The sequence below is a fragment of the Rhodnius prolixus genome, unplaced genomic scaffold (genome assembly GCF_049639745.1).
Source record: "Rhodnius prolixus isolate KJV_2025 unplaced genomic scaffold, Rpr scaffold_11, whole genome shotgun sequence".
Taxonomy (NCBI): Eukaryota; Metazoa; Arthropoda; class Insecta; order Hemiptera; family Reduviidae; genus Rhodnius; species Rhodnius prolixus.
In genome coordinates this window covers 12123464-12232641 of record NW_027411625.1, presented here as the reverse complement: position 1 = coordinate 12232641, position 109178 = coordinate 12123464, and the positions used below count along the sequence as shown (strand labels likewise).

The window sequence follows — 109178 nt, the reverse complement described above, 5'->3', positions numbered from 1 at the left end:
CACAGTCACTATCGTAGCTCACCACCCACCCGCCCACGCCACACACGAGTTCACTGAATATCATTTGAAACAAAGTACACAGACAGAATGGAAATTCTGAATTTTAAAACTTCGCAATTTTTTTTTGTTTTATTTTTTGAAATAATAGTTCATATTTTGTGGGCTGAATTAAATTTAAATTAATCCCAATGAATTAATTCAATTTGAATAAATAAATAAATAAATAAATAAATAAATGATTAAATACAAAATTCAATTAGCAAAAATACTCACATTTTTATATATATAGTTTTTTAATTAATTAATTTAAAATTAAATTTTAATTAAAAATATATATATGTTCATACCATTTTAATTTTATTTACAATTTGTCCGTAATTAAATTCAATTTAATTAAACAAATATAATTTAAGAACATTAAAAAAAGACTTGATAGAGCGCAGCCTTTTACGCTTTTTTATTAATTTTAAAAATTAATTAAATTTTAATTAATTTTCTTATTTAAAAAAAAAATAACTGAATTCTTTATTAAAAAATAATTATTTATATATGTATATAAAGTTTCTCTTTTCTTTAATTTTTGCACTAGATTTAAGTTTGGAAACATTTACAAATACTTATTTTTCTTGACTTTTTCTTGAGAAGTTAGATTTCTTCACGTTTTTGTATACCTGGAAGTAAAGAAAAAAAAAAAATACTGGAAGTAATAAAAATAATAAAAAAGAGAAAGGGGTGACGAAAGGCTACTCATACGAGGAACTTTTGTTACCATCCTCAAACTTACAAGTAACACTCGAACTTCTACGAATCATACAAACAATTCACTTAAACACAAAGAACTTTCAAAGTGAAGGTTCTCTTTAACTTTTTCATAAAATAAAAACGACAGATCTCTATCTGAGTAAAGTTAATATATTAAAACAAATTGGTTTAAGAGATTAACGTTTCTGTCCAAGCGACTTCCTCGAAGTCATACATTTTTATCGAATTACTATTATGTAAACGTGATATAACAATAGGTTTTTGTTTCCTTTTTAAGAGTTTCTTTTTTCAAGATGAGGTCAATCAACTAAAATTTTTTTTTCCTATTCCAATATTTCGAGAAATTTATTTGCCAAAAGCCCTAGTTGATTGGCCTTTTCCTGAGAAATATATATTTCGAAATAGATATCAAAATGAAACTAGCAGCGATGTGAATATAAATTAAAACTGTCCGGTAGGACAGTTGTATAAGGGTTGACCATCAAAAACTGCACGAAAAAGTGTAACGTTGAAAAACACCCAACTTTGACAATTTTTTTCTATTTTTCTATAAAAGATAAAATTCCCAAATTTTCTTTACAATATAGGGCAAATCCTTCTTTATAACTGTAATTTTTTTGCAACCACCCAGATCTAATAGGTTTCGAGAAAAAAGTTGCTGAAAATGAGCAAAAACGGCTTTTTCAAAAAATGTTCTTGTTCTTGTTCTTCTTCTTCTTCTTGTTGTTGTTCTTGTTACCTTTTTTGTAAACAACGTAGCGCCTAAACGCGTGAACCGATTTTCATGAATGAGGTGTCTTTCGATTCGGAATTTTATGTAGATGTGCCTTTTGGGGGTCTCGGCCCTGTACATCGAATGGGAGAGGAGTTAGCCCCCTTTATGTAAGGCCCCCTCCAAAATTATTATTACTAATTACTCTGTAAATCTTGGCCCGATTTTGATAAAATTTGGTAGGATGATAGGGTTAGGGCTCCCCTACCTAACAATAAAGCGACGATCTGCTCTTACACTTGTTAAGGGGAAGTATAGCAATCGTTTCAAATTATCGACACGTGAACCGATTTTCATGAATGAAGTGTCATTCGAATCGAAATTTTGTACAGATTTGTACTTTAAAAGTCTCGACGCTATGCCTCATAAGGAGGGGAGTTCGCCCCACCCAAATAAGGCCCTTTCTAAAACTATTATTACCAATATTTCTACAAAGCATAGTCCGATTTTGATAAAATTTAGCTCAAATAAGTGGTTAAAGCTCCTCTACGTGGCTGTGAAGTGCCATCATGCTCTTACACCTACTAAGAGGAAGTACTGCAATCGTTAAAATTATCAATGAGTGAACCGATTTACATCAATGAATTGTCGTTCGATTCAAAATCTTTGCCTTTTAGGGAGAAGTACTGTAATCGCAGTTTATTTTTCTTGCTCCTCTTAAAAGGAAGTACTGAAATCGCAGTTTAATTTTGCTATTTACGTACAAATACCTTCCTATTTTATTCAAAACGCTTTCTCAAAAAAATGGTTATTGAGGATGGTTTGGGGACCGCAACTATAATCATTCTTTAAAAAGATCTCTCCAGTGGTAGTTACGGTTCCGATTTAACACCTTATCAGGTTATAATGATAGAATAGCTTATTCCAAATTTTAAAAAATCTGTAAAGCAGACGTAACTTTGCAAATAGACAAAAAGGAAAATCTATCCAAAAGGTACAAAAATCTCCTTAACAAAAACTTACAGTTTTAAAAGTTTAGTATAAGGGTTGATTAAACGCCAAAAGGTACACAAATCAGCAGTTCCCAACATTTCATTAATACTTCATTGATATAATTTAAGTAATTTTACTGCATTAACTTTTCCTTCACATTTTTTAGAATTTATTAGATGTCACAGACCCTTATGCTGGCCAGTTCATTCATAATATTTTTTTATTATAATTATGATAAAATGAGTGATGAATTATTCTGAGTAGTCACATATACATGCATGTTAAAGTAGAAAAAAACAAAGTTAGAGTCGGCCACTTTTTAAATTTCAATCACGGAGGATTCAAAACAATATTTCAGTCTTAAATTCGTCTTACCGAAATATTCGTGAGCACAAATAACATACATTTAATAACAAGTAGATTATTCAACAATATTTACTCATTTCTCAATTGTAATTTAATTTAGTCCCCCTAATTTTACTTATGGTAAAATACTGGAATAATTAGCTGTCCTAAAAATATGCATATCTTTATTTTCTTTATTTTATATTACATATATATAACATTGTGGGAAGAACACCTAGATTGAGAATGTAATTGAAGAAAACTACATTATTTGCGATAAAGCCAGATTATTTATTACTTATTATTACAAACGTTTGACTACAACATAAAATAACAATTACTTTAATCGAAGAATGAACTTAAACCAATGATTTTTATTTAAAAATAAAAATAAATGCATAAAATCATTGATGTAAAAAAAGTTTATGAATTTTTTAGCCTCTTATTTTTTTTATATTTTTTATAACGTTTTTTTTTTCACCTGTGATTAATAGTTTGATTATTATAGATAAATAGATATTACAGACAATCTAAGTTAAATGGTGTGCTACTTGAGTAAATATTTTGTAGACGAAAATGGCCAGCATAAGGGTTTGTGACATCTAATAAATTCTAAAAAATGTGAAGGAAAAGTTAATGCAGTAAAATTACTTAAATTATATCAATGAAGTATTAATGAAATGTTGGGAACTGCTGATTTGTGTACCTTTTGGCGTTTAATCAACCCTTATACTTAACTTTTAAAACTGTAAGTTTTTGTTAAGGATAACAAAAAGCCATTATACCGATAAGCGCAAATAGACTGTTCAAACGTTCTGTAGATGTTTAGCTGGAAACTTTGGTTCTTCAATCTCCTAATCGAATTTATTCTACTACCGACACAAATATGTTGACATTTAATTTTTAAAAAAGCCACACAAATTTGCCCATTTTAGAGATCATTCAACTACAAGGTCAAAATTACTTCGCCCAACTAAAGTATCATCCTTTATCTACAAAATATAAGTTAAGTCCGATTAGGGCGAGAAATAGCATCTCTCTCAACGCTCAAGTTTCTTCCCTATTTCCAAAGTCTCTGCTGGTCAAGGCGAGCGGTTCGGTTGGTCCCTTGTCGTGGGTCTTACCTACTATACATTCAGGAGGATTGTACAATTATTCCCTTTGGCTGCAGTGTCTTGGGGAAGAGCGTCCTTTATTCTAATCTAAGCCCAAATAAAACACTTCGGCGTCTGTTTCCGCATTTAATTAAATTTCCTGAGAAGATTCACCTTCCCATTATCATTGTCGTTGGTCATAACCACTTTTTTATTTTAATCAGAAACTGGCAAATTTGCCTGCTGATAACATCTGCATTGCCATCATAGTCAAGAACTAAAATTGTACAAATAGCAACCAAATCTGCGAGAGTGGACTTATCATTTTTTGTCTTGCCTTTTCCTCAAATTTAACAGAATTCTCTTCGAATGTAAAATCCTCAAAAGTTTTTAAATTTATCTAGAAACCGCTGTTGTATCAAAAATAGCAACATGAAGAGCTTTCACTACCGAAAAACGCCCATTTGAAATGTTGGTTGTCACATTAACGATATTAACTACAACAAGCATAAACAAATGAAAAATCAATTAACCAGAAACTCATACACAAATACTTAGCCTGGAGGTTATCAACTGCTCTCTGTATCTGAGGAGGCACCTTTGAAGGCACAGTACATGCTTCACAAGTTGAGTAAAGTGCATTATTTGATAAATTAAGGAATAAGTTTGATCCTTTACATTAAAGATATTGATCACTTAAATATGGGGCAGGTGGTTTCCACTTTTTTTGGTAATTAAACGCAACTCTCCCAAAATTACCAAATAATTATTAATCCTTCCTGTTTGTAACCGATGTAAAATTAATTTTTAGCTACTTTGTGTATGCTTGAGAACATCTAAAGCTTTTAACATTTGATTTTTCTTAGAAAAATCACTCGGAAAATGACTTATTTCCCAATATTAAGAAAAATACTCGCTTTATTGCCTTGGCAATATTTTTAGTAGAAAGGGACGAAAAAATACATAAAAATGACCTATCGCGTGCTCTTGTTTCTCTTTGATAACATGTTAAAAAATTGAAATATGATTAATAAATACCAGATTTTGAAATGGTCTAGCACCTTTAATTTTGAAGATATCGAATTGCGGTTTTCGATTTCTTTCATAACTTTTTTTACTCTTTAAATGGGGGTCAACTGCGAACTCTCACTTTTGGCCGCGCATCAGCCGCGTATGCGGGCAGGAATCTAAAATCAAGTTACATATTCTGAAACTAGAGGTGATGGGCAACAATTTTTTCCTCTACCATTTTTTGCTCAGATCAACCGTTTAAGCATGAAATGCATTTGAGCTGTCTTAAAATGAACACCCTGTATATATTTATATATAAAGGGTGGATGCTACAACTTTACGCTGGTCTTTCTCTTACCTAATTTTTATCAGAATAGTTGTACTTGGCAGGATTGAAATCTGGGTTGATGAATGAGAATCCTCGAAACTCGTCCTGATTGATAGAACGTACAACGTCGCCATTAATTGGCGTCAAGACTGGTTCCTCTTTGGTGAATTCAGCGTCAAAGTTCAGCGCATCCTTCTTACTTTTCTGAAAATTGACAAAAAACAAGATCTTATTGAGAAATCTTTAGTTTTTCTATAGAGAAAACTATAATTTTATAATTATATATATACATATATAGTACATGTACGAGTATATATATATATATATATATATATATATATAGAGAGAGAGAGAGAGAGAGTATATATATATATATATATATAGTATATGTATAGGGTGAATACGGAGGAATGGTCGAAACTTCGGGAGGTGATTCTGGGCATCATTTGCAACAAAAAATTCTATATAAACTATGAACCGAATCTAGCCATAGTTTATATAGAATTTTTTGTTGCAAATGATGCCCAGAATCGCCTCCCGAAGTAACGGTAGTCTTACACTGAACACCCTGTATAAGGTTAGAAACATACTGTCATAACAACTGTTTATCGTCTTAGGTAAAACCTGTAAAACCCTTCTTCATAACACGAGCGATTTTTAATTTTTATCAAACAAATGAAACTAGGTCGAAATCAAAAATTGATTGCAATTAGTGATTGCACTAACAATAAAAACACTTACAATCTTAGGTTTGAATGGTGGTTTCAGTCTTCTAGCTTCTAGTGCATCCCAGTCCATATCTTTAAAGAAGCTGTGAGTGCGAATCGCAGCTTCGGCACCATGTACTGCCACGCAACCCAGTCGCTTGTTAGGGTTTTTAGTCATAAACTATAAAAGCAAAGGTCAACGTTTTAATCAGGTTTATGATCTATTTAGAGTCAGCAGACTAATATCATGAATTTAGAACTAATTTAGGTCTAAGAGCTGAGAAACTGGACTCTAAAATCACCTTTAATCAGATAAAAAAAAATTTCACCCTTGACACTCCCTAGAGGAGTGGCTTGTGTCTAAGGGTACAGTGGCTGCATGTCAGTCAAAGAGAGATTACTTAACCTATGCTCGTCAGATGACAGAAAAAGTCGGTTTTTCAAATCATGCGTGTTTCAAGTCCAGTTCACAATCCTTTTCCCTGTCCTTATTTATAGTTATTCTATAATTATTTTATTTATTTTTTTAACGGATGTCGAAAAATTTGTATGCATTGTGTTCGACAATAAGTATAAGTGCGACATTCAACTGTATCTTCCACCGTCGACAAGAAATTTGAGTGCTTTGAGATATTCTTCCATCTCCTTGAATAAAATTACAGCTAAAAAATAATTGCAAAACCTGTTTGGATTGCAAGGAAGATCTTGAAATAACTTTAGGTACTCTCTCTTGTTGTCCATTACAGAAGAGTGCAGATACTCAGCAAAAGCTCAATAACCACAATGTTTAACCATTGAGTAACCACAATGATTTGACGTTGGCAGAGAACATGCATCCACCGTAACCATTGATATTTCTTAATCAAGAAATACAAGTCATGCAGCATTAGCATCTGTTTTTTTTCTATACTTTAACTTAAGTTCAACACTCATGTCTGTAAGATGAGGGCGTCTCATACAGATTTATGTGTAAACTTAATTAATTCATTAGGTGTTTTCTTAAAATGGTCAGATTACCCCTTTCAGGATGGATACTGCCTCCTTTGACAGCCACACTGGATACAGCACATCGTCGCGTAATATAGACTCAAAGAGATCATCTTCATTGTCGGCCTCGAAGGGCGGTTGTCCAGCCATCATCTCATACATAAGCACTCCTAGGGCCCACCAGTCAACCGATGGTCCATATTCCAACTCTTGTAAGATCTGCGCAAACAAAGAAACGTGGAGATTGATCATTTTAACTGGGTATAAAAGAAAATATTTTTACCAAGAGATGCTAGAGGTAATAAAGAATTGGTATATATTTTGGGTCTATCTTTATATCTTTTATTCAAAACACTGGGTAAGACAAATCTTGAAAACTAGAGTAACGGATAACTGAGTCTATTCAAATGGGAACCCCTATGAATTCTAAAAGTACATTTTTGTGTGAGAAAAACTGCTTTTGAAAAATTAACATTGCTTTTGTCGTTCCCAAGTTATGCATTTTTGAACAAAACAAAAACAAAAAAACATTTTTTTTACCGCTGTCTGCTGGCATTTTATTAAAAAACAATAAATAATAATTATGGATAAAGCAAAAGGGTCTGTTCAAAGAGCAAAAACAAAAATGCAAGATGAATGTTTACACAAATGCTCTCTGTTTACTGTTTTAATCCCATCAGTTTTAAACAATGCTTTGTTTTTAAAATTACTTTCAGTCTACCTTAAACTTCCAAGCGTTCCGGCAAGAAGAACCGTCCATATTCTAAAAATGAAAAAACTGGTATGTACGACGTTTTTGTTGAATGCCGTCGTCAAGCTCAAATTAGATTACACAATAGAATTAAAACTAAAATTAAACTGGCTATTTAGAAAGAACAACTTTTTTGTATTTTTGTATTATTTAATTGTATTACTTTTGTATTATTATTTTGTATATTTGTATATTTCTTTAACATTGTCGTTACGCCAAACTGTTTTGTACGGGGCTAGACCCCGAATGCATATAAATAAATAATAATAATAATAATTAACTGGCTATAAAATCCAAAACAAGGATAAGAACACACACAGTGGAGGTGTGGCATTAATTGTTGAATCGAAAAGAAGACCCCACGAAATCCAGATTCCTAAAATTAATTTAACCATGGAAACAACTGCTATCAAAATTTAGACAAAAACAATGTGAATATTTTGTTATATATAGGTACAAGCCACCCCAAACATTATTAAAATATAATTTTTAAAAATATACTTAATCTAATTGCAAAAATAATTATTTAGGGGGATCTAAATTGTAAACAGATTGACTGGATAGTGTGAACAATAAAAATCCATTGTGAACGCTTATTAAACTACTTTTTACACGAGGCTTCAGCAATTTTACATTCTGATGAGCAAACATTTTCTGCCAAAACTTAGTTGCAGTTCGAGCAGAATAGACCTAATTGTATCGAAGAATATCACTTCCCAATCAGTCAGTAAGGCAGTGCTTGACTTCGATCACAATTCCGTTTTCCTCGAGTTATTAGAAAATCCAGGAAGAAACCCACCTACTTGTCTATGTAATCTAAGCGAGCTGCTACTCACGCTTTCTCTAGTTCGTACATTGTCTGCACATTTTGGGATTCCTCGCTACACCTACTTCACTCGTTCTCTTACACACCCTTACACATACACAAGCTTACTCTCTTCACGCCAAGAAAGCGAAAGTTAAATGCCACAAGTTGAACTGTTTAATGGTCAACTAACAAAACTTTATTAAATAAAAATATAAAAGGAAGATACTTAAATTCAACTCAAACGATCTCTAATGCTAGCGAACTAAACTTATTGACTGATGACTAAAACTAATCTAACCTAATCTTAAGAATGTGTAAAATACGCTTGATATATATAATCTCTTAAACGATTAGTATTAAACAGAAGTTGTCCCCGTAAAACCAGACATTGTGAATGATACCTCCTGATTCAAGCTTTCTCCTGCACACTTTACAAATACATGACTTAAGTAATGCCAACTGGTCTTACTTTTCTTTACTATTATGCGCTCCGAAAATAAGAGAGATTCCTAAATACTAATCACGGCGATAAGTATATTTTTAATATCACCATTTATCAACAACTATAATTATCTCACTGTATTTAATTAACGTCTTGGTCTATTCTTCAAGCTGCCTTTTGTCTGTTGAATTATGAAGGCATAATTTTAATAGTAAAAATTATTTTTCGCCCATTTTAATATCTCCACAATTTTAATACTTTTTATCTTTAATTTTGTTTTTTCCTAATTCAGAAAATATTGTTTTAAATTTGAATCTTATCATTTCCTAAGTTTTATGTATACATTTTAAATTAGATGATAAAATTAATATAAACGTAAATTATTCATGAAAATAAAGTTTTAATGCTGTCACACATATGTATAACACAAATAAATGAACGAAATGTTAGTTGATTAAAGAGACTTATTAAAATATTGCAAGCAACTAACATTAACATCTTGTAAAAAAATCAAGTTTATAGAAATATTATAAGAACTTTTAGAATTTCCAAACTTACCTCTGGCGCAATATAATCTGGCGTACCGCAAAATGTTGTGGTAGTCGCGCCATCAAGGATGCCCTCTTTGCACATGCCAAAATCAGCCAATTTACAATGACCTTCATTGTCTAATAAGATGTTATCAAGTTTCAAATCCCTGCAAGGTTGATTCATTCATTAAATCATTATAAATGCATCAAAAAATTATAAACGATTTATAAATAATCTTACCTGTAAACAACGCCATGTTTATGTAGAAATTGTAAAGCCAAGGTGACTTCAGCTGCATAGAATCTAGCCCTTGGTTCGTCAAACTTTCTGGCGCGTTGAATTTGAAACATTAGATCTCCACCGTTTACATACTCCATTACAAAAAACAATCGCTCCTAGAAAAATCGCCAAATACTTGAACTCTCTGATTAGTGTACAGTTACGGCTAGACAAAGACAAGTTTACTGTTTTTAATAGCGTGACAAGCTGGTCAAAAATAAGCTTCTTACACTGCTCTGACTCAGTATATGATCTCATGTTTTGTTTGAGAAATTTGAAACGATATCCATAAAGACTGAATTTTCTGTCAGTGCTTAGGGCTGAGTCATGCTCACACATTGTTTTTCAAACTAATTAGAGTCTATTATTTTGTGAAGATTTACTTTAGTGGGCTTACAGTACTATGAATATTAAATTATATTACCTTTGTCTGAAAACAGGAATGCAGCGCAGTGAGGAACGGATGCTTTGCAGCTAGCGCCAGAATCCTCTTTTCAGTCATTGTGCAGTCTACATCATCATCCTGGATGATCACGTCCTTTTTAAGTACCTGAAAGTATTCGAGTAAAATTATAATTCGAGTAAAGTCATCATTCTTGATAAAATTTGCTACTTAGATACCTAAATAATCTTTTTTAACAATATATATCACATTTCACACATTCCTTCATGAGTTACTCAGACACAAAGAAAGAAATAGTGGAAAACAGTGAAAATCTTTCTTTAACTACTAGTATTAAAACTAAATTATTAATAAAAAAACTCAATAGGATTAAAATTAAATATTTAACAATTATCTTAAAACTAAGCGAAGACTACCTACTCATATACAACCACTGATTGTGTTAATTGTAGTTACTCTTTCTATCTAAGATTTGCAATTGGAACTGTCAGATAGCGAGCGTACTTATTTTATTTCCACTCTTGCACTTGTACAAAAATTTTCCGCCCTTATCAATTTAATTAAACCAATCACTCTAATTCCCAAAAAATATTTATTCCCAGAAAAAATTCCAAATAAAACTAAGATCATATCTAGCTAGTCATTATCTTACGTTGAAAGAAAGTGGCGAAAACTTTTTTCAGAAAATTCTGAAACTCACCAATCTATTAGTAATATCGTAATTCCGGTTGACCATTTTTCTTTAAAAATAGTGATTTATCAAAACTTTAAATGTACAATAATATACACATGTGAAAGAAACTTAATTTTTCTAAAATGTTCCGCTTATGGTTGCACATCGCTGAGATACCAAATATAATCTCCTGATAGAATTTCACATTATATTGAAAGGTTTTTGTCGATATCTGTATCTGTAGTACCGAACTTAAACAAAAATCTTTAGAGCCATTTTTGAAATAATCACGAATCGTACCACCAAAATTAACTTTCTGTTCACGGATTTCAACATAAGGCATATCAAAACAATAAAAACTATATGCCAAATTTTAGCTACCTTCGACATTACTTTTTTGAGATATTTTATTGACACACAAATCCATTTCCGATGAAACTTAATTTAGAAACTAAGAAATGACAGTAATATACTTTCTCTTACAAGAATAAGACAACGTGCTTACCTTCACCGCATAAACCTCATCAGATCCTTTCTTCTCCGCCAACATGACTTTACCAAAGCTACCTTTCCCAAGTACTTTGATAAAATGAAAGTCATCGACGCCATATTTACGAAGATCAGCCGAAGATCTTGCTTTCTCACTGGCAGCTTCAGATTTCCTAGTATCCTCCTTACTGCTACTTAGAAATCCCAAGGATCCTATGTCGGATTCTTCTTGAGACAAGGGTGATATTCCTGTGGTAGATTTTTCACCACTCACTGCGCCAGATCCACCCATACCGCACTGTGATGTCAACTAAGAGATGGAAAACAACCAAAGAATAGAACTTAAGCATTAAAATTCTCTGGGCAACGCAATTTGAAGTATTAAATTTTAAGACTTCTTATTTACCTTAGGCCGGCTTGGAGAAATTCCCATTTTGGATAAAATCTCTGCCATTTGCTTGGTGTTGATGCCACAATTGTTTGCCACATTCTTCTGGCATCGCTTATGTACGTTCATATTACAGACTGAAATATAAAAATTATGGTAGATTGTAGATAGTTGCTGATTTAGTTAATGTGCTCTCACTACACTGGACTAGTATATGGTCGCAATAAATTAGGTAAATAAAAGTAATCACGAGATATGTTTAAAAACAATGAAGACGCATAAGCGGCGCCCTCTATGACAGGCAGTCCTGAGAACCTTTTAAACTTGCCTATTTTCCTGCTTATCTAAAATGCAATATCAACCTATCACAGGTATTCTGTGAGTAACAGTACATTTTGGTGAACCTTGGTAAGTCTAGGGTTTTCAGAAATTAGGGCAGGTTGGGATCTTTGGAGAGATTAATTTATAAAAGGCAACAAATTGAAACAGTAAACGATTACAAGTAATTTGGTTTTGTTTTTATTCCCCCTTTATCACTCAACGCCTCTTCAGGAGTAAAGTATAAAGTAAAGTATGTACAATACGAGTAAACCGTAACTGTCAGATTTCATCGTACACGGATTATATTTATATCGTTATTATATTGCTTAAAAAGATTTGTTTCAATGAAAAGTGGTATATATAATTATTATTTATTTAAGGCGCGTCACCATATCCGGACATTGGCGCCCTTCTTTCAGGGTACTGCCAGTCCGGCAGTAGTCCCCAGACTGTATTCTTTCGTTACAAATTGTCCATTACCGGACAGTGAGCTGAAAGAAGATCCTAGGAAAAGATAATGTAAGGGCCAGAAGCTTGATGCAAACCCGGAATCTCCGCGTTATTCAGTATACGCTAATCACTGAACTAAGGCGACGTTCGCGGTAAGTTCGAGTCATGGTGCTCGTGACCGATAACTAATGGATTGTGGGATAATGAAAACAATTTAATGGTTTAGTACGAGTGATAGGCCAAAACATCTATCACTTGAGAAGTTTAATTTATCAGAATCAACTAACAAGGATGAACGACGTTCAATAATCAAGTTATTTCGAGTATCTTAAATTTCCTTAATAAAAAAATTACAGTTGAAAAGTTAAGTATTTAAGTTGATTAAACAGCAAAAAATACACAAATCAACAAGTATCCAATATTTCATTCTGACAGTGCGTAATTTCAGCCAGCTAGCAGCGTCCGAAAAAGCTTGTGTTTTATTAAAATGGTTCTTTTACGTAAACGTTGTTTACAAAAAAGGTAACAAGAAGAATTTTTGAAAATGCCGTTTTTGCCCATTTGAGCAACTTTTTTCTCGAAATCTATTAGATTTGGGTCGTTGAAAAAAATTACAGTTATAAAGGAGGATTTGCCCTATATTTTAAAGGAAATTTGGGAATTTTATCTTTTACAGAAAAAGGAACAGGTGTTTTTCGTTACGCTTTTTCGTGCAGTTTTTGACGATCAACCGTTATGCAACTGTCCGATAGGTATATAATAATTTATTGTAATTATTCATCTCTTTCAATTTCTTATATTATTTTTTATCTCTTTTCATATTTCTCTCACTCTCTATCCTCTTTCCACCAATTTTTTTGCCACTCCCCCCTAACGTATTCACAGTTTGAATCTTCTTTACACAACTTGGTACCCTAACTTTTCTTTCATTCTCGATCTTCTTGTCTTATAATAATGGCCCAAGACTATCTCCAGAACCTCTTTGAAATGGTTGTTCCAGAGTAATGTTTCAAATAAAGTAGAACGCCCCTTCGTGTTTGGCTAACTCACCTTCACATTGAAGTCCCTGTTTGATGAGGCCGTAGAGTAGTGAGCCACAATGGTCGCAAAATGTGAAACGTTTGTAATTGTGCATGACAAACCTATGGGGCAAGTTTACGTTGAATCTTTGTGCTTGAACCGTCTGACTTGTCTGCAAAAATAAAAACAGAAAATGTGGTTTTTATTAGATATCCTTATGTGTAGTTTCCATAGTAACTCAAAGAGGGTAAGTCAATTGAAAACTCTGTTTATTAAAATTATAACTGAATTAATTTCAATAACAAAGAGAGGTATAAACTTGAAAACATTTGTATCATAATCATTAACAGACAATTTTAGGGTTAATGGACTGACTTTCTTAAAACGTTTAAACAGTCACAAATGGTTATTATCCATTTCACACTGAAGATCGGAGAGGTAGTTACATAAATCTAGCGTGCGTTACAACCGATGTTCCTCCATCCCAGTATTCTCAGTTGGTCAAGGCAAATGACACACCTTTTAGAAGTCCTACGGATTACTGGCCGCAAACATGACCCACCCGGCCTTTAACCTTCTTACAGCATGGTACGCTCCCCCTTAGCTTCTCTTTCAGACTGCAGTAGGAGGAGAAAAAAGATCTATTATCCCCTGCTACATTACGTTGCAATCGCTAGTTTACGACATGTGACCAGTGATTATTGAAGACCAAAAAAGATAATGGGCAAAAATGATTCGAGGGGTTAATAAAAAAGGAGAGGTTTCTCAAACTAGAACTCTACAACTCTACCGACGACACCTAATCGGTAGTCGTAAATAAAGCACTCCTAAAAAAGTAAACAATGTTAATTGTTTACTGGAACTGCAACTCAGAACGCTAAAGGGCCCAGCACACACACTGAATCTGTTGCGTATAGTAGCGATCTCTCTCAGCGGGAATACGATTTAGTTGCATTAAGCAAATTTGCTTCTGCCCTGTCACACCTACAGCGATCTGTTGCAGCGATTAAATGAATATAACATAAATACAAGTGTAAAATGTTCCTTAATTTCATGTGGCGAAGTTGACTTCTGCTGAAGAAATTAGCAAACGGACGTAGATTACAAAAAAAAGTTCGCCTCCAACTGTTGCTAACCAAGTGAGTATAAGCTTGTGACTTCTTGCTACTAATTCGGTCATGCAATTCCTCAAATTTGTTTCACGACAAACAAGAATATTATATTATTATACCCATCTTTTCAGGCAGTGTTCTTCGAATCTTGTTCTTTTTGTATTGATACCATGCATCACGGTCATGATGCTAAAAGATGATAAGAGTTTGTTCTTCGCCTGAACTACTAATTTCCGAACAAATATAATTAAATTGTAACAAAAATAAAAAACTGAACAAAAGATAGCACGCCGCGACAGATAGTGTTGTATGTGCCATTAAATAAAAATAAAACTTTTGTTTGGAGTGTCTGGGGAACAGGTCTAATCTGTAGTATTCGCGTTTGTATCATAAATTTAATGTTTTCATTTGAACCCTCTCGTGAAAGATGTGTGCGATGAGCGATTTTTGTGTGAGTTTGTTGCTAAATATGTAGAAGTTTACGTACCTCGTCTTTCATCCCTGGACACTTGGTAACTACAAGCAGATGGCACCTTTTATGGACTACGCACGTACAAACTGAAAATAGAAAATAAAAGGAGAAAGGCCTTAAAGTGTGAAGTTTTTTCAGACAAAAAAAATCGTTGAAGTTATCTATAAGAAGTTGCAAATAACAACAAATCAGAGAATACAGCAATTCCTTGAATAGAATCTGGAAAGCTACCTTTCATCACACGGTTCTACCATAGCACTGTTTGAAACAACCAGTAATTTCAAACTTCCCAACCATAAACCTATAACAATTGTAGATGTACATCAGAAAGATTATTGCGCTTGTTACCAAGTTTGACAGTGCATGCAGCGCATTCATCTACCACTGCAGCTCTTGAGTATACAGCAGCGTTGCAAGTCGGGGGCAAAATTCAATCTCCAACTTTTTATGATGCCTCTTGGACAACTACTCCAAGAGACGGTTTGAGGGCACAGGATTGAGCTTTTCATCTTGGGTGTTGTCTGGGAGCAAAGAGAGCCATGTGCAGAACATCTGGGGTGAGGTAAAGAATTTGGCGCCTGGGAGTGTTTATCCCAGACTGTCTCACCCCAATCTTCCTAGAATCTCCCTATATAGCCTGAGTAGATATCAGGTGCTGGAGGAGAATATTACCGGCACTCCGCTTTTGCAGTGGATTTTTTAGGCCGTCCGAGAGGTTACAAGATATAGCGGATAAATCTTCCGCAAAAAGGGATGGGTTTTTGACATCTGAAGTTTGTAATCCTATCAGTCGGCTCCCAGCGGTTTCAAGAAATTTCTTAGAACTACTGGGGGCGTTACCATATGTAGGAGGAGAAGTCTTGCTAAGGGTCATTGGTGGTTGGGTTTGTTTTTACGGAGTGGTTGTCACTATTTGTTTTTTACTTGGAAACCTTAGTAGTTACCAAATAGGATGTACACTCTTCTAGATCCTATGAAGTTTTTAATTTGTGGTGTCGTCACCTTTAATCTACTTCAAAAATTTCCTTCCCTCTTTTACACACAATCCTAGGAGATAGGTGCGGAGAACTAGCAGGGGCTAGTTATGAGGAACTAAAGAAGATATCACCAATCTCAAAACATCTGGGTACTCAGGACGTTATGATTACGCAGAGCTGTCAATCGGATTTCACAAAGACATCCGCGTATTCAAAAAGTTCTAAAATTGTTTGAATTGATCACGAACATATATTAACTTCATCGAAAATTAATAAAGTACACATAAGGTATAAAAGGCATGAGGAGCATTTTAGGAGAATACGCCATCGAGCACAGTTTTTCTTTTTGGAATTTCAAAGTTGCCTAACGCCTTGGATAACATAAAACCATAATTCATGAATCAAAAATACATACAAATCAATATTAGCCACCTACCCTGACATTGGTATCCTTGTTTGCCAATACCCCTGTAAAAAATTAACAATTATTTGTTAAAGTACAATTAATTTATATTTTGTATAGAAAAAAAATAAAAATAATTAATAAAGGTGTTTTTTCTTTACTTATTTTTTGTCTATTTTGTCAATTACGAAAAAGAAATACTTACATTTATTTGGTGGAATTTATTTTGTGTATTTTGTGAATTCAGCTAAAACAGGGAGATATGAAGGAAGCATTCCAAGAGTAATAAACTGCGGGGATACAAAAACAAAAGATGACTTTTAATAAATAAAATAAATTAATTCGAAAATAAATAAATAAACTAAAAAATGAAAGGATAAACTAAAAAAAAATAAAAAAAATAATAAATAATAAGAAAAAGATGAAAATAAATGGAATAAATCTAAACTAGGATAGGAATAACCTTTAAAAAAAAGTGTGAACACTCAAACGACTTTCTCTTGCCGCATCTTATGTAGTCAAATTAATCTTAAAACTGAAGAATTAATGTATGTGTTAAATGTTTAGATGCTTTCAATATGGCTCGTCACAACAAAATTACATTGACATATGTTCGGACAGAAGTGAGACATCGCGTAAATTGCCTAAAGCAACATTCTCTCTCAGCAAATAAGTCGATGTTTGCCTGCAGATGTAATTTTCTTTCCTCAGATTCACAAAAAACAACTGAACCTGAGGAAGCTGTTGTTGCTACGAAGGATTAGATATTAATCTGTTATAACATTCGTTTATATATCTGTTGCATATCATAACAGCCGACCACGACTATGCTTTTGGCATCCTAGCCGATTTCATTTCTAAACTCGAAAATAGACATTTGAAATCTTGCATTTTTCGAAAGAGTTCACCAATCTGCCAATTATTAAATCTTATCATCGACATTATTTTTTTTTTTTAGGGGCGGTCCCCGAGCGCTAGCTCATACCCAATCTTATCATCGACAATAAAAAAATTTTAAAAAACAATGTAATGCCTTTTTTTCAGACAGTCATTACATTTAATTACCAAATAAGGTGTCGTGAACGGAGGCAACTCGCAAAAACGTACTTTACAATAAATAGTTTTATCAGTCATTAAATAAAATCCAAGGCACAGACCGGAAATCGAAACCTTGTAACACAATTCATCTTAGTTTTGCGGACCTCGCCTCTAACCGCTCGGCTATCTCATCTATCTTATCAACTTTTAGGGGAATGTGCTTCAATTTTTATACTGTACATTGAAGAGAGGCATGTACAGCAACGAATTTTTCCGGGAAAAGTCACAAATAAAAGCGATGGACCTACGTGTAGGTGCAGTACATGTTTACGAGGTTTACAAAGAAGTAATAAGAGACGTTTTCGAGAAAGACGTTTAAAAGCTGTACTGTCCGAAGAGCTCCTAATGTTAGATTCAGACCACAACCTTAAAAATAGTCCTGGTCGATCTAAATGAAATATCAAATTTAATATGTTAATATGTATACAATATATAAATGTATTGGGAAAAAAGGTAATATACATATCACCAAATACTACACAAATCGATACATGAAATATCTTCTGTTTGCCGTTTGTTTGGGTATTAAAAAAATAACAAAGCTTAGTTCTAAAATTTTATTTTTAAGAGTCGATAAAGTTTGTTATGCGGTGAATGTAAAGAAAAGAGCGCTATTTCTTTGGATAAATTTTCCGACTCTGCCATTATGATGATCTGTATGTAAATGTTCTAAGCAAACTTATAAATAAAAAATTAGATACAGTTTACATCTGTTAAAATTATTTATTTCTAAAAAAAATTGCCTATTTTCCCTCCTTCCTTCCCCAAAAATTTATTTGAAAAGTGAGTTAAGTAGTTTTTACTCAAGTTCGTTTAGAATAAGTGTAAAAGATACTTAACCCTTGAGTTAAATATTAGAATTTTCGTATAACCGCATTGAATTAGTTCTCAAATTTTAGGATTAAAAAGATATATAAGGTATGATTACTGACAACATGACGAACTGTAATGCACTATGTTCTAAGCAACCTTTTAAATTAAAAATTTAATCCATTTTATTCGCTAATGGCACAAAATAAGCTCTATTTTATTTTCAGTTAAAAAAGATAAAATAGAATGAGTACTAGTGCTTACATTTGAGATAAAACGAAAGCCATAGCGTTTCCACATTACTATTCAAAAATGGTTTACTCCCTCACCTATTAAGCTTACAGCAGCTCCTTACAAAAGTTTAAACCACTACTCTTAAACATCGCATTATTTCTTTACTGATGAGGCTCAATTTACAAGGGATAGAGGTACCAGAAAATTCAGAGCAGTTACAGCTAAGAAAATGCAGTGTTTGAGAAGTTGTTTTAACTGCATGTAAGGATTATACTGTTCTGTTGTTTCATGTTATGTTTACTTCAATTTCCTCTGTCGATCAGCAAACTTGAGTCTGTTTTAATTTTCTTTTCATCAAATGAGAAAAGTACATTTACTTTATTTTGCTTTCACTAGTTGAGTTATGTTGTTGTATTTATATGATTGATTTTGATTTTATTTTTTGTTTAAATTAATCAAACAATTTATTTTTTTTATATACATTTGTGTCATTTATAAATAAAACACTTCGTAATTCTTTTTATTCTGGTTTCTGTTCTTCCCACACTATCAAACATATAGCTATCCTTCCAGGTAAATAACTTCAAACATCCCGTTTTCCTGTTCCGTATTTGTAAAAATGTTTTACTAGGTAAAAGTGTAGGTCAGTAGAGTTCTGATGAAATCGCTCCAATGTCGGCTTAGTTCCAGCTATGGTAGTTCCACCATCAGAACAACTTCACTTCTTTTCAGCTCACTCAAATATTTCCTTTAAGAGAGGAGGAAGGTAAAGCAGATTTTTTTTTCATGTTATATGCTTTTGTTTAACCGCATTGTCGAAATAAAAATTGCTTATCGCACTTATTAATTCGTTTGATAGGTCGCAAATCATTCGTGTTTAGAAGAAGAGTTTTAATAAAACTTCAAGTCGGCGAGAACTTACTGGGTAGTAAGGTGATTGATGTATAATGCTTCTGGGAAGCATGTCAACTGCTCGCAGGTGAAGTTATTATGGTTGATGGTCTTTTTCCAAGTCACATAAAAGTTTTTTGGTGCTGGTATGCATGGATTCACTTGTACATCTGGCTTCAGAAATGCTTAATCTAAGGACTGAGAACTTCCTAGAATAAACTAACTTTCCAGGTCCCTTAAGATCCTCGATAAATGTTTTGTACGTACCTGAGCAGGCCATGTAAAAACAGAGCTATTCTTCCTGTTTTGTTAATTTCTGAAACAGCATATGGGCGTTGTAGCCTTTAAAATAAAAGAAGGAACTGTTGGTAATCATAACGGCTAAACGAAATATTATCAGCTCTAATTACAAATGCAATAACTGAAAGGGTGTAAGACTTCCTGGGGGATCATCACTGCGGATTGTGACAATTACGTATCATATTTGGTGAAGCGAACTTTCCTTGAAACATTTTATGATAATAACCTGGACGAGCGCTAAGTCTTTATTGATTCCAAGATGACCTGAACAAGTTTTGGCATAACACATTGAAGTAATTAATGCAAATAAAGCAGACTGGAATGAACACTATGAGTTTCAGTAAATAAACGCAGTTCGCGAGATTGGCTTGTTAATAGGCCTAAAATAGGAACACCCGGTCTTCATTATGATTTATCTAGTTTTGGCAGCGATCCTCAGATCTCAAAAGCTTAACACCTGTGTTAGATAGGCATAAATCAATAGAGAAGGAAAACGGCGGCTGAGATTTGTGGAAAAGCATCCTGAGTAAAAGTAAGCGAAAGAGTAAAAGTAAGTTGATAAACAGTACAAAAAAAGGATCAAGTATTGAGAGAAAGTGAGAGGGGGGACAGACTTATGTTAATATCCTTGTTAATGGCTACCTTCACCTTCTGTCTCTAGAGATTATAAGCAAACTTTTATTTCAGTATCTACTTTTGATTACTGTGCTGCAGAAAAAGTAGGTCTAGCAGATTAAGCGAAACTAGAGTTAAAACTGTAAAACCTGAAATAAAACGGTGCGTTTAATAAACCAATCGATTTAACAAAGCGTTTGCCAAGTAATGGAGTGCATAAAAAAAATGACCCGTTTTTCAATTAAAATAAAATATAATTTTTGATACTTTTCTTGTATTAGTGTTGTAAACACTTTCAAAATTATTTAAAGTTATTAAATTTTCTCATGCAAAGAAACTTTGCCACAGATCTAACAGAACCTAAAACAAATGGTGGTGGGAAGGACCTTACACTGATCTAAGACAAAAATTGTGGTTGGATGTACAAGAACTTCAATGACATCTCGCTCTTAATTTTTTTTTTAAGCCGAACACTGATGGAACCAAACTTGTTTGCGATTATCAAAGCTGCATAACGCTGGGACATTATTAAGTGAAATTCTTTACACTTGTTGGCTAATAAATGCAACGGCCAATTCTAAGGAAGTCCTCTGATATCAAAATTATGATTGTTAAAAAAAAACAAAAAAAAACAGAAAACCAACCTTGCAAACCATATTTTTTGATCAGTTGTCTCAGAAATTTCAATATATAAATCTCCTTATCATTATATTCTTTCCGATGAAGTATATCGATGGATTGTTTAAAAAAGTAGAAAACAGTGGGGACGCTGGGGAAGAATCTAGGAGTCTCAGGCAACCTAAATATAAAGAAAAAAAAATTATGTAAATAGTATGAAAACTGCATCAGAAAGTCTAAACTTTAAGTATCAATACTCTTTATGACCTTTCGCACAGAAATCATTACCCGGAAAGCCAGGCACTCCCTCACACTCTCTCTCATTAGTGGGAAAAGCAGATTGCCAGGCAATTCCTGACAGGGAGCAAGAAGAAAATCGACCAGGCTGTCTGTGGTGGGACTAATCGAGCAAATTCAATTCACAAGAATGAATCTGCTGGGGAAACATTTTGATTCATATCATTAAAAAAAAAAATTGATTCCACCATTAGTTAAATTTTGATAGTTGCTCAGGTGTTACGAAAAATCCAATAATAAACTTCAGTATGATGAATAGTTGTCAAATATTAAATTTCTTACTATTTCAGCATAAAAAAGGGATTATACATTTTTAAAAATAAAATGTTTTGATAATTATTAGTTAACACTTTTTTGTGTGGACGAAAAATGCAAATTTTTATAAAATTTCAATTGAAAGTCCTTTTACATACAAGTCTCTAATTGAAATTTATAATTTTTAACACATTTGAATGAATAGTCAACTTCAAAAGTTAACCTCTGAAGGACTCCGGTAAACGAGTTTTTGATGAATTCAAAACAAACATGCTTTGTTCTCAGTACATGTCGACGTAAGGCCACGACTGAAAGAGAAATAATCTTTCAACTATAAGTACCACTAAATAAAACTTATGACTCATAGAGAATTATTTAACAAGCGTAAGTTACAATTACAACCAGAATAATAAATGTAGTAGTACTTTACGTCCGAGCTGTTCTTAGGTTAAAAAAAATCTCAAGTAATTACAGAGCGCAACTGGCGGTTTTGTAGTGGAGCCATTTCTTGCGCCACTAACCTTACATCTCCTTTTTATCTTCCTCGCCGTCTTAGTAAAGCCAGCTTTGGGACTCTTCCAGTGACGCCAGCAAATGCAACGAACTTTTGCTTGTATTTAAACAAACAGCTTCATCAACGTCATACATAATTGCCACCTGAACCTTTCCTAAAATCCTTATCACTTAGGTATTAGAAAAAAAGTTTCAGAATGTAAATATTAACATGATACAGTATTTGTGAATATCAGACGTGTTCACCGGTTTTTAAGTCAAAAGGACCTCTTCAATTAGAAAAACGGTAGTTTTTATACACCCCATTAAAAAAGTTAAAATTAAAAACAACTTGCAACAAAGAAGCACAAGATTTTAGTTAAAGCACATTAGAGGGAAGAAAAACAACAACAACAGACACCATCCTATGTGATTCAGAGAAAGAAAGAAATCTGGCGCAAAAAGCATTGTGGCGTGTTATTGCCAGGCGCCACATATTAATTTCAATATAACAGAAAAATTACATCTAAAAAACCAAATGTAATATCTATAAAATTGTATGACTGACCATATAAAGTCACGACAATGACTGCAGAATGTCGGCTGCCTAAGAAATGTTGCCATAAATTTATGTCCGTTGACTTGATGCACTCTACGGCGCATAGCGCCTCGCCGCCGATTGAATCCTTGGCGCTCTTTGAACTCGCGCGGCTTCGAGTTGCCTTGTTCTGCAAAAATAAAACAGATTAAGATGACATTACAGGAGTGTAAGACTGCCCTACTTTTTTGAAAATGCTGTAAGAATTAGAAGTAACCCTCCCTCCACTGAATAATTTTCTTAAACAATGTTTCTCACCGACAGTAGAAAAAATGTATAGATCCGCAGCGAAATATCCTAAAGTTTTCAAGATAAAAGGGGTTAGTTTCAAAACGATTTGAAAATTTTGTAAAAACAACCAAAAAAACATGATAAAGTGAGCAACTGGCGGTTTTGTAGTGGAGCCATTTCTTGCGCCACTAACCTTACATCTCCTTTTTATCTTCCTCGCCGTCTTAGTAAAGCCAGCTTTGGGACTCCTGTACCTACACGTAGAAAGAATCTGTCTGTGGAGGGCACGGTCAACTAAAGCTGTTTTTAAACGTTCAAATTTGATATTTAGATTATTTAGACTGCCATTAGATCCGGCAATGATGGCTTTAGGATAAAATTTATGTATCAACCGGACGTATGGATTTAAGAATCGGTTTTCCAGATTCATGAATAGTCGAAAACGGCTCCGAACTACTCAATAATCTCTTCCATTCAATAGTTCAAAACAGTCCATTTGATGCAGAGTCTTTTTGAGTCCTCAATTACACAGAACAAATACGGAAGGTGCAAACAAATTTATTTTAAAATTTGAAATAATGAAACAATCTTGACACTGGAATTATAAGATTTGAAATCGTCAGAAAAAGAATTATGCAAGATTAGTGTTAGACAAACTAATAAAAATAACGAATTCAAGTAAAACTGACGTGAAACATAATTGGATTTTTCAACGTGAAGAAAATTTAAAAGTAATTAATTTAAAAGATTTTGAACCAATAGATAAATTTCTGTTGAAAAATAGCAACATAAAATTAATATTAACCAAGATTTAAGAATGTTTGATTGGGATTCATTTAATAGATTTCTGGAGCTTCTTTTTTTAAATCTTCTCAGAACTCAATTTATTTATTTATTTACTCTAGTTAATTTAATGGAAAGGAGACTTTCTTCAAAATATCACGGGCAAGCAATAAAAAAAAGAAGGATGTGTTTTGTCAGAGAGCGATTTTCCTTGACCCTGTGCTCTTCCTAGAAATATCTAGAGTACTTGGGTGAGTGGCTTGATCTCTTAGGAATGCTCTAGATGAGTGGTTTCCCTCGACACCATTGGCGACAAAAAGATCTATTTAGAGGCGTTTTTAATTAAAAAAATAAGTTCCTCAGAGATTACTTCTTGGAGGTGGGGATCAAATATTTCCTACTTACCATTGTCGAAGCTCGAAACAGGCACGAAAGGACTTAACCATTAAGCATAAGAACGCTTTTTTGTAGAGAGCGGTATACCAACCACTCACTACAACTCAAAGTGGGCACGGATCAAAAAAGCTAAGAACTACTGGTCTAGAACTCAAAAGCACATATTCGAGCTCAATAATAAATAAAAGGCGCTCAAAATGTCCAAGATATTTAGGTCAATCAAGCACTCTTGAAAAATTTATCTTAAAACTTCGAAAATTGTACAATTATCTTTTCATGATGATTTTATAGACTAATATTAAGTATAGTTTATGGAATTATATAAGAAATATTTTCCGGCTAAACTCTAATATTCTTTAAGACGTTACGGACCACCCAGTAAAAGTCGGCTTCAACCTCACCACGTGTTGGCTGAGACTCCAGTAAAAGTCTTCATTTTAAAGAAATTAAAAAATATTTAAAGAATTCAAATATGAAAAAAGATTTTGAAACCCAAGAACCCACATGGTCTTAAAAAACTGTTGTATTCTGAAAAAACCTTTAGTTAATAACTTTTTCCACGGCCTAATCGAATGATAGTTTAGCGTCGGAGTCAGTAGAACGATTGAATAAATTTAAACAATTTTAATTAAAATGACTAACGATTTGGTTAGGCCCGCAGTCCTGGTTTCCGGTTTCGTCAAGTAAGTCAGTAAGTGTAGTGTGAGCTAGTGACGTAAGCAAAATCGGAATCTACACTTAAAAGATTAATCTACCTCTGATGATGGATGAAAGTCCAATTCGGTCAAGGACACAATAAATATGCGTGCTGCGGCGGATACAATCAAAGATAAATGACTAATATTTAATTTAGCGAGGACATACCTGGGTGGTCCGAAACATCTTAAAGAATACGAGAGTTTAGGCTAAAAAAAAAAAAAACCCTTTAAAGAATTACAACAAACTAAACTACAAAATTTTATAGCATGAACTCACCTTGACTCGTCCATTTTAATTCAATTTTTACATGCAATTTTCCTTGTGGTTCTAGATCCACCTGCAAAACAGATTATGTATATTAATTTTAATAGAGTAGAAATCTTCCAGATTTTTTTTTATTTATAAACAGCTAAATATTAACTTGCAGATTTCCTCTAGTGTGTCTGAATTCTCTTCCTGCGCATTGAGTTTGAATTATTTGCGCAAGCTTTAAATTGAAAGCCGAATTACTGTTCTTAAATCTTAGGCCACGGCTAAAAAGGGAGAGTAAGGATTGTTCGCTATGTAACCTCAGGACTAAGCAGGGCATTATTGGCTGTTCATGGTGTTCAACTTAGCACCCCCAGATAATAATCGTCCATAAATTAACAACGAATGTAAATAGCACTAGCTTTTATACAATCCAAAGGCGAGTTGAAGGGGCCAATTCGAAGAACCCCATCCAAATCTTGTTACGATATTTTGTCGTCTTATTATTAGTATCTAATTCGACATCATATTTGTGTTCAGATTCCACCTTCATTTTTTCATAACTATTATGTTCATATTCAATTTCTGGGTTTTCAAGCTTCAATTCTTGATTCTGTTTTCCAATGTCTATTTTTTAAATTGATGATTTCTTCATTTTGTTCTTAAAGTTCAGTGCTCTCAGTTTTATGCTTCTTTAACATTTATTTCGTATTCGTTTACTACACAAACGTTTAATTAGTTTTCAATTTACCTTCGGGCGCCAACTCTTTCGTTTCGAAGTAATATTCCATATATCTGTTTTCTTTTTTCATCTAGCGGTGGCCCAATAATTGATGTAGTTGGGCAACCAAAAACTTCCTTTCCTTTTCTCTTTGTCATCTTTAAGTGCGTTCAGGCTCATTTGTTTTTTCAAAACCTTTTTCGTCCTAACTTCATTATCGCGTCAAAACAAAATAGATTTTTACACAAAATACAAAAAAAAATACACTTTCTAGTAAACTGAACAAACAGTAATGAACATGAATTTATTAACAAGATGGTTAAAAAATATTTGTAGTTAGATGATGCTTGCGTCGAAACGTTGTTTGAGTTCATTCTTCTTATATTCGAACAATCAAAGTTCAATTTTCACTAACAACCTCTTACTAATTCAATCCTGGTGTAGCTTCCAAAATTATAACATTTTTTTATTTTTGAATACCATTCCAATTATAGACAACTTTAGCTTATACTACTCTTAATTTAGCAACTTCAAGTCTTTTGAGCAGCTCCGCTGTTAGCTGTAAAGGAAGTGCAAGTATCACTCTTATATACAAACATAGTTATGTGTGTGGTTTATGAAAAACATATGCAATATTGACATTTTATTTAAATAAAACTTTAACTCCTTGACTCTAGTTAGTGGAGAGTTATAAAGTGTGCTTACACTGTTCTGGACAACAGTATATGGTCACATGTTTGTGAAAGAATTCAGAGATTGAAGTGACACTGTTGGTTTCATTCACTAAAAGAGAGTTTCGTCCAATCTTAACTCAAACTGGCTAGTTTAATAGTAAGTGGAGGTAAAGAAGTAAGCTCAAACTTCTTAGGAATGCGTGTGAATGCTAATATCATAATCACACACGCTATAAGACCCAAACAACGCGAATAAAAGCAATTGTATCTCGACTTAGCATGGTGCATTACAAAGTTATACTTCCTAATACTGACATATTTTTTATTTATTTATTCACAATTTTTTAATTAATTAAAAATTATACTAATAATTAGTTGCGGTACATAAGTGGTTTAAACTCACCCAAAAATCCGTAGCATCTTTATCCCTTTGCAATAGATCTTGAAATGGAATACTACAATTGGCTACAAAATCATCTGGCGGTATAGCACAATCGTGGAAAACTGTCAAACCCAAATTATCAACATTTTGCACATCATGAACAAAATATTCATTCCATACTGGATCAAAGGTTTTAATTTTGGTTGTTGAACGATCTAAATGATTTTCATCAACATCAATTGATACGTAAGGATCAATTGGTTGATCTTCTAATTTACCAAATGTCATAACGTCTCGATGTCTTTTTTGGAAATCTGTTGGCCGAAGTCCACTAGCTTCGCAAACTTTAACACGTAACGTACCACTGAACATCTGTGGTGGCCTTCTCCAATAGATGTTTGCTATTTGTTTGTTTGGTTTGTTTAATAAATATTTCAAAATACACACTAATAGTCAATTTAGTTTTTCCAGATGATCAATTTAACATAAACACATTTTTTTATTTTTTTAAACAAAAAATAACTGTCTTTGAATAAAGACTGAGTATATAGGAGTACCACTTAAGCCATTTGAAACAAACCGTTCTTCAATGAATGAGTTTACAATCTTGAAGTAGTATGTAAGTTATTTTCCAAACCACCAAATACTAAAACAAGTTTAATTCACTAATAAACACTGCATATTTCTAAATACTATTTCTTCTTCTACTTTTTAAAATATAAATTCAAAATAAGCCTAGGCTTAAATTTAAATAACTTTTTTTTTTCATCTAATGTTATTTAGTTGTTTAGCCTGTAAGAAAGCTACTAATACACTAAACTTTCCATCGGTACACAAGTACACAGTGCACTAGGTACTTTACTTTCTTGTACATTCACACAAAGGTAATTAAGTAGACCCTATACCACTGCTACTCTGATAACATCAACTTAATTTTTTAAGTAACAACCTTATTATTTAACAAAAAATTCACTAAATAATTACGATTTAAATCTTTGTATTAGGGAAAAAAACTAATACAATTTATTCCACTTATAAGTACATGCTAAATAATTGGTCGCTTTTAGACATCGTGGCGTCTAATATAAATGTACTGCTGAATACCATCAACATGACTAAACCAGGGTGGCCATCTTCCGAAATTAAGGAAGCGGAATAAAACGAGAATGTGAAGAGCCAATAGAATACTAATTTTTTATTAAATATTTTTTTTTATTGAAACAAAAGTGGATAGTAAGCTGCAAGATTTATTGCTATAAAAAAAATTATACTAATAAAAAAGTTTTGATTTTAGTAAATTATTACATTAATTTGATATGCCCCGAGAAAATATATTTCGCCTCAACATGTGGGAAACCATCCTGTCTCTCAAGGGTAGCCGAAGGAAGAGAAAGGAGCAGTCCGATTTGGATAATCATATCCTAATAAATATCTCCACAAATGTTATGCCAAACTCTTTCCTCTACTAGGTAGTCTACATGGCTTTCTAGTGAAATAAAATGATCAAGCAGCGATAGTCAGGAAAGGCAGTTGCTCCGAGGAAGCGCCTTATGCTTCGAAGGCTCCGTTCTCCACAGTCACCACATTCTATTTCAGCACGTGTCAAATGACACCTTAGATAGGGTTGAGCCATTGTATTCGGTAGACCCAAACAGTTATATATTTAAGCTATCTGCATTCCCATTACATGAAGCCCTATTATTGACAAAAGACTTCAAAAACCAATAAAAAATTGGGAAATATTCGCTATAATGACAAGCAAATTAGTGTAATTTGGTTCTCACCACCTACATATATGTATAGCAGAGCTGGAACATACATATTAGGTTGCTCAATTTGGAGAAGCACCTAAAACGAATGAAAAAATAAAAAATAGCGATAATGACCAACAAATTAGTATCTTTTGGCTCTCACCCATCACCAGTCTCTATGGCAGATCTAGAATATTCGTATTGGGTTCCCTTTATTGTTTAAATAAATTTCAAAATCTTAGAAAAAATTGAAAAATATTAGGTTGAATGAACAGCAAATTAGTATCTTTTGGCGATCTATTGCAGGATTAGAATACACATATTGGTACGCCTTCAGCTTGTAAGAAAAAAAGTTCAAAATAAATGGAAGAAGTCGAAAATATTAGGTGAAAAGAACTTTTGTCTCTCACCTCCGATCTCTATAAAAGAGCTGGAGTACACATATTAATTCGATTGAATTTAAAAAAAGTAACTAAATGCATGAAAAATGGGAACCCTAGTGACAATGACAAGCAAATAAGTATATTTTGGCTCTCACCACCGATATCTATTGTAGAGCTAGAAAATACATATTGCGTCGCCCTAATTTTGAAAAAAGAACTTAAAAAACGAAGGAATATTGGGAAATATTAGAAAGAGTGACCTGCAAATTAGTATCTTTTGGTTCATTTATGGTATAGGTACAGACTACAAAAAGCAGTCTTTTTTTTAAAACATTTGTGTGTAGGATTAGCCTTTGAGCCTAATTGGAACAAACCCACTGATCGTTTCATATGATTGATTTCATAAGACTTGGATTCTTTTTTAATTGAATTATTGTTTTTAATTAAGCCCAAAAATATGAGCGCAAGACCCACCTGCCCCCACGGCGATCCTGTACGGGAGAGTATAAGACAAGAATTAATACTCCATTCCACAAAAACATAGCCTGCACAGGTCAAATATTGATTTTCCTGCGGTAACCAAGTGACTTGCATTTATTTGATTTGATAAACAGACCCACATGTTCATGCAATACTTAATATCTAGTCCAGAGTTCATGAAGCTATCATGCAGTTCATGATCAGCCTCCAATAATGGACAAACTCGACAAAGTGGTCAATAGAAAACGTAAGTCAAAATTCTCACATTTATTTATTAAAACATAAATTTATTAAATAGCCTACTAATGTTTTATTAATGGCTTTAATCTTGCCTAGGCTTAATTTTCAGTATTTAAATGGTTTTATAAATATTATCTCTAACAATACAAATACAAATACTGTGGATCTTAAAATTCACGCACTATATATATATATACTATATCTTAGACGCGACAGCATCTGAGGTCACAGGCGCCTGGAGCTTTTTCAGTGCACTGCCGGTCTCTGGACAGTGTTCTCTAGTTAAAAATAACGCTATCACCGGGCAGTGAGCTGTGAGAAGTTCCTGAGAAGAGAACCCGGGGGAATTCAGTACGCTAACCACTGAGCTAATCCATTCCTTATCGCATTATCCATTATCGTAGAGGGTCCCCTTGTACGCATCATTTGAAGTACAAATTATGAGCCGTGTACAGATGGTAAAACTGAACGGTGCTGTATGTGTTCCAAAATTAGTAATGCAATAATTTTTGGTTTGAATGTGGTATTTTTTTAATCCCATTATTTTGCCGTAACTAGGCTAACCAATGCCTTAAATTTTAATTGGAATACTTCTTTTTGGTTCTAGTCATCTTTAAATGTGGATGTGCGTGTAATTGTGGGATAGGATTACCACCGTTTGATATCCTAAAACCACTCAGAGATATCACTCCACCGGACAGTGATGAGTTGACAACAGTAACTACTGGCAGTTACACCAATTCACCAGAAAATAACAAGAATGTGGTCTTCATTGGACAATTGGAGATCTATGGTAAGTATTTGAGTTTCTTTCAGGCTCTTGCACTCGCGACATATGCCTGTTCATCAAAGGGCTTATAGGCTATATAAATCTATGAGTGATCTACTCCGACTGTCATGCCATCCAATAAGGCCATCATCGCGTATCCAGCCAACTCTAGTTGGTTAGGCTTCTCTTTAAATCGCTCTACTGTTTACTGCCAACTGTTATCTATTATTAAGAATCAAATGTGAGACAATTTCCAAACTTATTTAAAAATCGGTTGACCGGAAATGCCGCTTACCGAATAAACATTTCCGTTTTTAAAATGTTCTCTCAAACAGCTCTTACGATTTAATTTCAACTTTGTATAATGATTACAAACACATAAATCTACAACTTTTGCTGGAAACTTCTTACCGGAAATTCGATTCCGTATACTTCTTTGAGAGAAGTTGCATAGATTCCATCAAAGTGGTAAGAATTATGATTCATGTGAAGAATTACACATGTTCGGAGTTTAAAGAGAATTTGAGAAAGTGAGAACGTAAGGGTAAGTCGGGTGTATATAGACCAAACTTTTTCACTTTAAAACATCTGTCATTTTCTGTGGATTATTCACCTTAAATTCATTGCGTGCACTGCATAACTTTATATCCCTTGTAATTTGAATAAAAAGAGTCTGTTTATAAATTTTCCAACCGTCACCTTTTAGAAAATATTCCCCACATTCCATAAACGTGTCATCTTGTGACAATAATTTTTTTACTCAACACTGTATGAGATTGAGATATATGAGGCTACGATTTTTAACGAGCTCGAAAGTGCCAGTAATCGTAATGTTGCAGGAGAACCTGAATCATGTAAATATGACCAGAATCGCCGGCAACGAATCAACTGGAGTTTCACGAACGCACGTTATCGTCAGATTGTTCGTGAAAATGAGATACTCTTGAAGAAGATCATGATTAACTCTAAGGTTCGCTCGTTGGATAAGTTGACAAATGATATTAAAAGTTTACAGTCAAGTGCAGCTGTGAACCGATTCCGAATGCAACAACAAATCCGGCGAGACAATCAAGTGAGTAATACACAGCTACGTAGACTTTATTGTTCCATTTAAGCTTGTAACACCTAATGAAAAATAGAGGAGTTGGATCTAGAAATTCGGATAATTTTGTGTAATTCGTATAAAAACATAAGCGCGTTTCCGAATTAATGAAGCAGAGGAGCGAAGACAATGTTTCTTCACATTACTGCTCAGTTCAAGGAGCAGACAGTTAAGGATAACCATTCCCTGGAACCAACTCACACCAATCCCCTAAAGTTTCCCACATTTTATGAGAATGGTTGGTTGTTCTCTCTGTGATATCCTTTCTCAAAAATAACAAAAAAGGGCAACGTGAATGAAAAATTTGGGATAGTTATGGGGGGGGGCTCCTATCATGATAACCTCTCAGAAGTGTGGGGGAGACAACAATTAGGGATAACCATTTCCTGGTGATGCATAGTATGCATTCTGCATTGCATACTGCGTCCACTAAAGTCACATGGGTTTGTATCTCGCTTCAAATCTGAGTAATTAACCGGTTCTCTTGAGAAGCTGAAGATAGAGAGTGTACCTTCTCTTCCAAGCGTGGTATATCCTCCGTAAAATATAGAATTTACCAGAGCCGATAATCATTTATTATTTCTCTCGCTTAATTACTTCCTCAGTCACCAAACATAATTAAATTCTCTTTGAAATTAAATACAATATTAATTTTAATTTAGTTAGTACAATTGAAGGCTACTCCTCTCTTTTAACCTTTCATCGCAGGCGGGAATTTAAATTGTTTTCTATGTGATTGGGCGGCAAAGGTAATTATTGTGTGAGATAGAAGCTGCGCTGAGCGTTAGCAAGAGGAATTCTGCGGGAACAATTCAGTACCCTCTCGTATTAGTTAGCTTAGCTAACTTAGCTAGTCGTTGCCATTATTATGAAAGGAAACGGTTTTGACCGATTGTGCAGTTAAATAGTATTTATTAGCTGATCATTCGGTGTTAATTATTTTGTTTTAGTTTATCTTAAATACAATTCATGTTTCTTTTATTATCCTCATTGAAGCCACCAGACTCATCTTTAGGATAATATTTTTTTCAACTTGGTGCTGTATCTTTTCAAGCTTGTGTTTTGGGCAAAGCTGTTAGTTATGGCTTGAAGAAATATTGGAACGTAAAATTTTAATTTTAATTTAAGTGTGGCAGGCTTATAAATCAGTCATCTAAAACTGAGACTTTCCATAAAATTCAGTATTAGTAACTTTTTAAATTCTTGTAGAAATGTAATTATTGAGTAAGTGAAAAGTTGTGTATGTTCATACTAGATTTTAACCTGCTAATTTTTGTATTTGTATACGGAGCAAGTAAAAAAGTTATTTTTATTTATTGTCAGCATAAATTGCTGCTGGTATGGTCCGTGTCTGAAATTGTTGGTTAACAGATGGGTTCAAGTACATTACAATATATGCATGATCCATTATGATAAATGAAGGTAGTACCGTAATGTGAAAGGTCATCTGCTTACAAATTCTGGATCGCGCATAAGATATGAACTTGTTGTTTGCAGATCTTGCTGAAGAAAATACTAGAGGTGAAACCAACGCTGAATTGTATCTCTCGTCGCACCAACGAAATTGTTTTGTGACTGGTGACTTTGTAGACAGAGGTCTAGATGTAAGTGGAGCCTCAAAAGTTACAGTCCTATGCACTGTTGTAAATATATTGGCATTAACAAAAATTATCGCTTTTAGTCAACTAAAACCTTTTCAAAAATCCTATAAACTTCCCAACGATAACTAAATATTCTCCTGGTTCAGGTATTACTACAACACTGGAGCAAGCACAAATCCAGAAAGAGAAGTTCAGAGAAGAATCCAGAAGTTCTAAAGAAACAAGTGAAAGCCGGTAATTAGGAATAACCCTTCCCTGAAACCAACTCGCCTCTCCCCTCAATTGCCCTCCCTAAATATTCTAAAGAAGAAATTCTAAATTCCTCGAAGAGAGTTCTAGTGTAAATTCCCTTCTAACACCTAGTAAATATCCTGTCTTACCAGAATGCCTCAGATAGAACGAGGAATCAGCAGTTACGAATTACCCTTTCCTTGTGCACCCACACTAACCGTCTGATATTCTAATCAGAAAAACAGACTTCCCGGGGAAGCAAAGAGGGGAACCGCTAGTCAGGTAAAATCACTCCTTTGTATCACATGGATTCCTCTCCGAAAGACCCTTCTCAGATATTCCAAATATAGCATCCCAGAAGTGTATGTGTTCGAAGCCGGACTACATCTCTATAACTCTTTTTTATCTAGAAAACCCCCAGGGATCGTGTAGCGAGGAGATTGTGATTACCACTTCCTAGTGCCAGTTACCCCTCCAAATTAGGGATTACTTGTGAAGAATTGCTATACGTGAGGATAAATCCCGCCTAAACACCATACAACCCCACCCAAGCCGTCTAAAAAGGTGTACAGGGGAGCCGGCAGATTGGGATAACCACTTCCTAATAACTAAGAAATGAGGTTCATTCTTTTCCATTATCTTCTATCTATGCAAGCTTTCTAGGGATGTCCCTTTCCGAGCTCAGATAGTCTGAAAAAATTATTCCGAGGAGGACCCTGATGCCTCGGATGTTCTGTTTTCGGCACAGTTACCTCTGTGCTATCCATTCTAAGTTCTTGAATGACGGCTTGTAATGGATTATCATAAACGGCATTACTGATGATTAAGTAACAAGGTAGTTTTTTTCCAAAAATAAAGAAGTAATTGTCAGGTAATTGGTTTAAATAAAAAAATTACGAAAATATCAATATGAAAGTATGAGATGTTATAATTGTGGTTCTCTTGACCCAAATCTTCTAGTTGTAATTCAAAAGATAGAGATTTCAAATTTTTTGGATGTGGCCAATTTGGCCATAAGAGCTACGAATACAAAGGAAATTCTACACTGAGGAATAATGATAAATCTGGATCTGTTAGATTTTTAAAATCTTCAAACAACAATTTGGTCAAAGTTGTACATATATTTCAGAAATTGCAATATTAATTCTTAATTGACACTAGCAGCCAAAGTATCTAATTAATGAGTATTTACGCACTCACATGTTCACCAGTGTTAATGGATTCGAACATCCTACTTAGCACTTTTGGGAAACCCTAAAATTTCCACTTGACATACTTTTTTACTAATAGTTTAAGTCCCTTTCGATGTTTTTGGTGACTGATTCGTTAATCCAGAAGAATGAAAGAATAATGCTACTTTCAGTATTACACACAATTACAATTATTATTATAAGGTTGATGTGTTTTCTGTCCTGTCTGCTTATAAACAGATTATTATCGGAAATGATTTGTTGTCCCAAGCCAAGCTCTTAATTAAACAGAAGTTATAAAAGTAGACGAAACAGCTCAAATATTAAATATGAGCAGGAAACTACGATAAACAAAGTGAAAATACGCCAGGGTCTTGATGAAGTTGGCGTTAAAAAAGAAGTTAATGATGATTTACTTCAAAAGCAAAGTAAAAGATAAAAGATCTTAAAGTAGAAACAGAAAACAGAGATGTGATGAAAATGTAATATAGAAGGGGACACAGAGAATAAAGAATAAGCCGATGAAGATCTTGGCAGAACTGGAAGTGGAATATGATCAAGAAGAGTTGACAATGCTGTATACTCTTAATGAAGAATTGTAGGAAGAAGTCAAATATTACAAGAAGCAAAAGAAAAAAGCAGTGGAAGGTGATGGTGATGCGTAAGGAGCAGATGAAGAAGCGAGGACTGTCAAAGCAGCTGGAAGAAAAAGAAGAAAGAACGAGAAAAACTATAAAAAAATATTGGCGGAGGAGGCTAAAGCAAAAATAAAGAAATGTTGGCGTCCCTGACTCACAAAAGCAAGAAATAGTTTTAGAACCACTAGGGTTTCTGATGAATCATAATAGGTAGTCCATCCACAAGAAGTATCTAAAGTTGATGATAAAAAGAAAAAGAACAAAGGAGATATCAAATATAAGAAAATTAGTAGAAGAGATAGAGAGAAGGAAGAGTTTGTGTCCAATAGAAACAAAGAAATTCTCGTAGTTAATAAACAATTACAAAATTTACCAAACCAAAGTAGCAGAAAGTATTATTTTAGAAGCTGCTCGCTTCAGTATATAAGCCGAGAGGTATTGTGATTAAGAGAACTCAGTCAGGACCTGCAATGAAAGTGAAACCTAAAACAATACTTTGGTCTATACAGAGTGGCTTCAGTGATGATACCTACGACGTTGCGAAAGAAGGAACGGCAGAAGGACTGTGATGGGCTTCTACTTGCGCAGAGTATAAAAAGCCCTGGATACCTCCGAAAATAGTGAAAACTCCGAGATGGAGTCCCGGCGAATGGCCGAATGTGTAGGTCGCGCTAGTTGACCAAGATAAAAGATTAGAAGGATGTAGAGACCCAGAAGGTTGCGGTGCATGAAATTGTAAGACGTGAGGAGAGCGTGCTTTTTTTGAAACATGTTTGTACAATATTTACAGGGATTGTGATGATTTGTGAAACCAAACCTACTGTAACAAAGTTGGTGTGTTTTTACTCTTTGATATTAATATAGACTTATTTATCAAAAGATAATTATTATTATTTTACATACAATTAAAGTAGATCTTCATTGGTGAATCGGGCTGGTGCTTCAACGACCTTAATGTCCGTGTTTACAAACTATAAAACGTTATACGAGGGGGTACCCAAAAAAAACCGGAATTATTTTTTAAAAGCTATTTATTTACAAATTTTTTACAGAACAACCTTATCCCCTTCAAAATACTCTCCATTACAACTAATACATTTGTCCCACCGGTGCTTCCACTGTTCGAAACATTTTTTGTAGTCATCTTTAGAAATGGCTGACAGCTCCTTCTTCGTTTTTTTCTTGACCTCTTCAATGTTGTCAAATCGGTGACCTTTCATGCCCTTTTTCATGCGTGGAAATAAGAAAAAGTCGCACGGAGCCAGGTCAGGCGAGTAAGGTGCGTGGGGCAGCGGAACCATGCCATTTTTAGCCAAAAACTGTGTAACAGAGATGGCTGTGTGTGCAGGTGCATTGTCGTGGTGGAAGAACCAGTCTCCTGTTTGCCACAAATCGGGTCTTTTTTGGCGAACACTATTGCGCAATCTTTTCAAAACTTCCAAATACAAGGTTTGATTGACGGTCTGACCTGGGGGGACAAACTCTGAATGGACTACGCCTTTGGCATCAAAAAAGCAAATCAGCATTGTTTTGATGTTTGACTTGACTTGACGACATTTTTTTGGTCGGGGTGAAGATGACGTCTTCCATTGGCTCGACTGTTGCTTTGTTTCTGGGTCATAACCATAGCACCATGACTCATCACCAGTAATGACCTTTGACAGAAAGTCTGGATCAGTTTCAAGCTGTTGTTTCAAAGCACGACATGTTTCAACTCGATGTATTTTTTGATTGTCAGTCAGAACTCGAGGAACAAACTTGGCAGCAACCCTTTTCATCCCCAAATCTTCCGTTAAAATTCGCTGAACCGAGCTCCAAGATAACCCACTACTCTCTGACAGTTGATCAATTGTCTGTCGACGGTCTGTGAACACCAGCTCTCGAATTTTTTCAACATTTTCGTCGATTCGGGCAGTTGATGGACGTCCAGAACGAGGTTTGTCATCAATCGACATGTCGCCATTTTTAAACCGAGTAAACCACTCGTATACTTGAGTTTTTCCCATAGCGTCATCTTTGTTGCTGTTTTCAACATTAAAACACTTTCAGCAGCATTTTTGCCGAGTAGGAAACAAAATTTCAGAGCTGCACGTTGTTCACTTAAACTTGCCATCATAAAAAACGAAAAAAGAACAAAACAGCGCTGGTAAAAACAATCACTGCAGATGAACAGAACAAGCCAGGCAGACAACGCAGGCAGGACTGAACTGGCAAGGAATTGCGCTATACACGTCTAGCGGCAGAAATGAGTACTACATAAGCTCCATGCGCGGCAACGCAATTCCGGTTATTTTTGGGTACCCCCTCGTATGTCTCGTTCAAGTTAAAATCTGGAGAAATTATAATAGGAAAAATCTTGTGAGTGTTCAGCAGATTTTTACTTCCTCTCACAAGGTAAGATTCATGCCCAAATTTCGTTATCTAGGTTTCACTGAAATATTGTTTTAAAGTTCACTGAATGAAAGAGTGTTTTTTATAAATTTAATCTATGAGTTTTAGAAATGGTTTATTCGTTAGTATGTGTTTGTGGACACTAGTACTAAAACGAAAGTTCTTTGGAAGCTTAAACTTTATTATTAATTGCGTACCCCATTCTACTCAACCGTAATTTAGCGTTAAAATCTCAGATAAGAAAGTTGCACTTCATAAAAGGAGTTTTTTTGTTTGCTTTTTAGAGATTTCCTCCAAAGTGGCTCCAATTTTGTGTGTGTGTGTCTTTATGCATTCACTTGATTTATGGAAATCTACAATTATGTGCATTATTTGACCGGGGAAATTCGATTAAGGGTAATTTTGGGAGAGGGAGATGCCTAAGCTTCCCACTAAAGTGCAGTTTTAGTGTAAATTACTGTCATTCCATTTATCTACAATAAAGATGGTTTAAGTGTGTTTCTAAAATTTCGTATTAGAAGAACATTCATCAACCGGAAATAGGCTTTACTCAACGGACGTTTTACTTTTCAACGGTTTTTTCGAAAATTGTATTGTAAGATTTTTTCTAACACTGATAGTATTAAGTTCATTGCATTATAAATACTTATGCAGATCTATAACTTTTATTTTATTCATATTTTTAAGTAAATTTATTTTAGAGCAGTGGAGGTGTCTTCCCTCTCTTAGTGATATTTGTGTAATTCTTTTGTTTCCGGGAGATTGGTCACCTTAGCCGTCAGAAAAATTCGTTTTAAAAACTTCATAATTTTATAAAATATCAAATACATCTCTGAAGTTTGGACTTAAAAAAAATAAACTCAACATCTTGAAGATTGTTATAAGAGAAAGTTATGAGAGTGCATACCACATCTTTCGTTGTAAACTGCGACAAGTTGTCACAAATGTTTTTGTGGGGCTCCGCCGATTGGGGAAATTCTGTTAATAAATACCTGCTAAAATTATCATACTGGTTTTAGTTAAAGAACTAAGATTTCATTACGACATAAATTTAAAAAACCGAAGTTTCATTATCCAAATACAGTGGGGAGATTTATAATACATCATTTTCCTATGTGGCAGCATTGATATTCCTATAGTTGGTTTAACAATAGCACTCAATAAACACCGTACTGCTTGCAGAAGCAAAGTTTAATCTGGTTGTGTAAGAATAGGAGTAAGTGTCGTTTTTATTGTGTTTTATTTTTGAAGCTCTACTATAATTTTCTTGTCTAGCCTTAAAATTTAGCCCTTTTTTTCATTTTTTCAGATGTATAATGTCTTTACCAGCTAATTATAAACAAATAGCCATGGGCACGTCGCCTAGCCCAAACCGTAAGTAACGTCACCACATTGTTAGTTTTTTTAATTAAGTATTTGACCTTTAGATTTTTTTTTAACTAGTAATTGAGGTAGGGTAGTTGTTTGGTGCGAAAGCCTCACATTCTCTAACTGCAGTTTCCACAGTGGTGTCTAATTTAATGCAAACCTTTTTATACGATAGGGTGAGTAAACAATTGTCCTGTTTTTGTGAAAGTTCGGTTTTACAAAAAATATCTAGTAACAGTAACCAATTGGTTAGCTGTTGGATATCATGTCGATAACATTCCTCAGGTTTAGAAGCAAATCTAACTTGACTTCTAAAATCTTTAATTACCATTTTCTCAGGAAATGAGCCGTTGGTCAGAACATGTAATAGTCTGATTCATGGCATTAGATTGGGAATGTATGCAATGTGAGATAGGTAAATTCCATAAGTTCTTGAATTTCCTGCTGGATCCATTTAGATGTATGGGAGTCGATGAAGTTACAGACTTCTTTTCGATCCTCTAAAGCCGGTTTATTTACTTCCGCCAGAAGATACATTTTTCTAAACTTGTTTGTTAGTTGTCGGATATGTTTGCTTGGTCAAAAAATCCACGTATATCCGCTTGAACCTGTCTTTTCAATTAGGCATCCCCTCTCTTGCATTATCGAAGCAACATCGAAAACGTATATTTAGAACCTCACTTCATTTAATTTTCCTAGTTGCTGAAGGTGCAGAACATCCTACTTTCCATTATACATATATTGAAGAAACGCTTCATAAAACAAACCAAGCTATCAGGTTTGATTATGTTTAAAAATTTTTTATCAAAGATAAAAGATTAATATATTATGATTCTCATCTTACTTTTATGAAATAAATAGCGGCTAGAAGTTAATAAAAAATAATGAATTTTTAAAAAATTACAATTTTTTTAAATCACTCATTGCATTTTTTAAGATCCGTTCAATATTATTTAGGTGTGGGTAACGGTATGAAAATAAAAATAGCATTTTGGAAGATGAAAACCTCCTCAATCAGAACCCTGCAAAAACTTATGCATAAAATAGCAATGCTCTTTTTTTCTGAGTTGACGGTATACCCCAACTGTAAAGTGCTTTCTTGGCTTTTGTATTTATAAGTTAAGTATTTATACTTCTAAATTTTCTTCAAATCTGAATTTTAGCAATAGTTTTTATTCTCGTTAGTGTGCAGATGTAATAAATAACTATATTATGCTGAAGTGACACTTTAGTAGCAAGCCTTCGGGTAAGGGTGGGCCCTTTCGCTAGAAATGCACAGAACATTGTGACAATACACAGAAGGGCAGACAGTGCGAGGTCACCAACTTAACCATTTGAAGCACATTGCAGGAGTGAACTAAATACTTTTAAGAGCCTTAGACTGTGAATATGGTCTCTCAATTCTCCCGCTCAAAACTTGTGCATGTACTCGAGCCCAGAGCAGGGTATGCTTACTTACAAAATTAGAATGGGGTTCCCAAGGCACTGTAGACAAAAAGGCTTATTTTACCATTTCGCTGAAAGCCTCTGCCCTTTTCTCAAGCCCCGGGGCTTACCCACTATTCGTTTTGGCGATATGATCTCTAGTTTTAGGGTGCCAAAGATTTTTTATTACAACCTAGAGATTGCAACGGAAACCAACAGGATATTTCCTCCTGTATCCTTCTTTTCCCTACATAGTTTGCCCAATAGCACCAGATGATCAACTCGTTCCTGGGAAAATGATCCCTTTTCCTTTCTCGTAAAAACTTGAAAATTTACTTTTTCGCAGGGTTCAGGATTTTCCTACAGAAGTTCTTATACATTATCTGCTCTAGTCTCCAAGTGTAAGGATTGCTATGCAATCCAGCAGGGTGTATGAGAGGTTTTCTTCCCTTCTAATGCTCTCAACACAGCGAACGGAACTACCTTCGTGAATAACTTTAGGGAGATATTTTATGTGCCTCCCCCCCTATAAGTAGAAATAAGGCCATATTTACCTACTAGAAACTAATGGAAACGACTTGTATGTTGATGTGCTGGTTCTTAGTAACCCACGTTTCCTACCCAAAACTCCAAGGGTCGAAGGTGGCAGAGGGTTCCTCTGAAGAGTGGTCTTCGCCCATTGCTAGGACCCGACCGCTCAACAGACTCTCTCTCATCTTGGTGAATTTAGGTAGCACGCATACAAATATAAAAATCTAACTCTAAATACTAGTTCTTGCTATTTTTCGTGACATCACCAAAGTCATGGAAATGAGAGAGAAACTTGATCACTTGAGCTCTTTCCGCCAGCGCTATAACTAATAAACTGAAACAACTTTGTGGAACTTAATTATAGTTGAATTAAACACTCTTTTAAGATCAAGGTAATATTTCTGTTCACGGTAGATTGGAACGTTGTACCGCAACTTGAAGGCATACCTTTTATTTAGTAGTTTCATACAATAATTACAGTAAGACAACGTCTTTTGCGTGTTTTCTTGGAGGTGGCTTCCTCCAAATAATTGTTATAGGCTATTGTTTTTCCTAGCTTTGTCCTATGGTTAAATTTGATGTGTTTTACCCACAGCGTTTTCTTTGCCTAGGCTTAGAGCTCTGCTCAGCAATGCTCATTTTGACTGGGTGTTTTTTCACAGAGGCTTGCTCACTTTAGGGAGCTACAAAAGGTTTACTACGAAACCCTAGGACACAGAAGACCTGTGACTTTGCAGTTATCATACACCTTGAGATACCCTGCATTTATACTTTACTTACGTGTTGCATCAGTGTTGCCCATCATTTATTTGTATTTTATAACTGTAGTATAACTTACGCTTGCATTTATTGTCTTATGCTTTCTAATTTATTGAATAATTTACTTCTTTTATTCTTGCATAGTAATAATAATAATAATAAAAGTAGGTGCCGAAAGGCTCAGCAGTCAGTATGCTACAACCTAGCCTTCGAGTGACTGGAACTTTTAAGAAATTTGCTTTTGGCATATTTTTATTATTATTACATTGCTTGTATACCTTTATTTTTGGAATTATCGCATATATTTTCTAATTTACTTTTGTAGTTTTGTTTACCACATTTTTCAAAACCAACCTGCCGTACAAAATTGATAACCCTTGATCCTCTCCAAAGTTCATAAGAAATTGCCCGCCAGAATCTAATCTTATTTGTTAAGAAGATGGTTGCATAATCTCTTGTTGAAATAATTTTCTGATATCATAAAAGATCTTTAAAAATTATGTTTCTGTTATACAATATTCTATAAAAATAGTCTCAACTAACTATGAAATCAATAATTTGAGAAGCGTTCCCCGCGCTGGGAGTAAACTCTCTGTTAAAGACTGTTCAACTATGGTCTCAATTCTCATACAAAACATGGGGTCATGTTCTAAGGTCCAGAGCAGTGTAAGCCCTATAACTTAAATTACCACGATCTAATAAACTCAACCAGTTTGAGGAACATGTCTGGGCTGAGCTTAAAACTTTTCTAAGGGACTGACACAGACTGTGGTTTACATAAAAAATTTAGCCAGTCACTGTAGTCTATTGCAGTGTGTGCTCACTGACAATCTCCACACACTAATGAACTCAATCAGTTGGACGAACATTGCCTGTACTGGACTAAGTCTATTTTAAGGGGCTGTCAAAGTGATAAATTTGTCTTATTGTGTGACTGAATTTATATTAAAAAAACATGTGGATAAATACGAAGCAGTGTGACTCTTTAAATTTTTTTTTTTTTTTAATGGAAGTTATGCGCCATCGTTAAAAAATTATTTGGTAGAGACTTAAATTTGTCTTATTCTAATTTTTTGGTTTCTAGTTTTATGCATCTGCATGACGAATTTTCCGTTCATAGTTTTATTTATTATTATTTTGTTGTCTATTTACCTATTATACTATTTTATTGTATTTAATGTAGACTAACAGACGACGTATTTTTTTTTTTTTTTTTTTTTTTACTAGAGGGTAATAAAAGTCTGTGTTTTCCTCTGAAAGCTCAAGCGTACTTTGTGTTTTTTGCCAACAGTTCCTTTTTAACTCGCTTTTCCAAAACATTTAAAGAGAGTTAATTGAGCGTAGTGAAGTAAGTTTCTTCTAGCGCGTCTCTTCATCACTTCTGTTGCCAACTAAAAACGGTCCACCAACGTTTCGATGAATTAGACGTGTCTAACTGAATCATATATAAACTACCATCTGCGAGCAGCTGGCTGCTTTGCAGAAACATTGCACGAATTCTCGCTCCCCAGCAAGCCGCATTTCGAAATTAAGTCTGCAAAATCCGACAGATTTTTCGTTTAATTTACGTAAAAAATGGAAAAGGAACATTTCTTCGAGAAGACAAAGCCAATGTTTCATCAACGTGCTCAGTAACGGAAGATTTGAGTTTCTCCCTGATCCAAATAATATCCCAAACCCGGCCTAATTACCACTTGTTCTACTTCCTGTCTCTTAGGTAAAAAAAAGATATGGAAAAGTTTAAAACGGGTTGTTTGAGTTGTGTGAAGAAAGATAACTGTTAAACTGTAGGGAAAGGGTTCAAGTGAAGAGAAAATAATGGCGGCCTACATTTCCAGCGGTTGGGAGTGTAAACAAACACTTTTGTACGGTAAGGTGAAAAGCGCATAGACTTTACTTACTTCTAGTATTATAGTTGATTTGTTGCTTTAAATATACTGAATGCCGTCTTTTTAATATTTGTTATGTCAATTTTTCATGCCTTACTTGCCTTCTTTCAAATAGTCCAAGTGCTTGTGTAATTTTCTCTTACATATTTGTTATTTCATCATTTTACTTACAGCTGAAAGGTAATAGTTTAGAAAATTAGTTGAGGTGTACCCCACTCCGACAGAGTTTCATGTTAACCCAGGTGAAGTGAACCCTACTTCGGTTAGCTAAAAAGAAAATGACAATTGTTAGGATTTCTCCAGCGAGCTGATTATCTGAGTTCAACGTACCCATTATAGAGGCATCCACTGGAGATTGTAGCCCCACAGAAAGTGGTTCTAACAAGAAATGGATAGGGAAGCCTAGAAAGTGAACCACTCTGCTCTAAAGAATCATACAACGAGATAAGGCAGAGACACCAGAGACTGCTCTGCGACCCACCTGAAGAAACTGCTTAGGCTGGGAGTCCTCAAGGTGTATGTGAGAAATGATTGCAGACTCACATCTGGATCATCCAAAAAACTATTAGAAGGCCGGGATACAAGGATGTTAGCAAGGAATAAAGTGGCCTACAGAGCTTTAGTTTGCTTTGGATGGATTACTGCTCAATATAAAATAGTTCACCCACAGTAGCTTGCACATCCTCCAGGATTGAGTGCTGAGTCAAGAGTGTAAGCTGGAGTAATCTATTTTGTAGCCCCTTAATTTAGGCGGTATTTGTACAGTGATGTGTACAGAGTGTGTTTGGTGGACTAAAATAGTGTGGATTTACAGCTAAACCCAAATAAGTTGTTCACAATTACTCTACAGGTGCACTAGAAATTCTATAAGTGCTTAGCTCCCGAGTTTAAGCTAGTATTACCTATTGTGCCCCTCCTTAGTTCACACCATGTGTGTATTTAAATTATAGTGCAATTTATTAGTAGTGAAATGTAGTGTGGGTTTCGCTACTGTAGCATGCAACTACGATTTCTGCCAGGTGTCTACGGGACAAAAACGTAAAGACCTACTGTCAGACAAAACATATTGATTTTGTTGTTTTGTGTAGAACTGTCTACAATATGTATGTTCGAATTTAGGCAGCGCGGAAAATTCGTCAATAGCAGGATTGCATAAGGAAAAAAATGGAATAATCCGTGATTGTTAGGACATTTGGATTTGGTGGAGGTCCGTGGTGCACAATTTTGTAACTCGCTGCGCAATAAGGATTTAATTATAACACTCTTTTTTTTATAGCAACCCCCTGGATAGCCAGTGAATTTAGTGGGTTGTATAAAAAAAAATATTATATGCTCAAAGAAGTTTATATGAACTTTTCTTTTTTTTTCCTGCAAACACCATGTTTTATTCATCTTTAACAGTATAGTACAGTATTTTCTTCTTGTGTTTTGTTGGCTTATATCTTTGAAAAGAGGTTTTTTCTATTCGACAGAATTGATCTTTAGACTGTGAAGAGTGTTTCCATCGCCAGGGGCGTTTTCTCTATGTATTGAAAACGTACAGAGACCTTCCGTTTAAAAATTATAATGCGCTGTGATTATAGAAAAATTCCTTTTCCAGATAGTAATGTTTTGATCTATTTTTTTTAAGTAGCAGGAACAATTATTTTCATTATGTAAAATTACGTAAATGTACAATATAATTTATTCATCCAGATCTGAAATACCTTCTGTAAAAAAATTAACAGATTTTTATGCAAATAATTTAAAACAAATTAATTTATAATGAAAAGCTAATCCAAATTTTCCAAATCTTAAAAAGTACTTATAGAAGGTGTGAATAGTGAAAAATAAATATATTTCACTGTCGATAATATTTTCTAATTGCTGGCGAAAAAATTTCAATTTTAAATAAATTGTCTGATTTTCTCTTTAGAGAGTTAGCTGTCTAATATTGTTTCACAGATTTAATTAACTTTGAATATGCTGCCAAAAAACATAAAAATTACTGTCTAGTTAGTTGAATTAAAAATTTCGCAAGTCAGTTTGATGTTTTACTAGATTCAGATTTAGTATGAAAAAACGTCAAAAAAAAATCAGAACAAGTAATGGAAAATATGAATTACTTATTTCGTTTACTAATTAATGAAATAAAAATAGCCACTATTTGAACACGATGAAATGTCAGAATCCCTCAGTGAAGGATATTATTTATTTTATTAATTCTTATACTGAAAGTGACCCATTGATAGTTTGCTATTTAAATACATTTAGTGATTCTATTCAAAATGATACCACATAAGGGGTTTCCCATTAAGCTATAATATACATATATGTATTTGCAATATAAATTAATAAGGAGCGGTTTTGGTGTAGTGAATCTGAAGCTGGATTTGTAATTTTAGATCTCTAGTTCGAACCCCGCGTGTATTTATTTACAAAAAAAAATGTTATTAGTGCAGTAAGTGCTTCTGCGTACGTCCACGACACCTAATTGGCAGTTAAACGTTAAGCCCCGCCAGAAAAAAAAAATCGGTAACTTTTTAAAAAAATGAATACTACATTTATTGAAACTGTCAGGTAGGAGAGTTTTATATAAGAGAAGGGAGAGTTACACTTTACGTTTCTAATAAAGTGCATGTGAAATCCAATCTCTGAACGGAGGCTTAGTGTTTACCTCGACTTTAAGTTCAACACTAACTCAAATTTCCTTTAAATATGAGATTTTCACTAAATGTTTAGTTGCTTACAACATTGTACAGGTTCAACATTATATACGTCACTTGTTTTGATAGGAAGCGGGTAGTTAGATGTATTGGTTGTGAACGTGGTTTTGTAAGTGAATCCCGCTTTAAACTAATTTTATTTGTCAAGGAATTGTTAATAGTAAAGTTTATGCATCCGCTGCCGTCCATAATACCTAATTTGGTAGTATTGCTCGTCTAAAAAATTGCATCGAATTACATTACTTTTGAGAAGAAGTGTGCACTACTCCCCCAGAATACTCCTTTTTTTTTTTCTGGCATTGGCTTTTCACCATACAGCCAACTTCAAAGCTTATTCCTTCCTAGGATATTTGATCTTAACTATGTAACTTCCTATCCACAAGTATATTTGTTAATCAAATCTTCAACAGGTTTACTCCTTAAATAATTACTTTTTGAAAAGTAGGTTTAATCAAATGTAACATTCACGTTAGTAGCACTTCCGGTCAACTTACTTATCATTTAGATCGAAATTTTAGGATCAAATTAAATCTTTGTTAAATCAACATTGTGCTAGTGCTACACTTTGAAATGATGCTGTAGAGTGGTCTAACATCATTTGCCTGTTAAGTGAATTCACCGGAAAAATGGTTCTTAATTAAATAATGAAAGATCTAAAATAAATAATAAATTTCATATGAATTTCTGCGGTTTTCTGTTGTATGATTTATACTTATTTTATTAATTTTTTTATTTATATTTTTAATTAATTATTATATTTATAGCCCTAAAGTGTGGTAGATTTTATAATTATACGAATATATACATGCCTACGGATTTCTCATCATTACAAAATAATAATTTTCAGGGGGGGGAAACAACTTTTTTCGTAGAACATTTTTTCAAACATTAAAACTTTGATTACGTTTTAGCGGAAATTTATGCGATGCCTCTTATCTGACTGTTTCAATACAAATAAAGTAAAGTAATTGACTATTTTTTTCAGGCGGGCTTTACGTCCAACTACCAATTAGGTTCAATACAAATATAATTTTACCTAATCCTCTTTGCTTTATTAGTGGAGATTTGTTTCAGACATTAAGTGCCAAAAAATAACGGTAATCTACCAAATTAAGTGTAGTAGACGAAGAAGCGGAAGCTCGTACCTTATCATTAACATTTTACCAATAAATAAATGTAGCTAACCTCTGAATTCGAACTTTTGATCTCCTATTTACCAGTCCGATTTCATAATCATTATAAAAAAAAAACGCGTTTTCAGAAATTTAGAGCTGAGGAGCGTATTAAGTTCCCTAATGTAGGGAAAGTATAGGTACTTATCACTTTATTTTCAACAAAAAAAAAAGTTGTCCATTTTGGGGGTAGGATCGCCCTGTGACTTGTATCAGCTTGTATCAAAATCACAAACCAGTCTTTTGTCCCAGCATGATTACTTTGTTACTGTCATTTTCCGTCTGATAAAGACACAAAATTGAAGATTGTGAAGTCATAAAAGTTTCTTCTAATTCATCTTACAATATAGGAGGAGACTCAGCTGCTTACTAACGGCATTTTTTATACGCCGTGTTTGGTTGCTATTTGGTTTGATGTGCACAGGACTTTCACGATCTCCATGTACTTAGAAATTGATTGATAAAAGTTAAAATACGATTAATTCAAGTGATTTTGTGGTAAGCAAAAAAAAAAAAAAAAGATGCGGATATTCTCTTTTTATTTTAGGCAATTTTTATGTGTGATGATTTTGTGTGTACAGAATTGCTGTCAGCCGGCGCCCCCATGACGTTCAACATTTTGAAAGGTGAGATGCCAAAGGTAATTTCCTTTAGATTAAGAACATGCATATGGATTTTAGACAGAAATTGTTGAACGAAGATGGAAGAGCTTCATTCATACAAGGAAAACATGGTGCAACCGTTTACTAATCAGTTGTAGCAGCAACTTACCTCAATGTTATCTTAGATCTCACATGTTCTTTTAATATACTGACGCGTAGGTATTGCTTGTTTTATAAGAGTTGTCTTCAGTTCCCTACAAAGTACCGAAACTGTACTAGGGCTTAGCCACAACCTGACCCCGTGAAGTTCAGCTTCTTGTAATCAGAGTTTGTTAAGGCTCAGGAGTCTTTAGAAACATAAATAGCTGATCATTTGTCCCTGTAGGCTGGTAATGCATATATAGACAGTTCTACGAAAAATAAAAAATAAAATGAAATAAAATGTACGAAGTTCTTGGCAGAAATCGTGGGATTTATCCAGATAATTGAGCTCTTGAGCTTCGCATAGAGTTTTTAAGAGGAGCTTGAATTCTCTTACTAATTAACTTAAACAGAATAACCTGCCGTGATTCATAGATGAGTTTAATTGTGATTTCATTTTTGTTTTCCAGAACGTTTAAGAGCGTCCAATTCAACTGGGAATACGCCTGGGGTAAGTATCTTTAAATCCGTATATGTATTGCCTTAGGAGCCTTGCTAGATCTCAAGACGTCCTTTTAAAGTGATGAGAACGCTGACTCCTGCAGACAATCTGGTTCATAAGTATTGAGCTTAATTACCAGTAATAAAAATTCCTAAAACAGAGCCAACGATTCTTTATAGAGACCACTTAAGAACCCATTTCGAGGTATTTTTTCAGCCAATGCATTGGAAATCATCTTAAGGTATTTTTTTTTCTTGCAGAAAGACAGTTCAAGTCAAATGCCGTTTATAACCAGCCCAGGAGGGCATCCTGGCTTCCATCCGCAGAAAGTTGGTAAAGGATCAACGGTAAGCTAACTAAGTTTAAGGTGGTAACGCAGCCTAAATTCACTTGTGCACCCCATTAATTATTTTTGCAGAGTGATTCTCGTACTCCTAAACCTCCTAAACCACCAGAGAAACCTTTGATGCCGTATATGAGGTATTCCCGAAAGGTTTGGGATCAAGTTAAAGCTCAGAATCCTGAATTGAAGTTGTGGGAAATTGGCAAGATCATTGGTCAGATGTGGCGTGATCTACCAGATGAGGATAAAACAGAATATGTTGAAGATTATGAAGCGGAAAAGGTAGGTGGACATCATTTTGTGTAAACAGAGTTCCAGGCGCTCATTACTGTTTGATTCCCCAGCTTCTGACAAACAGTCTCAAGTGCACCTCATACTTCTTTGAGGGTCAAACTCCTGATATCATTGACTAGTAACTAGGACTCCTAATACATCTAGATTCCTAAGCTACTAATACACTAAACAGATTGAAGTCCACATCCCTGATCGATATTGATTTTGATTCTTAAAGGCCTCATAACCCTGATAATTAAGGCTGTTGCTAACCTCTTAGAACCAGCTTGGATGCTTCATGATGCTTAGCTCTATAAAAATACTATCAAGCCTGATTCATTTGATCTAATGTTTTTAATACTGATAAAAGCCACGCCATCGCAGTTTATGGTTCGGTCATCGAATGCAATCCTTATATTTTTCTATGCCTTGTGACTCCTTAAGTTCAGTAAGCTGAATCTACTTGGACTCCAGGTCTCACTTCCAATTTTCCGAAATCTTTATATCTCATATTCTTTGCCTTCTTAAACAAATTCGTAGCCTTTGTTTGCATTCATTACTCGTACTTTGCAGCTGGAGTATGAGAAAAGTTTGAAAACTTACCATAACTCACCAGCATATCTGGCATATATGGCTGCAAAAGCAAGAGGAAAAACGGGTGAGCCTATTTTATTTTTTAAAAAGCATATTTTGTATTACTTTTTTTGTTCATACCTTCACCACCAATTTCAGCGACTCAGTCTTCAGATGACAGAGAAACTCATGATCGTAGTTCGGGCGGCGGCAAACAGGACAGAAGGATTGATATACAACCAGCGGAGGATGATGACGGTAAATGTCAGAAATTAAAATTATTATTATTTTAAGATTGAATAAGATGAATCGAAATTAAGCATTATAATGTAGGAGGATGTGTAGGAGGAAACCCCAAGTTCTGATTAAAATAGTATTCTTTAGGGGTTAACATAACAAATTTGTTAATTTAATGCCCTGTAATTTTAATCCTCTACACATTAAGACTAGAATAATTCTTTTACAAAATCTAGGGGATATGTTAAGAGATCTCCCATATGCATTTTTAAACAGCCTCTCTTGGGAGTAGATTTATCTAAAATTAATTAAGAATTAAAATTTAGCAACATATTAGATGTATAGAAACTCTTCTAGTTTTAGAAGGCTCTTGAGCAATCTTAATTTGCTAAGTACTATTCAAAATAGTTTTTAACAACTAAAATTTGATCCTTATTTTTTAATTTTTAGATCCTGATGATGGTTATTCAGTCAAACACGTAGCCTACGCTCGTTATCTGAGAAATCATCGATTAATCAATGAAATATTCTCTGATTCCATTGTACCTGATGTACGTTCAGTTGTTACTACAGCTAGGATGCAGGTGTTAAATAGACAGGTCCAATCACTGACAATGCATCAGGTAAAAAATGTCATTCTTTTTGAGAGAAATTTTAACTCTTAATTTTTTATGACTAAAATTTGATATGGTTTTTGAAGAAAAAGTTAGAAGCAGAATTACAACAAACTGAAGAAAAATTTGAGGCTAAGAAGCGCAAGTTCGCTGAATCTAGTGAGGCATTTCAAGAAGAATTGAAGAAGGTAATTTTTGATGGCAGACTAAAAGCAGAATAAGCTAATCAAGTTAAAATCTTAGTATTAAATTTTCACGTTGCTAAGAAAAATGAGCCTGGTAACAAATTCTGTGCAAATACTATTCTGTAGGGAACCATTATTGATCTCATAGGTCGCAGAAAGATTAGCTTATAGCAAGCTAATTGTAAAAGTGTTATTAAATTGGCTAACGTTTAATAAATATTGTTCTTATTATTTTAAATTTAAGTAATTTTTAAACTTTAATTTTATGAAAATAACACAAATGTATTCCTAATAGAGAAATAATTTTGTTTTTTTTTACTGCCTATTAGTATTTTTATTTTAGATTAAGTACAGTTTAAACTTAACTTTTATGATATTAAATCGAAGTTAAATCGTATCCTAACCCAATCTAAAGATAGACTGCCATCTTTGGCGGCCGGTTGCGGCATTTGACGGACATTTGCATTGAACTGCTACATATAAGCAGGGGCTCAGCAGCACCAGCAAAAGCCGCAACGAGTATTGCAAAAGAGCCTTGAGCATTCAAGACCATTTCAGTAAAATTGATATTCTCCTTTTAACTCTTAATATTTTTTAAATAAAATACATTATTTTAAAAATAATGTTAATATTAAATTATATATTACTCATCAATTGAAAGGACCACTTAATTTTTTCAGTTTCTTTTTTGAGGAATTAATATTATTGGAACATCTTTTATATTTATTAAAGTAATTTTATTTTTTTTATCTTCAAGGTGATGGTAATAATTTTGAATTTATAAAAAATAAATTTATTCAAAGATCATTTCAGCAGCAAAGCGGGAATATAATGCAATTTGTTTTTATTGCAGCAAAATAATAGATTTTGATTAAAATCAAATTAATCGGAGAATGAACGTAAACCTAAGATTTTTATTTAAAAAGTAAATCAATTAAATCAAATAAAATCATATGTATGTTGGTGTGTATTTTTTAAAAAAAGTTTTTGAGTTTTTTAGCCTAATTTTTTTGATTTTTTAATAACGTTTTCTTTTTTACCAGTGATTAGTTGGATTATTATAGATTAATAGATATTACAGTCAATCTAAGTTAAACGGGGCTCTATTTGAACACATATTTTGTGAGTAAAAATAAGCGTAGGAGTTTGTGGCATGTAATAAATTCTAAAAAATAATAATGACAAGTTAATGCAGTAAATTTACTGTCAATAGCTATAAAATTATTTTTCGAACAGATCTACTGGTTGTATTTACGTGTTGAAGTATGAATGAAATGTTGGGTACTTGCTGATTTGTGTACTTTTTGTCGTTTAATCAACCCTTGCACTTGAACTTTCTAAAGTGGAAGTTTTTGTTGAGGTGATTTATTTTTGTATCGCAACTTTTACTTTTTTTTACACCCAATTCAATTTTTTTGTTTCAATGTGGCGCAGAAAACCCAAAAGTTAATTTAATTCTTAATTCAACTACGAGTGATTAAAAGTTAGAATTCTTATTGTTAATTGTTTTGGGTGACTGACTCATTAATCCAATAGGAAGATGAGAGAGGAACTTACCTCGTGCAGCTGTTGTTATTACTGTTCTAAAAATTATTGTTAAAAAAAATTTGAAATTAGGGAAAGATGGGATGCTTAATGACTCCAAAATAATAATGGCTACTTAAGTGACGATTCATTTCGTCTCACAAGTAATGTAAAAAGTTTCACTTCTTTCGATATCATCGACAACATGTATTATCAGTTCTTATGTATTTAAAATAGAACTCCATTTGCAGTTTCAAAGACTGCGAAAAAATTCGCTACCTGGATCACCGTGCGACGCCACATTGGCACTAGCATACGATAATAACCAACTTTGGTTTTTATTTAATTGAAAGGGTGTATATTGTGCCATTTTTTTTTCTTGATTTTTAATTTATAAAAAAAAACTCAGTTATCTAAATTTCGTTCATTTCCTACTAAATCAATGAGTTAGTTTAATTTATTTGATATCTGTTTAAAGTTAAATAATTTTAATGAATAGTTAGTATTAATTCCTGTAAAATAAATGCAAATAATGAGTGGTCCACTTCGATTGGTGAGTAACGTTTTACATGTTAATATTAATTTTAATAACAGCATTGCCAGCGTGCCGTTGATGAGGAAACTTATGCGAAAATGGTAGATCGGCAATATGAACTTCTGAAGAAGGATCGAAATCGTGGTGGTACTACAGCCTTAAACAGCAATAACACGGAAGAGGACACAAGGCGAAAAGAAGATGTTCCTGGTGGTCCGCCAAGCAATAACATTGTAGTAGCGAATGGTAGTAGTCAGTCAGCAGTTTCTAACTCAGCTCAGAGTCCACCTGACACTGACTCAGTGCAGACTTCTAGTCCTGCCGCTGGGCACGATGAAGGTTCACAAGGCAGTCAACATGAGGTTAATGTCTATTAAATTATTTAGCCCTAGTTTAGGACTTGGTCTCCTATTAAGGAAGAAGTTTTAGTGAGGGAAAATCGTATCTCTTTTAGGAGAAATAGTAGTTTTGCTTTGAACTATGTTCGTATGTGAGTGTACAAATATTCTAAAGCTTGGGTGCCCAGTATTGCCCTAGTCTAGTATTAGCATAATACCCGCAGCGATTTTCAAAGTTTTGAGGGTGATGTACAAGGTTTTATGTACAATTGAATCAGTACATTTTAATAACAGATATTAAGTATTTACTTACACGTTTTGATATGCATAAATCCAATTCACTTCTGTAATTTAGAATTTAATGTCAGTATTCCATGTTCCATGTAATTTTTTTCCTTCCTTGTCTTTTTAAAGCATGCTGGTCTAAAGCAAGGACGGATATTGTAAGTTCGGTGTATTTTGGTCCTATATGAAGGGAGGAATTTAAGAGAAAATCCGTTCATATTGAAAAGAAGGAGTAGTTAGTGTTAATCTTATTAGATGTATAAATGTACTTCCCTATTATAGATTTGGGTGACCAATTTTGCAACTTAAGCCCTAGACTAGTTTTATTTCTTGGTCAAATATTACAAGGGTCATTTCTTGGTTCACAAAAAAAAATCTTTCTTCAAAATCAGTTCACTTCGAAGAGAGCTAGTAGATCTGCTCTCAACTTGGTGTGTGATTGTACGTCTCTATTGTAGTTTGGTAGCCCAGTTTTGCAACTTTAGCCCTATTTTTGTATTAGTCCCATATTAATGGAGGGAATTTCAGAGAGAAAAAAATCAAAACACCTATTTTTATTAAACGTTGATGTAGACTGAAGAAGTTGTTTCTTGATGCATAAAAAAGCCATTATTCAGTAAAGCCTCTTTTTAATCATTTTTAAAGCTCTCAAACCACACAGAGTTCATCTTTAGTATCCATACAAACCACGTGTAATTTAAATAAAATTATTAAGCAAAATTAATGTATATATTTAATTAAAATATTGCCCCACAATTTAGATGTAGTCAGTAAGGTATGTAATAATCTTCGTCATTTATTAAATCCTCCTTAGATTTGGTCTAAATTATAAAACATACTTTTAACCTAAAAAAAATAAAAATATTATTAAGCTCAATTGTGTGAGAAAAAATTGAACACCATTCGTAAACATACATAAGTACTTTTAAATAGTGGATAATGTTATTTAATTGATTGATCATGTATAAAATTAGTTCATATGAATCCAATAAAAAATTTTATGAACGATAAACATTCTTATATAACTGACTATCTAATTTGTGAATGCTATATTGTAATTAAGTTTGTATCATTGTGTGCGACCAATTTAACTAACTTGTTCGTTGAGATACTAAAGACGAACATGGATGGTCCCAAACCTCTAAAAACTATTTAAAAAAGGCTTAACGCTGAATATGGCATATTTTTTTTTACATCCATATTCAAAACACTTAGAATGGAACTAGTAGATTTACTTTGACGTGTGCAGGTATGTGAGGGCTCCTAGCTGTTATAATTTAGATGTAGTCTAGCTGCTGATGAACTGGTTGCCCTAGTCAAATTTTGGTTCATTTAATGGGGGAAATTTCTGAGACAAAAAATGAAGTGAACTTAATAGTTCCCTTTGAAACTAGTTAATAGTTATGTCGGAGCAGAGAATTGCATATAACTAACTATTGAGGTGGTAGTTTTTAATGCAATTTTAAACTCATTTTGTTAACAGATCGAAGTACTGCACTTCATTCAGGTAAAGTACTAAAAATAAAAATATATGCCTCTAAGTTCTTTCAGTGTTGTTGTGTTATTGTTTTATGCATGATTTTGGCCTACATTTGAGATGCCCTACATTTGTACTCTTGCTGGCTTGATATGTTCCACAAAAAATATTATACATGAGATCCATTTACTGTTATATTTAGTCGACTCGATAGCCGAGCGGATAGAGGTGAGGCCTGCAAAGCTAAGATATGTTTTTATACTCTGCTTGTTTCCCAGTTGAGGCCTTGCATTTTATTTATTGGTTTATATGAGAAATTTTAGTAAAATACGTTTGCAAGTAGCCTCCGTCTGCGGCACCAAATTTGGTAGTTGGATGTAAAGTCTGCCGAAAAAATAGACATTTCTATTCTTCTGCTACTATTACCCACCTACTACCCCCACTAACACCTACTACTTCGCCTGAAGTCTAGAGCTTTATGAGTCTCTCTGACTAATCTTCACCAACTAAAAAATTCCTCTAGTTGGTGGAACATTGCTAGTTTAGGCTAAACACTCTTATTAAGATCTTTCAGTTTAAAAGTGACATCAGTTCCCTTGAAAACATGTAGTGAACTGTGTGAAATCAGTGACTAATAAATTCCTACCTTAATTTTTTTTTTTTTTTACTGCATGAATGTTCTTAAATAATACTCTACAATTAGTTCGAGTCGGTCTTCTTTGCTGGGTGGGCCCCACATTAGGTAATTCTCGCTACTGATATAAAACATATCTTTTAAATTCCCTAAGTCCACTTTTCTTTTGCAACAAATTATCCAGTGTTTCAGAATTCTATAGCCTCTTTGCGTCTCTGTAACTAAACTTACAAGATTGTGCTTGAAATTTATATATCAATTTTTTGTTGATATTGTAGTTTGCAGTTTTTTAGAAACTTTATAGTGCTTTTTATTACCTGATTTTATTAGGTATATAATATATATATAACATCTAAAAATCATTTATCAACAAATTTTTATTATTTTTGTATTTTTGCCGTATTATTGGAAATATAGGATAGCTGTGAGTCATCATCTTACCTCCACTTGTTTAATCCTTCGCTACATTTAGCGCCTGAAGTAATTGCCAGTAGTGGGTAAAAAATAAATAGTAAGTTTGGGAAGAGAGAGCGACACTCTTTAGCCTCGAATAAAAGGGATAATAGAAAAAATGAATAATTATAAATAATAATAAATAAATAATAGGGCATAGGAACGGGATAATTGTTGGGTCATCTGTCTCGGAAAGTGTCACAATGAAATCGGTCAGTGTTATTTTGTTACATACAACAGTGTAAGAAGTGAGGTGTGAGAATGCTCTGAGGAAGAAAACATCTCAGGGCCAGAAGCTGGATATAACCCGAGATCTCCGCGTTGGAATCCAATATAATCTAAGTACTAAGTTAATTCTTTCCTTTTTTTTCTAATTTTATTTTACTTTTTCCACGGATTTAAAAATACGCCTCAAAGGTGGCGCTACTAAAGGTGCCGGCTGTAGTAGCGTCGATTAGCGATCGCACGAGATATCTCTGTGAGCAATCTAGTTACCAGTGTTGTTTACAAGCGCACAGATTATGTTAGTTTACATGATTGTTGTAACATTCTGCTCTTGTTTGGCAATGGGTTTTTCTCCGATCGTCATCTTTCCGGAAGAGAGTAAAATCCGGAAAATACTATTGCTGTAGATTGAATTAATATCACATGAAAGTTTTCTGAAATTTTCTAGTATGTGTAATTACACGTCCTGTAAAACCGAGTGAAGAAGCCTTTAGAGCTTAGTTAGCAACTGTTTTGACCAATTGGAGGTCAGCTTTGTTGCAATGTAAGTCCTGGAACTATTTGCTGATTACTTCAACAGAATATGCTTCTGAAGTTAAGTACCTAAAAGTGAAAAACTTGCATCCTAATTATCATTATAATATTATTGTTAACCCTGACCCACCAAGAAATAAAAAGTTACGAAAATTAATAAGATAAACTCTTAGATGCTTTTTTCATTTCTAATTGTTTTTCACTCCATGCTTCAGCTTTTTGCCCCACATTTTTATGTTACTAGGAAGTATCACAAAAAAAAGGAATATTTACGCACTTTTTCATGCAACTTTCGTTACTTATCGCGATTAAGAGATCGCGCGAAAAGTTTGTAATTTCGTGAAAATGGATCGCCTGCTGTCACGACAAATCGCACTCTGTTTTTGGTCTTAATCCTTCTCTTTTCAATTTTTATTTTTTTGCCCCCTCAGTAATAGCAAGTAATTATCCATTCTCTTGTGGATGTTTATTGTGATGTATGTTCTTGCTCCATAATCTAATATCTCTTTTTTTTAAGTACGGAGATGTTCAGCTTGCATTATAGTTAGCCACTGCCAATTCTGCACCAAGGGTTGCGAGTGAGCTTTTGATTTTTTGACTAAATTTAGAAACGGATTTGTTTTTATTAAACTTGATTTTGGCACACTTAAACTAGTCACCCACAAATAATATACAAAACAGACTCCAGTCAATGAACGTAAAGAAGATATGGTGGCCAAGGATGAAGTTAAAAATGGAACTGGCAGCAACAGTGCAGGAGTTGGTGTACCAGCGGTTGCAATTAACGGCCCACCTACTGAGGTTACCAGTGGTTTAGGCATGGTGAAGTCTGAGCCTATGGTGGTGTCTCGAGGACCTCCGGGTGCTTATCCAAGCTCAAACAATCCTGGAGCTCCGGTTCCATCACCTGCAATAACTAACTATCAACCTGCTCCAGCTGCCGCACCAGGATATTATCCACCGCAGCAGTACTACCAACAAGCCTATCCACAGAGGACAGCAGCATACGGAGGGTAATGTATAGACTTCACAATCTTCATAGCTTCATACTGTTTACCTGCAAACCCACTACACCTACGCACACTGCAAACTCGGTGAAACTAAGAAGCTACTAATCAATTGTGCACAAATTCTTCTAGTTAAACTGGATTACCACTACTTACAAAATTCTAGGGCCCTGCGGAGTGTAGTTATGGTAAATTACTTACCTACAAACCCATGAAACACACACACACATACAAAGTACACTTAGGCCAGGGTCACCTGCACTATGTTTTAAAAATTGTAGAAATCTGTGTTTGTCACAATATATGACGTTACTAGGTTGATGATTGAACAACGTATTTTTTCTACTAGGCCCGTCAGAAGTGCCAACGAATCTAAACTTTGTGCAGCGTTGAATAGTAGTGACCAGGCGGGTGTTAGTTTTCTTTGATTAATTTTTTTCAAGAATTAATAACTTAAAATTATCTTTGTCATAAATTTAAAGTTTGATTTAAGATTTGTAAATATATTCTTAATCACTTTTAGTCATTAAATTCTTAATTATTCTTACTTTTTCTTGATCCACTAGTTATTATAATCGTGTGGATTTTTGATTTTGAGTTTTTCACCGGAAATATCAGATTTGAGGTGTCGGTACTGTTAGAGGTGGTTATTCTCACAAAATATTCTTTGTGAGTGTGGATTTTTTTTTCAAGTTGTCGTCAAACTTTGCTCTTTAGAGCTCTGCATGATATCAGAAACCGAAATTATGTTCATTTAATTACAAAAGTAACTTTTAGCACAACGATTTTTGACGGAAATACTACATATATTACAGAATACTGGTAAAAGTACTGCCAATATAACTTCTATTAAAAGTCTAGGCTAGTATAGACTAGATTTCTATGGGAAATAAAAACTGAAAGTGTCACACAAACAATACTATAATTTGTACTGAAAATTGAATTGAATGTGTTCCTAAAATCTAGTTTAAAGGAAATTTTTTAATGGAAATACTTTTTACTTAATGGATTGTTCACTTTGTTGAAAATAGTTCTTAGGTTTATCTGTAAACTCCGTAATATATGATGGTAACATAGTTTTATAACTTTTATTTTAATAATTTTTTTTAGATTTGAAATTTACAGAAGTATTTGGGGAAGAGTTAACGTAGGCTTTCCGGTATGGTAACATTTCAGTGTAATGTATGGATACTAAATGTGTTGGTCAGAAGTAATATGGGTAAAATATTCTGAGTTTGAAGAATATGTGAAGTCAGGACCTTGAGAATGGTAGTAAGAAAATGTCGTGTAGATGTTCACTCCAGATTTTTTAAAATCACATCATTAATTGTTAAATTACAAAGAAAAAGATTTAATAATTGTTAAATACGTTTAATTGCAAATACAAAAAATACGATCCACATAAAACGCAACATACATTAACAAACTAAAATTTTGTGAACAAAAATATTTTGAAAATCACTTACTATTTAATAAAGAACAAACAAAGAACTAAAAAATATAAGAATTTGTTGTTTGGTTGTGATAAAAAGGATAAACATGATTAGCAAAAATACTGCTGCGATAAACATCCTTCAATTATCCACATTACGTTCTCGCTTTATTGCTAAAGAGATCAATGGATAAATTTATTTTCATCTATTCTAATAAATAAATAAAATAAACAGTCCAGTTTAAAACTTGAACTATTTTAAACATATACAAGTAAAAAGAGAGTCCAACTAAGCTCTATGTATGAAAATAGTTGAATCATTTTCATGAATTTAAAATATATATTCAAATTATATTAATATCTGAGAAAGTTAAGAAGTCCATTTCAATTGGTGTAGAACATACTAATACCTTTTGTCAACAAACATTGACTTTTATAAAGACAGTATTGGAAAAATGGATGTTCTGTAGCCGAAACAGCCAGAAATTTTGTGAAGTTGAAGGAGAAGAGGTGCTGAATGAACGATCTACTATCGTTGGTTTCAGAAGTTCTCGACAATAACTTGAAAAGGACAGTTTCAGGTAGACCTTCAGTATTTGATGAGGTCGAAGCTAAGGAGCACCAGGTTAAGTAACCCTCCAACTATCTTCTGGTCGGCAAGTAGCTACTGTCCTCAAGTTCAAGTGTCTCCCTTCGTTTTCGGAACTTTTTGGTGTAACTTGAGGTAACAGGGATTAGTATTGAGATAGTTCTCTAGCCTAGGACGTTTGCTTCCTAAATTTGGGCAAATAGGGCCCTTTTAGGCAGTCGTTCAGCATTCAGCATTGGACAGATACCTGCGGTGCTCATCTTTCCTCAGCCTTTTAGTAGAATCTCTGAGCTAATGGCCTTCACAAATAAAGTAAAGGTTCTCACACAGGGTGCAGGTTGACAAGCAAATAGGAAAGAGAAGCAGGTTTTTTGTAGATCAGATGATAAAATGTCTAGCAAAATCCAATCCACACTTATAGCTGTTAAACCAACCTGCCATTTAAGGAAATTCACATTAGATTGCTCTAGCTCTCCCTATGGACGAAGGTGTTCAAACAATTAATAAGGAATCTCCTACTTTAGGGTTCAGCTACGACCGTTTATTATTGCATAGATATCCTGTTGGTGGCGGACATACAGGTCCGTATCCAGCTCCACCCGGACCTCCGCAAGGTGCCTATCATCAGTACGCTGGATATGGAGCCCCTGTTGGTCACCAAACCGGTCCTACGGGTCCCGGACCCTCTACTGTGCCTGTACCACAACCAAGATCTGTAGCGCCTCACCCTCAGACTCCACAACATGGACCACCCCCTCATGCGGCCCATCACCATTATCTGGCTCAGCAGGCTGAGGTGCATGCGCATCAGGTAAGTTTTTTGCTAGATAGTTCAAGCAGACCTCTTTAAGGCTCTGCCGTTGATGACCTGAGGATACCACTGACTTTGACTGATTTTTGCGTGTGTAGGTACCCAAGACGTTAGCTGCAGACCAGCTAGGCACAGCGGACTACAAGCCATCCAACATTCCAATGGATTCATGTCCCACTCAGCCAAATGTAAGTAACAAAAAATCTGATCTGAATAATCGTTTAACTTTCTTTTATGGCAAATAACACAGTCTAATACCTTTAAACTTACAATTTTAACATAATGTTAAGTTGCCTTCAGTAATTCAGTATTGCAATACAGAATGGGCAACATTGGTGACTTACAGGGCCACTTTTTTACTTTACGGTCAGGTTACAAACCATATAAGTACTTAATGTTACTAATGGTCAATTGACCTCAAAATTGGATGCCCAACAACTCAGAACACTCACACAACTTTCTCTTATGTAATAACTATATTAAATTAAAATTACTAATTTGAAAAGTGCCGAACATAACTAGTGTTATAATAAGGCCGTCATAATTTACTCTTCAGATAGAAAGGCATCGATAATATTTATACTTATATGTCACCGCCACTTGCTGTGCCATCAACCCTACAAGTATTTCATTTATTAAATCAATATTCCCCACAATACAATTTTTCTGGAAAAGTGTATCCCATAGAATTAGCTGTTTTTGAAGATAAGAAATTATCACGCCAGGTTTAAATGCAGAACGACACTTTAGAGTTTGTTTCGTGTAAACTTTAAAAACCAAAAATTCTATTATTTAAAAACGAACTTCTAGTTAAAACCAATTTTCTTTACATTTGGGACGCATACCACTTCCAAAACTTTTATTTTAGATTTAAATTTAATGTCTTTGCTCTCCATAAAGTCACGCGAAACCGAATCTAGTCGCAAGTTTCTCTTTCCCTTTTTAAGGATGTCAGCGCGTGAACGTTGACACCCCAAAGCGTAGCGTTAATTGGGGCGCTATGCGCCAGCGGATAAAACCGGAAGTGACGAAGCGGGTCAAATAATCGTGAATAGGTCACACTTGAATACATGCAAATATATAGAGAGAGTAGAGCAGAGGTCGGAATGAGTAACACTTACCCTTGCGGCCGGATGTGAAGCTCCTGAAGCGCAGTGCTAGAAGTATAAGGGCGAATGCCAGGACAGCGGATATGATAAGAGGTATACGCGTCTCTAAGGAAAGCGGAAACAGTACATGTATATGCGTCTAGAAGGAAAGCGGAAATAGTAACTGTATATACTTGTCTGAGGGTTAAGCGTAGCGTGGAGGAAGAGGGAAATCTCAGGAAAGGCGTAAGGGGAGGACGAACCTTGCACCGGAAGCGGGTCCACGGAGTGGCCCGCGAAGCGTAGAATTATTGGGGTGATGTCCCTGGATGTCAATCGAATGCTGGTACGTGTATACCACTGTGAGCTTGTCGGGGTAGTGGGGAGAGAACACAAAATAATTACGAAATTAATACACTCTTTTATTTACAACAAGGAAAATGAAAACATAAATGAAACTCAAAAGTAAAGGAAAACAATCTTCTCACGCTAGTACACAGTGATAAGGCTTCAGCCGGAAGTCCCGTCTCGTTGTCCGTCCTGACAGCAGAATTACCCTGACTCTCAGCGTCCTATGTGACCAGTCCGAGCTCTAGGCCAACACTGCCCCTCCCAGCTCGGTCATATTCGCCCCACTCTCTAGCTCTCTTCGGCGCTGCCCCACTTACACTGCCTCCCTCAAAAGAAAAGTGGTGCTTCCCTGGAGTTCCACTTTTTCGCCTCCTGGCCGTTAGTCTTCGCCTGGGGTCTCCTGGAGCTTGGATGATGCTGTCACACTGCTTGGAGTGTCGCTACAGCGGGTGTGTTGTGGGTTGCGGGTTCAGCCCTCTGAGCTGACATGGTTCCCGTCTCACCACCGCCTGATCGAAGCGGCGCCGGTTACTATCTGTCTCGGGTGCAGTCATTAGTAGTTGGCTATCGTGCTTTTCGTTTTTGTTTCGTTGACTGCCACTTCTGAGGCCCCTGTCTGAGCGGACATTCTTCCAGGACACTCGGTTAGCCAAGGTCAGCGTTCTCTGCCATCTGTCAGTTGGGTTTCGGTCTTAATTCACTGTTGTTTGGGGAGGGTTAGTTATAGCGACATTAAAACCATTACCACATTAAACATACTTCTTTTACGAGGACCCTAACCCCTCAGGGCGCCGTTTTCGGTGCCTTGGCCGGGTATTAATCCATTCGCCCGCAGGTAACGACCGCACTGGGGTCGTTTCCGAATCCCCCCTTTGGCTGGCCTCCTCCGCTTGGGGTTGGCTTCGTAACTGATACGATTCGCGGGGGGTTCCCCTGGCTTCGGTTTGGTTCCAGTCTAGGTCGTGTGGGACCCAGCTGGTATCCCCGGACCCCTCTCCCTCACTGGTCGAGGTGATCGATTCCTCTTCTAATTCTGACGCGGGGTCGTCCCGAGGCCCCCCTAGCTGCTCTTCCTCGCTGTCGCTTAGTTCTGACCTACTACTCTGGTCCCTTAGCCTATCATCCTCCCCGTACGACTCCCGATCTTGCTTACGCTTTTCGCCCGTGCGTCCAGCACCACTCCCAGCTTGGACATCAGGTCCAGCCCCACTAAACCGTCCCCCATGGTACTGATCTCTGCAATGAGAAAGCGATGGCTTACCAAAATTTCCCCCCACTTGCACTGCACCTCTTGTTCTCCTTCTATTGGGAGGGCCTTCCCCGTTACCCCTGTAGCCATTAATCGAGGTTCCAGCAGGCTTACGTTCCTAATTGGTTGTTTCAATATCGAAACCTCGGACCCGCTATCTACCAGCAGCGTCCGTAGTTGGCCTGCTAGGCTCAACTCAATGGTCACTCCTCCTGGCCCCCCCAAGGTTACTGATGGAACTAACAATTGGGCCCCTGGAATGACTCTGGACCTGTTGGTGGGCCACCCATGGGTCCTCTCCCTTTTGGGTCTTGTTCTATATTTGGTTGCTGGCACACGCACACTTTAACCTGCGTTGCTCGCCTAGCACAGTTTCTCGCCAAGTGGCCTGATTGTCCACACACATAGCAGTTCCCTTGGAACTTTGGTTTAGCGTCATTGGGGCGTCTTTGCAGATTCCGGGCTTGGGAGGGTTGTGGTCTTCCCCGTAGGCATTCTCTAGCACAATGCCCTTTTTGTTGGCAGCGGAAACACGTAAGGCCTCCTGTTGTGGTGGCCGGGTACCTCCTCTCTCCCTCTCGTCGTCCTTCTTGGACGGCTCTCACCTCGCTCTGATATGTCACTTGGCTTTGGGCGCTTTCAATCCTGGTTGCCGCTTCTACGGCTTCTTTAAATGAATTTGGGGGATGATACCTTAATGGCAACCCGATCTCCCCTCTTAATCCTTTCATAAAAGCCGCTAGGGTAACCTGCAAGGCCTGTTTACGTGCCCATTCCATTTCCAACATTGACATGGCTTCATTTGGGATGGTCTCCTCCCCCAGTTTTCGGCACCTATCCGCAAATTCTTTGACTTTTTCCCCCGCCCACTGCCCTACCGAATTCAGCTGCAACAGTTTCTCGGCTGAGGACTGAATGGGGTCGAACCGATCTTTAAGTATCCTTCGGTAATCTTCTAGGGTAGCTGTAGGTTCTAGCAATGTTGGGAATCCCGCTACACATGTCGCTGCTGCCCCAGTTAATTTTAGTCGACAGATTAGGGTCTTATCCTGCTCGGTCCATCCCCCACAACTAGCTACCATCTCTATGTTTTTAAGAAAATTGTCTACTGATTCTTCATCCTCTCTCCCTCCCCAAGGGCGAATTAGAGCTTGCATAGACATATCCCGTTTAACTTTACCTTCTCCTGGCTTTGTCTTGTCTGCTAACCCTGCCGCGGTGGATTCCATTAGGGTATTATACTCTACTTTCAACTTCTTTAACTCGGTTTCTAACTGTTCTACTCTTTTCTCCATGTTACTAAACTGATGTTGAAGGGGGAAGAATATTAATACCTTGATTGACACTCGTAGCGATATAGCAAAACAAGGTGTGAATTTTAATTTTTTTTTTTTTGTTGAACACTCCAGTTATTAGATAGGCCTTGCGATTCCGATTCCAATGATACCTCACACGCTATATAATATATTACAATAAGTCGGTTAGTATCGATTTTATTTTACCTGTTAATTATTAATTAATATAAATAATTAAATATGCTATAAATCGTAGATTCGACTTTTTTGCACAAATTTTTATTAAATAACGCCGAAAAGCTTACCCTTAAGCTGCAAACGCTCGGGCCTTTTCTCTACGCTAGTCTGAGCGGGCGTACTGGCCGCTACTTCCCCACTACCAGTTACCAACTCTGTTTCGCCAACTGATTTCTCTTATTCCTATTTCTCCCAATGTTAGAGAGGTTTCTCTCAATTCTCCTATGTAATTACTTACACTTACCTATTTTAATATTTTGTTCTTACATGTAAACAGTAATAGTTAGTTTTTAAGACAGTACACGGTACGGTTACTTTATTTGTTAGAACCCATGCACCAAGAACACATAAAATTATTATTTATCCCTTCTCTCTTTTGTTTTCAAAACTATTTTAAGAATTTACAACTATAATTAACTTTATTACTACTATATACAATTATTTTATTTTTAATTCTTTCACCTATTTACTTTCACATCTATATTTACACCTAATTCAACATCTATTCTAAACACATACTATTTTACAATAATAAAAAACCAATATTATTTTGGTGGGTAGTTTTAACACCTGACACCACTGTGAGCTTGTCGGGGTAGTGGGGAGAGAACACAAAATAATTACGAAATTAATACACTCTTTTATTTACAACAAGGAAAATGAAAACATAAATGAAACTCAAAAGTAAAGGAAAACAGTCTTCTCACGCTAGTACACAGTGATAAGGCTTCAGCCGGAAGTCCCGTCTCGTTGTCCGTCCTGACAGCAGAATTACCCTGACTCTCAGCGTCCTATGTGACCAGTCCGAGCTCTAGGCCAACACTGCCCCTCCCAGCTCGGTCATATTCGCCCCACTCTCTAGCTCTCTTCGGCGCTGCCCCACTTACACCACCAAGGCGGAAGCGAAGCGTAGCAGCGTAGAGAAGCGGTAAGAAGCACAGTAAAACCAGCAGGCTCAAAGGCACATACAGCAGACCAAGCACCGTACCGGACGCTGGTCAGTAGTAGTGATGGGCTATTTGAGCGGACTCGTTCCATTGGAACGAGTCCGATGGTGGAACGAGTTGATTCAAATCCCTATTTTTAAAAAAAGTGATTCCGCCCCGCCCCAAAAAATTTAGGCAAATAAAAATGAAAATGAGGCAGCAGAAGGTTTGGAACGATTAAACATAAGAACAAATGTCACGCAATTTATTATATTATTATATCATTAAATGTTAGCTTTCCCAGTTAATAACAAAACTATATTTCTTTAACACACATTGAGTACTATCCCTAATTTCCAATTGCTCTGATAAATATAAAATTAACAACGTAATACAAAAATTAACACAAAAATAGGCTAGTCAAATATAAATTAAAGCAATGCAGTTTTGTCATTATCTAGCTTGACCACTAGAAGACTGGAGTTAACTTACTTCAAGAGTATTCAAGGTAGAGAAACGGAAATGGGTAGGAAATTATTCCATAAAAATTCTAACCCTTCAAAATTATAATTACTCATAATATTTATTTACTAAGAATTGAATATCAAGCTTTTAAAATATTATCTTATTGTTTTACAAAAAGAAAAAGCTGTGTGCTTAATCTTAAACTTAGCGCTGGACACTTACTCTCATCTTCATTGGCGTAAGTTTGAACGTGTACATGTCAGCTAGACGGTCAAAGTAAAACTGGGCCAAAATTTAGTATTACCTAACTGGTTTACTTAGTGTAGTATCCCTCCCACTCTATCACCTATTTCACAAACATTCATCGATTAAAAATATTTTTTAGTTAAATATTCGTTTCATTGGAATACAAAAAACATTATAACGCTTTCTTAAGATGATTTGAATTTTTAAAATTTGTTTTTGTCCATTACTCTTATAAAATACGATGAATTTCAAATAAAATATAATATACAAACACAGAATGATCTAGTGTGCAGGTGGAGTCAGTCGTAGTTACCATGACAACGGAACCGTTAAACGACTCCGGCCCAGCTCTAGCATTTTCATTGGTTAAATCCACTGGAGTTGGTGGAGTCGAATCCGGAGTGATTTAAATCCTTTTGAAACCGGACCCGTTCCATTTTTTCGTTCACTGAATCTAGCCAATAGAAATTGCTGGAGCTGGAACCGGAGTTGTTTAACGGTTCCATTGCTATGGTAACGAGGACTGACTCCACCTGCATACTAGATCATTGTGTTTGTATATTATATTTTATTTGAAATTCTTCGTATTTTATAAGAGTAATGGACAAAAACAAATTTTAAAAATTAAAATCATCTTAAGAAAGCGTTATAATGTTTTTTGTATTCAAATAAAACGAATATTTAACTAAAAATTATTTCCAATCGATGAATGTTTGTGAAATTGGTGATAGAGTGGGAGGGATACTGCAGTAAGTAAACCAATTAGGTAATACTAAATTTTGGCTCAGTGTTACTTTGACTGTCTCACGGTCATGTACACGGTTAAACTTACCCAATGAAGATAAGAATAAGAGTGTCCAGCGCTATGTTAAAGATTAAGCACACAGCTTTTTCTTTTCGTAAGATAATGAGATAATATTTTTAAAGCTTGATATACAAGTCCTAGTAAATAAATATTTCTTTATTTATGAGTAATTATCATTTTGCTTGAAGGGTTAGATTTTTTATTATGGGAATAATTTCCTACCCATTTCCGTTTCTCTATCTTGGATCCTCTTGAAGCACATTAACTCCAGTCTTCCAGTGGTCAAGCTAGATAATGACTAAACAGCATTGCTTTAATTTTTATAATTGACTAGTCTATTTTTATGTTAATTTTTGTGTTACGTTGTTAATTTTATATTTATCAGTGCAATTGGAAATTAGGGATAGTACTCAATGTGTGTTAACTGGGAAAGCTAACATTTAATGATATTTTTTAATAAATTGCGTGACAATGTTACTAATGCATAGGGTAAGTACAGAGACCGGAATCGGTGAACGAGTTGTTGGAATCGATTCCAACCCTGGAACTGATTCAAATCCAACGAGTCCAAAGACGGACTCGTTCTGCCCATCACTAGTCAGTAGTGGACTCTCTCAATAGATAAGGAGGTGACCCTATGGTCTAAGAGAAGGTAGAGGGGGTAGTTGGGCAGCGTGAGAATGGCATAGAATAACATCGAAAATAAGTTAAAATATATACAAAGCTGAAAGTCCAACCAGCGGAGGCGAACGTCAGTACGCGCGCGGGCGATGGGCCGACCAGCGCGAAGTCATAGCCAGCCGAACTGGCCGAACGTCTCCGATCGCGACCGAACAAAGGAGAAGAACTTTAATCGCAGTTTTATTTCCTGTTTCCTTTTTAGATGTTATTTCAATCATAATGTAGCGTGTGATAGAATCTTAGAAAGTGGAACTCGAAATATCTACGTCTAACTGACGATCAATCTGGTGATGAAAATCCGAAACCTTTCAGAATTAAGGAAAACATGACGAATACAATCAGCAATAAAAAGTCAATTGATTTTGAAGGAGTTCTGGGAATCTGGGACCTCAAACGCTTCTCTCCAAATATCGTTAAAAAAAAAAAAAAAAAAATCGATATTTAGAAAATGGCGAAGTTAGAACTACATATTCTATAACTATATATGAAAATACATTCTCCTGATTTTCAACATCCTATTTTGAATTCATGAATTTACTCAGAATTTTGTCTATTCTGTTACAGCAAGTATCTCAAAATCCAGGAGCACAATTGGTCTCTAGGACAGAAGGAACAGACAACTATGCAAGTATGTATTTCTAAGGTATTAGAAAAGTTTGTACGTTTCCTCATATTGTTCTGTTAAACGACTGTTCTTTTCTAGCACTATCCCTTTTACTTCCAGTTTATGCTTGTATCATGTTTATGAAAAGATGTTTGTTATTTTAAAAGGCTACAAGACCAGAAACCCTTCAAAAATTTGTGTAATAGAAGGAAAACGCTTTAGTTTCTATCCAGTGGTTCAGAAGATGAGTAGTACGAGCCTAGAAAGTAAAAGTAACTTTGGTCCTGGGAATCCTCAATTCTTAGATTCACCACTTCTGACGCCAGCTGCAGAAAAAGATCTTTGCACAAGGGCATTATAAACTTTTAGGTGAATTAGATGTGACCTGCAGTATCATAAACCACTGTGAAGAGTTAGGTTACTTCCCAGAGGCATCTACATCAACTTATGCCCATAGTAAGTCGTATTCGACTTTTAATATCTATTATTTAAAAAAAAATTAAATAAAACTAATAATAATGATATTTTTAAAAAAATTCTACTGTTGGCTTCTTCGCCTCCAATCATATGTTCAGAAATGGCTGAAACTGCATCTGTCTTTTACACGCTAGCGAGAGACGGCAAATTTTATCTGCCTTTATTGCATTTTTATCCTCGCAACAACAATCATCATAATTTGAGACTAATAGCAAATTTTTTTTCGACAAGAGCGGTTTGGTAAGGTTATGGTTAATTACTCTTAAACAGTATTGTGGTATGAAACTGTCTTTCTCCCCACTAAATAAGGATTGTATAAGTGGCTGTATATCAGCATTACTTTTGTTTACCTACTGCTCCTACCATCGTTGAAAAAACTTTTCCTTAGAGCATTAACTAAATGTCCAATAGTAACTTTTAAGCCCAATTTCCCTTTAATCTCAGAGTGCCCCTTCTTTCCAAAACCAATTAATCTTCCCTTCAGCATTCTCGATCCTATGACGAGAGGCGGTCTGTTACATCTTATTATCATTGGGTAATTTCCGTTCATTACAAGTTATAACTTATTAAATTGGAAAGTAAATTTATTTCTGGCTATCCGAACAAACAAGTCAATTTATTCAAGAAGGGATTAATTGAACAATTTATTCATAGAAGGGATTAATTAAGTGGATAATGTACTGGACTTACGCGCGGTGATCCATGTTTTAAGTCCTGCTAGCCTTTATTTTTTTCTCTTTAAAAAAGTTCAGGTGCCCAACAAACTTAGATATTGACTGCCTTAAAATAATAGCAGTATAATCAAATATTTGTTAAGGTCTCGAAGTGAAAAATTTGAAATTCAAATGAAGCTTGCTGAACGTGAGTTTGAACTACATCATTTATTTTGAACTGGATCCTTGAAGGTCTTCATATTGAAGCCTACTCACTAGAACGTGTCACTCCGTTTTCTCTGAAAAACAATTTTTTTTTTTTTTTTAATCGAAAAAAAGGACTTTTTCAAGAAAAATTACCTCATAAATAAGCGCCTTCAGGCCCAGCTTAGCTTACATCCTAGATCTGGCCCTCAGTGAGGGAGTACCAATATTGGTTCAAGTTGTAGTAGGTTAAATCATCAAGCGATTGACTCTGGAGGTCGATATAATTAAGGGTCGATTAATTCTCCAATGCCGTAAACATGCAAAAATATCCAAAACTTTGTAATGCGGCATTTCCCTTTTTAATTGCATTTCCAATGGTTGAATCTGGCTTGGCTTCCAGTCTTGTTAATTCTATTTTAACAAAGCCGAGAAATTGAATGTGGACTCCGAGGCGATTCAAGACCGAAACTAACAAATTTCGAACCAAACATTGCTAATCTTGCCAAGCGTTATCAAGCACATCCTTCTCATCGATTTGCGTAAAAATATGATTTTGTATCAAGAGAAATACCTGAGTTTGTTTATTAATGTTTTTTAATTGAGAGGGTCTATAAGAGAATTAGCATATTTTTGGGGAGGATGATCAAAAAAGTTTGGCAGCCCCGAGTTTTAGAAAATAAGGCCTATATTTCCAGCAGCGGGCTTGAATAGTTGTGTAAATACACTATTTTTTAATGTTAGCTGAACAACACACATTTTATGTGTAAGTTCCATACGCGCTTCTCTTGCTATAATTCTCACTTTCTGTAAAGTCTTCTCTTTTTTTTACATTTTTGAATATCCTTTATGTTTACAGTGAACGATCAAAAACGTTTGCCCGAAGATGGACTGAACGACACTCCAGACCAGGTGCTTCCGGATAAAAGGGACTTATAGGCAAATACATTATAAAATAGGCATTTCTAGAACATTTCTAGGCTCGAATATATTTCTGAAGAAATAGTTCAGAAAACACCTCTCCGTCACTACGCTGGTTTTTGGAAGGTGGAACAATTATATAGTATAAAATGATATAATTTTTGAAACTACAATTAAAAAAAGAAAGCTAATTTTTATGGCTGATGATAAAATTTTATTTAGTATTATTGCCTCCACAATAGCGCCATTCGAAGACTAAAACTACAGACAAGTCAAGTTGAATGTAAAAATTAAAAATTATTCTGTATGTAATTGTAGCGGAAGAACTATCCTATTTCCCCTATCCTGAGAATATCCTACTTGTCTCACGCTTAACTGAGCCCTTTACAGTCGCCAGTTGCTGGCACATTAATTTGTTCGAGACTCTTAGAGATGGCTGACTGTTCCAGGATTTTCCACAAGTATCGAAGAAATATTTGAGCTTAAAAGAGTACATGAGCCACAAAATATGGCTGAATAGTCTCCTTTTTTAAAGCAACTTTCTCTCTGCGTGTACCCAATCAATAAGACACAATTACTTACTCTGTTACTTTGTTTTGAATGTAGAACCCAAATTTTCCATCTATATAAAATTTTCTGGAATTGTTAAATAATGCATTAATTTATTATTATAAAAGAATGTATTTTTTCAAATACATGAATTTTTTACTACGTTTGTGTTTATGTGGCGAACTCAATCTAGCCCCCTGTTTTCTTTTAGACTAGCTTTAATTGATATTGATTAATTGATAGATTGCAGTCTGCTCCATTTCCACAAGTTCTTCAGGGTTTTTTCCTTACTTCAGAGCCTTTCCTAGAGAGCATTACTGGAAGCCCTCTAATGGAGTTCGAACTTCAATGGAGCTAGTACCAGATTGCGATAAATGAATACCAAGAGATTCTTTGCCTCAGGGCTTTACAAAGTTGTACTAAATTAACTGCTTTGACTATTTCATAATATTTAGTCGTCAATTGCTCCAAAGACAAGATCGCTATGCTACCTACTTGTTTCTTGCCGCTTACTTTGTAGTAGGATAGCCAATAAGTTCTGCACAACTCAGGATTACTTAATGCATTTTTCTAAATCACGCAATCAAGATATATTAGATTTGTAACTAAAAGGTTGCTCTATATTTTTAAACATTACCTGTGTCCCCAAATTTAACACACTATAGAAATAAATTAACAAAGTCAATTGACAAATAATATTTAATTCAATTTTTAGCTTAATTTCTCTTTGAATTGAATGTACGATTTACTTGGCACTTCTGTAAATATTAATGTTCCAACAAATACAAGAATTGTACCTACCCAGTGCCAAATTGTAAACTCATTGCCAAAATAAACAATAGACAATAATAAACTAAGAAATTTTCTAAGTGTAATGACAAGTGTGACGGTAAGTGATGATGCCTCTGTTGTCAACAGGTATACTGAACTGATGCACAGATATCTAGGTTTTGAGTTAAGATTGTTTTTTTTTTTGGTAGCTTAAATTTCTCTGGAATAAGAACAAAAATGATTTGTGAGTGAAATTGAGACCAAATTCACAGTATGTGACTATCCTTCTTCAAAAGAGTGTTTGATCTAGCTCAGACGGTTTTCTTGAAACAGCTGCAATATTAAAGGATACTGCGAAACCATATTGCCTATGAGATAGATGAGCATGCATGGTGCGTGAATATTCAACCATGGAAGCAGCAATGGTGCACTCTCCATCATGATATTATAATGCTTCTTGAGGTTATTAAAAAACGGTAGAAAGATTGGTAGAGATAACATATGCTGGAACAAAACAAAAAGACAAGTATGGAGCTAAGACGGTTCTAGGGCAGGCACTAACAAATTAATATTCATGGTCGGCCTAATGACCTCAGCAGTCGATACGCCAAAAAAAAAAAATATTCATGGTCATCAATAGCTCGCTTACCGCAGTCCTATACTTACTATATAGTAAAGGGCTTCGTACGGGTGTTTACCATACTTCTTGTATAATGTTTCCTGGAATACTCCAAGCAATGCTGATACGAACAGGGCAAATATCAGCAAAGCTATGCCTGCAAAGTATACAAATAAGCTTTCATTATATAATGGGATAAAAGCACGAAAGATGGCGGAAAAAAGTACTATTCAGGTTTTTGGAAACAATAACGTTCTTTTAGAATAAGAGAAAGTAAAAGGAATCAAATTTTGCGCTACCTAGCAACCACAGAATAAATCCATTATTCTGGTCGGTCTTTTGAAGTGGATCATCTTTAGAAGGTTCCTCACCTTTGCTACTAGATTCCTGCAAAGTATACAAAACTATATTTAGTAATTTCAACAATTCAACGTCTTCTTAGTAAAGAAACTTGAAAATATATATGCACATGCATACATAGATGAATACGCACATACATACGTGTATCAGAGCTAGGGAAAAAAATTATTCCTTATTTAACAACATAATACTTATCTATATAAATGAAAGCAAGAAAAAGGAGCAGAATTACAAATAAAGTGAGAGAGTAAAGAGATTTCTTGAAGTTACATTAATAATAAACCACCAACATAATGATGAATTAATTCCTTAATGTTAAACTTACAATGCAAATCAGTTATATATCTTTTATTTTCTCTTCAGACATATTAGTTGAAAAACTCAATAATGAAATAAACTAGTCTAAGATTGCAGAAAAATGTTAATGCTAAAATAGGATGAAACTATGAATCAGTCACCAAAAATAATGAACAGCAGTTAATGCTAAATATTTAGCGCTGTTTGAGAATGAGGCCGGGAAGTTCATTAAAAAGTGAAATAAGTCATTTGGTGCGTGCATCTGGCAGAGAGGGCAAGTTAATTCTGCATCTAATTGATAGTACTGGTAATTGAAATTTAGGCGTTTGGATCCTCTGTCCTTTCCGGCATCACGATACGGGATTCGGGACACGATGTATTGGATGATATTTTGAATGGGAGAGAACCGGTTGCTCAGTCAACTGCGATCTGCGATGGACAGGATTAGTATCGTGTACTGTCAACTTTTCACTGGAGTTATATACACAAAACCTCGAGACTCAGCATAAATATATTTCCTCTGATAACAGCAGTCTTCAAACATATAAATACTTCTGCCCAGACGTTGCCCAAGTTAAGTTCTACCCGAAGTTCTGCCCAGTTGCTGCCCGAGATCAGTTCCGCTCAGTAGTGAAGTTCCCTTCCCCACATATTTTCTTGTAACCGTTAATATTTTATATATCAGTTAATATTGTAATAAAGGATTTGTGTTTTAAATAAAAAATATTCTTTTTAAAAAAGCCCCTAACGGTTCAAGTTATATAACTGGCGCCCGATTGCAGAGACTCTAAGTGACATAAACAATTCAAAAATTTCACCAACATCGTACAAAAGTGATTGAGAGAGAGAGCAGAAGACTCCTGGGTCAGCATCTAATCAGCATTCAACATTTCAACATCAGGTGGGCAGAACTCACGCTGTAAATATTTTAATTATTCCTATTTTCATTAATTTGTTTTATAACTTTTTATGAATTTTATTTTGTATTTCCCGTACAAATAGTACATACATTTTGTTAAACCAAGATATTGTCCCTAAAAGTTCCAAAGGAGCTAAGAATTGTATTGTCCCTATAAGTCCCTAAAGAAATAGAATTTTCTTATCTTTCACCTTTGACTTGTACTATAAAAGTACCATCGGTTAACTTCACCAGGTGGACAAACAAATTCATCATAAACAGTATTAATTATTCCAGTCCCAAAAGGAATAAAATAATTATTTATATTAATTATTCCAGTCCCAAAAGGAATAAAATAATTATTTATATTAATTATTCCAGTCCCAAAAGGAATAAAATAATTATTTATATTAATTATTCCAGTCCCAAAAGGAATAAAATAATTATTTATATTAATTATTCCAGTCCCAAAAAGAAAAGCATAATTGATATAAAAATAAAATAAGTCCCTATATAATTATTAATCCTTATAATAAAAAGAAAGTGTAATCGATATAAAGAATAAATAAGTCCTCATATAATTATTAATTACCTCAGTCTTTATAAAGAAGTGTAACTGATATAAAGAATTTATAATAAGATAAGATAGAGAAAAAGCAAATCAGTATAGTTGAATAAGTATTCTTTTAATAGATAAGAAGAAGGCAAATCAACATATTTCAATCATACAACTCTGCCTTATACTGTAATCACTTGAGCTGTATAAAATGCATGCTAATCTTAACACTTCCGACCTGCTACCCCCAGTCCTTACCCCCTATGACCAAACGGATACTCAGACTCCGTGTTCCTACACAAGTTCCTCATTACCACGTATTAGTCATCCTTTACGAAAAGAAGGTTATGATCATATCCCCATATTTAACGGAGACCCTTATGAATTATTATAGTTTACTCAAACAGTCGAAAATGTTTATAATGTAACCTGTAGACCAAACATTATAGAAAGTGCCACCAAGGAATACCTTCTCCATAATAAGGTAAAAGCTAAAATCACGGGATCCGCTCAATCATTAATTTTAACTAAAAGAATCCACACTATAAAAGAATTACTAGATATTTTAAAAAGAAACTTTTCGTGCTAAAAATCCTTCGAAACATTGAAGTCCGAAATATATAATATGAAACCCCATTTGAAAGAACTCCCAACCGACTATTTAACTCGCCTAGAGTCTATAACACATCTAATCCATGCCAAGTATATGATCGATGGCATTAGTGAAGAAATAATATTAACGTCTATGCAATACTTAGAAAAAGAAGTTATCCACCATTTCTATTCAACTACCCCATGGCAATTATCCAATCATGTTATGACCTTTAACCCTACGTCTTTGGAAAAGTTAAGAGAAACTTTAAACACTAAATGTATGTTCTTAATCGACCAGTTGTATACAAAACCCCAATCATCTTATCGATCCCCCTCTCAACAACTGCGTAATCCTCCTCAAAGGAGATACCAGCAGAACCCAACAAGTTATCGTAACCCCAGTTTTCCTTCGACCTCAAATTATCCTTCCCCATTAATGCAAACGCAAACTCCGCATAGACATTTCACTAACTATAATTCCAGAGACTCATGGAAAAGCAATGGCCCTAGACCCTCATACAACCAACAACAACCTCGTGAACCAAGACCACCCCCAAATCATCAAAAATCTTTAAACCCTCATAAAAAAAATCCAGCTCCCCTACACATGACCACACACGATTCACAAGAATCCCAAATTCAACAATTAACAGAAAGAGTAAACCAACTCGAATCTTTTTTAGACAACGGCAACTCCAGCAGTGTAAGTCCGATATCAAACCCGAAGTAAAAACACTCCCTTATTGTAGCGACCATCTTCAATACAAATGGCTAATTGATACTGGGTCAACCAGAAATTATATTACACCAACGTCAATACCCCCCAATACACCCGTTCACTCTGAACATTTCTCCATAATAACTCCAGCAGGGAGGGAAGGGATTAGCTATGAGGTTAGCATACTGTACTCCCACGCGGAGGTCCCGGGTTCGAATCCAGCAGCTGACCCTTAGATTTTCTCTTCCTAGGAGCTTCTTACAGCTCACTGTCCGGTGATGGACAGTGTTGTCTGTAACGAGAGAACACTGTCCGGAGGCCAGCAGTGCACTGGAAAAAGCTCCGGGCGCTAATGACCTCAGCTGTTGATGCGCAAAAAAAAAAAAAAAAACTCCAGCAGGAGCCAAAAGCGGAAATTCTTATATCACCCTTAATTTACAACCTCATTTTGGAATTAGTCATACCGCTAAGCTCTATGTGTTTCCTTTCTCAGATGACTATAACATGCTTCTAGGAAAAGACACCATGACTGAACTCAACCTAGTTCTCAATTTTAAAACAAACACTATAACATATCCTGGCGTCACCATACCAATAGAAAATTCTGAAAATCATGACACCCAACTACACATTACACATCACAAAAGCATATCCCAAAACGAGATTGAAAAACTCATAAGAACAGGACATATGCTCCCCAATGAAAAAGAACCTTTGTTAAACCTACTATCCAAATACCCTAAAATAATACGACTCGAGAATGACAAGCTTAGTTCAACTAACCTTCTTAAACATGAAATTAGAACGGAAGATAATATTCTAGAAACTATAGATACCCATTTGTGTACAAGGAGTTAGTACACGAAGAAATAGAAAAATTACTTGATAACAAAATAATACGTCCTTCCAATTCTCCCTATAACTCCCCTATTCCGGTCACTATGAATTCCTCAGGATGCCTTTCGGATTAAAAAATGCTCCACCTACCTTCCAGAGGGCAATGAACAGCATTTTTGCCAATACAAGAAATGTATTAGTTTATATGGATGACATTATAGTATTTTCGGAAACAATCAACGAACATATTGCGGATTTAGAAAAAACTTTCCAACTATTAGAAAACCACAATTTAAAAGTCCAGCTTGACAAAACAGAATTTTTTAAAAAAGAAATTCCATTTTTAGGTCACATTATTTCCTCAGAAGGAATTAGACCTGACCCCAATAAAATATTAGCAGTCAAAGAATTCCCCATACCAAAAACACAAAAACAAATTAAACAATATCTCGGCCTCACCGGATATTACCGAAAGATGATAAAAAATTACGCTAAGATAGCTAAACCCCTAACTGAAAAATTAAGACAAAATAGTGAATCCATTGACATAAGCGATGCCTACATCGAGTCCTTTAATAAACTTAAAAATATGTTAATCAACAGTCCAATTCTGCAATTCCCTGATTTCAGCAGAACATTCACCCTAACCACAGATGCTTCTAATTACGCCATAGGAGCCGTCCTATCCCAGAACACATTAGGAAAAGATCTCCCTATTTCATATGCATCCCGCACATTAAATAAAAGTGAAGAAGCCCTAAGTACGATAGAAAAAGAGCTGTTAGCTATCGTATGGGCCTGTCAACATTTTAGACCCTACCTGTACGGCAGAAATTTCATCATCTGCACAGACCATAAACCCTTACAGTATTTGCATAATATGAAAACCCTTAGTGCTAAACTCCTAAGATGGAAAACCCAGCTTTCTGATTATGACTTTGAAATAAAGCACGTAGACGGAAAAACCAATTATGTAGCCGACGCGCTATCAAGAAATCCGGTCCCCTTAAATATCCTCTTGAACGATAACAGTGAAGACTCCCTAGACGACGTACCCTTATTAGATCCAAATGAAAACCTAGATGACATCGATCCCTTTGACCCTTTAGAGTCCCCATTTATTGAGCAAACATTAACCGAACAATTAGAATCCCCAAGAGAAGAAGAAATCTCTGAGATACTGGATGAAATCAATCTTCCAGAAGGAAGGCAGACACCTTCAGACCCTATAGACCTAGATGAACTTGTATCAAAAACCCTAAATGAATTAGATGAATCAAATGAATCCTATTCCCCAAAAGAGAATAACGTCCTTACAAATGAAGAAATTCCCTCCGGAGAAATTACTCCAGATATTGTCCCGAATCAAATAATTATAATCCCAGATAATAACAAATGTGTCAACACCGAAAAACACCAAATCCATATCAACATTGGCAATCCTGCCAACAGTAAAAGGAAAACATACTTCGGCAATCGAAGCAGATTAATGTGGCAAGTAGCATGGCCACATAAAGAGACACTCACTAAACATTGTTTAGAATTCCTAAAACCCAACACCACATACGGCATTTATTGCTCTAATCAAGCTGTAGTAATGAACTATTGTTCATAAATGATATATTCCAAATATTTAAAGATATAGTAATAACTACATACCCCACAATCCGTATAAAAAGATATTTTAAAATTAATATAGATGTTGAAGAAAAAGAAGACCAAGTAGAATTAATTAAAAACCATCACCTCGGTAAAACATGCCATAGAGGAATAAATGACATATATAAGAAATTAAAAACAAAATATTACTGGCCCCGTATGACAGATACAATCACCGAAGTAATTAACAATTGCGACACCTGCAAACAAATTAAATATGAGAGGAACCCTCCAAAACAAAAATTCCAGATAACACCTACCCCAAGCAGACCCTTTGAGAGACTTCAAATTGATACCCTATTCTTTTCTAATCACCTAATATTAACTATAATTGACTGTTTTTCAAAACGAATGACAGCCTATATAATCACTTCCACGAATAGTACAGAAGTAATTGATAAATTAAGAGATTACCTTAGTAACTTCCCTACACCCAGCGAAATCCAAGCTGACAATGGTAAAGAATTCGCCAATAAAGGATTCGAATCTTTCCTAAATTATAATAATATCTCCCTTTATCTAACCACTCCACACCACCATAATTCCAATGGACTCATCAACAGAGCTCATTCAACCTTTATAGAATTACTTAATCTAATCCGTATCGGAGAACCTAAGATACCTTTAAATCAAACTCTAAAGCTAGCAACCATAGCTTATAACAACACTCCAAATAATACACTAAAACTTAGCCCCAACGAAATTAGTTTTGGCATAACAAATCTTACAGAACAAAATCAAACAACTATTTTTGAAATTCAAACCGATGAATATCACAAAGAAAAACAACTCATACACAAAGTGATTAAAGAACAAATAGAAAAGGAAAAAGAATACTACTAATTTACTAAATGAAAACAGAGAAAATGTAGAAATTCCCCCAGGAAAAATTTATATAAAAACCCATAATAGAAATAAAGCTAAACCAAGGTATAAATCAGTAACATATGATAAAACCAAACAAAAAGTCTTAACTGGCAAAACCAAGAAAACCAAAATTCACCCCTCACAACTTAAACGCCCTAGAAAATTTGAAAATCATTCACGTGAACCTTCTTGTTCGCAGGCAAACACACAAAAGAACGAACATGATCGTCCTCCTGATTCTCCTAAGCCTGGAACTAGTGGCAACCCATAAAGTTACCAATTTGAATAAAGGTCCTGGAATAATGCCAATTAAAATCCAAAATTCATATATAATGGAAAAATACTTCACTTATATACATTCTATCAACATTACTTCCCTGCAAGAAGAATTATTTAACATTGACAACACCCTTGACTCCCTGACCTAAACGGAACCCTAAACAAGCCTACGTAGAACATCTCAAAACAAGCTCCCATACCTTGTTAAAATCCTATATGAAAGCCCATATTAAGTACGCCCAAAATAAACTTGATCATGTACTAGTGAATTCCCAAGTAACTAGACCCAAACCCGGCCTAATAAATGCCTTAGGCAAAGCCATATCCTGGATAACTGGTAATATGGATGCAAATGACAAAAAGTATTATGACCAAGTCATTAGGAAAATTGAGAAAAATGATTACCATCTAGAACACAATATCCTTCAACATCCTATTAATAAAAAACTAATTAATGATTTTAATAAAGACATCTCTATTATTCGAGATAATAATTCTAAAGTTAAGAAATTACTTAACTATGATATAAGCAACACAATTGAGATCAACCAATTGTACACCATTCTTCATTCGGCCCTTACCCTAATAATTAATAAAATCAATGATCTAGACGACTCAGTCGAATTTTGCAAATTAAGTTTAATCCATAGTAGCATAATTTCCCAAAAGGAACTAATGCAGCTACAGTCCCTTAACAATATCGAATTGATATCCAACAATGCCGAAATATTATGGCAAGTAGGAAAAACTTACTGTTCAATCACTCATCTAATCATCCGATATAGAAGAAAAATCTATAAAATTGTAAAATTCTTTAACAGAACTGAGCCCCAGCAACCAGAGGAGAATTCAACAGATACTCCAGTGACTCCCCTGCCACCAGTTCGTACATCATCGATGGCAGCCTACCAACAACATCTCCAAATTCGATAAACTCCTCACACTTCCAAATTTCGTGAGGACACGAAAAACTTAAGGAGGGAGGAGTTATATACACAAAACCTCGAGATTCAGCATAAATATATTTCCTCTGATAACAGCAGTCTTCAAACATATAAATACTTCTGCCCAGACGTTGCCCAAGTTAAGTTCTGCCCAGACGTTGCCCAAGTTAAGTTCTACCCGAAGTTCTGCCCAGTTGCTGCCCGAGATCAGTTCCGCTCAGTAGTGAAGTTCCCTTCCTCACATATTTTCTTGTAACCGTTAATATTTTATATATCAGTTAATATTGTAATAAAGGATTTGTGTTTTAAATAAAAAATATTCTTTTTAAAAAAGCCCCTAACGGTTCAAGTTATATAACTCTGGTAATAACCCATTCGAAATTTGAAACATCTCCCAGGAAAATCAATTAAGAGCCTTAATGGGCGGAGAAAGTAGAGGTTTTCCTTCTAATGTACCACTGTGGTGTAAAGTTTGCTTCTTATCATTTTTACCTATTAGGGAATAAATAAGTAACAGAAATTCAAATTTTGAAGAAAATTGGATGACCAGAATTAATTTTAGTTAATAGATTTTTGTAGTTCTACGATTTTTTTTCTCTCTCTTGCTAACATGATTATGATACAAAACAAAAAATTACAGAGTTAAACTTTATATTTGGTGCCAGCATGGGACCCGTCAGTGAGCTTTTAAACATAATCATCAACTGGAAACGCCACTTAATGGAATCAATTTTTCAGTTGAAGTTTTCTCAAAAAATGCTCCCATGGCATTTGAAAATATTTTCAAGTTAAATTCGATTAAGGGTACTTTGTGGGAAGAAAGGTGGTTAAGTTTCCATCTGTAAATATAACTCCGTTAAATATACGCTCTTAATTACAATGGACTACATTTTGGAACCACTTACTTCCCATAAGTATGAATACTTACCAAATTCTTGCCTGTGACAACAGTACAGATGATCACACCAGCCGTGATCAGACCCACAGACACAAATTTGGATAGTGGATATTTCTTCTTCAAAACCCAGATGCTCATGAGCATATTTGTGAACAGAGAACCCTGCAAAAAAGCAAATTAAGCACTAGGTTAATAAGGCACACAGCTACAGTAAAAGTAAGCTTCGAGTATACTGTTTAAAAATTAGCATTTTGAATTAAGTTATAAATTGCAGAGAAGAATCCGAAATAAATGCGCCCTTTTGTTTAATAATAAATAAGTGAAGTCATTACTGTGTAACGGCCCAGAGTTTAATTACAATGGAAACAAACTACATATGCACAACTCTGAGAGGAGAAATTGTTGAGACTAACTGTACTAACCTAGTTAGTGTTAATGTCAGTACTCTAATAGACTCTTATTAGGATTACCTTATTTTTATTCTTCTACATATTTTATTATACAAGCGCAATTGGCGGGAATTAGCTTACCTGCACATTGTCCGTTTCTTCTCAATATTTTCTATGAAATAGTAGTGTCGTGTAGAGGAAACAAGGGCTAGTTCTTAGAACGAGGATAGTCTAGGGAGCCTATTACCTTTATCTGAGATGAGTAGAAGAAATGGTTGGGTATCCAACTCTGAGGAAGTCCATCTTCTTGGAACCAGTGACCAAAACCTGGTGGCTGTTCTGAGGAGCAATCTTTTACCTGCAGCCCTGCAAATTTTGGGGCAGGAGAGGCGATCATTTAAGGCCAGCAAGCGTACTTTCGGAAACTGACCGCAGGCCTAATGCCCATGCACTTGGTTGGAAAACACGCTCGAAAACATTTAACAGTTGACTACTCTAGCGTGCATATTGCGACAGGAGGCGTAAAAGCTATTTAACCCTGTCAGGTGAAATCACTATTTTGCGATTTGAGTCTTCTGGCAACTTTGAGTCCAGAGAAGACAAAAAGCTGAACGACTAGAAAGAAAACTCAGGTACTAGTAAACATATAATAAGCCTCTTTGGATGAGGTGCTTGGAGAATAGGACCCACTTCATGCTCTAAACTAACCTTAAGTTTCTTCACCTGGTCAGAAAAGTACTGCGACCATGCCTTCTTAGACGTCTGGAAACTTCTTATGAACGTAACAAAAATATAAATAAATTCTGTATGTACATGAGTTTAAGTTTTACTCGTAACTTAAAATCGTTACATTGTATGTTGGAAATTTTTAATTAGATACTTAGCAAAGTGCCACCAAGGAAAGTAGACAATAAGAATTAATCGGCTTACCGGCAGTAGTCGGTACTGAAGAGAATTTTTAGTTTTTAGAGGTTTTTCAAAAATGGCTCCATTCAAGTGAACATGCATAACACTGAAGTTACTTATCTTTTTAGTTGAAATTCTATGTTTATAGTTTATAACAATTTTACCGGCTATCCCAAATGGCGTTTTATGTTTAAGCGAGACCCTAATTCAGCAGAAAGATTATAGTGGTCAATGTATGCGGGATCTACTTCTACCGCTAGAGTCAGCTGAGTCCAAAGACGGAGGTCATTCCGAATGTGTAAGTAAATTGGCGACTTCTCTGTGGATCTTGGCGTAGATGCAGGCATCCAGCCTAACAGCACACAATACCGACAACCCTAACACACACAGGGCCTACAGGGATAGTTAATTAGCGCAACTTTTTGGGGTATCCACAGTTTAAATTTTACTGAGCCTAATCCATAGTATCATGTAGCCACCGAGGTGTAAATAGCCTTTTCAGCCTAACCCTGTTAGGACGTGAACTCCCTACAATGCTTGCACAGTTACCAAATATTTGAACCCTGACTTGGCACTAGGGAGTGGTTATCCCAATCTGCTAGCTCCTCTCTTTTCTCTTCCCTAGAGACCCTGGGTAGTCACTAGATTTGAAGTGGAATATACCCTCCTTGGAAAAAAATAGATGGAAGTGTTTCTAGTACCAGGGAATGGTTAAACCTTAACTGCCAGCTCCTAAATCCTTTCAGGATTCTCTAGAGACCCTGTATTGGAGAAATGTATACCTGCCCTACAACCCTCATTACTTAATTTGTAGTGCCCTTTTTGAAATATCTGGGAAAGACATGCGGGGAGGGATGCATTAGAGAGCACGTAGTTGTTATTCCTAACTGCCGTTCCAGCTCTACCTAGGGTCTTACCGGTTAGCCTGTGAAGTTACCAGGAACTAGAGGGGAATATACACTATCTATAAACCTTGCCTCTTTAATTTGGTCGAGTCGACTTCAGAATATCTAAGGAGGAAATTGATAAGGTGAGATACATTTTACTAGAGAGTGATTATACTTAATTGCCAGCACCCACTAATCTTCTAAGAATGTCCCTACAGCACCTGGGTATGTTGTTTTACATCCCATGGGCGTGGTCGCTTCAGAGTCATAATGGATCTGTTTGGTCGCAGAGCAAAAGATATATAAGAAAATAAAATAACAGAATACGTCCCCGTGACTAAGCTTACTTTCTGCGCTCTTGTATAAGTGTAGCTATTACGGTATTTTGGAAACTACTTAATATTCGTACACCTTATTAGTTCATCTCATTACTTACCGAGCGGAATATCATATGCAGTGGCATGGAGATGTTGAAGTCGAAGGCAAAATTATTGCAGACGTTACAGACAAAGAATACTACAACAATAATTAAATAGTTTCTGCAAACAATAAACAAAAAATCAATATTGAATTTAAAAACAACCGTCCACAAAGGAAGAGTAGGTCATAACTATTGAATACATTACTTGATGGGTATATTGCGTGGTTTTGTACCACATCTTGATGTTATCAGAAATCCTTCAACGGCAATAAACGAGAACTGAGCAAATGTAATTAGAGTACCACATCCTGGATCTGCTCTGGAACAGAAAAAATGTAAGGTTTTCTTATAAGTGATAAACCTAAATTTAAATAAAATTACTTGAATAAGTGTATCTTGTACTCTCTACAGTGCAAATACTGTAACTAAGGGAGCTTCCCAGTAGATAACTCCAGCTTGCACTATGATCTCAGAACTCTCTCAGTACCGGGATTTGCAGAGCGTAGTTATTTGCAAGTAATTTAGAATTCGGTGCAAATAACGCTATTATAGTTCTCCCACATAGACACAGCACATTTTACAGTACAAACAATGAGTGAATTAAGAAAGTTGAACAATAGTTTATTCTCGCTCACACTCTGAACCTCACGTACGAAATACCTGAAGAGTGTAGTTGTATGCCCGTACTTTGAGATTAGATAGCTCACCTCAAACATAGATGATGTAAGGATAAAAGATGTAACTGATACTGAAAAACCTTAAACAGCCATACAAAGCAATAAACAATAAATATTAAAGAGACTTCAAATTCACTAAAGTTAAAAAAGGACACAAGAAGCTAAGCAGAAAACGTAGACACTTAATAATTAAAGAATTTAATAAGCTCATATCTTTATTTCCATGAATAAATTGCATAATTGAGGACAGGAATACAACTTTCTTTCTAGTAATCGAAGGTTAAACCAAAGAAAAACCAACATATTTCAGACATTTCAGAATGTTACATTAGACCAAATTCGAAACGTCTTTTCTTGATCTAAATGTACACAAGGAGCACAGATCTATTTCCCTGTTTTTCATGGAATAAAATTTAGGAACATTAGCTCACCTCTCAGTTCCAATTATTAAATACTTTAATTATATTTTTGCACAAAATATAAAATAAATGCTACATTTAATAAAAATAAACGATTTATTACACCTATAAATACGTAGTTAGATTTCATTTACTTTCATTACATGGTGGCAGCCACCAGATAGTTGAATTTATTTTAATGCTCTTTAGTTTTTAATGCTGAAAACTCATGATTACGACTATAGTTACCGTTCATCACCAGTTCGGATTAAATGCACTGCATTTCAAATAAATATTCTTATCCTTCATGAAGGCAGAAGGTGGGCTCAGGATTTAGGAATTTTCAAAAGGGGCCATGGTCAAAAATGGTTGGGAACCTCTGCTCTACCACATAATGGTTTCTGTTTCGTTTTTCAAAACAATAATTAGAATAAATCACAGTTGAAGAATTCTTTGCTTCTAAACCTACAGAATAGTATCGTTTTATAATACAACAGTTAACCAAAAAGAAAGATAACTGCAGGAAATGATAGACTACATTTTGAATATAGCATATTATATGTGTATACAACAAAATTTCAATAAAAATTATATTTTCTTAATCACCCCTTCACAACTAAAAACTTACTTGACTGAGAATTCCAAACAAACTGCATTCAAAATACAACCAACGAAGACTCCACAAATTCCAAGGACTACACTCATTATAATTGAATATTGCCGCGTGGTTCTAATAACTTACTACTTAGCAATACCATAAGTTTAATTTTTTTTAGTTATAAATAATTAACTAATTCCAAGGACTGCAAAGTCGTTATCATTTCTTGACTCGTATATTTCTTTCATACATAAGATAACATTTAATTAACCGCTCCATAACAACCTGTCCAGTAGTAACCTACGTTTGCGTTTGCAACGTTACAACCAACAAGATTGTGCCAAATAAATGTGTTGTAAGGAACACACAAATTCTCGTATTTGCTAACTTTTTTACTAAATAGTAACTGCAGTTTAGGTTTGTATTTACAAAAAAAAAATCGCGTAAAAGTAATGCAATCATTCTCAAAGATTTAACTTTACTTTTTTCAAAGCTTTGAAGAAGTAAGTAGACGGAATTAGATTTAAAAAAATAAAAATCACCAGAAGCTGAAGAGTGGCGCAGCTGGTTTTGAGGGGACCTCCTAAAACAGCCATTGCCGAAGGAAAGGTTGCTGCATCATATTCAAGCCTATTTCATGGAAACTTTAATTAATAATAATAATAATAATAATAATAATAATAAAGTTTTATTGAAAAACTCAAAATACATAATACATTTTAATTTATAAAAATAAAAAAACAAAAACTTATTACGGCATGGAAATCCGTCTGCCGGGGTTTGGTTTTGAATATAAATAAAATTATATACGTAAGTACAAATAAACTAAAATTATACATTTTTAATAATTGTAATTGTAAACAATTTTGTGTTGTTGTGAATATGAAATAAACAGACCTCTTTCTTTTCTTTTCTTTTTTCTTTAAACTAGTGAGAAAATTTTTTTTTTTTTAAATGAATGAATAGCCAAAGAATACCTAATAATAATAATAAATAATCAACAAATCAGCAAGTCATTCAGAATTCAATATCCTAACTTATAAATAAATAGTTTACAAAGCAATACACAATACTCTCTAAAATAATGCTGACTTTACTGGGAAATTAGAAAAAAAATAAATTAAACATCAAAAATAAATCAGAAATTATAAATAATTAGAAATTATGTAACTGAGGTTTTCAAAGATCAGACCATCATTTTATATCAACAGCAGCTGTATTCACTATTGAGCATCCTCCTGTACTTCCATGCACCAACCACATATCTAATCAGATTATTCCAGTTTGGGCCATTTAAGAGAGATATAAAAAAATCAAATGAGAGAAATCTTTCGCCAAAAACTTCTAGACGATAAGAGGCGAGGATAGGACAGACCGCTACAAAGTGAAAAGTATCCTCCTGAACCCTATAATTACAGAGGGAACATTCTCCCTGACCATCAGGGTTATAAGGTTTATAGTTGAGATTCAGCAGTTCTCCCCTCAGCCTGATCACCCATCGCACCACTTCAATACTACTGCACACCTCACCACTATCGCTCAAATCCGCGCACCTAACTTCATGATTTAACAGCTTATAAGTAGTGTACCGATGTGAAGCCTGCGCCCTTTCAATTTGCTTAAGATTAAAATTCTCTTTTAGGCGAGCCACGATAGATTGGAGTTTTAAATTAAGAACTTCTCTTTCAGACCTATCAAAACTAAGGGCAACTCCAGTCTGTGCAGCTAAAGTGGTCCAATCCCCAGCCCAAGATACTCCCAGCCTTAGAACTTCTTCCGCGATTACTCGGGGAAATCTTGAATGGTCCATATTTAATACCTTCACTAAATAGCGACTATTTAACGCTAAAGTATAATGGAAAATAGGCTCTAGACCAGTCTCTAAGTGAAGAATGTAAGTTGGGGTGAAATTTGGCAGGGCGAATAACTTTCTAATAAAAAACCAAAGAACTTTTTCTACTGCATAAAAATACTCTGACCCCCACACTTGCGCTGCATAGCAGAGAATGGCTCGCGACACGGCATTAAATATATGAAGTTTCGACTTAAGTGGAATATGTGGTTGCATTATCGCTCTTCTCCAGACAAAGTTTATCGCAAATTTAGCTGCCGAAGACTTCTCTAAAAAGTGCGGTCTCAAGGACAACCGAGAGGTGAGTAAAACGCCTAGATACATGTATCGATCTACCACTTCAATTTCCCGAGCCTTGTATGTCCAACGCTCCCTAACGCCAAGTCTACCACCACGACGAAAAACGACCACCTTAGATTTTTCAAGGTTCACCTGGAGATTCCACCTCTCGCAATATCCCTCCAGCCTCAAAATATTTTTTTTCAGAATATATGGCTGATCAGTAATTAATACTATATCGTCCGCGTATAGCAAAGTTTTAATTGCGTGACTTCCCACCTTAACTCCTGTTTCAAATTCATCCTCTAAATCGTTTATAAATAATGCGAAAAGAAGAGGACTAAGTAGACAGCCTTGCCGTACTCCACTAAACACGGGGAATGTTTCAGTTTTACCCAACGGAGTCCAGACCGAAGAAACTGATCCATTGTACATATTCTTTAGAACATTTATGAAACGTGAAGAGATCCCAGCGTTAAATAATTTCAAGTAAAGTGCATCCCTGTCAACGGTGTCAAATGCTGCCTTGAGATCCACAAAGAAGGCATATAGTTTATTTCCTTTTCTCTGCAACCGCATCTTAATAATGTTGACCAAAACAAATATGCAATCGACCGTGGAGTAACCCTTCCTGAAACCAGCCTGGCACTCTCTAAGTATATTATTTGTGCGGACAAATACCTCCAACCTGTTCAAAAGGAGTCCACAAAACAATTTACCAATACAGTTCAAAAATGATAATCCACGATAGTTTTTAACATCAGATACAGACCCCTTCTTAAACAATGGAAATATTATGGATTCCTTAAAATTGAGAGGGACATTGCCCACAAAATAAATTTCATTAAAAACAAGGAGGAGCTGTTCAAGATAACCTGTGGGTGCGTTTTTAAAGAACTCATAACTCACTCTATCAACTCCAGGCGCTTTGTTGTTTTTGGCTTTATCCAAAACTACATATAACTCCTCCAAAGTAAAACCAACGTCTAACTCTGGAGAAACGTTTAGTGGGGGAGCATAATAATGGAGAGTACACAAGGAGCGAGATGGACACAGTAACGTCTTAAAATGATTAACCCACTCAACTGGGGAAATGCCATTATCAACCCTATGCTCAGATATTCTAAAAGATTTCGCCAGAGCCCAAAAATCTTTACTTAACTTAACGTTTTTAAATTTTTCCAGTAAATTCTGATAGTACACCGACTTTCTTGCCGCCATTAAACATTTATAGTTTCTGTCCGCTTCGAAGTAGGCTTTTTTAACAATTTGAGAGGAACTTTTACGACATAGATTAAGTAATTTGCGCGATTTTTTCCTAGCCTTGTAACAACTCCAATCAAACCAGGGTTGCCTGAATAGCTTTTTTTGGTTATAACTAGGCCGATGCCAATAGGTAGCTTTCTGAATACATTCAACCAGCTGAGTCAATGCATATTCTGGATCACATTTTCCAAGATCACTAAACTGCTGAATCTCCCTAACTAACAGCTCCTGGTATAAACATTTATTATCATTAACCCACCTTGGAAACTTTAATTAAACTTAATGTAGTGATGCAGTTGACGCCTGTTATCAAGTTATTTTTTACTTCCAGGTGTCCTAAATTGGTAATGATATTTTCTTCTGGAGTATTTTTGTTTTATACCAGAGTATGCACCGGTATATACTTTTGAGGGCCCTTTCAATAAAAAAAATCTTAAGTGAACCCTCACACAATTATCACTTGCTACTTACTATTCTTGGCATTCTAACTCATAGATTTTCTTCCAACTTCAAATATTAGAATTATAATTAATTGTATTAGATTTTGTAATCAGTTTGTGAACTGTACATTACGCCAAAATGACCGCTACGCTACCCTTCAGCCTTCCCTCAGAGCTGTATAAAACGAATTTTTCGATAAAAATATTAAAAATAAAAGTTATTTATAGTTCTATATGTATTACATAATGCAAGTTGCAGATAGCTCTAGGTTAATAACACACTTCTTTGAATTCTAAACGAATATTTTCTGTGAAAACTGTAAATAGAGAATCTAGCAGATTTCAATACTTTCTTCTTGCATGGAGTGATCGGTGAGAATGCCGGTATTTGAATTTTATTTTTAGATAATTACAGAACAATTATTCCATTTGGATTACTTTTAGGTAATTCTAGAGCACTTCATTCCATTAATTATATCTAAGTTTCGGATAGCTGTCCTGATAAAATTTTTAAGACTAAATAAGATTCAAAATAAAATTTCGCTTTAAACTGTTCTTCAAAATATTCTAATACATTTTTTGATCCATTATCCGTTCTATAAAACCAAATGCTGAGATGCACTTCTACATAAATATAATCCTTCTTCGAGTTTACACTCAAACGTAGTTTTTGTTTACGAAATTGAATTAGCCTCCTTCCAAACAATTAAATTTGAAAAAGGTTATAATTAGGATTAAGTAATATTCTGAAATAAAGATAAATTTAACATATTCTCTTCTGAAGGGGTCGACTGACTAATTTCTCTACACATTTTTGATTAAAAAAAAAAAGTATATTTTTAATGACTTGAAATAATAATGACATATGCACATAAATTTAGTTTCATTTTAACAGATTGTTTAGTTTTAAAAAAAAAATAACGTTAAAAGGCAATTTAAGAACCAGCAAAAATCAAGAAAAACCTACTACTGACAATCTTAGCCCCCGCAATTTCTTTCGCCAGCCGCAGCCCTCTTCATTCTTTAGGCGAATACAGGAGTAAAAACGGCAAATTCAGAATCTGACAGATGTAGTTTTAAGGGTTCATTGGAATAATCCCGCCAGTCAATTTTTTTTTTCACGAAATCGACCTAAGAGGCATCATCTAGATGGCAATCTAGAGATCGTTGAATCCTAATATGCTCTCACCTTGTGCACAAAATCTCTCATTTTATTCAAAAAATTGCAATATCTCTGAAGGACCCTGAAAGTAAAGCCGTGTCTATGAAAAATTCCCAGGAGTCCAACGAATGGCAGCTCTTATAGGCCACCTCTGAATACTTCAAATGCCTTTTTTTTCACAAAATTTAATTTCCAACAAGGAGAGCAACAAAGAATACACAGGCAACCTTCAGATTGATAAAGAAATCTCTGTAGAGAAATTATTTATGAAATTTTTTGCTGTTTCATAGTTTTTTAATTTTTTTTTGCACTTAAACTTTCTTACCGCTATTACGAGAATATATGTACGTTTTTGGTTCATTTAATGCCTAACCGTCTAGAAAGTGTTATTACTATTAGGCATAAAGGATGGCATTCAAAATATTGCATTGTGTTGTTTATTTAACTTCAATTAAAGAGATTAGTTTGTCCGTATATTTTTCTTACACAGAATGAATACAATGTTTAAACATTCTATTTTGATTTTTAAAAATAATGATGTATGTTTGACGTTAAAATGTAATGTATCAATGATTTGTTGGCCTTAACCATTAATTACAGCAATAATAAGTTTGTCCAGATATTAATGTATTTATGATATTGCTTTATTTTAAAAGGGAATATTTTAGATTATAAAAATAACAATGCTCTATCTTTAATAGAATCTTAATTTTTATTCGATTTAATTTAATTTTTAATCGATAGGAAATGGGAGTAACCAGCACAATAACCTGCTCTAACTGTGTTATCATATCAACAACTTTACAGAACAAGGGGGTGCATTTACAAGTGTGTCAATGTGAACCGACAAAGGAACGGCTTTTATCAGAAAGATTAGGTGATAAGTGTTTGTTTGTGAAAAGTCTCGTGATTTAAATGTAAATCACGCTTTGTTTCCTTTCGGCCATTTCGGTTTGTCACCTTGTTTAGAAGATTTAAAATTTCCCAAATTTGAAGAGGCCCGAAAAAATGAATGTTTACAATGTAGGATGGATATTTCCAACGCTACGCAATCCAATCTGTGGCATGTTTTTTTGGAATATTGCCAGTAATATTACAGTCTCGGCTGTTGGATTGTTCAGCAAGATATTGGTAGGTGAGTGACCAAGTTTTGGTTCAGTGTGTATTAGCCAGTGATTTTCACAACTGAGCTCAAGTATTTGAGTTTCAAAATTCAATATGTTGGTCACAGTCCGTCAGTATGGCATTTTGAGGTGTGCAGTACAAAACATTTATGAGTTTCAGAGCTGGGCCAGAGTATTTGAGGTCCAGCTTAGTGTAAAAGTTCACATTCAGTGCACTTTATTAACTTAGTTTGTAACCCTTCATTAGATTTTTTCGCTTGTCTGTCTGTTGGTTTACTTAACCCAAAACGTTTTTTTTTAGTTATTTATGTTTTATGAATTCCAGGTTGGTTCAACAAAGCAAAGACTCACAACAGAAAGTGTTTCAACAAAATTTTAGAAGATCGACCTCAGCATGTACCGTTGATCACAGTTTCAAATCACCATTCTTGTTTCGACGATCCAGGCATTTGGGGTGAGTAGTGTTTAGATTTAGTAATTTTTTAGGGTTCCCGAGTTTTCATTGTGGGGACAATGTTTTTTCTACTTACTGGCCATCCATCACCAGTCAGCAAGAGACAATCTAATACAACACTGACTACACTTCAAGCCGGTCTGCCGGCTTAAAGCGCTACCAGTTGCCAGTCTTGACTCATACTATTGCAGTTTTTCTATTCAGGGTTCTATGTGGAATCAAACAGTCGGTTGTGCACGATGGTAGCAAAATTGATTAGCATGATGGCTGTGCGTTAGTCTCCTAGAGAGGAAGAAGAGTGTCTAGCTTATGCGGCAAAATGCGTACTTGTTGACTAGTGTACAAGTAACCAGGCGGAACATCTGCCCGTCTTTTAGGCTCTAGAATAGCTAAAGAAGCTCGAAGCACTGAATGAAGATAATGCTATAATTTAACTTATACCAAAGGGTCTCTAGGGGTGATAAGAGACCGTTGCAACACACAACGATTTTTTGCGCACGTTATTGCTGTCGATCTACTAAGTTACAGCCTTTGTGCCACAAAATTAACTGTAATAGAGGAAAAACATTATTTACTTTCCCTTGTATATTTTTTCCACTAATCTGATAAGTTAATCAGTTTTTCTTCATTATTATGTTCAATGTTTATTGTAAAAATAGTTTATTTAATTATTTTATATTCGTTTTATATTAGTACTTTTTATTAGTGAAATTTTTATCATTAGTGGCCTTTTTTTTTTTTTTTAATGTTTTTGGAGGTATCTTCAAAATTAAGACAAATGCATTATAACTATATATTTCTTTTGTGTTAAATCATATAACTTTCTCAATTAAATTGTTTTAAGAACATGTTTTCAATATGATTCATGCAGTATTCTTTTTAAGCTATAAGTATATAAGCCTATTACTATGTGCAGGATGCCTGAAATGGAGACAACTGCTGACGGCTCCGCGCATGCGCTGGGCCCTGGCTGCGCACGATATCTGCTTTACCAACAAGTTGCACTCTTACTTTTTCATGTTGGGGAGGTGTATACCAGTCATCCGAGGCAAAGGTGTCTATCAGGTAAATTTCTTCGTAACAGAAGTCTTGTAGCAACAAGGAGAACTGGGCCTCTTGAGGTCGAGCTCTTTTAAAAGTTTTTACTGAGGCCCTAGGTATTTGTTAAGTCCATCGACTGCCACTAAACTAGAACGGCTACTGTACGTCTCAATCAGTTCAAACCCCAGTTGCTGATTTTTTCTCTTCTTTTTTTTTTACCGCTCTTTCAACATATTTTCATCAAGAAAAACAGCTGTGTTAATAATTCAGTCAATTTTATTCCCCAAGTTAAATAAAGCAGTTTTATTTCTGAATACCAGTGCATCAATAAATAATATTGTCAATAATTAGGTTCCCAATCAGTAATACTGATCCAACTGCCGACATTCCTTCGGTTCTTCTGATTTCACTTCTATGTTGTAGCCAAGTTTAAAGAAATTAGCAATGTTGACTGAGCAGGGTCGCTTCCGTCTCCCGCATTTTCTTAATAAGTTCACCCCTCCCTCCTAAACAGACGTCTTGATCTCAAATATCTTTTTATTGGAAAAAGTGTCTATACATATTATGTGAACTTCAAATAATGTATTGAAGAGCTTTGTGAGAAATGAGAGCCAATTTATTCTTGATGGTTATAAAAGATGTGATAGTGTTTTTTTTTAATGATTTAACTTCAACATCTGAGGTTATTGGCGCCCGGTTTTTTTTCAGTCACTGCCGGCCTCCTGGCAGTGTTCTCTTGTTACAGACAACACTGTCCATCATCGGAGAGTGAGCTGTAAATAGCTCCTAGGAAGAAAAAATCTAAGGTCCAGCAGCTGGATTTGAACCCGGGATCTCCGCGTGGGAATCCAATAGCTAACCGCATAACTAATCCCTTCCCTAATTATACAGGTATGTGTATCTATCACAAGAATTTGCGCCGAATGAAGGGCTGCGGCAAGGGGATGCCCTTGTCAGAATAGTTTGAATCGGGGATATTTTTACAGAACCCATTAAGTGGTGTTAGCAAAATTGTAGATTTTTTTTTTTTTGCAGGAAGCAATTGATTTCTGTTTGGAAAGGCTGTGCAAGGGCGAATGGGTGCACATCTTCCCGGAAGGCCGGGTCAACTTGACCAAGGAGTTCATCAGACTCAAATGGGGCGTCGGGCGGCTAATCTATGAAGCACCTATAACGCCTATTGTCGTGCCTATTTGGCACATCGGCATGGACCAGGTAGTGCATTTTTGTCACACTGTCACTAAAGCAGCCCTAGTCACTTTCTATTATTTAAACTCTCTTTGCTGTAAGCTCAGCCAAAAGACTGTATGTTTTCTAGTTGTCAAGTATTGTTCGGATAAATTCGCAGATATCATCAAACAGCACAAAATATATGACACTTTCATAGTTTCTCACACGCACAACATATGAATCAGCTTTGTGTGATATAATCCAGGGAACACTTATTTTACGCTTATTAATATACTTAACGTTTTCTGATGGGATAAGTCCGGTGCCATGTGGTGCTGATATTGTTGCATAAAAGAGCTTCGGCTAAAAAGTTAATTGCTGGTAAACAGTTCCTCTTTATCGCCATGTTTATGCTCTCTTTTTTTTATAGACCTTATGAAAGTATTAAAATGTTGATTCACCCACCATAGTGCTGACGATTTTCTGACATGGATTCACCTCTTATTCCTGCTGATTAAGATCAACTGATTTTCAACTTAAGCATAAGTACATGTAGACCATTCATGGTTGTTAGAAATGTCTTAATTCTGAATGTCAGCAAGTCCACATTCACTATTTTTGGATCTGCTCGTTATATAAACATTATCAGTGATACTCCCCTTTTAATAAATAACCTTGAAATCAGAGTTTCTAAAGCATTAAAATATCAGGGTGTAACGGTTGATCATGCCTTACCGTGGTCTGATTATGTCCAAGTCACCTTCTGTTAAGTTTTTAGAACGCTTGCCAAGTTGAAAAGGAATCTAGTTTAATTTCCAGTATCTGTTCTCTTGATGTTTTTCTTCCCTAATCTATTCTCGTTTTGATTATTGTTGTCTGTTTATGACACCTTTCTCAATGGATCTTTACGTTAAAAGGTATCGGGTATCGCTCCTTGACTGCCTTCGTAAGATTCATTTATGACATTCCGCTTACTATAGATTATCATTGTTAAAACCATCCTTCAGAAGCTCTAATTTTCGCTCAAGCAACTCTCCTACCAATGTTCCTTGTTCCTATTTAAATCCCACAGTAAGTGCTCAAGATCTTTCCAGTATGACGTGTTTATTCCTCATCATCGTAATACTATGTTCCTACCTTATCAATTAAATATACTTTTATCTAATAGTATTGTTTTCCTTTTTATTTTCTTATTTTTGCACAAAGATGTTATTTACTTTAATCATTATGGGTAAAGATCTGTAAGTCTAGTATTTAATGTTTTGTTTCACTTAATATTCTAATCAAATGGTACTATATTTTGGTTATTTATTTTCTGTATTCATAATGTCTTTATTCTTGGAGGATATTATTCCCAGAATAAAATTATTTCCTAATTTTTCTTCTATTAAGTTTAGATTTAGCTGCAAACCCAAATCCTTTTATTAAATCAAAACTGATTAACCATAACCTTTCTATTCTGTTCTGTACAGGTCTTACCAAATGATCCACCATATATTTTGAAGACTGGTAAAAATTTGACCTTCAATTTTGGGCAGCCGATAAATTTGTCCAATCTTTTAAAGGATTTGCGCTCCAGTAATGTTTGTGCTGAAGTAGCTCGCAAAGCTATTACAGATCGGATCCAAGTCGAATTGATGAATTTAAAATTGGAAACAGAAGCTCTACACAAACTTTACTATCCATCTTGACCCAGGCAGATTGTGCTAAATTGCACTAATTATGAGAATTTTAGTCAAAATTTACTTCCATTGCTTGAAATTGTTTAAAAAATCTACAATTTTTATCATTTCTAAGAATGATTTAATAAGTATTTGAAAACACGGAACTTTTTTTTTAAGAAAACATATTATGGGGGTCCTCAATATTACTTTGTATATTCACTGAGATGATAACTGGCATTGATAGTATCTGACATTCCCCTGCTTTTTACTTTAATAAAATAACTATCCTGGAAAAATATTTCAAAAAATAAAAATGATTGGCCTAAATGAATGTGATTGAAACGGCCACATTTGAATGTATATATATAAATGATCATACCAGAGTAATAGAATCAATAGAAATATAAAATAATTGCTGTTTACAGCACAACAAAAAACAATGGCACAAATTAAACAATGCACCTTGTTGCTTCAGTAGTACCACGTACCTGAGTAGTAGTACCCAGCTAACCGTTGGAATAGCAAATGAGTGCAATGATTGTGAACATTATCGCCCTAGGCGCACGTTTTGTTCACATACGTGTTTCGCCTTTTTCTCCTCTCTTCTCTCAGCGAGACATTGGCCACGGCAAGAATGGAAGAAAAACTACCATAGGGAAATCACAAAATACGTAAGTGCACTTACGCTAATTTCCGCCGAGACTTTAGTTCTCCTGCAGGCGCATCGTTCAGTCAAGAGCCAGGCAAGCTTCTAATCATCGCAGAGGGGCCGGCGTAGCACAGCACTAGTGTGTGCGACCAACCCCGGCGGCCTATGCATCACAGGTTTGAATCTCCGCTAGCTACACTTCTAATACTGATTTTTTTAAATTAAAATACATTTTTCATGCTTTTATATTTATTAGCCGTTCAAATTAATTTAACCAGCTGTTTTTATAATTACTTATATTAATATTATAATGCTCGCATAATTTTCTTTCACTCTCTTATCACCCGCCATAGGGATACACTTATTCTCACAAAAGCGTGTGCGGGAAATACGAACGCCCCACAAAGTGCTCTATCCCCACTTACACAGTGATGTTTAAATGAAGTTTATAAAGGAAATATTACTATCTTTGAGAAATAAGTTTATTAGTAATCTCACAAACTAAATATCCAACTAAAAGTCTTTACCATTTTGAGGGGCAATATGTCTATATATTCTGGTAAGGAAATACCATAAGAGTGCTCTCATTTTTTCCACACATGTGACCAAAGTCAGGATTGAAGCCCGGAGCGCGCGAGCTTACTAAATAAAAGCTACTAACTATGAAAATTAATACAGTACTCTACTCTTACAGCTTTTTCGACAATTAATAAAAGACGATTCAAGTTTTTAGACTTAGTTCCTATGATGGAGTCACTAGTAATTTTCAATTGTTTAAGTTAACTATCGTTAACTACGATTTTATTAATTTATTTATTTCATAGTTTAGTGGGTGTATTTCATGTAAGCGCTTCAAAGCAACCCAAAACCAAACACATAGAACTATCCAAATCACTACGGGATATGCCCTACTGATAATTACAATAAACTTGTTGATAGTTTTAAATTTTCAGTTTCTTTATAGAAACGAAAATTTTAGTCTGTACAATGAAATACAATTTGTGAACAATCCCTTTTGGTATATTTCATTTTTGGGAACTCCTCAGGGTACCGTTAAGCATGTGCCAAGGTGATGGCAGGATATCCGCTTAATCGTTTGTGGTCCAGGACGCTTTAACCGCTCTAAGTCATTACAATGTTCAGATCTACTACCTATATAATGTTAATAACTAAAACACAGGAAAGGGATTAGCTATGCGGTTAGCGTAATGGATTCCCACACGGAGATCCTGGGTTCGAATCCAGCTGCTGACCCTTAGATTTTCTCTTCCTAGGAGCTTCTTACAGCTCACTGCCCGGTGATGGACAGTGTTGTCTGTAACGAGAGAACACTGTCCGGAGGCCGGCGTGCACTGAAAAAACTCCTGGCGCCAATAACCTCAGATGTTGACGCGCCTTAAATCATTTTAAAAAAACAGACACACATACACACAAAGACTGTGTGGTTTACTAGTTAATGATTGTGATACGCTGAGTATGACCTCTTAAATTGGCACTGAAAAAAAAACTTGTTTTAATGATAAGTGTTTATTAAAATTAAAAAAAAAATTAATAAAGTTTATTAAAGAATGAGTGTTTATTTTAAATTTATATTAATTAATCTTTTTTCAATCATTAAACACCAAAAATGAATTACTCTTCTAAGTTACTCCATGTTTAATTTAAACCGTCTATAATCTTTAAGAATTACACCAGCATTGATTTATGGACTTCCAGAAAGTAGGAAGCGACATCGCATCAAATAAACAAATATGTCTAAATGATATGACAAATTTTAAGTAACCTTAATTTCCCTCAAATAAATATTGATTATGGGGTGATATAGTAAGTATTATAAAGCGCAATGCTATTGCAGCAGTCAAGAGCATGCGCCTTGACACTTAAAAGCATGGATTCTCATTTTCAATAATCTTTTTAGTTCAGGAAAAAATCACGTATTTATAAAACAATTTTTAAAATATTTATTTTATTTTAGGGGGATTACCCCAGTGTTTAGTGGATTCCCAAACTCAGATCCCAGGTCACTTTTAGCTTTTCACTATTCAGTGATGAATAGTGTTGTCTGCACTGAGAGGTCACTATCCGGAGGCCGGCAATGCGCTGAAAAGAGAGTCCGGGCATCAATGACACGTGCCTTCAGATTAAAAAAAATACTCATTTAGTTGAACAAATAGTACAGGAAAATAAAAGAAAATAATTGCAGCTGTTTTAGAAAAAATACTCAAACATTGATTTAGTAAGAAAGAAAATTCTTTTAAAACGACTTTCCTCAACTAGTAATTCCAGCGATGTTTCAGGCTTGCAACAGTCGTATTTCTTCCATTCTGCAGTTACCTACTGTTCAAGCGTTGACTATTCGGGGGCGATCGGCAATTTTCAATCAACTTGGACACCAGAAACCCAGAAATGGTATTAGGTGTAAACTAATAGAAAAGGGTATAAAACATAATCTGCGTGATTAATTGAAAGCAAAAAGTTTTTAAAGGAATAAAACTGTATATTTATACAAATAAAAGACCTTTTAATTAACACCAGTTATAGAGCGGTGTTAATACTTTTAAACGAGGAGATAGATAAGTAAGAAAGAGTTATCCGTAAATTGAAATGAATTTCGTAAATTAATCAGAATTACGAACAATAATAACAAAATAAATTCTGTTGTTTTTAAAGTAAATGTATTTTAGGAAATAGAGATAGACAACCGCTAGTTGTAGTTCTCAGTACTTCCAGTAGCCACGACTCTCTATAGTCTGTATAGTGTGCTGTGCTTATTGTAGATTGTTTTATGGACTCCGTCTGGGCCTAGGTATCAGTTTTTAGTTATTTGGAGATTGCGCGCAGAATTGGCATCCTGCTTCAGATATCCCCTCTCACTAATGCATTATGCAAACAACTCTGTTGTTGTTTACACCCCTGCCACAATGACACGAAGCACGTCACCTACACTTCAATTTTAAAGAAATGAAGCAATATGGTAAAAGAAAAAAGTAATCGCCTATTTTTCAGATGGGGCTAACGGCCAACTTCCAAATTATTGGTGGTTATTAGTAAATGCTTATAAGAAATTATTTTTAAATTATTTTCAATTGATTTTTTTTTTTTAATAATGCGTAATAGATGTAGTGTACAATCAGGTAGTTATAGTAATGAATAATAATATTACAACCCTAAACAAAGATTTTGTCGACTTTCTTTTATATGTATATGTAAGTAGATTTTGACAAAAAGATTTTAAGGTTAGCTAAATTCCAAACAGATGGAATCGGCGTCAAATAAACCATTAGCAAGCTAACAAATAAATAATTCTGACCTAGTTAAAGGCCATTACCAAGACTTTATTGCCATATGTTTTTTTTACTGTACGATCATGTTATTGAACTCATTTTCACAAGTTACTAATGACCAAAAGTGTTAACCAAATATCATCTTCGCGAAATAAACATAGATTTATATTAAAATACTCGAATTCAAAGAGTATTAGTTTTTTTTAATTTAAGAAACTTGGTCAATCTGCTCAGATACAGTCTTTCGTTACGGTTTTATAATCTTATGAAAATGGAAATTTAGGGAGGTGCTCCAAAAAAGTGAAAAAGTAAGCTCCCGTTAAGTAGCGTTTTACTATAGTAAAAATATCTATGTTAAAGTTAAATAAGCTTTAACCATATTAATACCAGGTTTTAGTAAAACGAGGATTAGATCTTTGAATATCTGCGGCATAACATATTGTGTAACCAATAATTTTATCGATTATGTAAGTATATACAGACATTAGTCATTGGTATAGAAGGTTATGGCACTTTTACATCATGTCCGTTAATAGTTAATGATGATGACTTAGTAAATATTTATTATGGTTTAAAGAATTTGCCTGTATTGATAGTGCCGGTTACATTTATTTATCAGTGCGCGAGGAAGGTAATAACCATAATTTAGTGTTAGGAATTGATTTTCGTTATCACATATATGTGTGTATGGCAAACATTTACGCTATGTAATCAAGGATTAAAATATTAAATAATTTTGTTCATGTTTTATTGGTAATAGAGAATATAAAATATTGAATGCGCTATTACTTATTAATAGTATCGTTAATACTTTTGGCCACATCAATTATTTTGCACTACCAATTGACAGGATTTTATAGTACAGAACATGTAAGCGTTATATTCTATTTTAATATTAGAGTAAGAAAAAAAATCATCACAACTTACACTTGCTTTATTGACCTTTGGACTAGTGATACCTAAATACTAAAACAGGTGTGAATATATTAATCCTAAACGGTTAAATGAAATTTGGTAAAACGCAACCATACGACCCTACTTCTGCATTCTACAACACAACAGGGAGTTCAAATTTAATATCTGCCACTTTACTGATTGCATTTTTCAGTATATTGAGATTTTCTCGGAAACGGCATCAACATTTTCTTTAAATTTGGTAAAAACGTGGACGTGCCGTTTTCTTGTATACAGGGTGTTCAGTACGGTAACTTCGGGAGGCGATTCTGGGCATCATTTGCAACAAAAAATTCCATATAAACTATGGCTCGATTCGGCTCCGTTTTATAGATATTTTTAATTTTATGTTTTTTCAAGGTGTTACTACTTTTTAGCAAAAGGTTGCCTATATTTCTCAAACTATTAAAGCTACAGCTATTTTAATAAGCTTATTAGAAAGAAGGTTAAATTTCCTTTTAAATAAGCTAATTTGTATTCCAAAAAAATAATATTAAGTATTTTACTTTGTGGCCCAAACATAGGAAATAGCAAGTTTCTAATTTTTTCCAAAAACTTTGACTTCATTTTTCTCAAAAACGTTTTATATGAAAAAACCGTGCACTATTCAGGAAAAACATCTACATACGATCATCTTTCGAACGGTATACAATAATTGGGGTTATGTTAAAAATTGATGCAGAAATCTGTGATTAATTGCAAAAAAGTAGGCCTCAAAACAACGTCGGCATTATGAAAGGAATGCTCCTACCATAAGAATATAACTGAACAGAATCATCAAATCCAGTACGATTTTTTGCAAACGTGTAATTTAATAATTAATTTATTTAAGAACTATATTCAAAAATATAAAACTTACATTAAAAGTAATAAAATAAAATAAGAAGAATAAAAATGAATACGATGTTAAATGAGTGTTAGGTACCAATTTCGAAAAAAAGTATTTTCGTTTAACGAGTTTAGATCTGTGTGCTATTCTTTAGTTAATTAAAGAAATATTCCAAATAATGTGAATAAATCATCATTTCATCATTTTGAACTACTCAATAAACTTTTGGAATTAACAGGGTGTGAAGAGCTAATGAATAAACCGAGAACTTACTTATCGCTATAATCTCCAAGTTAAAAACTGACATGTTTTATCCTAATACGGCTTATAAAAACAAATAAATACAACAAGAACTGATTAGTTGGCGTCTGATGGTGGATTAAAATCCGTTGTAGCTTTGATCAATGTATGGGTTTTGTTGCAGACGATGGCCGAGAGCGAAAAAGATGCTTCCAGTGTATATGACTTCACCGTGAAGGATATTGCTGGTAACGATATCTCGCTTGAGAAATACAGGTAATCTACTCCATGCAGATTAATATTTTTTAAATGTACACATATTGAAAATATATACCGTAATGGTTACTATTACTGTTGATAGTACTTTCAGCGTACTATCAAAATTCGTATTCATAAATTCATTGATTTTCTAATAATAATAAACTCCTTACGTGGGACTTGCCCTCCATAATACTTCCGTGTACACTACAGAGGTATGTACACGTAATATGCCAGGCCCTAAAATTCATTTTTGAAAATCATCTACCAATATTGATTTAAATTTAAGTGGTGACACCAAGTTTTTTTAAAGTTACGAATCGATAACTTTGGTCAATGAAAAAGCGACACAAAACATTCACTCTGACATAGGCGACACGGTAGCCGAGCGGTTAGATGCGAGACCTGTAAAGCTAACTCCTTAACAAAAACTTACAGTTTAAAATGTTAAGTATAAGGGTTGATTAAATGCCAAAAGGTACACAAATCAGCAAGCACCCAACATTTCATTAATTCTTCATTAATATTTAAGTAATTTTACTGCATTAATATTCATTCATATTTTTTAGAATTTATTAGATGTCACAGACCCTTATGCTGGCCATTTTCGTCTACAAAATATATTTTCAAGTAGCACTGTAGATTGACTGTCATATCTAGTTATTTATAATAATCAAACTATTAATTACAGGTTAAAAAGAAAAACGTTATAAAAAATATAAAAAAATAAAAAAATTATGAGGCTAAAAAATTCAAAACCTTTTTTAAAAAATGCTTACACCAACATACATCAATGACTTTGTTTATTTTATTTATTTATTTTTATTTTTAAATAAAAATCGTCGGTTTAAGTTCATTCTTCGATTAAAGTAATTGTTATTTTATGTAGTAGTCAAACGTTTATAATAATAGGTAAAAATTATGTGGCTTTATCGCAAATAATATAGTTTTCTTCAATTACATTCTCAATCTAGGTATTCATCCCACAATGTTGTATATATGTAATATAAAGTAAATAAGATGCATATTTTTAGGACAGCTAATTATTCCAGTATTTTACTATAAGTAAAATTAGGGGGACTAAATTAAATTACAATTGAGAAATCAGTAATTGTTGATTAATCTACTTGTTATAACTGTGTTATTTGTGCTCACGAATATTTCGGTAAGACGAATTCAAGACAAGTAGCTTTAACTTTGACTTTTTCTAATTTAACATGCATGTACGTATATGTGATTTATCATAATTATAACAAAAAAAATAATATAAATGAAGTGGCCAGCATAAGGGTCTGTGACATCTAATAAATTCTAAACAATATTAACGCAGTAAAATTACTTAAATATTAATGAAGAATTAATGAAATGTTGGGTGCTTGCTGATTTGTGTACCTTTTGGCGTTTAATCAACCCTTATACTTAACATTTTAAACTAAGTTTTTGTTAAGGAGATTTTTGTACCTTTTGGATAGATTTTCCTTTTTGCTCCTTTTGCAAAGTTACATATCTGCTTTACAGATTTTTTTAAAATTTGGAATAAGCAATTCTATCATTATAACCTGATAAGGTGTTTAGTCGGAACCGTAACTACCCTGGAGAGATCTTTTTAAAGAATGATTATAGTTGCGGTCCCCCAAACCATCCTCAATAACAATTTTTTTTAAAAAAAGCGTTTGGAATAACATAGGAAGGTATTTGTACGTAAACAGCAAAATTAAACTGCGATTTCAGTACTTCCTTTTAAGAGGAGTGAGATAAATAAACTGCGATTGCAGTACTTCTAGGCAAAGAGGCAAAGATTTTTTAATCGAACGACAATTCATTGATTTAAATAGGTTCACTCATTGATAATTTTAACGATTGCAGTACTTCCTCTTAGTAGGTGTAAGAGCATGATGGCACTTCACAGCCACGTAGAGGAGCTTTAACCACTTATTCGAGCTGAATTTTAGCAAAATCGGACTAAGCGTTATAGAAAAATTGGTAAAAATAGTTTTAGAAAGGGTCTTACTTAGGTGGGGCAAACTCCCTTCCTTATGAGGCATAACGTCGAGGCTTTTAAAGTGCAACTCTATACAAAATTTCGATTCGAATGACACTTTATTCATGAAAATCGGTCCACGTGTCGATAATTTGAAACGATCGCTATACTTTCCCTTAACAAGTGTAAGAGCTGATCGCCGATTTAATGTTACGTACGGGTGCCCTAACTCTATCATCCTACCAAATTTTATCAAAATCAGGCCAAGATTTACAGAGTAATTAGTAATAATAATTTTGGAGGGGGCCTTACATAAAGGGGGCTAACTCCTCTCCCATTCGATGTACAGCGTCGAGACCCCCAAAAGGCACATCTACATAAAATTCCGAATCGAATGACACCTCATTCATGAAAATCGGTTCGCGCGTTTAGGCGCTACGCAGTTTACAAAAAAGGTAACAACAACAAGAAGAAGAAGAACAACAATTTCTGAAAAAGCCGTTTTTGCTCATTTTCTGCAACTTTTTTCTCGAAACCTATTAGATCTGGGTTGTTGCAAAAAAATTACAGTTATAAAGGAGGATTTGCCCTATATTTTAAAGAAAATTTGGGAATTTTATCTTTTATATAAAAAGAGAAAAAAATGTCAAATTTAGGTGTTTTTCAACGTTACGCTTTTTCGTGCAGTTTTTGATGATCAACCCTTATACAACTGTCCTACCGGACAGTTTTAATATGTATTGTGGTACTGGGTTCGATTCCCGGTCTTAGGCCTTAGATTTTATTTTATGGTTTATAAAAGAAATTTACAGTGAGGTATATTTGCTAGTCGCCTCCGTCCACGACACCTTGGTAGTTGGACGTAAAGCCCGCCTGAAAAAATAGGCAATTACTTTACTTTAGCTTTACATTCACTTTGACAATTGTTTTTAATCCATTTAATTCGAAAATTTAAAGTTGTAAGTACACATGTCCTCCAGACGCCCATATATTCGCCAATGAAAGTTTTAAGCTAAATTTTTGACGTGTTACTGTTTATTTGTTGCTGAAAAAACGCACATCACCCATTCCAATAAACTAGAGATGACCAACTAACTGTTTTTGAAACATTACCAGTTCTTTAGCAAGGCACCAATACTTGCATAGATGATTTCAGAAAGTTGGATTGCATTGTGATAGCAGCTTTCTGAGGTGAATTTGATCCCCACTATCCTAGAACTCTTTTTTTTGATTTGCTGTCATCTCTTGCTCTTGAACATAACCACATTTGTAGCAAGTGCACCAGACGTTTGCTTAATTGTTGGAAAGTGTTGGCAGGTAAGCATACAACGCATATGCCCGTATAAGTCCTGTAAATTGTGATACTCCATAATTCTAACATCTCCTTTTTTCTTTCTCTTTGTATAAAGGATTCGGAATAAATTAATAGATAAGCGCTATCAGTATAACCGAAAAAAAGTGTTTCTCACCATCAAATTTTGGATGTTTTGCAGAGGACATGTTCTGATAATAGTGAACGTAGCATCGCAATGTGGCCTGACTAGCACAAATTACAAGGAGTTGGTGGAATTGGACGAGAAATATCGCGAAACCAAAGGACTCAGGATTCTGGCGTTTCCCTGCAATCAATTTGGTAGCCAGGTAGTTGGAATTTTAGATCTACATCTAACTAAATACTGGTTTACACAAACAATAGTGAAGTGTATTTTGTGATTCAGGTGACTTGGATACAGCACACCATATAAATCAGACTGTCTTCTCTGTGTAGTTCTTCTAGTAGTGGTAGGTAAAACTAACGTATGAATAACTCCCTAGTATTTTTTTTTTTTTTTGCAGGAACCAGGGTCCAGGGAAGACATTGTCTGCTTTATGAGGCAGAAGAATGCTTCATTCGAAATGTTTGACAAAATTGAAGTAAATGGCAGTAATGCTCATCCGCTGTGGAAGTACTTGAAGAGCAAGCAAGGAGGCACTCTCGTGGAGTAAGTGAATAATGTGTGTACGGAGCTGGTGTTATGTTGATTGTAATCGATTGGTTAACTTTTCCAACGGTTATCCATTCATCGGTGGTTACAGTTAAGTGAACACTAGAAAATCATACTCGGGCGCCAGGCTTTTTAGCCAGATAGTTTAGGATAATTAATTAGAAACTAAATACTTGAAGTGCTTCCAATGAGAGTAAATTCAGAAAATATATAAAAAAAGTTGAAAGCATACAATAAGCATTTATTTCGGCACATGCACATCTTGTGAAACAGAAATATTTCATTCAGTAGCGTAACACTAAAAGTATAAAAGCAGGTATTAATAATTCATTGCTAATGAAATAGAAACGAAACGATACTGATACTTTAGAAAATATAAACTGAAATTTAAAGATACTAAGATAAAAAGATAGATATACAAATTTTGGGTCCAGGTTGTTAGTTAGGTAATTAATTTTCAAATTTATGTTTCAGCAACATAAAATGGAATTTTACTAAATTTATTATAGACAAAAATGGTCAGCCGGTGGAACGTCATGGACCTATGACAAATCCTTCGGTAAGAGATTAAAAGATATTGTTATTGGTAGCAGTAAATTTTACTGAAAGTGTTCGAGTTACAATACTGAGACTTTTGAAAGGCCCGAATGTTTTTAATGGTGGGTTACAACCCTCTGCGACCTTTCAAGATACATTGTGCTCACTTTGTTGGTGCCAGTCAGAACCCAATATAAAATTTCTGAGAGAGTTCTTAAAAGGATGTATCCTCCTCCAGCACCTCTTTCTTGATATCTAAATCTTTCTTGAATGATAGTACCGAACGCAGTTAAGTGGTATGTTCTGTTTTTTTTTAATTAATTTTTTATTTTTACACATTTACTTAAGTACGAGTATTTGTAGATGTCATTACGTTCCCAAGCCCATCTTTTTCAAGTGCCTTCTCAGACAGCAGTGTCGCACAGGACTTGTGAAGCCTGTTTTCATTTATACCAAGGCACGCCTCACTTCCTTCTGGTTATAATTGGCCAGAAAGTTCTTTGTTTGCATCAGACTTGGGATGTTGGTCTAGAGCGTGGTTCTGCAAACCACTTCTTTCTTCCTAAGTTTTTATTGAAAGATCGACAGATCTGCCGTACAAAAGGGTTCAGGCCCCTTGAGAGGGGTTTTGGCGCCTTGCCAGAACGTGGACCTCCTCATTTTCTTTGATGCCGATATGATGTGACACTCAGAATAAGAAGACTTTACCTAGGTCGTTAAGTTTCCTAAGGTATTCCCAAACCTTTTTCGAAGAGAGCTCCACTGCATTCATGTCGACCTTGTTATGGAAAAGCATTACAGATTTGATTTCAGTGTTTTTTGTCGTGATTAAACAATGTATTTTTCTAATGAGTTAATTTCCGCATGGGAAATGCTGAGAAATTTACCCATGCGCTCCTGAGTTTCTAGCATTTAGTTCATACACTCCAACCCCAGTCTTCTTAGGGATCCTTAACCAATCCATGTACAACATGACTATATGGTGTTTGATACCAGAAAGAGTGGATTCATTGCTTCACTCAGATTAAGCTCAAAATGTGCTTAAATAATGTAAAACTGGTACAGACTGTGTTTGGACAGACTAATCTTGTACCCTATGGCCGCTGCTCAAATACCCAGTCTCAGCACTCAAAATGCACATAATTTCCCTATTTCTTGATTATGCCGGATCTCTTTTTATATGGAAGTTGCATTTCATTAAGCATGCATTTTATTTATTGTTGCAGAAGCTTCTAAGCAGTCTGGAGAAATATTGGTGAAGATGGTACCTGTAGTTTTTATTTCTCTTTGTATGTATTTCTCTTAATCGTCACTTAGTTTTAAAAATGCATCTATTATATGTTATATTTACAAAAGGAAACTTTAAATATCATCACATATATACAAAAATGCATTCTAATGCTTTATGTATAAATTAAATCTATTCCCTTCAATAAAGTTCTTCTGCTATTAGATTGTCTCAGTAATTTTACCCATAACAAGACCAGAATGTGCAGCGAATCTCAAGGTTTATAAAACAGCAAAGCTTCAAGAGTTAATTTCTTGGATCAAAACAAAAAAGGGAACGTTTGTCAGAAAACGCTTCGTTGTCGAGTTAAACGTGAAAATCTAAACAAAAAAATCAATTAAAGGTCGAGAAGTGATGAGGAATCCTCGCCCTGAGGATGTAATAGGAAAAGAACTGATAGTAGTACATCACGGATGAGGCCAACCAGCTTTCATAAATCATTTTCAAACGAGAACAGAAGGGTAAAGGTAAACACGAATAGCAATTAATAAATGAAAAATTACTGAACTGTTTACAAGAGGACATTAAAAGAAAGTCTCTTACTGGAGTTGGAAGATGCGATCTCCCAAACAAAGTGTGATATGGTGGGACTTTCCGAAATAAGTCGAAATATGGAAAGTACAGCAGAAAACCTCTGGCAACTTTGCATGATGCCGT

The 109178-nt window shown here is 34.7% G+C and overlaps 6 protein-coding genes across 23 annotated transcripts; 4 read left to right on the top strand and 2 right to left on the bottom strand.

The window, feature by feature from the left end:
* Nucleotides 1–505: 505 nt before the first annotated feature.
* Nucleotides 506–27623, bottom strand: Pkc98E (Protein kinase C). The gene is made up of 15 exons (XM_074137981.1): nucleotides 26823–27623; nucleotides 25052–25112; nucleotides 22637–22796; nucleotides 16492–16523; nucleotides 15094–15164; nucleotides 13525–13666; nucleotides 11722–11840; nucleotides 11332–11625; nucleotides 10175–10300; nucleotides 9712–9866; nucleotides 9499–9637; nucleotides 6970–7158; nucleotides 5987–6133; nucleotides 5276–5449; nucleotides 506–671 (listed from the first exon to the last, which is right to left on the bottom strand). Exons 1-14 carry the CDS (start codon nucleotides 27171–27173, stop codon nucleotides 5276–5278), a joined length of 2160 nt encoding a protein of 719 aa, XP_073994082.1. The 5' UTR covers nucleotides 27174–27623; the 3' UTR covers nucleotides 506–671.
* A 1874-nt stretch (nucleotides 27624–29497) lies between these two features.
* LOC141459252 (uncharacterized) lies at nucleotides 29498–33209 on the top strand. Its single transcript, XM_074138091.1, has 4 exons — nucleotides 29498–29662; nucleotides 30263–30448; nucleotides 31264–31496; nucleotides 33024–33209. Exons 1-4 carry the CDS (start codon nucleotides 29629–29631, stop codon nucleotides 33099–33101), a joined length of 531 nt encoding a protein of 176 aa, XP_073994192.1. The 5' UTR covers nucleotides 29498–29628; the 3' UTR covers nucleotides 33102–33209.
* A 5445-nt stretch (nucleotides 33210–38654) lies between these two features.
* On the top strand, nucleotides 38655–71653 carry LOC141459199 (uncharacterized). 16 transcript variants are annotated; one of them, XR_012461408.1, is made up of 18 exons: nucleotides 38655–38793; nucleotides 38887–38951; nucleotides 48008–48052; nucleotides 48640–48680; nucleotides 48932–49018; nucleotides 49090–49296; nucleotides 49861–49945; nucleotides 50020–50118; nucleotides 50548–50720; nucleotides 50798–50899; nucleotides 53015–53317; nucleotides 55062–55085; nucleotides 57583–57914; nucleotides 60485–60740; nucleotides 60839–60928; nucleotides 68648–68711; nucleotides 68855–69143; nucleotides 70881–71550. XR_012461408.1 is itself a non-coding variant. In XM_074137974.1 (17 exons), the coding sequence occupies exons 2-17, from the start codon at nucleotides 38894–38896 to the stop codon at nucleotides 70958–70960; spliced, it is 2046 nt and encodes a 681-aa protein (XP_073994075.1). In that variant the 5' UTR covers nucleotides 38655–38793; nucleotides 38887–38893; the 3' UTR covers nucleotides 70961–71653. The 16 variants fall into 16 exon arrangements, 5 of the variants coding, with proteins under 5 accessions (XP_073994075.1, XP_073994078.1, XP_073994076.1 ...); XR_012461409.1 differs by having other exon boundaries at nucleotides 38670–38793; nucleotides 38866–38951; XR_012461412.1 differs by lacking the exon at nucleotides 48008–48052.
* A 519-nt stretch (nucleotides 71654–72172) lies between these two features.
* Nucleotides 72173–86396, bottom strand: LOC141459201 (UDP-xylose and UDP-N-acetylglucosamine transporter-like). Its single transcript, XM_074137980.1, has 8 exons — nucleotides 86095–86396; nucleotides 84597–84710; nucleotides 84407–84509; nucleotides 81819–81950; nucleotides 73181–73268; nucleotides 72929–73038; nucleotides 72615–72766; nucleotides 72173–72434 (listed from the first exon to the last, which is right to left on the bottom strand). Exons 1-8 carry the CDS (start codon nucleotides 86169–86171, stop codon nucleotides 72203–72205), a joined length of 1008 nt encoding a protein of 335 aa, XP_073994081.1. The 5' UTR covers nucleotides 86172–86396; the 3' UTR covers nucleotides 72173–72202.
* Nucleotides 86397–91889: 5493 nt separating this feature from the next.
* Nucleotides 91890–96689, top strand: Taz (tafazzin, phospholipid-lysophospholipid transacylase). The gene is made up of 5 exons (XM_074138067.1): nucleotides 91890–92198; nucleotides 92513–92641; nucleotides 93558–93706; nucleotides 94718–94897; nucleotides 96325–96689. The coding sequence occupies exons 1-5, from the start codon at nucleotides 92072–92074 to the stop codon at nucleotides 96541–96543; spliced, it is 804 nt and encodes a 267-aa protein (XP_073994168.1). The 5' UTR covers nucleotides 91890–92071; the 3' UTR covers nucleotides 96544–96689.
* A 4228-nt stretch (nucleotides 96690–100917) lies between these two features.
* Nucleotides 100918–108685, top strand: Gtpx (Glutathione peroxidase homolog with thioredoxin peroxidase activity). 3 transcript variants are annotated; one of them, XM_074138069.1, is made up of 7 exons: nucleotides 100941–101080; nucleotides 101210–101319; nucleotides 102657–102748; nucleotides 106205–106352; nucleotides 106548–106693; nucleotides 107171–107255; nucleotides 108460–108685. In XM_074138069.1, the coding sequence occupies exons 2-7, from the start codon at nucleotides 101227–101229 to the stop codon at nucleotides 108490–108492; spliced, it is 597 nt and encodes a 198-aa protein (XP_073994170.1). In that variant the 5' UTR covers nucleotides 100941–101080; nucleotides 101210–101226; the 3' UTR covers nucleotides 108493–108685. The 3 variants fall into 3 exon arrangements, with proteins under 3 accessions (XP_073994172.1, XP_073994170.1, XP_073994169.1); XM_074138071.1 differs by lacking the exon at nucleotides 101210–101319 and having other exon boundaries at nucleotides 100918–101080; XM_074138068.1 differs by having other exon boundaries at nucleotides 100951–101319.
* The last annotated feature ends 493 nt before the right edge of the window (nucleotides 108686–109178 follow it).

What these genes read in the sequence shown, in the direction of transcription:
- Pkc98E (XM_074137981.1), bottom strand. Translation starts at nt 27,173, where the DNA reads ATGTTCAGTGGTACGTTACGTGTTAAAGTTTGCGAAGCTAGTGGACTT. An exon ending in ATTCCTGTTTTCAGACAAAG is followed by an intron (nt 9,867 to 10,174) that starts GTAATATAATTT and finishes CGATTTTTCTAG; the next exon opens with GAGCGATTGTTTTTTGTAAT. An exon ending in CAGATTATATTGCGCCAGAG is followed by an intron (nt 7,159 to 9,498) that starts GTAAGTTTGGAA and finishes TTGTTTGCGCAG; the next exon opens with ATCTTACAAGAGTTGGAATA.
- LOC141459252 (XM_074138091.1), top strand. Translation starts at nt 29,629, where the DNA reads ATGGACAAACTCGACAAAGTGGTCAATAGAAAAC. An exon ending in TGGACAATTGGAGATCTATG is followed by an intron (nt 30,449 to 31,263) that starts GTAAGTATTTGA and finishes GTAATGTTGCAG; the next exon opens with GAGAACCTGAATCATGTAAA. An exon ending in AAATCCGGCGAGACAATCAA is followed by an intron (nt 31,497 to 33,023) that starts GTGAGTAATACA and finishes TGTTGTTTGCAG; the next exon opens with ATCTTGCTGAAGAAAATACT.
- LOC141459199 (XM_074137974.1), top strand. Translation starts at nt 38,894, where the DNA reads ATGTCTTTACCAGCTAATTATAAACAAATAGCCATGGGCACGTCGCCT. An exon ending in AAGATTATGAAGCGGAAAAG is followed by an intron (nt 49,297 to 49,860) that starts GTAGGTGGACAT and finishes CGTACTTTGCAG; the next exon opens with CTGGAGTATGAGAAAAGTTT. An exon ending in CACAAGGCAGTCAACATGAG is followed by an intron (nt 53,318 to 55,061) that starts GTTAATGTCTAT and finishes TTTTGTTAACAG; the next exon opens with ATCGAAGTACTGCACTTCAT.
- LOC141459201 (XM_074137980.1), bottom strand. Translation starts at nt 86,171, where the DNA reads ATGAGTGTAGTCCTTGGAATTTGTGGAGTCTTCGTTGGTTGTATTTTG. An exon ending in TGTTTGGAATTCTCAGTCAA is followed by an intron (nt 84,711 to 86,094) that starts GTAAGTTTTTAG and finishes TTTCTGTTCCAG; the next exon opens with AGCAGATCCAGGATGTGGTA. An exon ending in ATTTATTCTGTGGTTGCTAG is followed by an intron (nt 73,039 to 73,180) that starts GTAGCGCAAAAT and finishes TATACTTTGCAG; the next exon opens with GCATAGCTTTGCTGATATTT.
- Taz (XM_074138067.1), top strand. Translation starts at nt 92,072, where the DNA reads ATGAATGTTTACAATGTAGGATGGATATTTCCAACGCTACGCAATCCA. An exon ending in GTTCAGCAAGATATTGGTAG is followed by an intron (nt 92,199 to 92,512) that starts GTGAGTGACCAA and finishes TATGAATTCCAG; the next exon opens with GTTGGTTCAACAAAGCAAAG. An exon ending in GAGGCAAAGGTGTCTATCAG is followed by an intron (nt 93,707 to 94,717) that starts GTAAATTTCTTC and finishes TTTTTTTTGCAG; the next exon opens with GAAGCAATTGATTTCTGTTT.
- Gtpx (XM_074138069.1), top strand. Translation starts at nt 101,227, where the DNA reads ATGCGCTATTACTTATTAATAGTATCGTTAATACTTTTGGCCACATCA. An exon ending in GATTTTATAGTACAGAACAT is followed by an intron (nt 101,320 to 102,656) that starts GTAAGCGTTATA and finishes GTTTTGTTGCAG; the next exon opens with ACGATGGCCGAGAGCGAAAA. An exon ending in ATCTCGCTTGAGAAATACAG is followed by an intron (nt 102,749 to 106,204) that starts GTAATCTACTCC and finishes GATGTTTTGCAG; the next exon opens with AGGACATGTTCTGATAATAG.